General features: G+C 53.8%; 1 protein-coding gene across 3 annotated transcripts; it reads left to right on the top strand.

The window, feature by feature from the left end:
* The first annotated feature begins 67543 nt into the window (after positions 1 to 67543).
* PCDH1 (protocadherin 1) lies at positions 67544 to 120323 on the top strand. 3 transcript variants are annotated; one of them, XM_088522670.1, is made up of 6 exons: positions 67544 to 67625; positions 72938 to 73752; positions 75224 to 77416; positions 93258 to 93477; positions 115234 to 115275; positions 118165 to 118397. In XM_088522670.1, exons 1-5 carry the CDS (start codon positions 67562 to 67564, stop codon positions 115257 to 115259), a joined length of 3318 nt encoding a protein of 1105 aa, XP_088378796.1. In that variant the 5' UTR covers positions 67544 to 67561; the 3' UTR covers positions 115260 to 115275; positions 118165 to 118397. The 3 variants fall into 3 exon arrangements, with proteins under 3 accessions (XP_088378796.1, XP_088378795.1, XP_088378797.1); XM_088522669.1 differs by lacking the exon at positions 115234 to 115275 and having other exon boundaries at positions 118165 to 120323; XM_088522671.1 differs by lacking the exons at positions 93258 to 93477; positions 115234 to 115275; positions 118165 to 118397 and having other exon boundaries at positions 75224 to 77534.
* Positions 120324 to 140970: the final 20647 nt, after the last annotated feature.

The following is a 140970-nucleotide window of genomic DNA, read 5'->3' as shown; positions in this document are numbered from 1 at the left end:
GCTCTCCCACGCGCCCTGACGCGTTTCTCGCCCCTCTGTGCACCAGCGGGCTGGAGCCCTTCACGCTTCTCCTCGCTGACCCTGCAGCAGCTCCAGGCTCCAGGAAGAGTGATTGCAGGGGGGATGCAAACGGAGCTGCAGAAGAGCCGGGCAGCAAGGGGCTGCGGATTCGCTAATGGATCATCGCTGGGTTGAGCTTGGTTGGGGAAGCTCCCAATAGGACAAAGAGGAGCATATGGATCTGGCAGGAGCTGATCACTTTTCCCAGCATCACTGCGCTCCCTTCATCCCTAGTGTGGTGCAAAGAGACAGCTCAGGGCATTCGAGGGGGGTCCATTCTGCCCTCTCAATCAGTGACACTGTGGGTGAGATCAGTTCCCCCCGGTGCCTTGCAGGGTCTCTGCTCCATGCTGGTGCTCACACTACCCAAACCACCCACGTTGGAGGGGAAATAGCAGAGGCACGGCTTGTGTTTCTGGGTGCAGCTCATCCTGCATCACACGCTGCACCCGCCACGGCCACAGTCCGGGGCAGTTTGGCTGGTCCAGAAATGCCAGCCCAGGAGTGGGGGAAGCAGCTGTTTCCAACAAGCTGGGTTCTCCACCCCTGGAATGTCTCTGCAGCCCGTGCCCCTGAGAAAAAGCCATTTGCCATCTCTGTTGAAACACTGTGCATGTCAGATGTACTGCTCCTGCGGGCACAGCAATAGTCAAGAAGAGCCAGAGCACTCCATGGGCAGAGAGAGTCATGTGAAAAATGCTCTCGTTCCCTCTTAAGATGCTTGGAAGCAGCCTGAGGGCTTTAGCACTGTGCCGCTTTGGTTTAAGTTTCTCTAATGAGGTTTGCCTTCTATTACTGTCAGGGAACATTTTTCATTGTTGAAGCCACTGTAAATGCAAAGCCTTAAAAATGAGTTTCCATTTCAGATCTGACAGCTCAGCTGCTAATGTAAAATAGAGAAAAACCACAGATCAGGCTGCCTTTTAGTGCAATTAGCCCTCCAAATGGAGCAATTTACATTGGCACACTTGTGTATCTTCCTGCAGAAAAAAACTCATTACTTAAGCTCAGACCTTTATGAACAGAAATGAGGGGAAGGGAGAAAAAACACACCAGGGACCAGAGCTCTGGGAGACGCACTCTTGTCCCAACGCTGCTCCGTGTGCGCGCGCGTGCTGGGAAGCTGGTGGATTTGTCAATGAGCACAGGGGTGCGCCAGCACCTCCTGGACGCGGGCAGCACGCGCGTCTCCGGATGCGCGTCCCAGCGCCCGGCGTTGGTGCTTGCACTATCCCTGGTGCGACGTGCGCGTGCCGGCGTGCGCCCCGTCGCAGCGCACGGGCAGGGGCTGTGCCGTGCCGGTGCGTTTGTCAGCGCGCAGGAATTCGCGCGCTCCCGGTGCCAACTGCTCCTCCATTCTTCATCTGCCAGCAGTGTTTACAAATTAGAGGCTCTCATCAATTTTTCAGCTCCTGAAAACCCTGCAGCTCCCTGAAGGCATTGCCCTTTCCAGCACACGCAAGTGGGCACCGGGCAGTGAGGGCACTGCTGGCCATGCTGTGGGGCCTCCCGAAATGACCTGGCATGTTGATGTTTGCTTGCCAGCACCTGCCCAACCTCCTCGCTCTGTTCCTGCATCATTTATATGTGCCCAAGGCCATAGGCCAGTGTCCTCAGTATCTCTCGGAATAAAACAAGGTTTCTTCGAGGCCTCGCAGCTCTGATTCACACGTTGCTCTGTGTCCTCCTTCCTGGCCCGTCCAGTGGCTCGGTCCAGCAGGTCTGTGCGCTGTCGTTGAGGGATGTGTGGCAAGAGCAGACCTTGAAATGCAATCGAGTTGGCGCGCGCTCCAGAGATACCTCTGAGCATTTATTAATACTATTTACAAGGACGAAATCCGGCTGCCTTGGGAGAAGGAGACAAGCAGGGAATAAGCAGAGGAGCCTTTCCCGGAGCTGGCTGGGGATTGGATGTCCTCAGGCGGCCGACTCGGCTCAGAGATAGGGCAGAGCCTTTGCGGGGCTGCAGCTGGTTCAGCAACGCCGAGCAGGCTGCCCAGGGGCACGCGGTGCCGCGGCTGCAAGCGCCAAGAAATCGGCATTAGCTGAGCGGCTTATGAGCTGCTTTGAACTCGGGGAGTGCCGGGCTGCGGCGGGGCCACCCCGCTGGCCCCCCCGGCACGTGCTTTTGGGTGCTGGGTCCCACGCACTGCAGTGCACTGGGGTTGTCCGGCTGTGCTTTGCTGTGGTGGATCGGTGTGCTCCAGGCCCGCCGTACATGTCACGGAGTGACCACCATCTCCCAAACCCCCTCCCCACCAATCCCGTCACCTCGCTGGCCTGAGAAGACGCTGAGCTTGTCCCCCATCGGATGTGTGTGACCTGAGCCATGTCAGTGCCCCCGCGCTTCTTGTCCCCATCTCCATCTCTGCGGCCCAGATCCACTTGGGTAGCCAATGGCTAATGTCCCCCAGCTGCTGGAGGGCACCACATAAGGGACAGGAGATGGCCCAGTGGCTTGTAAGCAAGGGGAGGTAATCCCAGAGGATCCCTATTCCATCCAATCTGTCCCACATTCAAGGAGCGATTCTGGCAGGCTGGCACCACCTGCTTCCCACAAAGCCACACTCATTGCCATTAGTTGCGTTATCTCCCCGCAGCTCTTCAGCAATCAAGTCCTGCATAAGCTGTTCCTTGACGCTGCCTGGGATAGATGTCAGGCCGACCTTTTCAAACACTAGCACGACATTAGCCTGCTTCCACTCAACTGAAACTTCCCTGCTCCTCCTCCACTCGTTGGGGATGCAGGATGCAGAGCTTCCCAGTCAGCTCTTCCCAACCTTGCCCCCATAAATCCTCCCTAATTGCCCCTGGCAGAAAACATCACATTGTTTTGCATGACTAAGACCCCGTGGGAGAGCGAGGCAGGTGGAGAGCATGTGGAGAGCCCTGGCTGCAGCCCCAGCATCCGCGTCGCACAGCACAGCAGCACGATGCTCGGGCTGCTTCAGTCATCTCAAGGCCCCTTCCCGTTGTCTCCTCACTCACTTCACTCCTCTGCAAGGTTTGAAACGACCAGCTTCCCATTCTCCCAATTGGTATGTATTGCTGCTTTCATTTTGTACAGCTGGTTTCACTTTTGTCTAAAGCTGCCTGCTTTTCTTAACAGTACTCAGCTCTCCTGATTGAGGAATTGTCTCTTTGGGTAGCGGGTAAAGTATTCTTCACAGCTCGGGATTATGATTCAAATTTCTCAGCTTAAATGTGGTCTTCCAGCTGATTCAGCTCATAATTGTCCCCAGCTTGTGGAGCTGTCCCTCTCAATGCCGCAGGCACGTACGGCACAGGGGGGCGGGTGGGCGGGGGGCTCGATTCCAGCCATGCCGTGTTCACTTGCACCTGAGCAACCACCGCTTTTTAGCTCCGAGATCAATTCTTCTTTATCTGCCAAGATCTGTCTGATACAGCACTCTCAGTGCTGGAGGAAACTTTCTTTTTGATTTAAGATATTGATGTCTTTTATGAATCCCGAATCCCTTTGGGTACCAGTAGTGTAAGACGTCCACACGAGATGAGGTTTGAAGTACTCCAGTGCCCTCCTTCCCTCATTGTGCAAGGAGCGTTTCAAGAAGTGGGTCACCCAGCGCCGGGTGCACCTGCCTTTGCTGTCTGCAGAGAGGTGTCTGCAGGGTGCACCCGGCTGGGCAGGAGGAGGTGCGAGAGAGGTGTGAGATGGGGACAGGGCCCAGCAGGAGCAGCTCAGGATTTGATCGAAACCCATAGGCAGAGTTGCCTCCCTCATTATGCTGGGCCAGAGGGAGGTGGTCTCTGGATGGGAGCTGCTAACCCTCTGCTCACAGGCCTGAGCATCAGCACCAGGAGCTACGTGGCTGCAGCTCATGGGAGAACGAGGTCTACCTGGCCCCATACGGCTCTCCGTGCCCGTGGCTCTCTAAGCACAAAGCACAGCAGGTCCCTGCTTTCTCCCATCCTCCGGAGCAGTCACTCATGTCTCGGCGTTGCTGAGCCCTGCCGCACGCCAGGCATGGTCCAGCATGGAGCCCCAGCCCTGTGATGGGCTGCTCTAGGAGATGGACCCTTCCTGGACCCAGCCTGCGGTGGGTGGCACCAGCTCCCTTCCAGCCCCAGATCCCCGTTCCCCGCAGCAGTGTCAGGGGACACTCCAAGCGCCATCGGGGGAGGACAGGTCATTTGTGCTCTGTACGCAGAGCCACTCACCATGGAAAGCTCCAGGAAAGCTGCTCTCCGCTGAGGCAGGTGCACACAGGCACCAGCGTGGGACCAGAACAGCGCACGGGCTTGTTGCACATTCCCACATCGGAAGCGGCCGGATTCACCTTCCCGGTGCTGGCGCTCTGCCCCCACACGGGTCCTCCCTCCTCCAGCACCCCGTGAGCTCCCGTTGCCTGTGGTTACTGCCGGATCCCCGTTGCGGTCTCTTCAGCCTGTGTTTTGTTTATTTTTTTATTTTTTCATTTTTTCCTCTCCTTTTGCAAATCCCTCAGGTTTTTGGTGGCCTCCCCATGGCTGCAGTGGCTTGCTCGTGTGCTGCAGCTGTGTGTCTCAGCTTGACCTGGTCCGGCCAGCGCTGCCGCACGGATGCTACCTAAACCCCTGCATCTCCTGGCCCTCCCAGAGGCCTCCTCTATCCCGTGTCCTTGGTCCCCGACCTGCTGGGGAGCGAGTCAATCCCTTTCCCAGCTTGGAATGCTGCAGGGGAGGAGGCGGCCGGGCTGCATGGACAACGGAGGCAGGTGCAGCCGGCGCGGCGCTGGCAAGAGCGCGTGCGTGTCTGTGCACGATGGGGCTGGCGGGCTCTGGAAAGTGCTGCCGATGCCTCCTTCATTATTTATGAGAGCTTCTCCAGCAGTGAGAAGCTCCTCACACCCCTGCCTGTGAGGAGGCTGGGAACAGGATGGGGTGAGAGGCTCTGGCCCACCCTGGCAAGCTTGCAAGGACCCGGGCAGGGTGCAAGGCAGGAGGGGGCTGGAGATGGGGCAGAGGGTCCAGGCTGGGGCTGGGGTAATTTGGAAGGAGGGAACCTGCTGGTTTCCTGATATGGAGCTGGCTGAGGATGGATTGGTCCCACTCCTGGCACCAAACCTGCGAATACAGAGCTAAAACCAATTCCATGTACAACGGCGAAGAGCGGCTGCATTTTTCATGAGCCAGATGACTACAAACAAAACAAGCCTTTTCCAAACGAGGGGAATTGCTGGGCCCATGTTCTGCTGTTGCTGGTCACGGTCACTAAGCAAACGAGAGAGGAGCCGATTTGACAGGCCATCATGTTCCCGTGCTCCAGCGACAGGATCCCTCCTCGCTTCCCAGCCTCCAGCCAGCTTTTCACACCGGCAGCCGGGAGAGGCGAGGGCTGCGGCTCCCCCGGGATGCAGCGGGGCCACCGATACCAACACGCTTGTGAACAGCTGCCGATGCAGGACCCGGCCTGGCGCTCGCTGCTCCTCGCCTCGCCACCCGTCTCCGCGGGCAGGTCTCCCAAGCCTGACTCCCAGGGATTCCTCCCTGCAGGAATCCGTTGCTGTTCAGCGAGGACCGTTCCCTCTTCTGGAGCCTGAGTGCTCTGAGGGGCATCTCATCTGCCTGAGATCAACAAAATGGTCCAAACGGCATCTTCACGCCAGGAGGATGCAGAGGGCAGTGCTGCCCAGGTGTAGGGAGAGCAGTGGGAATGCCACAGCAGCACCAAGCCCCCAGTCCATGCTTTCCCTCTGGCATCCCTACTTGTTGCTGTTTCATTTTTTTCCCAAGCCAATTGACAAAAAACCAGCAATTATCTCCCAACAGGCATCATGGAAATAGAGCATTAAGCCCAAGAGTGGCTGGTGGCCGCGGGCATCCCTGCGCTGCTGAAATTGCTCCCATGCAACCACGCAGCGATGTGGGCATCCCTTGGCCTTTGAGGAGACCCTTCAAGCATCCCCCAGGCGATCTGCTGCGGTCCAGGCCCCTTCCGGAGCAGCAGAGCTCTGCAGAGTCGTCCTCTGGCTCTAGCTGCTGCTGAGTCCGGCTGTGACTTCTCCCACCAGAGCCCAGCACCCCAAAATTTCTCTCTGGTGCCTGCACTGAGCACAGGGACAGCAAGTGAGGCCGAGCGCCGCGCCGTGAGGTCAGTGGTTATGAGCAATCGAGCTTCCGACGCGTTCACAAGCTTCCAGGCCTTTGATTTTGGTGCCGTCTAGACGGGAGCACATATCAAAGCACAGAAGCTAAGTGCATTTGTGAGAGGGACCTGAAGAGAGCGTGCAACACACCCTCTGCTCCTCCAGAGCTGGCCTCAAAGGGCTTTCAGCTCAGAAACTAATGAGCAGGTCCCCTAAGGCCTCCTGGAAATGCATCCTGAGCGTCACGTAAAGGGCTGGGAGCCTGGGAAGGGCCTGGCAAGTTATTTTTTCCTGCAGAACAGGGATTTTAAGCACAGGTCTCCAGGATGCTGTTGAGTGAGATGTTCTACTGGTCCACCAGGACCAGGCGCCCTGGAGCACACAGCTCCAGAGGGAGGCCATGAGCTGTGTTGGTGGCAGCGGCTGGGCTTTGCGCCTGGTTCTGCAACCTGCCGAAAGAGGTTGTCACACTCTGTGCCACTGGGTCGCACCGCCTCATTCCACTGCTTTATTGAAAGCAATACCTGAATCAGTATTTTAATGATAAATAGATACAGGGCCACAGAGGCAGCAGTGAGTGATGGGGCCCTGCTGGCGCCTGTCGCTGATGCCCCGTCTATCATCCGCATGGTGCCAGCCCCTGATATATGCCCGTCATACATCTCGGGGAAAGAGACGCGCTCAACATGCTCCTTAAGCCAGCGAGGCGGGAGAGGAGAGCGGTGTGCTGGACGCAGGAGCAAGTGGAGATGCTTGGCCAGACCTGGGGATGGTGCCCGAGCGAGGCTCTTGATGGCAGCAAACGCTGGAGCACGGCGGGGTGCCAGCTTAGCTCATTGCCAGCATGTTTGTGCCCTGCAGGAGCCTCCTGGGGACCGGGGCACCATGTCCAGACCAGGCTGCGGCAGATCCATGTGGGACCTCAGCGACAAGCGGGCCACTTGGCACCCGTTCGGAGGGGAACGGAGCTGCCAGAGTGACAGTAAATAGTTCAAGGCGCTCAGCGCGGAGCGGAAGGCAGAGATAAGGGGCAGAGCTGGAGCAGCAAGCGCTGCCGGATTAGCTGCCTCCAGCTCTGGGGACTCTCGCCAGCTCTGCAGCATTTCCTGCGGGTGCAGTGGTCCCTTGGGCGCTGTTTTGGCTGTGCTCCCTCGACAGGGCTTTGCTTTTCCCCCTAGATCTTCATGCCTTGTCCCGCTGCCGGCCCCAATCCAGCGTGTGCCCCTTGCCTTTCGCCTGGCCCTGTTTTGCTGCTCCCTCCTGAGCTTCATAAATGTCAACTCTTTTTTTCCCCCCTTACAAAGAAATTTTGTGGTAATGACTCTTTGTGCCGCTTCTAAATCCCCAATTACATAAGGAGCAGCAGCACAAAGCCATTCCCTTTGGTGGAAATCTCCGCGTAATCCCTTTTCCAGAGCAGCAGCCCGCCAGTGACACGCTTCTAACTCTTTGTTTGTTCTTTTGGATCAAATCTAACTGATTGCCGTGACTAATTAACTTTCCCTTTCTTCGGGCCTCTGTTGTCTTAATTAATTTCACAAATACTTCATTCCCAGCTCCCAGCCAAAAGCCTCGGCGGTGCAAACAACCAGCGCGAAGCCGAGTGGCAACGTCGGCATCTGTGTCTCCATCAGGGTCTCACCCCGTGCCAGCGCTTGAGGCTGGGCCGCCTGTGCCGACCTTGCGGGAAGCACCGTTTCCTCAGGGAAATATCCACGTGTACTCAGCGGGCAGCAGGTCAACCCCATGCATGGGGCTGCGGCATCCCCGCTGCTGTCCTGGAGGGTGAGAAGGGGGTGACCTGCACCCAGCTCTGGGTGCTGCATCCCAGAGCTCCATGCAGTGCTGGAGTGGGGATAGGGCCGGGGTGCTGAGCTCTGACACTTCTCTGCTGAGCCTTCCCAAGCAGAGATTTTGGGGAGCTCAGGGCACTTTGAGAGGAGTTTTGGGGGTGGCCACAGTGCAGGCCCTCTTCCAGCTTCACCCGTTCAAATTATGGCATGGAAGAAAAGGTTTTCTCTGACTGGCACATCTTTCCTTTGACCTCTTCCAGGGAGGCAGCTGTACTGGCCTAGCTGAAACTTCCCCCGAAACTCCTATCCTCAGTTAATGTCCAGGAGTGGAGAGTTTTAGCCCACACAGAGTGAAGTCAGGGGAAGCTCTGCTGGGAGGCAGAGGACTGCTTTGGTGAGAGCTTGTCCCCACACCCTGCCTGCCAGAGCTTGGTTCAGGGCAGAAAGGAGACGCTGCCCTTTCCTCCCTCCCTGGCTGCCATCCCAGGGCCTGGGATCCCAGTGACAGGTCACAGGGATTCCCTCATCACTCATGAACAGGGAATTTGGCCACTGCTTTGCAGTGGCTGGTGCAGGGCCCCCTGGGCTTGTTCTTCTCCTGGGATGGATGTGTGGCTATCTGAGGCTATCCCTGTAGGCTATCATGTTTTTCTGGGGACTCAGCATGGGTTAAGATCAGTCTTAAAGCACATCCTGTTGTTCTAAGGAGCACTGTGCAATGGAGCTGCATATTCATGAACACAGTGAATTACATGGTGGGTACTGCTTTGTGTGAGCAGCAATCTTGGAGATCCTATCTGCTTCTTTAGGCAGCCTGTTGTGTTTGTTATCAGTCTGTTGGCATCTCGGGTCTGCCCTGGATGAATAAACATCAAAGCTCATCCACTCAAAGGCACTTGGTCTGTGGAGAGCAGCAATAGATGCTTGGTGGAGATAATGTGGGGGCAGCCCTGGCATCCAGCAGGGAAGGGGCATGAAGAGTGGCTGCAGACCCATGCAGAGGTTGCTGACAGACTTTTCTAGCCCAGCTTATGGCTGACAGATGGTCTGATCACCCTTGTCACTCAGGGGGGAAGACTGGCAGTGCAGAGCTCTGCTCTGCAGGGCTTGGAGCAGCAGAAACCCTTGGGACTGCCAACCAAGGGCCAACGGAGCAGTGTGGACCTCCTTGCTGGAGTACCGTGCTGGATGTGAAGATTGGCCTGCACAGACATCAGATGTTGCTGGATCACATAGGAGATAGGATGGGGCTGTGTGGATGCCAGGTGCCAGAGGATCCCATTGGCTTGCGGGAACTGGCAGCAGGACGCCCTTGGATAGGCTAGCATGGCTGGCAGGGCTTCAGCATCCTAAAGTCAATAGCAGCATCACCCAAGGAAATCGGAGGGTGGGAGGCATAAAGCTGTTAGTCTGCTTTAGAAAAGAGACCCTGCTTGCCAGCAAGACCTTTGGTAGCAAATGAGAACTGGAAGAAATCCAGGAGGTCGGACGGGATGCTGGGGAGGTAGCCCCTCACCCCAGCAAGTTCTGCGATATCTGAGAGACCTGTGCTTGGGAAGCACAAGGCATTACTGGAATAGAAGATGGCTTGGTTTTAAGGCTGCCAGGAGAAATCAGATCCCTCACAGAGTGTGGATTGAAATCCATTTGCAATTAAGTAAAGGCAATGCTTCTGCATTTCCTCCCGGACTAGCCAGCCCTTGCAAATCAGGGAGTGCAATCACTGGCAACCATGTCAAGCCCTGTGGCTGCGGTTCACCTGAAGCAGCCTTGCCGCACGAGCACTAGGAAATGCTCTGCTGCACGCAGGAAACTTGTTTCTCAGTCACAGTGCTTGTAGCTAAAACGCTTGTCCAGGTAAACAGAAGGGTACTTGGCCTTCAGGGACAGCGCTTCATTCAGGGCTGGCCCACCAGCAAATGGGGGTAGAGCTTCAGAGGAAAGAGCTAAGAGCAAATTTGAAAAGATTCGATCTCCTTTTGCAGAAACTTTTGATTAAACCCTGGGAGCTGGGACTGAGCTGGTGCTTGTCGCCTTGGCCTCATACCCCCTGCTACTTCTTCATCTTTTCTGACTTTTCTTCTGTTTTCTTTCTCCCTTTACTTTGGAAGGGAGTGGATCAATAAATAAATAAGCCAACACAAGTGTTATTTCTGTGGTGAGAGCCTCCTTGTAGTTCATCAGAAATAACAATTCCAACCACTTGTGCATATGTAAGCAGGGAGAAGGGACACGATTATCCCCCAGGGACAAGCACAAGTGCAACGTGTTGGGCCTGTTTTGGAGGGCAGCAGACTGACAGCTTAACAGCAGTTTGAGCTCTTACTCAGTGGCTTGAGGATTTTGACATGAAAGGGACACCAGTCAAAAGAACGCAAGGATCATCTTGCAGGATTAAATGTCCTTGTCACTAACTCTACAGAACATGGCATTATTTTGAAGGGACAGACTGTGCTGGGGAGTTTACAGCAGATTAAGCCTGAATTTTCAGGGGATATTTGGTGGGTAAGTCTGGTGCAGGTTGTATCAAGATTGCAAGAGTGCTGGGTGACTGAGGATCAAGTCCTGAGACAACTTGTCTGCAGGAGAGGTGACAAGGATCTGCTTGGCCCTGCAGGGATCCTGGGCAATTCTTCCGACATACAAAGGAGCAGGGCCCTGGAGTCGTTCCCAAATGGGCCCAAATCTTTCTCCAAAGGATGGGTGAATTCAGAGCCCAAAGTTTGCTCAACTGGTGTAATGAGTCATGAATTAATGTCTTTTATCCTGGGGCTTGAGTGCACTCAAAAGCGCCCCAAATTGCCATCTGGAAGACTCCCTAAATGAAACACTCCTGCAGACATCCTCAGGCCAGAACAGGTCAGGTCTTAACGAAGTCACACGCAGCAAAAGCTGTCTGGGTACATCCCCAAGATTAAGTATGTCCCCCAAGTCCCACCAGCAGGACAGGGTTGCCCTCTAGATCTTCAGGTCCAAGAAGAGCTTTCAGACTGGGGCCAGAGGATGAAGGTAGCCTGTGGGGAATGAACTGAAACAGACAGAGAGGAGAAGTGTAGGAGTCAGAATAAAACCGGACAGATCCCTCATGGTCTGTGTCATGCTAGTGCTGTCACAGATATGCTCTAATGGCATTTGGTTTAGCAAGCAGCAGGTTTAACCATGAAGCTTCCAGGAGAACGTGCCGCAGGGCTGCAGGGTCCTGTGTCTGCCAGGACAAACACCTCATGCAGAGCTGCCTCCGAAGGCCCGCAGGGAAGGGGTTTGTGTCCTGGGACAAGGCAGAAATACTGGAGCTCCCTGGCTGAGAGCTGCTAAATCAGCTCATCTCCAGGCAGTGCACGTGTCTAGGAGAGCTCAGCCTGCATTCGGGCTGTAGGATAAAGAAAATCCAGGCCAGTCTTGCATGGATATTAAGAGAGTAATCTAAGAGTTATTGGCTATGGGTCAACAGCACTAGCAGTGGCTGAGAAGAATGAAACTCTGCAAGCAGAAAAGCTGGAGTTTCTCCCACTGAAGCAGCTTGCATCTGATAAATGTTGTGACTTCCTCTGCCACACACGATCCTTCATGGTTTACAGCAATAACAGCTCACTGACCTATGTCTTCACCTCGGCAAAGCTGAGCGCCACAGCACAGTGTGTGGATGGGTTTCGGGCTTAGCTGGCTTTAATATCCCAGTTAAGTATCATTTGGGGAAATCTAATGTGGGGACAGGTGCTCCATTCAGAGCACTGTTCAATACAGAAGATACACCAGGATACATTGCAGAGGGAATATGAGTGCTGTCTTCCAGTCATCATAGGTGGAAGGAAACAGCAAGATATCTTGATGAGGAGCTACTCCTGCCAGTTAGTTGACAAGAAAAGACTTTTTCATGTGTATTGTCTACTCCATAGCCTACTACATGAGAAGACATGTTGGCAGCTTGAAGGAGAGTTATAGCAATTGCTAAAAGTCTTCCATGAGGATTTTCACTTAAATAAGGGGGCATGCCAAAAGGCAATATGAGCACTCTTGTGTCAGACTTGAAATATTGCTTGCAGTTGAAAAAAGAGAGTGTAGAATATGAGTAAATTAAATCAGAAAACTGGCTGCACCTGGAAAACACAAAAATCTCTGTGAATGGACAGTGGAGAGACAAGAGGAGATGAGTCTGGTGAGATGGAGATGCTGAGCACTGTGTTACTTGAGTCTGCACATGTGTCAAGCAGAGCCACTGCTGCCAATGGGAGCTTTGCTCCCGCTGCTCGGAGCTGCTCTGGAGCTTGTCTCCTCCAGCTCCCGGCATCAAGGCAGCAGCGCGGGGAGAGGGAATGTGTCAGAGCCGATCGCTTCACTTGCGTTGTCCAAGCCTGCCATTCTGCCGGGAGATCAATCAGAGGGGTGGCAGGCAGGATCTTCAGTTATTGTGTTTTAAAATTCGCCTTCCCTCAGAGAAATTCAATGTGACCGGGCCAGCAAGTTTCCAGATCGCTTGTCCTGAAGTAACTTACTTCAGGAAGCACAGCAGAAGTGGCATCTCTCTCCTATCCCCAAAGCCACCTGCGTGACAAAGTTCATGAAGAAGCCATCAAACAGGGAGAAAAAGAGTCAGGATCTCAGGAAAGAGATAGGAATGGATTTTCCAATGCAATCATCACAGGTTACACCTGCATTCAAGGGGGTCTACAGGGACTTCATGGATAAATGCTCATGTCTGCTGATTGCTGACTCCAAGGTGACTCCTGCCGGGTTGCTGCTGACTCCATTCCCAGAGGAACAGCGTCCCTGGAGAAACAAGGAATGCAAATAATCCTGGTCATCCTGTCCTTTGGATGCATGGGAAGCTTCGATACATTTCTGAGAGTAGATATAGGAGCTATAAAAAGCAGGACCTTTGAGATGTGAGAAGTAAATATAACCAGATTACAAAGTATTCTTCCATTTTCCACACTCTGATAACAAGAGGGAAAAGCGACAGCATTTCATGCTGGCAAGAGACGCTGTCTGTGGCACAAACATCTTATCTGTGCCTCGGAAATGAGGATGTGGGACCTGGAAATGAGAAAACTGCCCATTAGGCTAATGTGACACTAATGCTCCATGTTGCAGAGCCTGAAGTGCCAGCAGTGAGCCTGGAACCTGATAGCAGTAGGGTGGAGAGGAAGGGCTGCCTGAACAACCCCTGCTCGCTCGTGGGAGCCCACGGGTCTCCAGCTAATAGTCCAGTGACATGTCCTTGGTGTTGGCAGTGTCACCTCACTGCCAAGCACATCCTGCATTTGGGGTGCCCCATGCCAGCTCCCCAAATCCTGCGAGCCTTTGCAAGATTGCCGTTGTAGCAGTAAATGAAATGCTATTGCCCTATTACAGTGAGGATACTGTTCTAAATTGACTGTTTTATAGTCTTGGGTAATTTAATTTTTTTATTTAGTGAATGGCTTGCCATATGCCCACTGAGTGATACAGCTGGCTCCTCTCAGAAGAGCTGTTTCAGAAGAGCTCCCATCTCTGGTCTAGAGGTTCATGATGTGCACAGCCAGCCTGTTGCTGCCCAGGGCTCCAGTTTGCTGCAGGAAATCCCTGCGTGCTTGGGGAGACGCTGCAAAGAACCTTAGCCACAGCTCGAGCGAGACCAAGCCCACGTGGTGGCCTGCGGGCGGGTGGCCCGGCAGGGGGGCACAAGGCAAGGAGGAGGTTGGGTGCAGCAAGGCCGCGTGCAACGCGTGCAATGCCGGGACGCGCTGCGCTTGCTGGATGTGTGACACCGTGCTGAGCCTGGGGCGCTGGGGCAGAGCCTGCGTTTTGGGCTGTGCATGTTTAATAAAGCTCCTGGTTAGGCATTCAGCCCGGTTTATCTTCCCTCCAGCAGTTGCCACCCTCCCTTGGGGTGGCAGGGTCCCCTGAGGTTCCCAGGGAGCCAGGCGGAGCGAAGACGCTATGGGAGGAGCAGGAGGATTTCCAGTCTGCCTCTGCTCCTCTGAAAACACGGGAGGGATGGTGAGGAATGAAAACGGTGATGTGTGGAGACCCCCTGCAATAGCAGAGATAAGTCTTGCTCAGCCTCACTGCACCACAGGGCTCTCCCTCCCAGTGACAAAGACTGTGATTCGGATCATTTTCTCCTAAATGGACTGGCTGTGTTTTTCCAAGTGGATCACATTCTGCCACTGAGTGTCTGCAATCTCAGCAGGACCCTCTTGCTGTGCTCTCTATCCTCTTTGGTATTTTGATCTCTTCCCCAATTTAATTCCATCTTCAAACTTCAGGAATGTGTTATTTAGGAGCTGGGTGTCCTATTCACTGTAATGAATACTGGCTGGCAATATAGCTCTTGTTTCTGCTTTTGAATCATTTCCTTTAGTTTTCTGCAAAACTCCTTTTTTTTTTTAATGATCATTTATCAGCTAAATAGGGAGATTCATTGTAGGCTCATTCCATGGACAGCTCAGTAGTTCTTGTACATGTTATGTGAACGGGCAGTTCATGGAGTGATTTCACCTTGCTCCATCGCGGGATGATGGAGACTAGGATCGCTGGTTTGAAAAGGGACTGGAAATCTAACAGTCACTGTAATAATTGCTGAACACCTCACAGAAAAATACTTTTCTTATATGACAAATCCATGTCTTGCATGCAAGCAGAAAGTACATGGCACCTCTTAGAGTTTCACAACAGATATCAGCCTTTCCATGGGCTCAGTAGTCCAGTGTACTGCAAGCCCAGACCTAACAAAAGATCCAGTGTAAGGTAGGCAGGACTCACCACTGGTGCATCAATCTGCTTGTTCTCAGAACAGTCCTTTGCTGCGTGTGCAGGTGCCTGTTTGTACAGAGTGTTGCTCTCCACGTGCACAGGAGGCCTGGCCTTTGCATGCTCCCACAGCCTCCAAGGCCTTTTGGTGGCGTTTTCTGAGTCAGAGAATAACAAGTAGTGGGTAAAATCATTGCCCTAAAACTGTGAGATCTTTGGCATTCAAAGTTATTTTTGAAAATATCTCGAGATCTGTGAAAAAAATCAACCTCAGCAAAATACTGATTTCATCCTGGAAAGTACCTGTAAATCCCCTATCACTAGTTCTTCTTGTTATCCCTTCTGCCAAGAAAGGTTAAACAAGGCAATCTAGAATGAGTTCCTGCCATTTCCCTGACAATTCCTGCTCTTTATAATTGCCCTTTGTCCTCGGCTTTGGGGATGGTTAGAGTCACTTTGCCAAGACACGGTACTGGCTAGTTCACGGGCAGTGACTTCCCTGTGGGGATGCAAATTTTATTGCTGCACCGTTTCCCACCCTGTGAGCAAAGTTCTCGCAAAACCGTCGCTTTGCTGGTCAGGATGATTGTCCTGACATCACTGTGTTCATCTTCGGGGCTGCCCAGAGAACAACACTGCCTTTCACAGTTGTTGTCCACAGAGGTTGGCTTTTATCTCTTAACGTAGAAAGACAGAGCCCATCCAGCCCCCAGATGCTCCTGCATGCACTAGGTCCCATTGCCTCACCGTGTGCTAGCTGGTGGGACCTTCCTCAGCTAGAAAATAGAGCAGTCAGCCTCCTAGCCCTGGCAGCAGCTCTCTGCATTAGTCTCTGGCTCCAGAAAGCAGCTGCAGCCTTGGAAGCAGGAGGAGAAATTTGGGAGATGGCTCTTCTTCCCTATCCTGTTGCATTTGCTATGGGCATTGCTGTAGGCTCAGGACCAGGCAGGTCTCCACCAGCACTGATGCCCTGGTGGGTTTTGCCTCCCCTCCATCCCCAGCCTCTGGCCATGAAGGCGTTTCTAAGTACCCAGAGAGCTCTCTGGAGAAGCGGGAAAAGGATGTCAGGACCCCATCCCTGCTTCCCTGCATCCCTGCAGCTGGAGTGCCTTGTCAGTGCCAGGAAGCTGCAGGCAGCTCCCAGGCTCATTAAAGTGAAGAGTGTGTGTGTCCCACTCCCTGCACATCGATCTGGCAAATGAAGAGCCGCCGATGGTATTTGCTACCCTTTTAAGTGTTAAAATAACATTTTAGTGAAATATGAGCAGGTCAGAGCTGAGCTGCCCTCTTTCATCTCATAGCACAAAGGCAAGCTGGCTTGAGGAAGAGTGTCCGTGTGTGTGTGCATGTTTGCATATATGTGGAAAATGTTCCCAGGTCCTGAGAGCAGATGCGTATGTGTTTGTATGTGAGCAGTGCCCACACGTGTGTGCACCAGGAGGAAGAGTAGGTGCGTGTGTGCACACAGTTGTGCATGAATACAGCGAGGACCATGTTGTGCGTGGGAAGGTGCAACGCCTGGCTGCAAGCGATGGGAGAAAGTGCCCTTGTGCAAAGTTTGGTGTGTTGCACATGTTGGCACACGGTGCAGTGTGTAAAGATGTAGGTGCCATGGGCACGTGCTCTGTGCAGTGGTGAAAGACAGTGCAGCTTATGCATCAAAGCGTGACCAAGGGCCAAAACTAATGGCATTCCTGCTGCAGGACTACTCTGTACAGGCACAGGGGACTTGGCGGAGCTGGGGATGCTCCTTGGACCCTTCTAGGTGCTCTCTTTGCAATTGCTCTGTGAAAACATAGCGACTTGCTTTGGGAATTGTAAAAAGGTGACGGCATCATTTTTGTTCTCTGCTCCAGCCAAAGGGGTGAAAGAATCCCCTGAGTGCTCACCCTGCAGCCACTGGGATCCCTGGCAGGGAGATGAGGGATGAACGAAAGGGGAATGAAACCCCATGTGAAAAATGAGGCTTTTCAGCCTAGTTAAACTAATCCATAAGATGAATTGGACTAAAAAAAATAAATAAAATAATAAAATAAAATAAAAAAAGGAAAATGCTCACTGGGCTGTGAAACAATATGGTGAAAACTGGAGTATTTCTCTGACAACTGTTCTTGATACAGTCCTATGTCTTAGGGAAAGAAGGGCTGGTGGTAGCATTTCTGTCAGAAGACTGGGGGGTTCTTGGGCATCCTGCTCTGGTTAAGTGTGGGGTGAGGGTCCAGCTGTCCTTATCCAGGTCTTGTAGTCCTTTCCTGGCCTAAAGGAGGGAGCTGGGTGCCGAGGGAACTCCTGTAGTGACTGCAGGGGGTGATGCCATCTCTCATGACTTTGCAGGCCAGCCCTGGGGACTGTCTAGAACTACCTCCCCCTGCCCGTCTCACCTCAGGGCCCTTTAGTTTTCCTTCCTTTCCGTGATATTGTCCATATGCAGGACTGTGGCTGCTCGTGTAGCTGTGCATCTCCTTTCTCTAGAGAACTGGGTTCAGCTCAGCGTCGGTCCCAGGCCCCCTTTCCACTCCATCGCCCAGTGTCTCTTCCCTCGCCACATCTCTGGAGTATGATTACTCCGCGCCCTGGGTGAGAGCAAGAGAAATATGTGCTGAGATGACATTTCGGTTATACATGATGCTATTAAAATATGATAAGAACGCTATTAACATTAATAATCCTTTTCATTGTATCATTTAGGGAGCAAAACAAGCCATTAAATATTACAGAGTCATTGGTGCTTTGATGGCTTCAGGGAGGGGAACATTTGGCCGTGTTTGTCTACATGCACTCTGAAAATATAACATTATCTCTGGGAAATGGGTTTCTCTGGGCTTGTCATCTCCCTACGCCTCGGTGGATGCGGGCCAGAGCCAGATGTGCTGGTTCATGTGGGCATGCGTGGAAGGGGCAGGGTGGGATGACAGGGCTGGAGGCGACTCAGGCGAGGGGGTGGTGATGGAGATGGGACGTGTGTGCCTGTAGTCACGGCACAGGGAGAGCAGAGAGGCCAGGACACCTCTGGGAAGGGTGCGGAGACCGTGTATGTGCAAGGAGACTGGATCTAACAGGCAACTTGGCGTTTGTAACAGAGGAGGGGAGCTTAGGTGGGCTGGGGAAGGGTTGCTCAAGGCTGCAGAAAGTGCCGGCTCTTCTAAGTTTAGTTTCAGCTGAGCCCCTTGCCCTCCTCCAGAGCACCTGCAGGCACTGGGACATCGGAAACTCCTGGACTGTCCAACTTCAAACACTTGGTCCAGAGCAGAAACTCACGCAGGTCTCAGCCCTTGCTGCAAACTGCGTTATTGACACGTTGAGTCTGCTGTTCGGTGCTCCAAGGCCTGCCAAACTACCTTCTCCTCCTTACAATTTACCTGACCTCCAAACTCTCAGCATAAAGCTACCTGGCCTCCCTGATGCCATACTTAGTCCCTATATATTTTTTCCTTTCGTTTTGGGAGTTCCCTGGACGCTGAAGCATTAGCTGTTAAATTCTCTGAAAGGCACCTCGCTCCCAGGCACGTCCCCAGAGAGGCCCCAGCGTCGCTGCATGCCTAATGCTCTGCCTGCACTGGTTACATTCAATCCAAAGCCTGGCAACAAGAGCCGGTGACAGCAGTGTTCCCTTTCTACGCAGTCACCTGCTGGTTAGAGGACAGGAGGGAGCCCTGGCTCTTCTTTTTAGCTGGGTACCTCTCTCTTCAGGGCAGAACTGAAACTATCAGGTCCTCAAATGACTCCTGCTGAAGCTGGGGTAGCACAGAGCAGGGCTTGTCAGGCCGGGAGGCTTTGCAAGCACAGGCAGGAGGGACTCCTTGGCCCTGGAGCAATCACGGGCACACAGAGACGGTGGGACAGACCATGGAGCAGGACCAGGGTGCTCTCCTTGGCCACTCTCCTGGGAGCAAGAACTGGGCATCGTGAGCCCAAATGGGAGCAGGGGAGGGTGACTGGGCATGTGTGGGGTGACAAGGTGACCTGGCATTTCTGTGGGTCTGTAGCCCCTCTACCGAGATGGCAGGCAATGAGCGGGACACGCTGCTTGAATGCTGTGAAGGTCCATAGCCAGGGGCTACCTGGTCATGGAGCGTGCCCCAAGCCGTGTATACCGAGGAGGACATCCTCGTGTCATCCTCCGGCTCTCAGTAAATCCCTTTCTGAATGCCCAGAGAAAGCCCTGCATGGTGCCAGGGTGGGAGATGTGGTAGTCCACTCTCTTTGAAGGGCCTGAATGGGATAGAGGCTGCCTGTCCTCCCTCTTCCCAAGGGGAATTAGGAGCAGATCAGTTCTGGTTGGGGCTGTGATACGGGGGGAAAACAACCCCCCTTGAAGAAGCATGTAGGGCAGCACAGGAACGAGCGCCTCATCCACCCCAGGCGGCCTCCTGGGATGTGTGCAGGCGGAGGCCAGGCTGGGAAGTGGCACCAGGGCACAGAGCCAGGGCCCTGCTCAGATCTCAAGCGCTGCACAGCCCTCTGATATCTAAAGGCTCATTTGCAATGCTGCTGCCTGGGGGCACCTGGCTGCTCCGCGCAGAGGGCCCGGGCGTCCTGCAGCCCTCCCTTGCGGGGCTCTGCTGGCCACTCCGCGCTGTGCTGGGCCCGCAGTGGCTGCCTTGGCATTTCGGCTGAGCTATGACCCCTGAGCTGCTCAAATGCCACCAGGGCCATTGTTATCTGGATATTTCCCCATGGTGACAGGAGCAAATGAGGGAGAGAACAGAAAAATGTGCAGAAGCTTTTGACAGGACTGTCAGAGCACCGAATGAGCACTAACAAGGACAAGTGTGGGCTCTTTAAACAAATCACTGTCATGTTGCAGGCATATCATTGTTTAACACAGGCTCCACAAGTCACCAGGAAAGGTTAAAGCCAGAATGGAAGACATAATCCTGGGAAATGTGTCAGAGTCAGGCTGTCTCAGGACTGATTGCATCCTCCCCAGCCCAGGCTGGCTTAGCACCGGAGCCAGTCCTTGGAGCATGCAATTCCCAGGAACAGACCTGCCGCAGAGCTCGATGCTGAGAAGGCTCCCCCGTACAGACAGCGATGCTCGTGGTGGGCACACCAGCAAAAGCAGCTGCTCTGCATCTTCTCCCTCTGTCCGATGCTGGAGAAGGGCTGGGGGAGAGGCTTGACCTGCGCATCACACCACAGGCACCTGCAAGAAGGTTCCTGGGGTGTTCAGAGATGCGACTCAAACGCTGTTGTGAAGGGCACGGTGCCTGTAGGCTCTGGGTCACAACAGCTCAGCTGAAATGGCTTCCACGAGCGGCTCACCGGCTTCTCCCTGGGGAGACCCACGTGCGCGCGGTGTTGCAGGAACAGGAGCTTGGCTATGAAAGCGCATTCAGCCTGTAGCTGGGCACAGTCCTGCTCCATCCACCCGACCCGTGGAGACACGTGCCAGAGGGGCAGGAGGCTCCCAGGTGAGGCGACCTGATGCACATCCAGCCCAAGTCCTGCTGCCTGTGCAGTTGTGCCCCCCACATGCAATGGGTCACTGAGAGGTATGATGCTGTGCCTCTCCTTGGAGGTTTTCAAGACTCAGCTGGACATAGTCACAGCCTGATCTAGCACTGGAGTCCTGACGATGGGCCAGGGACCTCCAACGGCCTTCTCATTAATCCTTGTGGGATTCTGTGCATCGGAAATATCCTCATAATATGAGTCGTTATTCCTTTTAAATTATAAGGAATGAAATAACTGAGGTTGCTCACTGGTACCCAGGGTCGCTGTGTGCAGTCTTGAGAAATTGTTCATCGTTCAGAACCAAACGTTCTTGCCTATGAAAATCATATGCCAAGGTCACATAAGCAATCCTGGCTCCGACCTTAACACTCTGCTCACGCACAAACCATTAGGCGAGGAAATATATAACAAACAGCCCCCAAAGATCCTAAAGGCCCTACACAGCTCCTACAATGCCTAGCAAGGCTTCTCTATCCATCACGTAGCATCTCCCAGTGCAGTGCATCAAACTTTAATATCTTACTCTTAGTCACACAAAGGCTGTAACAAGCCTGGCCTTTCATGCTACACAATCCACCAAATCAAAGGCGCTCTGACAGAACAGAGCACCTGAATATAATCTCTTCCTCTCATCTAAATCTCATCTGTTTCAGGGCTCTGCATACCCCTCATCACTGTGATATACATCAGCATTGCCAAACAGCCTGTTTTCCTACTGTGTAAAACAATTGAGTATGTTTCTAATTAGACAAATATCATTAGACATGAGGCTTTTGTAGGAGAGATGAAGGAAACCCCTATGTGAAATCAGAGTAGAGCCCACTGTGTTCCAACAGCAATCCTCCATCTCTTTTCAATTTGATGCTATGGGGCTTTGCCTGTATTTCCGAGGGTAAAAAGCACGTGGAGCCCAATCCAAGGGGAAAAAAGCTACAGAAAATTCAATTTAAAAAATAAATAAATAAAAACAAACACATAGAAGGATGCCAAGTGAATGCCCTCAAAATGGCTGCAAGACAAAAATGCTCAGACGAATTCCTGGTAGGCAGGGATTTTGCAGCTCAAAGCAAATCAGAGATGAATTTTGGGAAGAGCGGCAGTGACAGGCATATTTCCATGCCAGAGGCATGATCTGGGATCTGTGTGCCCCCTTCAGCCGTTCCCCTCAGCTGGTCACTGCCCAGCAGTGATAGGCGGCTGGGGACACACACCGCACAACAGATTTGGGCTAACAGCCCTATCCTTGGTGTCAGGATTGGTGTCAGGGAATCCTATGGACAAAGTAGTGGGAGAGGGAAGACGTGACTCGCAAGAGTGGTGCTCTGGCTGTGGAGGGCCATTGCTTTGCTTTACACGATGGCTTAAGCCAGGGCTTTCTGTCCATGCCACCCTAGCACAGGCTTGGTGGCTCTCTAGATCCACAGCAGAGAACCTGCAGGAACAGGGCCCCAAGGGAGAGTAGGAGGAGATCTTCAAGATTCACCACCTGCATCCATTCCCATGTGGGCCCCTGTGCAGCAGCTAAGCATCTGGATTTGTGCAGTTGGCAGAGCAATCCTATGATCCTGATGAATCAGAGATTATCAAGAGGGAAAAACTTGTGGCTTAGGTGGGATCAGGAGGAGAAGAGGAGGATTTGGAGATGGTCCGGTGGGTTAAGCCACATGTACTGGCTGGGATTAGGCAGAGAAGGAGTCTGATTTAGATGTGAAATTTGCTGCTGCGCTTTCTCCGAGTTCTGCCCACGTACTCTGGTGTCTCACAGTGCAGGAGGGCTCCAGCCCAGAAAGTGACAGCATAACTCAAAGGGTAGGAGCAGGGGCTGGAGGATGGTCCCTGGACTCTTCCTCTCCTGCACTAGTGCTCCTGCAAGTACTGTCCGCTTGTGGGGACAGGCAGCACTGGGCTGAACGGGGAGGCCTGGGTCCTGTAGGAGATGCTCAGGATCTGTTTGCATCATGCAAGGATCTCTGGTGTCCTCCTCACTGCTTCCATGGCCAGACTGCTTCTGAAGCTCAAGCCCAGGAGGGCTGGCCTTGCTCTGCCATGGGATCTCTGCTGGGATCCCGGGAGCTGCTGCCGAGCCCCCTGGATGTGCCAGGCCCTCTGTGCCTTGGCGCCCAGCTCTGGGAGACCAGCAAGGAGACACTTCTGGGAATGGGTGAATGCCCACAGCTTTCCTGTGGGTGCTGGGATAGGAAAGCTAAAGGGACCCTAAGTAGCTGCAAGAAGCAGCCTGGAAAGCAGATACAAAACTGGTCCCTGCAAGCGGTCCCCATGCCTGCTGCACCCCATCATGAAGCGCACACCATGCTCACCCCATCTGGGTCTCCCAAGCATGGAGAGATGTTCTGAAGGAGCTCAAGGCTTCAGGGTGCTTGAGCAGGACTGCAGTAGGAAAAATGCCATGTATATGCAAGCCACAGCACCAAAGCAGCATCCTGCTGGTGCCATCTCCAGCCATCAGCTGCCTCCTGAGAAGAAAATGAGTATCTCCTTATGGGAACAAGAGCACTAGACCTGCAAAAGCCTGTAGCGGGAGCTATACGCTCATATAGAAGGGAGACCTAATGAGGTGCTTTATTAATTGCATTGTGAACTTTCCCTTTAATGATTCTCCCTGCAACTCCCTCTAGTTAAAGCTAATGGCCTGTAGCATGTTCAGCAGATGTATTACCCGTAGGTGCCCAGACAGCTGGTCCCAGCTGGTAGAGGGGTGTGTGGGGCCTGCTAGCAGGGCAGACCCCCTTCCCCACGGCTCCCTGGTGTCCCACGACCCCACAGCGCCACGGCAGCTCTGCTGGGCCCTGGGGATGGAAGGGGTTCAGGGACGCTTTTGCCCTGCCTGTGCAGCCAGCACAGCAGTGTGTAGCACTGCTGGTGGTGCAAGGACCTCTCAAGAGCCCTATGAGAGCAGGCAGCAAGAAAGGCATCTGCACTGCTGGGGGTCAGAGTGCGGGGGATTCCTAGAAGCCCCAGGACACAAGAGTGGCTATTTGGACCATCTGGGTCCATGCTGCAGCCTGTCTTTGTCCTTTCTGCCCCTCCTTTGCTTCTGCCCTTTGCGACATCAGTGCAGCTGCACAGATGAGCTTGGTCTGGAGATGAGGAAGGTACTTGGGACGAGACCCATCTGGGTGCCTGCTCTGGGCTGTGGAGCTCTAATAGTGGTGCAGGAGCAGCTGTCAGCAGGCACTGCTTGCAAAAGCGGATTGCACTGGTGCAGTGTGCTTGTACTCGCTGCCAGTGGCGGGCCACTCGTGTACAGATCTCAGGGCATTTGTTTATGGGCTTTGCAAAGAGTTTTTAAACTCTGTGAGTTTTTAAAACAGGGATTTTGTCCTCTTTACTTAAAGTATAGTGAATGCTCCCCAGAATGATCACTTGCCCCCAGTTCAGTGCTGCTGACACCCATCCTCTTGGGAACAGTGGGGACAAGTGGTTTGTGCTGCCCTGTCCCAGGCTGACCTTAGCAGAGCATGCTAGTCTTTCCAGTAAGTCAGCGGAGCACATGCTATCACCGACATTATTCAATGTGTTGTGAGAAAGTATTGATTTCCATCGCCTATGGACCGTAGGGGTCACAGCGACCAGCTGCATTAAACAGCCTGCATTAACGAAACATGCCCAGCCAGCTGTTTGCTGCGAGAGCAGAGAGATGCACTCCATAAAAGCTCCCATGGGTACCACGGCCAGGTTCATGATTCGGGAAAGGCTGGGGCCACAGTGGTGCAGCAATGTGTCCATGCAAGCCCTACATGGTTTGGCCAGGTCTGTCTTTCCAAGGGCTTCACTGTTGCTGCCCATCGGAGGATGGACACCCAAAGTGGGCCCTTCAAATACAGGCATCCCATGGCAAGTTTGAGACTCACTGCATCATCCTCACAGCAGCAGAGGTAGAGCCTGGCTGAGCAATGAGCGGCACCACCTCCGGCTCAGGTCTAATGCCAAAGAGAGGAGCTTTGCTTGGCCTGTGCTCCTGGGATCCAGGAGAGGCTGCAGGCATCAGAGAAATGTCATTCTGGTGGGACTGCCCAGTCACGATTCCTTGGTGGGCACGCCTGGATCCAGGACCCATGGCTCTATAGGTCTGGTCCTCCTGAGAAGGCTTGGAGCCCAGAGAGGGCACCCTGCCCTCTGCCATGGGGGCTCTGAGGGGGCATAGGGGTCCCTTCCATCATTGGCCTGTGCTGGAACTCTTCACTCGTGCAAAGGTCCTTACCAGGGCTGGGGGTGGTTGTTTAGAAGATGCCCATCTCACCCCTCACCCTGGCACCCTTCCTCTTTGGGCAGGCAGTATCGGAGAGCTGCATCCTGCCCTGCAGCTCTTCACGGCCCTTCGGTTCTCTCCGCACCCTCCTCCCTTCCCCACCCCCCTTGGAAAAGGTCATTCCTCCCTCCCCGAGCATCGGGAGCTGCTCTGACTGCTCTTCCCTCTGCGTGCAGCAGAGCGAGGGTGAGCACGGCAGCTCCAGAGCCGGCTGCTGGGGCTCATCACACATGCTGGGGCATGCCTGCAGGCTGAGCAGCAAGAAGGGGAATAAATTAGCAGCTTCAAGTGGAGCTGGAGGTTTCCACGTGGGAGTTTGCTTCATTCTTAAAGCAAGTGCTGGTGAAGGCTCTGCATTTCAGCCTGTCCCCATCCCATTAGTGAGCAACATGGAAGTGTTTGTATTTAGTGCTGGCATTAATTAGTGGTAGAAGATGGGGTGAGTGTGAGTTGCAGCTCTCCGCAGACCAGGTGACTCATCCATCCCCTCTCCTTTTCCACAGACCTTCTGCTGCAGCTCGGTCGGCCTCAGCTGGCCCCTTGCACATGGGGGGTCTCTGCAGAGCCGCCTGCTCGTGCATGTTGCTCCCCATGGGCAGCGCTACGGCAAGTGCCTGCTGCGAATTCCCCTCCCAGCTCCAGCTGCTTCCGTACGATGAGCCTGTTGCTCTGCTGCCTGTGTGACCCGGGTGAGCCTGCTCTCAAAGGCGAGGATATTTGTAGCCTTAGACCGATCATGTGCAAGGGCACCAACCCATGCAGAAGCTCCTGTGTGGCACCAGGACACTGAAGAACGCTCACTCACCTGTATTTGGGACTCTGCTCTGGCTGTGTTGCGGTGTGCAGGACAGACAGCAGCACCACCTCTGAGCCAGAAGACCTGCAGCAGATCTTCTCCTGGTGTGTTTGCTCCTCATATGGTGAAGGGATTGTCCCCAAGTCCCTACACCCCCCCACTCTTACTGAGGTGCTCAGTGGGGCATGTGGGACAAGGCATTGTGCAGGTGGGTGCTGGGGAAGGTCTGGGAGCTGCTGGCATCACCACCAGGCTCACACCACCCTTCTGCAGCAGCCCATGGCCTTGGCTGAGCATCCAGGCTTTGAAGATGGACTGGGCACAGGGAAGGCTGCTCTGCGACTGAGAGAGTTGGCTTGGGCTGTGACACCACTGCTCCCCATTTGTCATGAAATGACAACCCCTGATATGAAGCTCACGGAAGAGCAGGAATGCAGTCCTTGACCAGCAGCCCAATGCTACTGGAGGGGTCTCGTGTGCCCTTTCACTCTTCCACCCTCAGCGCTCTGATGTGATCATTGCAGAGCACTTCCCCAGAACAATTTTCTGCTTGGGCTGCATCCTCAGGCAAAGTCACCAAGCACTTCGTTAGTGAAACATAGCTCACCTGAAACAAGGACCTCCAGGACGATACTCCCTTGTCCACAAAGTCACCAATATCATGTTCTCTGGTGTGAAGTTTCTCCATGATGCAGAGCTCAGACTCAAACTTCCATTAAGCAGCAAATGGAGAGGTGCAGTGCTGGTCACTGCATGATTTGCAGTGCCCTGACGGGGATGGCCACAGGCCCAAAGGAACAGTCTGCTGGTGACCTGAATGGATTTGCCCTTGGAGGTATATTGCATTGTGGAAGGATCAGCCAGTGCCACCACCAGAGCTGGTGGCGTCAGGACACCCGGAGGCCCAGGAAGCCAAATGGCTCAGAGGTTGGTGGTGGAGCAGTACAGATCTGCACAACTATTTCAGTGCAAGGGCGTAGGGAAAGCAAGGTCATGGGCACCATCCCAGGAGGTGCAGGGGAGACCCCGTTCACATACATGCAACTCTTAGGGTTCTGTTTCTTTCTTCTTCAATGCAAAACAATCAGGATTTTTTTCTCTTATAGTGGGAGTTTTGTTGAATTTCATGACCTGCATCATCTCAAAATAACTCCAGTCAATTTATTGCCAGCTAATTTATTAATTAGCTCAGTTTTGCTAGAAAGGTGTTGTTTCTGTTGCTCGCACAGAAGTAGAATGGCTTCAGTGGTGGAAAAGCACTGCTTGCTGCCAAGAGCATCCATACGGGCCGTTGTTCACTGGGGCCCCATCTTCAAAGGCAATTTCCACGGGCTGCACTTCCCTGACCCCAATCTGGCATTTATCACAAGCTCATTTGATACGATGGAATCCAAGACAATTAGCTCACCTATTATCCAAGACAATTACCTCACCTATTATCCTGGCTTCCTGTTTGAATCCCGGAGTGGCAGTTTCCTAGCTTGTGAACAAATGCTTTCCTTGGGAGCCTCTTTCCGTGGGAAAACAGGCCAACACTCTGGTCAGGGTTCTTAATATGGTGCTTTTCCATTTGTTTGTTTTTATTTTTTTTTTTATTTTTTCAAGCATCTTGATCTAATACCATCACGTGGTATTAGGGGATGGAGTGAGCAAACCCAGCACACACTTTGCTTCTGGTCTTCTATTATCGTTGTTCAGCTGTGCATCCTGAATGAGCACAGCCGTATCTAATATCTTCATATCTTCTGCTCTGTGTCTCCCCATTTCCCGCATGGGGAGCAGGGATTTCATTATCAGCAATGCCGTCTCCTGCCTGCCCTTATATTTATGGCAGTCCTTCTTTTTTATAGCCAATTTTGTAGAGTGCCCAGCAGTTAGCTGAACTGCTTCCTTTCATTTCTGCATTATTGCCAATTTCCTGTTTCACAGACTAAATTTATCACATCTTTAATTGTTTGATAACTCCTAGAACCAGATTAGAGTCACCCTTCCCTATGCCAGACCTATTGCCTTTGCACAGGCTTCATCCTCCCATCTCTTGCACGTGCCTTCGTTTCCTCTCAGCACATATCTGAAAGGAAAATTCCAATCTCAGAGCCAGTTTCATCATCTCTCAGGTGCTTTTGGCCTCTCTCTCATTTTAATTTGCCAGTTCCAGATTATCTCAGTATTCATGCTTTGGTCCATCTCCAGTTTATCCCGGACATCCTCGGGGCATACCAGATAGGCATACCAGAGGGTCTTCCAGCCAGCAAAGTCAGCGTAATCCTTCAGGCTCTTCCTCTGACTCCAAACTGGAAGTATTTCTGCCAGTTGTGGAGAAAGTCTCTGGTAGGGCTAGGTTCACAGCACCCACATTTCTGGGCCACAATAGCTTCTAGTGGCAATGTGAAGTAAGCAAGAGAGAGGATGAGGGTCCTGTAGAGCTGGGCAACCTGGTCCTGTTCCCCTGGTCTGTGGAGGAGTCCACTAAAGTAGGCTAATGCAGTCTGTGTTCTGTGGCTGACAAGCATTTGATGTTGGGACTATAGAGCAACTTATAGATATGATTTTCTTATTTTAGCTCCTGAAGTCCTTGCGCTGGCTCATTTACGAGAGCAATTCCTAAGCCTCAGATGACTCTTTTGGTGTGTGATATCCTATGCTGCTGTGCCAACAGCATCCTGACTGCTGGTTGCATCTTCAGCCTAGCCCAGTGGGGAGATTTGCAGACTGGCTTCTGGGGCTGCCTTGTGGCACATTCTGCTCCTGCAAAGATTTCCCTTCTGACTGTGGGATGCTTTGCAAGCTTTTCTGGGAAGCTTCCAGTTTTTCTCCTAATTTCAATTTAAGATGGACTTGTAATGCCTTCAGTTACTGCTTTAGTTTTGTTTCAGTTCCTTCAGCCTTCTGGCTGCTAGTGATTTATGTGACTGGTTTCAATTGCCCACTCCCTCTTGCTGCCTCAGCACCCCAGGCTGGCGCATGGCTGGATGGCTGCATCCACACAGACCCAAACTGTCCAGGGACAGCTTGGAGATTGTCGGTATGAAGAGAAGCATGAGAGAATAATGTACAGGCCCCATGGTTCATCCGGCCCTGTGGTTCATCTGGCTTTATGCTCCCCATTTCAGGGGCTTCACCCTACTTCCATGTCTGGAAAAAGCTTGGTGACACCAAGCAACTCCACACCAGGACTTTCTGATGTGTAATGTCCAAATACCCCAAGCTTATGCTCCATTGCTCACTTACACACCTGAAGAAAAGTCTTCACATGTTCGGATACGACATTGAAGAATGAGAATGATGCATCAGGATTAAGCATCAGCCTCAGTATAGAGCCACAGACAGCATCGCATCACTGCAGAAGGGTGCCTGTCCCGTGCAGTGTTTGTAAGAAAACCCTCTACCTCTTTGGGGCTGGTTTACTGGGGCATCACTGTCCATGCCTTCCGTGTGAGATTTAGGTGTGCCCCAGTGCTATGACCCATTTACACCTAATTTCATGAATTTCTGAAAATTCAAGGATGAACAGCCAGCCCTTCACAGGCAGACTCATCCCTGCTATGCTAGAGGTGATGGACATCTTTTACAGGTGTTTTTGAGCCACAGAAGTACTGGGAGGCCTTCACACCTTGGGTCGTTGGTGCTGGTCAAATATTTATGAAAAAGAAAAAATCTAGAAATAATTAATTCAGCAATGATGGAAGAGCCTGACAGACATTTAGATGATGGATATGATTGGAACATGGACAGAGCTGTACCAAGTCCAGGAAACTATATCATCAATAATAGATTTGTCAATAGATGAAAACATCATCAGATAAACTGGCTTTGAAAGCCACCTGGCCAGGACATCCCTGCAATGGTCCCTGATGGTGGCTGAGAGCTGGGCTCCAAACTACCTGAACAAAATGGCTGCCACCACAGTGAGCAGAGGCCTGGAGTCCTGGTGGCTGTGGTGTGAACAGTGATTGGGACACAAGGGGACATACTTTAGAGTGTCTCCAAAGCCCCTCTGCAGAGCTGGGCTGGACGCTGGAACATCAGGCTGTGCTAGGCCGGCTGATGCCTACCCCAGGGGACCACATCTGGAGATATGGAAACCAACTCCTGGAGTGTGGATATCCCAGTGACGGTCACTCTGCTCCCCAGTATGCCCATGAGGGTGGTCAGATGGCCACAGGGCTAAGCGGGGTTGGTGTCCCTGAGGAAGGAAGGGGCAGGCATGGCCTTGGCGATGAAGGGTGGGACACGGCAGCAGGGAGAAGATGCAAGGAGACCGCGCGGGTGCTGGCTGTGTGCCATCATTCCTCTGTTCAGTGTCACCGCTGTCCTCAAGGAAGCCTCTGCTCCGGGGAGCAGGGCACAAAGGCGACCTTGAGTGTGGGGAGGGCTGTGCTCTTTCCCTGAATAGTCGCACCAGGCCCTCAGGGCATCCCCGACCCCGGCCCTGCCGCCCAGCAGCCGTGCCCGGCCCGGGGCGCCGGGGCCTCGCCGAGGGCTGCGCACACTGAGCCCATTCTTTGGCGGAGAAAGGGACCCTTGTTCCCCGCAGACGGGATGCCGGGGCTGGGACCAGCTGCAGCCGACGCGGCGCACAGGCCCCGCCACCCCGGGCACCGCTGGCCCGCCCCGGCGGCGACCACCCGCCGCTGCCCATCCCCAGGCATCCCGCCTGCTGCACCCACACGGAGAAGGCTCTGCTAGGGTCCCTGCACTGTCCTGCATGTCCCAGTCCCAGCGGGACCTCCAGCTTTCCTGAGCTCTGCCCGGCATCGTGGTGCAGCATAACGGGTCCTGGCTCCACAGCAAGTCCCAAACGCACTCGGATGCATCTTCTGGGCAAATGAGCGGCTCCCCAGGCTTCTCCAGGATGTTTCTGCAGTGTCTCCCGGTGCTCGGCAGCTGCAGGCATTCAGGTGGCACACACACACACACACACACACGCACACACACACACAAAAAAAAAAAAAAAAAAAAAAAAGGGAATTTGCCTCATGGCTTCAAGGTGGTCTCCTGATGATGCTGGTCTTTTTCCCTGGGGCGGCTGCTCTCAGGATAGCGCGATGTGGCGCAGCTTGGAGGGTGCTGGAGGACACGCATAGCAGCTGCGGTGACACCACTGGCGCCTGGCAGGGTGCAGGTGAGAAGCAGGCAGCAGCAGTGCTCTGCACCCCCAGTGCCAGGATGCACATCAGGGCACATCCAGGCTAGCCACAGCCGCGGGGGACCCAAGCGGGCTTGGTCAGTCTGAGTCTGCCCGTCACCACCTCCAGCCATAGACCACCCTACAGACAAGGTCTCCCTCCCACCGCTCGAGGCGAGCAGCAGAGCCTGGAGCAGAGAGGAGAAGAAAGGCAGGTGGGATGGACACCCTGGCTCCAGGATGTCCCAGCAACCTAATCTCAGTCTCCCCAGGCTCCTAACACTCCAGGCACCTTCTGCTGGCCAGCACCAGTGCAGGAGCTGCAGGAGCGGGCAGCCGAGGGTCCTTGGCACCCTGGCACCCCACTCCTGGCAAGCAGCAGGGCTCTCGAGCTGCCTGGGTCGCTGGCTCAGGCTGCTTCGCATCCATCTGCTCTCCTGTCACATTCCCGTCTCCCTGATTATTTTAATGAGGATAATGATTCACACCTGGGCAATTCAAACCCGCTAACAATAACAATTTTAATTAGTTTCCACTACAAATCTGAAACGTCGTCATTAACATTTAAAACGCCTGCAACTGGCAACTCCATATAAAGCAAGGCCTGGGTGGGCTGGGGGAGTGGTGGGCCAGGTCAGAGGAGCTGGTGGGATGGTGCAGAGTCTGCCACTGGGGACAGGGGCACATGCCATAGCTCTGCCATCAGCTGGGCGTGTGGCAGTGAAATGTCACCCCAGCACTTCAGTGAGTGCAGGAGGGGACCTGTGCCAGGTACTTCATGGCATCTTGAGCTACTTGTTGGCCTGCAGGGATCAAGAGCAACCCAGCAAGCCACACGCTCTGCGGACATTGCAGAGGCTCATATCTCTGGGCACCATTTCAGACATCTGGATGTGCCTGTCAGCACTTTTTGAATTTTGCAGACCTCTCCCTTCAGATGTAGAGCAAGGGCTGGAGGCAAGGGGGCATGATGCATTCAGACCTGCTGGCAGGGGACACCCCATCACGCAGGCAGTGACGTGTCCCAGGCAGGGACATCCATGCTCAGAGCACATCACTGGGCCCTGCTCCATGTGCGCATGGCACCAGGAGCAAGGCTGGGCTCAGCCTGACTTGCCTCAGGAGCTCAGTCCACCTCCCCAAGGCTCTCCTGAGCCCCAGGTAGCTTTTCCTCCCTAGCAAAGCTCTGCTGCAGAGTTCTCATGGCAGCAGGGAGGTTCCAAAGACCACAGATATTGGGATCAGGCCTGAGTCGGTGATATTCTGAGTGCCCCCTGGAAGACCCTGGTGCTTAGGACATCACTGGCCAGGTTGGTTCAGGCAGACCTGTCCATAGCTCTGCCCAAGTGGCCCTGTAAAGGATGGGCGAGAGCTTGCAGGGGAGCTGGCAAGCATGCAAACATGCCCCTCTGTTAAAAAACATTTAAAAATACTGCAAAGGAGACCTGCCAAGCCAGTAGAGATGCACTGCCTGTGGACCCCTTGCCCCCTCACCACTCGCTCCGTGCACTGGGAGAAGTGCCTGCTTGCTCCAGGCTCCTCCGCAGCCTGACACGAGCTCAGGTTCATCCTTTCAGGCTAACCCAACCCTGAATTCCCAGCGCACTTACATCCGCCTGCAGTCATTCCTTCACTGGAGGCATCTGCAGCCCCGTTTCCTGGCTTTATCCTCACTTTTGCTTGCTCAGATGTGTGCAGATGGGGATCAGACTCCAAGAAGTTGCTCCAGGCACTAATGGTGATAAGGGAAAAAGCATCCAATGTTACTTTGGTCCAGCTGCTGCCTCAGGGACATGGGGCCAGCAGTCCCTTCCTCTGGGCACATGTGCCCTAGGACCTGAGCCTTGTCCCTGCCAGCAGCCCCAGCGCCTGAGCTGCCTTTGCGAAGCAGAGCCCTTTGCAGGCGGCTCCTGCAGCTCCCCGTGCTGATGCTGCCGGTCCCCGGAGGAAGCTGGAGGAAGAAACACTTCCACCGTGCCCTGCTCGGGAACCTGTCAGCGATCACATCAATCATTCAGCCAAGCCGGGCCTCTCGGGACGTGTTTAGCAGGAGGATCTGGAATAAAGCTGGGCAAGGATGTCGAGTGGCACATGCGAGGCCCGCGTGCCTGTCACCCTGGTGCCAGGGCAGGAGATGCTCTCCTGGAGGCCGCGGGAACGAGCAGCCCCCGAGGCCGCCCCAGCTACAGGGATGCAGGCAGGACTGGTACAAGGCAGGGGCTCGCAGGGTGCAGGGTACAGGCCCTGGGGCTGCTGCTGGCAGGGGCCACCCGGGGAAGGTCACTCACCACCGGGGCAGCGGTGGGGCAGGAGCCTTGGGGCCAGGCCAGGGACACGGCTGGCCCTGAGGCTCTTCACGGCCCTAGAAGCTGTTGTCCCCCAGCCGCCTCTGGCCCCAGCATGTTGAAGGGCAGCGAAGGGCCTGTGTCCTGCCCTGCTGAGCACAACCTGCCCAGGTTGTCCCCCCGGACCTGGCAAGCAGGCAGAGGAGCAGGGACTGAAGCTGTTTCCTCGGTGCCCACCCTGCCATCATGCAAGTACTGAGGGTGCTCCTGGGGCCATGGGACCTATTGTAGCAATGCAATGACAGGAACTTCTCTGCATTCCTGGCCAGGAAAGGGATGGTGGTTGTGTCTCAGCCAGGTCGCCATCAGCCAGGACTGATCCTGCAGCCCCCCAGGACCCCAGACTAGCAGGGCAGGACCCATCTGTGCTAGTGATTCCCCAGACCTAGCTAGATCTGGCACCAGAGCTCTCTGTCCTGGCACATGCCCAGGGCGCAGGGACACCCCTTTGGGGTTCAGTGCTCTCTAGCTCTGGAACATCGGGGAGTAAAGGGCTGCACCTCTTGCCTTCTTCCCATGTGTGCTGCAGGTGCTGGGGAGCAGGGTTGCACCTTCTGGACCAAATCTTATGCACAAGGAGCTCTGTTGTGTCTCTGAACCTGCACCCTTCTCCTGGGGAGAGAAGAGATCTCTCCAGGAGATCTCTACCAAGACAATCTACCTGAAGCGTGATGACTGCAAGGAATGGTGGCAGGGCGCACACTGGAGGGGCTTTAACCCATTTCTCCATGTCCAAGGAGCAGACAGGCTGGTGAGTTGGGACAGGGAGTTGAGCCCCTAGCCCTCAGCTTTCCCCACTGCCTGTTCCCTTGGCTGCAGGGCCGGAGCGCTCTCCCGCTGGGATAAAGCCCTGGGCAGGGCTCCACAGAGCATCTTGGCCTTGCCTGCTCCCTGTCCAAGCCCTGGCCATGGGGCATCACCTCCATCCATGGAGGAAATCCTCAACAGAGCAGGGAGATGAAGCCAACACGCAGGGAGGACGGGCTGGGTCAGGGCTGATGAGACCCTGGACCATCTCTCCAGCCATCCCCTCTGCTGAATCCAGCATCACCAGGGGCTGGCAGGCGGCGTGTTGCAGGGGCAGAGACCACGAGTGAAGATTGCAACCACCTCCTCTCCCTCCCCTAGCTCCACCGGCTGTTGTCTTAGTGTAAACAAGGTATTTAATATGCAGAAGCACTCATTAGCATCTCCTGGTTTCAGCAGTGCCGTGTCTGCAGCTGGACTCGCGGGACATGTCACAGGAAATCTCTACACACAACTTTTAATTACAGACAAATGGGTGGACACGTTGTGACTAGCAGCTCCTGGTGCTTCCTGCCAGCCCAACTCTGCCTCACCTAGTGAAGAGCGAGCAATGGTGGAAGGAGGGACACTTAGAGCACATGGCACCTGCAGCAAGTGGCTCCTTGTGCCTGGGAGCCGCACAGAGGTCCAACCTGGCACTGCTATCTTGCTGTGGACCGTCCATAGGATCCATTGGATACAGCCCGTGGTGCATCGTGGTCCTGCATCACCCCATGCTCTTGCTGCAAACCTCTGCTGTTTCCTTTTTATCCTCACCATTCAATAAAATTCAAAGGGCACAAAGTGGCCCCAGGGCTGCTGGTGTGACCAGAGAGCACAAGTGTCCCTGAGCTCCCATCGGGGAGCTTGTGCTTGGCCCAGGGGAATGGCCCCTTGCCAAAGGATCCCATGTCCCAGGACAGGAGCAGATCTTGCTGGTGTGCCAAGGGAGAGGCAGCTCCCGCACGGGCCTGGACGCTGCACTGCAGATGGGTGGTCGCCACTCATCCGCCTCACCCCAAATTAGAGGAACTGGCCCAACACTTGGACATGCCAGTGGCTGTGTGTCCACGGTCCAGCACTGCAGACATGCGGCGAGGTGGGTGTCCAGGGCCGCTGTGGGCGATGGCCGTGGGCACGGGGCTGCTGCAGGAGCACGGAGAGCAGCCGTGCGGATGCACGGTCCTTGCCACAGAGCCACATCTGTGGGTTGGGTCACGTCGAGCGGGTGGCAGCGCGTCCTGCTCCGCAGTGAGGCCTCTCGTGGGGAGAAGCGTGGTGCCAGCCAGGCGCTTCGCTTCATCCCTGCCCCGCTCCCGCGAGCCGGCACAGATCCCTCCTTATCTGATCCTGGTGACAAACACATTCCCAGGGCAGCGGTTTGGCCTGGGGCGCCGGCAGATGTGTCCATGGCTCTTTCCATCACACAAGGGAGCCGTGTGAGCTCTTGGCCAGCTCCTAACACTGGGGCGCCGCAGAAAGCAGCTATTGTCCTCCCGGATTCACCTCCCAGCATCCAGCCGTTAGCCAGCTTGTCCGCCCGGGCTGCCAGGATCTGTCCGCGCTGAAGCAACTTTTAGGCAAGCGGCTGCGCTGCTGCAAGGGCAAAAAAAACGGGAGTGAGTCCCTCTCACAGGGCATAGAGGGGACAGGGACACTGCTCGCGGCACCTGTGTGCCTGTCTCCTCTGCTGCCCCTTTCCAAGGTACATTTCGGTCCCCATGCTTGCTCAGACCTTGGTGCGGTTGATTTGCACAAGAAAGATTTTTTCTTGCAAGCAACTAGCCATGGGGCCTGCTCTCCTGCTTGCCCTAGGGGCTGTCTCCGTGGAGCGGGACTTGGAAGCTTGTGCACAACCTTTGGCAGTTCCCCCGGAGTCCTGCAGCCCTGAAACAGCAGCAAATTATAATATCTATCTATCTATCTATCTATCTATCTATCTATCTATCTATCCATCCATCCATCCATCCATCTATCTACCTATCTATCTATGTATCTATCTATGTATCTTTCATAGAAGTGACTTGCTGAAAGCCGCCTGCCAGCATGGGAGCCCCCACACTGCTGCAGAAGCCCTGCCAGGGAGCTGGTGCCACACGGACAGGGATGCCCAGTGCTCCCTCCTGGCTAATGCCAGCCAGGCTGCGGGATGCCCAAGGCGGGTGCAGCGTTGCAAGGAAGGAGCAGCTCTGTCCCAGTGTGGTTTGGGCATTTCTGTGTCCCACGGCACAGGGGCAGTTCTGCCCTCCCCTTGACTGTGATTTGGGGTCAGGACTTGCTCATCCTGCGGGCCACTTTGGAAATGCTCCTCTTTGAGTGTTTGTCTTGCTGTTAGCAGTGTGGTGAGATGGAGGGGACGCTGTGGGGACCCTGCATGCCCAATCGCCAGCGTGGCACGTGTCCCCTTGCTGCCCGCCCTGCTGCTGCAGTTCTGCAGGGAGAGCTCTGCAAACGGGACACCCAGAGCAATGCAGGGCTGCAGGGGCCTGGTGCGGCCCCCTCCCTCAGCTCCTCTCGCAGGAGGAGTCTCCACAGCACCGAGCTCGGATCCTTCAGGGCCCCTTCACCCTGTTGTCCCTGGGGGCTGCCAGGGCGAGGAGAGGAGGATACTGCCCACCCCCTGCTCCTTGCCCTCTCCCAGCTGCTCGTGGCTCTTCCCACTGCAAGCCAGATCCCCAAACCGGCTGCCTTAAAAATAACTCTCCAAAAACCTCAGCTTGGCTTGGCACAAGTGCAGGGCTGGGAGGGAGAAGGAGCCAGGATGCAGCTTGGATGGCAGCCTCAGAGCCCCTGTGCCTTCTTGGCTCCCCATGCGCGTGACCAGATGGGTGTGTGCACTTGTATTTTTGTATATATATATGTATTTATATATAGCCTGGGCTTGCCGTGCTGCCACAGGCTAAAACTGCTGCTTCCTCTCCAAATTGCTGGCCGTGCAGCTGGGGAGGTGTCGCATCAGTGTCCGAAAGGATGCGCCTCTCCAGCGGGACCCCATGCCAGGGGACAGGCGGGGATGGGTGCACCCGGGGCACGGGAGGTGGTGACATAACTGCAGGCGATGCTGCAGCTGCGGCTCTGATCCAGGGCCATGGGGCAGGGGTCCATGTGGGGGGTGCTGGCTCAGGTAAAGGGTGACGGAGCATCCTCACGGGAGCCGAGGACTGTCCCAGCCAGAATGAGGGCAGCCAGGCTGCGAACGGGTGAGGGCTTTTGCAGCGACGCTGGGGAAAAACAGCAGGACTTGCCACCAAAAGAGGAAAAAAACGCAGCAAGCTGGGTGGAGGATATCAGCAGGGTGGGTGAGAAGCAGCGCTCTGTGGTTCTCTCCATGGCAACTGCGGAGAGAGCAGGGAGGGCTGGCGGGAGGATTAAGGGCCGGGTTTTGGTCGTGCTGATCTGCGCCCGGGGGGAGCAGGCGGCGGCCGCCCGGCCGTGGCGTAGCAGGGGGTCCCGCCACCTCCTGCGCTGCAGGATGTGTGGGGAGAAGCCCCCCGGGTCATGCTGGAAGCCCAGGAGCAGGACATGTCCTGCGTGCACCGGCGCGGTGTCCCCAGGGCAGTCCCGCTGCCCGTGTGGAATAACCCTCCTTCTCACCCACATCCGTCCCCACCACTTCCAGGGCTTTGCCCCTGCCGGCTGTGCTCTGTGGTGCGAAAGTTCCTCACCAGGGAGGCGTTTCCAGGCCTGGCCCCCATGACATCCTGCTGTTCACAGACTTGGAGCATCACTGCTTTCCAGCATGAGTGTCCGCGTGGTCCATTCCTTGCTATGCAGCGCGCGGAAAGAGCGAGCCGCCGGCACAGGGACTCACATGCGATGGGAGAGGTGTCCTGGGTGGACGAGGAGCTGAGCAAGGAGCGTCTCCCTCGCTCCACGTCACTGCCACTAGCGACCCGGCTTCCTCCTCGAGGCATGAGCCAGTGACCTCAGCAATAAACAAAGGAGTGGAATAAAACCCAGGCAAGATAGATGCCCATTTTATAGGCTTTTTAAAAGCTTTTGACTCATTCTGGCAGTCAGAACTAACCTTAAATTGCTATGTGATGGAACTGGTAGAAAATCCTCTGGCAACGTGGACTCTGTGCACCGATCCATCAAGTGCCGGATAAAAATAGCCGGTGGGCAAAGACACCCCAGAGGTGGCGGGGGGGCCAGACCCCCGCTGTGTCCTCCACACACCGACACCGGTGTCCTCTGCTCCTCCCCGGGGCTGCCACTCACTGCATCACGGGGCTGAGCATCCCCTTAGCACAGAAGCTCTTGGCCTTTTGCAGGATTGGGCCCGCAGGCCGGGGCCTTCCCAGCAAGGGATTCTCCCCTGGAAACGTCCTCCCCTGGGATCCCGCTGCTGTACCTTGGCCTCTGCAGTGCCCTGGATTTATTCCAGGGTTTGGACATCTCTGGAGAAGGGAGAGCACTACAAGAAAAGCCACCTCTGCCATGGAAAACGCAATGAGGAGCATTGCTTGGCACCCTCCACTAAGCATCTCATTGGAAGAGCTGGACTGTAGAGACCAGCCCAGTGAATATGGGCTCTGTGCTGTGCTCGTGCAAGAAAACCAGGTAGAAACCTGATCCCCTGAGCAAGCCATGTTACCCAAGTTGAGCTGGCACCAGCCATGCAGGGCAGGTGGCCCTGGTGGCAACACCTCCTGCCAGCTCCTCACCAGGATCCTGCCTCCTTGCCAGGAGCAACCCTGGTCTGACTCGCAGGGTGACTCCTAGGTCTGCTCTGTGCCCTGGTGCAAGCCCAGCCCCAAGGGTGACTTAGCAGGACTCACCCCATACGCATGGCAGAGCCATCCCCAAGCAAACACACCAGCAGAGCAGGAAAACGGGGACCTTGTAAGGAGATGGGAGCAGAGCAGCTGCCAGCAAGGCCCCAGGTCCTGCTACGCATAGCTCTTGCCCAGGACATGACACTTGTGCCAGGGTGCCCAGGGCCAGGGTGGACACGCAGTGCCAACGTGCATGGAGGGCACGTGCTGCCCCGGGGACTTGGCGCTGGGAGCGTCCCTGCCCCTTTTGTCTGCCTCTCACCAGGGAGCGTTCGCGGCATCAGATGCACCGCTCCGATCTGGAGGGCTTTGAAGCCGCTTCTAATGCATTTCTAATTCCTGCTTATCACTGGAGCCTGTCAAAGCTTGTCTCACTGGCCCCCTCAGTGCCGTACTCTGAGCTCAGCCTCTTTACAGGAAGACCTCAGCTTGAGACTTGCATTTCTTGCCTGGAAAATCTCTCCACAGCCCCTACCCCAGCGGTTGCCGTGAGGGAAACCTTGCCCTGCACCAGCTCCCAGCCTCATCCGCGCACCCCTGGGCACCGAGAGCACCCGCAGGCTGGCAGTGCCCCTCTGCGCAGCTCCTCACCCCCATGGCACCCACGCAAGCCTCATTGTCCCCAGCCCCCTGCATTGGGGGTTGTTCTTGGGTGACCCAGCCAGGAGAAGCTGCGCCCCCATCTCCAGTCCCAGAGTCCCTAAGACACCTTTGCAAGGTGACAGAAGGTCTCCAGGGGACAGGACCAGGGAAGTGACACCCTGCCCAGGGAATGGGCAGAGACTGCTCCAGAACCAGCGCTGTGACATGGCTGTGACGAAGGATGCAGCACACTCCCATCCCATCCCATCCCAACCCATTCCAGGGCGCAGGGTGCTCCCATTCCAGCCCCTCGCGGGAGCAGGCATGTCCAGCCCAGTCCCCTGCTCCCTGCAGAGCTGAGGTCCTTCTGCTGCTGCCTCCCGTGCGCCGAGGAAATGGGTCTGCGCAAAGTGCTCTGAGGCTGCGGATGGGAAGTGCCCTCTGCACCACGCTGAAAGCTGTTATTAGCGCTAATGGCTCTTTCGCTGGGGGATATTCAAATAGCAACCACTCCATTTCCATTGCAAATCTGCCATCCTCTCCCCCCTCTCCCCACAAAGGCTCCTGGCTGCAGAGCCCTGGCGAAGTCGCTGCATCGGGGAAGGCTCCCAGAGCGCCCGTCCCTGAGCCACCGTCCGCACGGGCGCTGCCGCAGCAGGCTGCAGCCGCACGGCCTGGCTGCTTGCAAAGGGCAGCTCGAAAGCAGCTGCTAACCCAGCACGGGGGGAGCAAACAAAGCACCCTTGTGCACGGAGCAGATGCTGCGATGGGTGGGAAGCACGAGGGAGCGGGGCCGGGGGGAGCACGCGCTGCCCCATGGGGCCACGGGCGAGCGGGAGGAGCGGGCGCTGGCCACGCTGAAGGGCGTCACGTCCCCGCCTCGGTCCACGGCAGCCGGGGACAGGGTCAGCCCAGGGCTGGCTCTGCGGGCAGCAGCACCCGGGGGGCAGATGGTGGCTGAGCCGGCCCGGCCTGCCTGGCAGCGCCTGCTGTATTTGCATTTCTGGGATTCACGGAAAAGGAGAGCTTTTTTTTTTTTTTTTTTTACTTAGTAAGCACAGAGTTTATGTTAGTTGAAAATTGACTCAATAAATATTTCAGCCCGTATTTTAACTGCATCCACAGGCTTCGGAGGCTATTAGGGGAACAGATTTATACAAACAGGCACTGAATCACGGTGGCCGGAGCGAATTATGGACCGAGGTATGAAGACTGCTCCCAGGGGAGTTGTTCTTGCCTCTTCCTGGCCTGGATAATGTCAGTTCTGCTGCAAGCTGCCAGGGAAGGGACCTTTGCACCCCAAAACATCGGCAGAAGATGTTGGACTGGGGCTCCCGCTTGGCAGCTGGAGCAGGGATCAGGACATGATGTCCCCGCATCGGCGGAGGCTGCAGAAAGCAGCTGAGCAGCCACCGGGGAGGATGCGGAGCCCCCGGGAGAAGCACCTTCCTCCTGGCTGGTGGGGAGACAAAGGCAATTACTGCTCGTGGGGCCGGCCCCGTTGGCCCATGTGCTGGAATAGCCCCGCGGGCAGCCTGCCAGGCACACGCGGCGGGGCCAGTGCCGGCCACGCGGCTCCCAGCGCCGTGTGGCACCGGCCGAGCTCCCGGTGGGATGCGGCAGCCCCGCGAGCAGGGAGATGGGGCACCCGGCCCGTCCGTGCAGCCGGCCTCCTCCCAGCCTCTCCGGCCTCGCTCCCCGCCCGCCGCTCCGATCGTGCCGCACGGGTGCCCGGTGCAGGCGCGGGAAGCGAGCAGCCCTGGAAGCGCTCACAGCCAGCCAGACGAGTGGAAACCGCTCCTCTCCATTTGGAAATTAAACGGGAACTTTAAATATTGCTTAAGCCAATCGATGGCATGGACGGCAGCCCAGCTGCGGCCCTTGCCAAGAGCCTCTCCGCACGGCGGGGAGAGGGCTCGGGGCCCAGGCAGCCCTAGGCACTGTCCAAGGAACCAGGGACGCCACATCCCCACAGATGCCCCCAGCGCAGATCAGTGCGGGGCAAGTGGATGGTGCCAAGCACTGGCACGGGCAGGGTGGCTGCACCTGGGTGGGGGGACACGCAGAGGCCACTGGATGGTGTCCCGGCTCCCTGGGTGCCCCCGGAGCAGATCGCTTACAGATCCGGTGGCACGCGGGGGGCAGGGCGCGCGCCGCCGGGATTAGAGCGGTTTGCTCTGGGATTAGAGCACTGCTCAGCAATGGCCCGGCCAAGCCGCCCTGCTCCGCTCCGCTGAGCTCCGCAGGATTAATGCTTTGTTTCAAAGGATTAGGGCGATTATGGATGTCACGGGGGGCGCGGGGGGGTTGCAGGATGCAGGGTGGCACACACCAAATGGGAGCAGGGAGCCAAGGCTGGCAGGGAGGGCTCCGGGCACCGCTTGAGCTCCTGCTCCCATCCCTAGGACTGCAGGAGGCGGCACCGTGTTGCCCATGCACTAACACCTCGATCTGCTGGAGCGCCCAGGGTGACGGACGTGCTCATGGGGCTGCACACAGAGCAGCATCAGCTCAGAGCCCTGCTCGGGGCCGCGTCACCTCCCTTGACCGGCCGCCAACGCTCTGCCTGACGCAGCCCCGAAGTTCAGCCTTGAGCGAGAGAAGCTAAAATTGCAAAACCCATCAAAGGTTAGAAGCTGGAGAAAGCCAAGGAAGGGCAGCGGGGGGCTTCAGCTCTGGCAGGCCGAGGCATGACAGGGAGCTGGGCGTAACGGCCGGCACAGGGACATGGCAGCAGGGCCAGGAGCTGCAGTTGGGCTCCCCTGTCCCGGCCCTCAGGCCGTGCCCGTGTATCTGCTTTGCCGCCTTATGCTGCAGCCCAGATCATTGAATTGATCTGGCTTCAAAACACTCGGCTCCTCTCCTGGCACATCCCCAAGAGCGGCAGGAGGGGCTGCAGCAAAGGAAGGAGGCTGTGATGGGACCCCACGCTGCTCCAGCCTCCTCCAGACAGCCCCAGGCCCTGGGTGATAGCAGCGGTGGGGGAGCCATGGGGAGCAGAGCAGTCCCTGGATATTCCCATGTGGTGCGGTTCCTTGCCCCTGGAAAATGTTATGGATCACAAGTCCACACAAGCAAAGCAGCTTTCCGCCTTCTCCATTTTGGATGGACACAGGGCTCTCTGCTTTGGTCTCAGCACCCTGCTCTCTTCCCTCACCGTCTTGCAGGAAACCACTAGCTGCAGGTAACCACTATCAGTAACCACTAGCTCCTCAGGGAGCTTTCTCAGTACAAATTCCTATTGCTCCATGGCACAGAATCATGGTTTTACCCCAGGGAAGCTGGGGTTGGAAGGGCCATGGAGATCATCTGGTCCAAATCCCGGCTTAAGCAAGGCCAGCTACAACACCTTGCCCAGCACCATTCCCAGTCAGGTTTTGAATATCTCCAAGGATGGAGACACTATAGCCTCTCTGGGCAACCTCATGAGGTTCCTCTCTGCCCATTATGTTATGTAAGGAGAAGCTGAGAGAATGGGACTAGTTAACATGTCCAAGAAGAAGCCAATGGGTGATCTAACACTAGGATTAAACTCCCTTAAGAGAAGAGGCAAAGGTGATGGAGAAGTTTTCTGCATGGTGGTAGACGACAGCACAACGACCGCTGCCAGATGTTGCACATTAGGTGGGTTACATTGGATGTAAGGCCAAACCTCCATCCGGGATGGGGGGGATCAGGCCTGGAGCAGGTCACCAGGCCTGCCCCCCCAGAGGTTTGCCTAGGTCTGACCTTGCGTAGCACTGGCAATGCTGGATCTCCAACAGGAGCTCGGGTTGGAGGTCCGGGGGGTCTCTTCTCATCCCTGCTCCTGGGTTGTCAGTCTCCCAGTTAACAGCATTTTGGAGGGCTGAGGGCAGTTCTCTCACTTGCATCGGCGAGCCTGAGAAGGCCACTTTGGGCACGGCCGCACTCAGATCCTGAAGCAAACCACGGCTTCGTCCCCTCTCTAGGCACACACCCGTGTCCGGATGGATCCCGAGGAGCTGCCCTTTCTCCCTTGCCGCTTTGGGAGGGGACCGGGCTGTGCTGGGGGACAGGCCAGGCCTGGGGAAAACAGAGAGTCGGGGGCTGAGGTGGTGCTGGAGAGGATCTGCAGGGCAGGGAGGATTGGACGGGCTGTGGGAAGACGGCTCTTGCCCGGGGGCTGGGGGAAGCTGAGGTGGTTTTCATCCCTTCCCCCAGGCTGCAAGAAGAGCTTTATTTTAAACCTAGCTCTACTGCTGGCTCCCCCTTGCCGGAGCTCGCGCTCGGCTGCCGTGGCACGGCCTAGTATTGGCGAGAGATGAGAGAGTGACTCACGCGCCGAGGATAAAAATACCGGGGCCCTGGGCGTCCCACGGCGCCGCCCTGCACGGGGCGGGCGCACGGAGCGGTGCCCGGGCGTTTCGGAGGGGCCCAGCCTGTTGTGCTCCCGGGAACGGAGGTGAGCAGGGAGCCCGTGCCCCCTGGGACCCTCTGTGCATGATGCCAATGCTGCCTCGTCCCTCAGCTAGTGCTGCTCCGGCATCATCTCCTGATGGACGTCTCCTGGCACATCTGGTGGCCCCAGCTCTGCTAACCGCAACAGGAGGGGATTTGAGGGCCATGCGCCATAGGGACCCGACTGGGGCTTGTCCCCATCCTCCTATGACCATTCTCACCCATCCCTCCCACCACTGGTGCAGAACTCGACATAGATAAGTAAGTGGTGGGTAATAGCTGTGCCGTGTCCACACACATCCCATGCACCCAGCCAGGTCACCCAGATCTTGGAAATAACTTTTCCAGATAGCGATTTTCCAAGAAGGTGGATGACCAGCTGGTATGGCCATCAGTTTGCTTGGGTCCAGAGAAGGCTTAAACATGGAGCAGAACGAGAGATGAGCTTGGATGCCCCACGAGAGATGCCTGTCAGCGTAGCTATGCCAGTGGGGAGAGTTCTGCAGGCTTCCTGCCAATGTGGATTATGCAAAAAAAAAAAAAAAAAAAAAAAAAAGCTTTTTTAATTTGGGCTATTCTTGTTTCCTCAGGGTTTTGTGGCACTGGATGCTGATCTGCCTTGTGAACTGAGAAAAGTGCATGCACACACCAGCCACGGGAGCAGGTGAGCAGGGAACCCTGCTCTGTGCAGGGATGCTGCCCGAGCCCAGGCACACAGGCAATAGCCCTAGCCCTGCTCTCCCAGGCTGTTTTGCTGTCCTGCACAGCCCTCTGCACACACCTGCTCCTCCAAGGGCAAATGTAAGTAAGTGGTAGCCGTTTGTCACCCTTTTTAAACCTGTGCCCAAGTGAGCACAGGTCACGGGGCTCCCTCACAGAGCGCTGGCTGGAGGAGCTGACTGTACGGGAACTTCTTACACTGGCATCACGAGCTTCATGATCTCGCAGGCTTCCATGCTAGAGGGTTCTTCCCCACTGCCCACCTTGCTCAGCTCACGGACAGCGGAGCCGGCGGGGTTACTGCCCAGCTGCACTGATCCAGGGCAGGTAGGAACCACGCAGGGGTGGGAGACAGTGGGAGAGCAAGGGATGCAGGACAGGGATGCCCTCATGCACCCATCTGGCCAGGCACGGCCAGGACACAGGGCTGCAGTCACCTCCCACAACAGGCACGTCAACCTGCCAAACCGGGAGTGCGAACAAGCGGAGAGCTGTTTTCCCACACTGGCTGCATGGTCCTGTTGCCCCAACTTGCAGCCATGGAAGGAGACAGACAGCAGTTGGTCTGGCAAAAAAAAAAAAAAAAAGAGCTCCTTTTTTTTTTCTCTTTTCCCCTTTGATGTATTAATTCCTACCTGAATAACTTGCTGACTTGTTTTCTCCACAGCTTCCCCATGGCCAGTGCCTGCAGAAGGATGGAATGAGACTGTCTGCTGGCAGGGTGCGATGGGCGCTGCCCTGAGGGGGAGAGCATCAGCTCATGGTATATTATTTGTGCATCTACATCCCTCGTGCTGCATGCAGCAACACCCCCTCACTAACCCCTTGCTTTCTTGGGGTCCTGGTTTACTCCAGGATGATCCTGCTGAGCTGGTCTCTGAGGAGGATGCCATGGAGCTGATGAAGAAGCCTGTGGTGTATCTGAGGATGCTGCATCTCGTAGCAGCTGATTGGCGTGATCCGCACCCTTGCCTCACTCCGTGCCCTGCTCTTTCACCACTGCCATCAGCTGGTGTCTGGACTGCACATTCCCTTTGGCCAGGATGCTGCTGCCAAGGCAAGAGCTTCCATAAACACGCACACTGCCTTTCTCTATGGCTTGAGTATTTTCTCTCAATGTGGTCCCCAGGCAGTGGGTCTCCTTGGCATGGAGTTGGATGCTGCCCTGGAGAAAGCAAGTGAGAACCTCCCATGCTGGGCCTCAGCCCCTGCCTGAGGTGGCATTTCTCAGCATCTGCCCATGGGCCACCCAAGATGCTCACTCCTCTCCATCACACAGCCAGGCCCCTGAGGATGAGCTGTGCCAGGGCAGGCACCAGCCCATGGCTGATGGGCTGAGGCCATTGCCAAGGTGAGGCAGGGAGGCCGTGCCTGCTGCTGGCAGAGCCGTCGTGCTCCTCACCTCCTCTGTTCACATGCTCTCTTCTGAGTACTTGCATGGACTCTAACACTCACTTGCAATGGTTTCTTCTCAAAACACCAAGCCCAGTTCAGCAGGAACAGCCTGCATTGCTTGTTCCTAGTTATAACTCTCTGCTGGCTGCATTAAATAGGATGATTGGATCGGCCTGTGCTGGTCTGAAGATTGCCATCTTCATCACTATTTACTGCTCTGCCAGTCTCCTGTGTCAGCTGCAAATGTTAGTAGCAAGATTTTTAGATTTATTTCCAGACCAGCGATAAAAATGGTGAGTAGAAATGAACAGCACCCTTGCTGGTGTTCACATCTTCTGGCACAAGCTCCAGACACGAGCGTTTCGGGTATGTGGGCGTCATCTCTCAGATGGAGAGGACTGTCTGGGGCTGGCGTGCCTGCCCTCCCTGGCCTTGCGGGAGCTCCCAGCCACGCTGCAGGGTCACCCGCTGCCTGCGCGCAGGCGCTGCATGGCCGTAAATCACCGCCAGCCGCGGGAAGGAAACCTGAAATCTGGCTGCAGTGGCTTCCACTGAGCTGTAATGTGCGGAGGTTCTGCTTTATGCGCTTTTACAGGCATAACCAGTTTGGAAACAAAAACCCTCCAAGAATGGGTGGAGCAGCAAACAGGGGCAGGAAGCACTGCCCTCAAATTAGCCCACCTGGGTGGTGAATCAGAGCCTTTCCTAACCCTGCCTATTTAGCTACTGGTTGATCAAATAAACAGATGCCTGAATAGCAGGTCATCATCTCTAATGGGGCACCCACTGTGGGCAGCAATCCTGATCCCAGGGTAGATGCCTGCAGAGGGCAGCTCCCTTACTCTGTACCTGGCAAGGAAACCCTGGGCAGGCCAAGAAGCCTCCTGCAGCAAGGTGGGAGCGGAGTTGGTCCCGCTCGCACAGAGCTTCACAGGCTTTGCAGAGCTGAGCCTTGCCCCAGGAAAAAAGCAGTCTGCTTCCCACTGTGCCATCAGTTATCCCTGCACATGCTTCATCATCATCACTGCGTGAAAGGAGGCTGCTTTTCAAAATCTAACCATGGCTTTTTTGTTTCATTCATTACCATTATATTGAGCATGAGACAGCAAGAAAGACTTTGCATGAGTCAGTTCTTTGCCGTACAGCTAATCTGTTGCTTCTTGTATTGCCACCAGCTGAGGGTCTTTAGTTGATTTTGGTTTTCCCTCTTTGGTAGGAACAGTAGGATCCTTCTTTCTTAGCTTCTCCTGGGATAATTATCTGTCCTACTGGAGGAGGATATGCACGTGTGTGGAGCCCAGGTCTCAAGAACGTGGGCTGGCAAGGGGAATCAGAGATCCTCAGATTTGCCTTCCTGTCTTGCAGAAAGACATGAAGGAGTGAATCCATGGGTCAGGAGTGAATCCACGGGTCAGCAAGGGGCATGCATGGGAGTAGATGAATCATATTTGGGGAGCAAAACACATTCAAAGCAAAGCCTTCCTAGTAGGAAACCGCCTGCTTGTGGGAGTCCAGTGAGAACCTTTTGGAGGGTGGTCGTTGCTACAAGCAGTCATAGGCTTTCTGGTGCTGATGAGTTACAAGCTGCTTGCTGGGGCTTGCTAGCATTTGCTGTATGGCCGTTCAGCACAGGTTTGCTCCATGGGTCTGGTGTGAGATGTGGCAGGCTTTTTCATGCACCGATAAGCCGTAACAATAGGGTGAAAATATCTCCCGTATTGTTGACAAGTTTCAAATCTCCGATGGGTTGGAATAGAGCCACAGCTCTTCTGGTCTTCTCCTTTTTCATCCCTCATCATTAGGTCTGAGTGGGCAGGTCTCTCCAGAGCTAGGCAGGCACGGAGTTGCAAGAAGATGTTTTCTGGTTTCACGGTCTTTAAACTCTGAAGGGTCCTCCAGGACCTCTTGTTTTCATTTTGTTGGATGAGGCACAACGAAAGGCAGCATCTGGCCCATCTGTTCCCCTTTATATTCATTCCCTGGGATCCCAGTTACTTACCTGAGTGAGGGACCACCAAAAGGAGCAGCTGTGACTTACCCAGCCCCGGGGCAGCTGTGCTATGTGCAGGTCCTGAGGTGCTTTGTTTTCAGAGATCAGAAGAATTTCAGCCTTTAGAGGCTACCTCTGAGAGTGCAGGAGCTTCCAAAGGGGAGATTGGACCTTGCTGTTATGGACCTGCTGCCTTCGTTAAGAGCTGATGAGAGGAGATGAGGAAAGGTCAAGTTTTCAGGCTTTTTCTAGGGGATGGAGGTGCCTCCAGACTGAAGGGGAGGTAACTGCCCGAGGAGTAGGTTTCCAGTGCAGGAGGAGAAGTTTAAGTCCTGCCCAAGGCATTACCAACCTGCATGCTATGAGCTGGCAGGGTAATGCAGCAGTGCCCAGCTGTGGCAGCTGGCACCTACAGTGATCTAAAATCCAGCTAGCACTAGACCGGGAGCACAGGAAAGGGATACAAATTACCAGAGGATGAGAGCTAATCCTCTGGGCAGCGAGCCACAGAGAGGTACAGGATGAGTCTGCGCTGGAGACCAGATCTTCATGCCCTGGCCTGGGGCCAACAGTGATGTAAGAGAATGCAAGACCCCAGAGAGCTCCCTGTTGGGCTACCACAGATGGTGCAATACTGTGACTGATCCTACGTGTCTCATTGTAAGTCTGACTCCTTCCTTCAGGCATCAGGTTCTGCCTGGGCAATTTTCCCAAGGCCCTGAAGTGACTCAGGACTCCATGTTCATATCCATGTGTCTCTGTGTTGCCCTCGTGTTGTCCACGTCTTTGCAGGACTCTGTAGGTCACCAGTGCCTTTCCTTACCTACGTCTTCTGATGTAAAGGCCTCACGTCTACCATCTAGAACAGGTGATAGGCTGACCAAAAGTCTCACAGCCCTATGCAGACTTTGGGGTTTCTTTACTCTGTCCTCATCCTTCTGCTGCTGCTGATTTCCTCTGCTCCAGAACAGAACAGGCTGCACCTGCAGCACAGACAGGTTCCTCCCTGGGTCTCATCTTCTCAAAGAGGCCAGAGCCCTGCTGTCTCCCTTCTGCCAAGCGGGGCTGATGCCTGGGATGCTTCTCTCCACCCCACCCACCTCATCCCAGCCCTTACAGTAACATCCCTAACCCCACAGCGATACCTCTGCGCTAGACCCCATAGCAACACTGCTCTCCTCCCAGCAGTGCCCCACAGCTCCCCAGCCCCTCCGTAAGATTTCCCATGCCCTGGCTGATGCATTTCTATCTGCTTTGATGGTTCTTCCCTGACACCCTCAAGAAGAAAGGAAACTCCCACGCAGTGTTTTCTAAGCCTGTCCCCATGAGCTGCTTCTCCTGCCATGTCTGCAGACAGTGAGAGGACCTGCGAGCTGGGCTGAGCTGCCAAGGACCACGTCTCTTGTGAAGGCCACCCCACACAGCCCACACTGGAGGTCCAGGTCATGCTGCAAGGCTCGTTGATACCCCTCACCATGCGTTTGGTGCCTGTCTGTGCTCAGGGCGGTGCTGGCTCTTCTCAAACAGGTGGTTTGTTGGAGTTTGCTGGCAGCCGAAAGGGGAGGGTATTTTTAGCTTTCCACTCCCTCTTGCCGTGGGCGGGAAGTGGCATTTATTTGTCATTAAGGTATTTGCAATCAGGCTGCTTACGCGGCAGGAGCGATGGGGCTGCACGGCGCTGAAGGCGCGCGGTGAACCCCAGCAGCAGCTGCCCGGGTGCTGCTGCAGGCTCTCCTGTGCCCCAGGCTGCCCTTGACTCTCCCCGCAGCAGCGGGGAGCCGAGCAGCTTGGTTAGAAATACAAGAGATCCAAGACCATGGTCTCAAACCACCACTGAGGTCATCGTCAGGCTCTGTGAAAGCATCGGGGTGACCTGCCCCTCTGCACCTTGTGGATCTGCCATTCCCAGCCAGGCCGGAGCTGCCTCCTCTGCTCTAGCTCCAGTGCCCCGTTTGGACCCGGATCTCCTCGTGCCAGCCCCTTGGCTTAGGCAATTCTCCTGGTATTCCCAGGCATGCTTCCAAGCTCCCCTGCCTGCCCGCACACCTCCTGCACACGGCTCTGTGGAAAAACATCTTGTAGTTGGGAAATGATGCCCTGAAGGAAAAGCCTATCAAAACCTGCCAGGGCGGCTGTCCACAGGGAAGCTGGAGTGCAAGGTCTTTCCTAAAGCCTCCGCAGGCTGCCGGAGCCTCCCTTGTGCACAAAGTCCTCGCTGCAAGGCTGGCACGCTCCCTGGCATGGAGGAGAGCGCTGCTGGAGGCCACTCCAAGGCACGGAGCCAGAGGTAGCATCACTCTTGCTGGGAACCCGGGCGCTCGCACCTGCAGCGCCGCTCCCGGCAGCAGCCCCGCGGTCCTCAGCACCACGGGGACGGCGAGTCCAACCTCTCTTCTGGCCATGACTTGCTCTTACAGGGGACCTCGCCCCTCTGACTCCGCTGACCAAATTGGTGTGTGCTTCTCCCTCGCTGTCCCCTTCCCGCCGGCCTGACTGCAGAGCTGGAGCTGTGCTAATACCCTGAGAGCGCTCCGAGGTGCGGAGCATCAGGGCCAGGCTTTCAGCTGCTGGCACCAGCCCAGGCTTGCTGCTGCAGCTCCTAGTGCTGGCATTAGAAACACAGATGAGCGGCACGGAGAGCATTAACCGGCATTTGCGAGAGTACCGGTTGTGGGAAGTGTGTGGGAATTGAGTGCGGAGCAGAAAGCAGAGGATGACACCACCCAGAGATGCCTCCCAGAGCTGAACAGGATAGTGACCTGGCTACTTTGCAGCCCTACATGCGCTGCCGTCCACCCTGGGATAAGGTTTGTGCATGCGCACACTGTGTACCTCTGTGCGTGTGCATGTGTGTGTGCCTGTGCTTGCAAACTCATGCACATTCTGCAACGATAGAGCTCTGCGGAATGTCCAGGGATGGGCAACCACCTTTGGACCTGCTGAAGAACTTCCCCAGGGCCTTCCTTGCAGAGAGCAGACAGAAGGGCCTGACTCATTGCAGGTCCCAGACACCGCAGGAGGACTCATTTCAGTGCCGGCATCCTGGCTTGTGTCCGCACCACCAGCCGTAGTGGGAACCGTTTCCAATGTGCTGAGCTCAGCGAGCCGCTGCCTGACACAAACGCTGCCCATGCCTGGCTCCATCTGAGAGCATCTGCACTGCCTAGCAAGGGCTAAGGGCAAAATCTCTGCCAAATCATAGTGCATTGGATCCCAGTACATCCATACTGCATCCCTACATGCCTGAGTGCTTATGCTTTGCATGGATGCATGTGTGTATTTCTTCTGGAGCTCAGTCAACACCTCATCTACCTGTACACAGTGAAGGGCATGAGTGCAGGCATGGTCAGGGTGGACAGTCTAAAAGTCACCAGCCATTGCTTCCCTTGAGTTCCCCTTCTTATCCATTAGGCTGGGATCCAGGTTTTCCCTTTCTCAGAGAGGCTTAGGAGCACGGGGGTACCCCTAGATAGAGCGTATCGGGGAAGCTGGGGCAGGCAAACACCTGCACATTCCAGCAAGCCAGGCTGCATGTCAGGTAATCAGGCATGAAGGGCCACCAAGGCTGCACGTCTGCCTGGGGTCCCGCCAGGCTCCTCCTCTTGCTGCGCCTGGGTGTCTGCAGCACTTGATCTGGAGCATGGTCCCATGGGTGATGGGTGAGCAAGCAGAGAATCCTTCCCATTGCAGGATGAGGCAGTAACCGTGGATACCAGAGAGGTAATTGGCTAGAAAGGGAAAAAAAAAATCTGCAAAAGGCACCTGCTGCTGAATTCAGCCATCAAGAAGCTCTTTGAGGTAGCTGCGTATTTACACATCAAAAGAAGAAGCTGGGAAAAGTCTGCCCAAAGGTTGCAGCTGAACGGGGCTCAGGTCCCCACCCAGAGGGCTACCAGCATCCACACATGGGGTAGGACGCGTCTCCCCCACGCAAACTGCCTCCCCATGGAGTCCACTCCTAGTTGTACCCCTGCTAGTCGTGGGGAAGGATGGACATCTCTTGTAGGCATTTTGTCCCATTCTAAGACAAGCACCGAGTTAGGTCTCCAGACTGTGCATGGGACCTCCCAGGGGAGTGAAAAGTACTGCTGAAAGGTGTTAATGGTCATGGATCCTTCACATGTGCACACTCTCAGAAGAGCAGGAGGAAGGCAATTGCTTTCTGTGATGGTTGGAGAAAAAATTTATGAAGATGTGGATGGAGCAGCTGCAACCTAAAATCCCTGCTCCAAACAGCAGAATTTGGACCATCAGCAGCAATTCTGGTTTCAGCTTTTGTTCATGGACAAGGGCAGGATTCTGCTGGAGAAGGCTGAGAAGCTCTTTCACAGGAGCCAGTGGGGCTGCTGAAGGACACAGGCGTTGCATGGTCCCTGCACACTGCTGCAAAACGCAGCTCCCGGGGCAGACATCAGCAACTTCCCTGGCACAAGGGATGGGGCTGGGGTTAAGCCCCCATGAGGCTGTTGCATTTGGAAGAAATATATCTCTCCAAGCGGACCCAGCGACCCCCCTCAGTCTAGACCATGGCATTTCTGGGCAGCAAGAACAAAGTTAGTTGCTTGCCAAGTGCAATAAAAACAGCCATAGCTAATTGTACTAGCTCAGCTTGTTCTCAGGGATATACGAGTGAGAAAGAAATGTTCAATGTCCAGCACCAAGTGCCTAGCTGTGCCACAGCATGGGCGGTCATGGGGCACCCTGTCACACCTGGCAGTGCCACAGGCTTGTCTGGCAGAAGACCATGGCCATGTGCCCTGAGCACAGATGTCACACTTACTTCTGGTGGCAATAGAAGATTATGGGATTGCCACTTCTGCATGCTGGCATTTGCCCTGTTCTGCAGCCCTCTGGGCTTTGGTTCTGTCAGTCCAACTGTGCTGGGATGCTCAGCAGGTCCCACATAACCATTGCTACATGGAGAGCAGCAAAGCCGGGTGCTGCCCTGGTGAGAGCATTGAGGCTGCTCCTCCATCCCTGAGAGCGGCCGTTCCTTGCAGACTGCACATCTCCTCCGCAGCTGCAGCAAAGCCCTGCACCCTGGGGTGGCTTGTGGGTTTGCAAGTGCTATGCTAGCACTCCCAGGCGTGTGCTGGGGTCTGGCTATTACTTGCAGAGTTGCCAAGACCCGAGCATCAGCCTGGGAGGTGATAAATGGACAACTGAAGCTGAACAAGCATGTTGCAAGAGCAGCAGCAAGTTGAAGTTGAGGGGCACCTGGATTGCCAGAGACACCCTGAGCAATGCTGCTGGGAGGACCTAATCCTGGGAAGAGGCAGGCTGGGAAAAACGTGGCTCAGCTCTTTCTCTTTGCCCAGCCTGTGCGGGGCTGGACCATAGCTCTAGTTATCACTTAAATGTGGACCTGCAATTGCTTCGCACACCCCAAGCTAGGGACAGCCTGAAGGGCTTTAGGCAGAATGGTGCACAGCCTGGCTTGCTCCAAGAGAAGAGCTCTGCAGCCTTGGGCCCTGTGCTTTTCTTTCTGGTAGTCGTAGGTGCCCCAAGACCTACCACAACTGGCCAGAGCCAGGAGCCCCACTGAGAACCTGGGGCTACCCTGGAAGCCTCAGCCGCTCTCAAGAGCACAGGGAACAAAACCCTGGTCCCACAAGGCAGAAACAGCATGTGGTCTGGCCCTGGCCTCACATGCAGCCCACACTAACAGCCTGCCTAGAATCTGTGTATTAGCTGTGAATTAATGTCCTGCAGAGACCGGGAACTGGGATCATGCGGGGATTAAAGAGGCATTACCCCTTTGTTAAAGCTGATGTTTTTGGGATAATCTGGAAGCTTTAGCTAATACATTATTACAGAAACTCCTTCAATCACAGCGGCAGACAGTAAGCAGATTTGGATATTACGGCATAACTGTGTGCAGGCCTGCTGCTGCTAGTCTTCTTTTCCTGGGTGGCATGATGGCACGGTCATGGTGTCTTGTTCTGGAAGCCCTGGGAAGACTACGTGGTGGCCTGGCCTTGTCTTAGCAGCACAACCATGGAGAGATCTCTTCCTGACAATGGTGCTCAGAGCTCCGCTGAAACCAGCAGTTTTGGAGCTATTCAAGAGTCATTTGTGTCTTCTATGGTCTGTACAGGAGAGCGCTGGGAGCTACATTTTCTCCTGTCTTGTTTGCTTCATTCAAGGATCCTTCAGCAAAGTCATTCAGCTCGTACTCACGAGGTACTTCAGGCAGCTGAGACAGAAACTGCGTCTATAGACATCAGTTGCCACAACAGATGATCCCAAGGACAGCAGGGAGCCGGGAGAGGCTGCCAGGATGTTCTATCTGGCAGCAGTTGGAAGATACATGGGCCTGATCCTTTCTCCTACCTTGCAGACCAGCGTGGCTCAGGGATGACACTTGCAGCTGAGCACCAGGGCACTGTTGAGAAAAGTTCAGAGAGGCCCTAGATGCTGGTCCAAGAGCCCAGGCTGTCCCAGCTGGTAGAGCAGGGTGAAGCATTCGGAAGACACTTTCCGGTGGTCCCAAATGTGCACAACTTCGCAGCTGGTTTCTCTTGCACTACATCTCCAAGCCTCATGAGGAATCCTGGCGGAGATGCATCCCCAGTGCTCTGTTATTCCAGCAGATCTTGCCTTTCCTTCACTGCCTTTCAGGGCTACAGTCTATTGGAGATGGTTTCCTCATTCCAGATACCCTCGGAAGATGCAGGAGGCTCATGTGCTCAGCAGCAAATCCTTGGCCTAGGTTGTGTAGGTGCAGCTGGACCCTCTATTACTCATTCAGGAGAGGTTACTGCAAGACAGTGATGGTTGTGCAATGTCCCTTTCCTCTGCCTTGAGACATTGCTCAATGGCAACTTCAGCTGTGGCCTGAAACCATGCAGTGAGTGCATGAGCAGGGAAGGAGTGTGTCTGGCTGGAAGCCAGCTATCTGTGAGCCCAGGCCACCATTCCTTATTAGCCTGCTGCTTTGCAAGCTGGTGGGAAGAGAATCCCAAAATCTGGGAGAGGGAAGCAGGGGCCTCTCCAGAGGGCAGATTCAATGGATGCTCTGACTGCATGGAGCAAGTGTTGTTGCCAGAAAAGCACCACCGCTGCGAGACTGTTGCTCTGAAAGCAATCTGTCCCTGCTGCATGCAGACAGCCTTCCTTCCTGGGAGCCATCCACCCCTTTCAGGAGCTTTCCTTGCAGCCTCCTGCTGCAGGGAGCTGCTGGCAGACTCTCCTGAAGCTCAACGATTCCCTTCCCTCCCCCAAAGGCTTTTGGAAATGGAGATGTCATGGGGAAGTGTCTTGAAATCCTGCTGGGAGCAGATGTTCTGCAGAGGGGCACGTGGGACAGGCAGGCGGTCCATAAGAGGGACCATAAGAGGAAGGACAGTTCTGACCTTGACATATCCCATAGAGGAGCTGGATGGAGATGAAGGATGCCCAGATCTGGCCTGACAGAGACACAGATGCATCACTGTGCAAGGTGACAAGAGGTGTCACTGTTGGGAAAACTGGAAAAAGCAAGAAGGAAGGTTCATATTGCTCGTGCAACAGGTACAAGGCAAGAAACTACTTGTAGCCAAATACCGAGGAGAAAATAGATATTAACCTCCATAAAGCTGATAGGAAGAATGAAAAAAAAAATGCAAGGCATAAAACATGGGATGGAAAGTGGAAATCAGAGATGCCTGAGTGCAGCCAATACAAAACACAGGCCCAAAGAAGAGGGGCGGGAGTTGCCGAATGATCCAACTAAATGGGGGAGCATCCTGAAATGGATTCCCCATGCTGGAGCAGGGAGCCACGATCCCAAACTCACCCTCCTCGGGAAGGGAAGCCAAAAGGTGACGACCACGATTTCCAAAGCACAAGTGCTGGAACACACAAACAGTAGCAAATCCCCCAGCCCTGATGACACATCTGGAGTCCTCCAAGAGCTAAAAACCAAGTGACTAAGCGCTTCGCAATAACACACAAATTCTCATCCTCCAACTATTGGACCGGGGGCAATAAATGCTGGGCCTACATTTTAAAGAAGGCCCCAGGGTATGCTAGGAAGTACAAACCAATAAGCTTTGCTTCAGTACGAGGAAACGGTTGAAACAATTATACAGAAACATAATTAGAAATCTTGTAGAGCAGGGGTTCCTGAGCTGCCATATCCTGCCACTTCAGACAAGCACACATTGCCTTAGCAGCTTCTCTTTTCTAGGCCAGGTTATTTGTAGAGCTGGTCCCCTCGTGGATGTACAAGCAGTTGTGCCGGTGCAGCGGGAGGCACAATTTGGGGACAGGTTGGTGGCAGAAAGAGCTTCCACCAAAAGCAGCAGGGTCCAGGGCCACAGAGAGGCAGAGTCTCCACCAGCCACCAGAGAAGAGAGGCCCTGAGGGATTTAGTTCGACTCTGTCGAATTGCTGATACCAGCTCTAATGACAGCGGGTCTGACCCTGAGTAGCCCAGGGCTCACGACTTTCCGTCCCTGCTCCGGAGAGGCGCCTCTCTCCTGGTTTTCCCTGTGCATATCCCCTCCCCAAGATGCTCTGCAAGACGCGGCAGCTGCAAAGAAGGCAGCGTTTGCTAGGCAGAGGGAAGACAAGAGAAGGGAACCTGCTCTTCATGCAGAACTGCTCCCTCATGGGAGCAGTTGAGCAGCAGTTTCCCCAACAAGTCTGTGGATCCATCCCCCACCCAACCCGCTATGTGTCCTGTTTCCTGTGGAGCAGCTTGCTATACTCACAGCTCCTCTTGTCCAAACAGGTCACAGCGTGGTCCCCGGGGGTGTCATAAGCAGCATCAGAAGGGAATCAATTGGCACCAGCTCCTGACCATCTCCACACAACACTCTCAGAGTGTCTGTCCTCCTCACCATCCTACATCGCCCACATCCCTGCCCCATCCCAGGATCGCCATCCCTGTTTCCTACCCCTGCACTCTGCTCCCTGTTCCACAGCTTTCTGCCACATCCTCGCTTTGCTTCGTGGCTGGCCCTGCATCCGCATGCTTGGAGGTGATGCTGGCTAGCAGGGATCCTCACGCTCCTGTCCTTGACCACCAGCTACCTTTCATGGCAGAGCAGCTCTCTCTGCATTGCAGAGTGAGGCCAGGATGGAGCAGATGATTTGGGAAGGTGACTGCCTTGGACAACCACGCAGGAGTTGCTGTCACGTCGTGCCTTTTCCTCTTTGAGGTCACATTATGGTATCTCCCCACATCCAGCCACTGATTTGGGTGACCTTTTTAAGCAGGTAAATCCTGTACTGCTTGCCCAAAAGAACCAAATGGCCAAGTAGTCATCAGATACCTGCAATGAGCCACGGTTTCTCAGCCTGGGCTGCTTTCACCATCACAGCTCAGGCATGTTGCCTTTTATTGATGAGATTTGGGGTTTTTTTTTTTTTTTTCAATGCTAGCACAAGGATTGCAAAAAGGAAAAATGTATGGTGGAATTTGTTTTATCACTTCCCCTTTTCCTAAATAGGTGGAGGGCTATGAAAGGGTCCATGGGGTTTTAAATACCTGACTATTAGACTGAAGAAAAAAACCAAACAACTAAGCCAGCCCATAGCTTAAAAAGACTTTTATGGAGCTGCTCCTGGAGCCAAGTCCCCATGCAAGGAGCCTTAGACCATCAGGGTCCCTCAGCGGAGGTGCTTGGAGAGTAGCTCTTTGCCTGGTCCAGCCTTTTGAGAGCTCTCAGTGCCCCTCAGAGCAGCCCCACTGAGCCCGATGCCATGAGCTGGGGATACAGGCAGCTCCTTGCACACAGGAATGTTTCTGGCCTGTTTTTTTCCCAACAAAAAGAAGCGAGAGCACCTTCCCCAAGGGCCTCCTCTGCCTGCCTTACGCCCCGGGGCGTTCATGCACCTTCCTCTCGAGTATTCGCACGGGGCACCATGGAGACTGCAGCCTGGTCTGGAGGGAAACTGGTCTGCAAATCCCCACCGAAGCTTCCCGCAGCATGCGCCAAGGGGCCTGAGGACACGAAATCTGGAGAGACCCCTTGCTCTTAAGTGCTGTAAAAGTAGGACAGGTCTCTCAGGCTCTTGTCTGCCTCTTCCATCCCTCCCCTGCATTCTCCCTGTTCACCCGCTCCTCACCCTGCCCTCTCTTACCACAGCCGGCTCCTTTCTGGCTTTTGCCTTGGGACACCCAGTCAGAACAGGGAGCAGTGGGGAGCAGCCAGACAAAACTGTCCTGCGATGCGTTCACATAGTTTGTTTAGAGGCACATAAATTGAACAAGCATCAAATTGCCGCCACAGAAGCCTCTTCTTGGCATGGGACAAGGCACTGGCACACTGTGGCATCACTAAAGTGAACAAGAAGGTGGCAGAGACCATGCACATCCCCAAGGGATCTGATGCTGGCTGAGCTGGGGCACAGATGGTGTTAAAGTTGCCCTGTCCTGCATTTCAGCAGCTCACGACTTGGTATGTCTGGCTGTGCCAGCCAAGCACAACCCAAACTGCTGCTCTCCAGCGTTGTTCCTTTCTCTTTTCTCTTTCTTTCTAGTTAATCTGGCTGTTTGCTCAAAAACATATATTTGTCCTGTGTGACTGCCTGTAAATCCAGTGGTACTTCCTGCTTTTTGCCCTATTTGCATTGACTGTTTTGGTCATGCACAGGACCTTTGCTCAGTGATGTTGAACTTGCTGGGTTGCAGAGAGCGACATTTCTTGCGATGCTTGCCTTGAAGTTCATCGCTGAATTCACTTTCCTCCATCTTCTACCAAAGTCTGCAGCTCCCTATGACTCCCCTCTGACTCAAAGAGCCACCTCCATGCTCAAGCTTGTGCAGTCTCAATTATCACTGGGTTTCTTTCTGTCACTGTTGGCCGGGTCACAGTGGTTTTGTCAGGGACCTCAGCTGGAAGTGCAGAATCTCATCATCCAAACCTCCCCCTCTACTTCTCTAGCAACATGAGTTTTCCTTGCTGGAGTGAGGAGGACATGGCTACCAAGCAAGCTTTTTCTCCTTGGCTCCTAGATTCTGAAGTTCAAAGTATCCTGTGACTGCAGCCTTTACTCTACAGCAAGTGAGAGCAAGAACATAGCTCTAGCAACAGTCATAGGAAGGATATACACCCCTGCACTCATGCCTGTCCCCGCCATCCCCTGCAGATAGAGGCACTGTCCCCAGAGCCTCTTTCCTGCTTTTCTCCAGTCCTCAGGTGGCTCTTTACACCTCTATCACTCCCTGTTCTCAGCCCATTCCCTGCCCTCTTGTCTCTCTTGCACATTCCCATTTCACAGCTCCTAAATCCCAATGCGTTCATTTTGTTTCCAAAAGCAGTCCCTTGGCTGCTGAGCCTCAGCTCTGCCACAGCACCTGGGGCGCTGCACTGTCATGCTCTGCAAGATGTTGCTCCAGAGGGACCATTGGTCTCTGTCCTACGATCCGGACAGAAGACAGCTCCTTGTCACTCCTCATGAGGGTCCTCTCTCTTGGTCACCCCACAGCACCGCTGGCCCTGGCGGAGACCAGGGTCCAATGCCAGGCCACCATCTGCACATGTTGCAGGCAGTGACCCCAGGGACTTGGGTCCTGCCCTGCTCATGCCTTGCTGGCCAGGGGAGTGCCAAGCTCACACGCACAGGGCTGCGGTGCCTCTCGGGGGCTCCTGCACGGTGCCAAGGGAGCTTTTCTTCACAGCAACAAAACCCTTTCTCAAATCAAAGAGTGACTTTGTGCTTGGGTGACTTTGAAGAGTTTTCTCCGGGGATGAAACGGGGCAGTTTGCCAGCACGAGTGATCCCTGCTGAAGCTGGAGCTCCTGGTGACAGTGCCTGGGCTGCTGGGAAGCCCTGGCTTGGGTCAGTGCATGCGCCCAACGCAAGGACCTGGGGAGGTCTCAAGCTGAATCTGAGAGAGGCCGGGTGCTTTATGGTGTCCTCAGCAGGCTCCACACGTCTCTTCTAGGGGCCAAAGGACACATCCTCCAGGCTGAAGCCTCCCCCACCAGACACAGCCCATTGACATGGGGAATTTCTACTGTATCTCTAACCGGTGGCACGCTGGCAGCCGTGTGGCACGAAAGACAAGCTAGTACAGGAATCATAGAATCATAGAATCATAGAATGCTTAGGGTTGGAAGGGACCTCTAGAGATCATCTAGTCCAACCCCCCTGCATACGCAGGGACACCTAGAGCACGTGGCACAGGACTGCATCCAAGCGGGTTTGGAAGATCTCCAGAGAAGGAGACTCCACAACCTCTCTGGGCAGCCTGTTCCAGTGCTCTGTCACCCTCACTGTTAAGAAATTTTTCCTTAAGTTCCTATGGAATTTTTGGTGTTTCAGCTGGAAACTGAGTGCTGAATGCTGGAGGAGTGCTGAATGCTGAATGCTGGAGAGGATCACACTGAGATGCTATGGATGCAGATATCCAAAGGGTATTTGTCCCTGTGCACTAGGCACTGGCAAATCCATGAGCGCCCAGTGCCCACGGGGTCCTTTTGGAAGGGAAAAATGAATGCAAGGCCCGTGTAACGCAGGACTCATGAGCAAACGCTCACGAGCACACATCCTGCTAGGATGCCCTGGGGAGTAGCGAATGCTTAGGAAGCCAGCATGCATGTAGATTATTTGCTGTTTGATATTTTCCCTTTAATGCTTTTGTCCTAAAATAAATAGACAAAAGTTCAGGGCCCTGCAGGTTCTGTCTGTTAGCAAGAGAAACAGATGAGTGAGTCAGTTATTGCTTTACAGCAATCGATGCTATTTGTTTACTAGGATGAGCAAAGTCTAGTCTCCCTGGACACACTTTATGGTTCACAGCTCCATGTGAACAGGCCCCAAGGCTCTCTTGCCACCCTGCCCACACAGCCCTGCCACTTCTACGTTTCCTTAGCCTTTCTGCTCATAGGGAAGACAACCCTCCCCAGCACGGCACCAAACAGCACGTCCAGCACGTGGCTGCCAGGGGCTCTCCCGGCCTCTGGCAACAGAAGTCTTTGCATTGGGGCAGCAAAAGGGAAGATCCACACCTGATCCCAGCCATGGATGTGGCTGCTGGATGGCAGGAAGGGAAGGCACCATGTGCGTGGGGTCGGCTACCTCTCCATTCCCCATTCTGCTCACAGGGCAGGTCCACTGTCCCTGGAGGGGAAACTGCGGCATTCACATCCACTGCTGACCAGGCAGCTTCTCCATGTGTGAACACAGCAGAGTTGACCACACACACCCCATCCCCAGTACATCCCGGGCCCTGCAGATCCCAACACCAGCTCAAGGACCTTCCAGCCCTGGCAGTGGATCTTTGCGTCTCCCAGGTCTGGTAGGAGGGTCCCAGTGCAAAGATCCTCCACCTTAGACCTGCAGACCTCCTAGTTCAGTTTTGTTCTCTCACACTTGTGCACAGAGCCAGCTCAGGCCACCGTGGCCAGCCCTGCTCTTTGGGTTTCCCACTGCTCACATCTCCTGTGAGAAGATCTTGGTGAGATTCTGGCAGTGGAGCCCAGCCTGTTTGCCGCTCATTTAGCACTATGTTTTCTTTAGAGTCTCACTCAAGAGTCTCTGGATTTTGTCAGGGAAGATTGTTGGCTCTGGGGACTCAACACAGCAAAAAAAAGAGCAGGGATAAAGGGAGCTGACAGCACTGTCCCAGCAGAGCAAACCCGGCGCTCCAACCTCCATCCCAGGAACTGCAAAGGCCATGCAGGTCCGTGGCACTCCTTGCTCCATCCAACCATCACTACCTCCCATCCCAAGCCATTGCTGCCTCCAGACGCTGCGTTCTTGTCTCGTGGCACAGGGAGGCCACGTGTCTGCCCCTCTGCACGTCCTGCCCACCCACCGGCTACTGCCCTCTTGGCCTTGGGGTTTCTCCATCCCTCAGTGGTGCTGCCCTGGTCCCCCCTGCCCACCAAGCTCAGACATCCCTTGCTCCCAGCACCAGGGCTCCCATGCCCACAAAGATCTCATCTCTGCCTTGCTGATGCTCATGGCATCCTGGGGTCCCTCTCTTCAGCCTCCCGCTTCTCCTCTGATCTTTCTATCCTCTAAACTTAGACTCCTTAACCTTGATATCCAGTGAGCCTCCCCATTCCTCAGTCTGTCCCTAGACTCAAGGCTGTCCCAGTCAATGGACAATCCCTGGACTATCTGTCTCCTGGTGTCCTTGCACACAGTGCATCTGCCTCCACTTCTCCCCCTGCCCTGCTGTCTCTATGTGGTGTCCTGCCTGCTCTGCTATGTGTCTTCTGTGGCCATGACAAATAAAAAAGTAAAATAAAGTAAAATAAATTAAAGTAAAATAAAGTAAAATAAAGTAAAATAAAGTAAAACAAAACAAAACTAAACTAAACTAAACTAAACTAAACTAAAATAAAATAAAATAAAAATGCAGAGGTGAGAAGGGGAGCAATGTGCTCCCATGTCCTTGCCAAGGCACCATGATGTCTGCTGAGCAGATTTCCCTGCCCAGGACCCCAGAGAGCATCCTGCTAGTGCAGGGAGCAGCCGAGGCTCTCGGGATGTGCCCGCCCTGCCAGGAGCCTCTCCCTGCCTCCCTACGCAGAGCAGCTCCTCTTCCGCCCTGCCCAGGCTCCGTGGGCAAGTCGGAGCACGAGCCGAGTTCTCGGCTGTCTCCCATCTCCTGGGTAAGTCATGCTGGGAGGAGCAGGTCTGATCTGGTCTCCCCTACCTGAGCTTCCTCCTGCTTCCCCTAGGCTTTAGGAGAAAAAAACAATAATAATAAAGAAAAGTATCCCTCAGGATTTTGTGGGGAGCAGCCACTGCTGCCCTGGCAGCCACTGCTAAGAGGACAGAGAAACCTCCCTCCACCAGTGTCTGCTTATACAGACCATGTCCAGGGCAGGACAGTCACCAGCCACCGTTGCAGGACAGGCTGGCAGCAGAGGGGCTTGCAAGGGCTCTGCAGACCCACAGGGGACCGTTGGAGCTAAGAAAAGCTGGAAATGGGTGTAATTCTCCCTGTGAAGGAGGTGTGAATATCTGGGTGTGATCCCATGGAGGAAGCTAGGCCAGTTTTGCAAGTGGCAGAGACTTGACAGATTGAGGTTCTTGCAAAGCTCGGCATCCAGATGAAGAACTGAGGCTGCAGAGGACTACAGAGAGTGCCAAATGAAGGGGACAAGGGGGATGCCACCACAGCCCAAGGTCCTGGCATAGGCATGATATTGGGAAGAGCAAGCTCTGTCCTGTGGAAATGGCTCCCAGGTTGTAGGGGAAGCTGATCATCTCTTCAGGTCTGATCCTAGAAAGACCCTCTCAAGTCCAAACCCCAAGATCATTTCTGCCTTTGAGCCTCCAAACATGATCTGACAGCCAGAGTTTCAAAATGAAGATTTTTGGTGCTCTGCTATTTCTACTTGAAGAAATCTCTGGTGATGCAGAGGATGGGTGGAGACTGGAGAAACCTTCCTGTTCTCTGCTGAAGTCTGCCTAAGCGTGAAGCAAGAGATTGATAAATCATTGTCTGAATAATTGCAGGGCATTTCAGACAAACTGTTCCCAACAGCCTGTGAAGGGAAGGGATGAGGTGGACGATTCACCACCTGTGAGGCCAGAGGAGGTCACTCACCCTGGCCTATTCACACGTCAGCCTTAGATAGCTCTCCAAAGCTGGATTAAATGGTTTCTTTTTAAAAAGGAGATCTAATCTTTTCACAAAGGCTTGAGCAATGTGGTGAGCCCATCATCTTTCTGAGAAAAAGCTCCTCCAATATTCAAATGTTTTCACCGCTAGGAAATTGGCTTTCAGTTCAAGGCTGAATCAGCCTCTCTTTAGCTCTTGTTACACCTTGCTGTGGGATTTAACAGTCCTCCACTCCATTTTCCATGTGGGAGGACATAGCCTGGGTCAATCAAGCACCCGAGACCACATTTTTTTAATGAGCATCACATCATGAAGCCTGGTTTTCCGGTCTGTGGTCCCATCTGTGGTGTCCCTCCAAGCTCCTCTGGTATTTCCTTACCTTCCTCCCAGTGTAGGTGCCGGATGCAGCAAGAATGACTCTGTCTGGACACCCAGCAACCGCAGCAGAGTGTACTGAGTTCATCCTGGGGTAACTATCCGCACTCATCCCCATTTCCTCTTCCATGGGCAAATCTGCATTGCCGGATGAAGCAGATGCACCTGTGAGGGTTTCAAATGAGCGGCTTGGTTTCTAGTTCAAAGCTGCTGTTCCTACCTCCACCCTGCACAGACATGCCTACAGCCACCACTTCCCAAGATCTAGCCTGCAGGCTTAGCAGGCAAGCTCCGTTTCCAGATAAATCCCTGTGTTTATCGGTATTAAAATGACACCCTGACCATTTAACCAGGTGATTCAGCAGGGAGCCGTCCCCATTGCTCTCTATCTCATCACTCTTCATGTCATTTTCAAGCTTTACCAGCAAAGATTTTGTATCTTCATCTACATCATTGATAAAAATATTTAATAGCAGTGGACGAAGAACCGATCCCTGGGGGGAAGGTAGGTAGAAATAACACGACTTACTGCTATCTACCCATTAGCAACTACCTCTGAGATCTGCCAGTGAAGCAGTTTTAATCCATCTAATATGTGCCCTGTTAATTCCTTATAATGCAAGTTTTAATCAAAATGTCAGGTGGAAGTAAGTCAAATGCCTTGGAGAAATCCAAGTGTACTATATCAACACAATTGCCGTTCTCCACCAGACCTATAATCCTGTCAGAAAAAGACAACAGGTTGGTGTGACAAGCCCCGCTGTCCGTGTCACCGTGCTGGCTGCTGCTCCTTCCCTAACTCCGGAGTTTGGGGACCTCAAATCCCTGCTTGCTCTTGGACCCAGGAATCCAAGTGAAGAGCTAGAACCCATTGGAGCCCAGGAAAAACATAAAGAGAGAAACCTTGGCAGCCCTTGTCTCTTTTCTTCTGGCTCAAGCCCACGTGTCCTCCTGACTTGTAATTTATATGTGGGGGAAGGTGATCCTCAAGGAAGGGAAGGAGCTTTCTGGACCAAAGGCCTCTGTGGTGCTCAAGGCCAGGCTTGGTCCCAGGGCATCTTTTTGGTGCAAGCATGCAGGAAAATGAGCAGATCTGAGATGAGAGGTGGACTGGGCATGGGGGAAGAGGGGAGGTCAGGGGCTTCCCTGGCATGTGGGATGTTTTGTCCTCCGTCACCGCAAAGCTAGGCCAGCTCCATGTTCGCAGCGGCCTCCGGAGCTGCCTCTGTTGTCTTATTTTTTGTTATTTTTGAGAGGATATTTTAGCGCTGAGCACATTGCCTCCCGTTGCCATGGCAGCCGTGACAGGGGTTATATACCGTGAGAAAAATACCAAAATTAATGAGTGAGTGAAAGTGCAGCCGAGAGAAAAACAAGGTTAAAAAAAGAGTTAAAACAGTAATAGAAACAATCTCTCAATAATTCTGCAGCAGGCACGGCACGGGCAAGCCCCTCTATGGATCCAAGTGCGGGGTGATGCACCCGGCTGCGCCTTTCCCGCAGCATCCCGCCTTGGATCCTGGGCAAGCAGCATCCCCTCCAGTACCCCATCATTGCACAGGTAGGCACGCGGCAGAGAAGGACTTTCATGTGCTTGTTTCCTCGCATTTGGGTTTTGAGGCTCTTTTGTTTTTAATTGTAGCAACGAGCAAATTGTCAGAACATCTGTGTTTTTTAAGCATTTGCTGCCCAAGCCGGGCTGCTGTGGAGCCTGGAGCTGATGAGAGAGAAGAGAAGAGCCTTTGAACTCCTTGCAGCAGACGGCAGCCAGGTTGCTGCTCGTGTGTGTTGGGAAGGGGGTATTTATTCTCTTGTAAGGTTCATTTGCTCGCCCTGTCTCCCTTTCTTCTTGTTTTCCCGGAGATTTAGCTGGATGCTTTTCCCTTGCAGGCTTTGTTCTTCTCACAAGGCCCAGCTGGTACCAAGAAGCGTCTGCCTGGTGCAAGAAGCACTGGGTGATGCCCACCCAGCCTGGGGTATCTGCTGTGCAGGGCAAGGAGAGCGTCCCGAGGCCAATGGCAGCAGCAGCCCCATAAGAAGGCAGGTGGGAAGGACCTAGTTGATCTCGTGATGTTCTCCTGGCCAGGGAGCTGTGATCTGATGGTTCCCCATGGGTCAGGCTGGCTCTGCTTTCCTAGGAGAACACGGGCCAGTGACTCACGTTAAAACCTCAGCAAAAGGGTAGGGTACAACAATGTCAGCAACAGGCTGTGCTCTCCTTGCTGTCAGAGGACAAGGGGCACTTTGGGAGGAGCCGGAACGATTTCAAAGGCCAGACGGTGGTAGACGCAGACACAACACTCCTGGGATCCCATCCCAGGTGTCTCTCCCTCCCCCAAACACTTTTTTTTTTTTTTTTTTTCATAGGGATCACTTGGGCAGTTCCCTCCTTTACTTCCTCCCTCCAAGGGCAAGTGACAACACCGGTGACTGACAAACGAAACTTCACGTTGCCTCCAGACGGTTTCATCCTCCCTCTCTGTTCTGCTCCCCAGTTCATGCTGTAGCAGTGGGGTAAGCAAACCAGTATCTCCTTTCCCTGCAACTCCCCAGGTGGACTTTGATCATCCCCTGGGTTCCCACTTTGTATCTCATGCTAAATTGGCTTCGTGAGAACTGACACTCAGAAAAAAAAAAAAACACTAAAAATAAAACAAAATCCAGCTCCAGAGCAGCCCTGTGCTGTGGAGCAGGATCAGAGGGGGCCCTGCTAAGTATAGGGAGGCTCAGAGCAGCGTTACGCCCCGAGGGGATCATTCCCTGCTAGCTCCCCAGCCCGTTTTTCCTGTCCAGCAGGAAGAAGCGCTGCCAGGGGCCGAATCCCCCTTCTTGCAGGGGAAACGCGGGATGCAGCGGGCTGAGCCTCGGAGCGGGCTGGCACAGCCTCTAGATGGTGCAGTGGGTCATCGCAGCCGCGCTGAGCATGTGTGCGGGGAAGGGAGCTGCGCAACAGGTTGGCGTAGCGCAGCGGGAAGCGCTGCTCCCGTCGCCGTGCTGCTCTCCATCGCGCTGCGGAGGAAGCGAAAAGGACTTTGCAGCACGCTGGCTCTAAACCTGCGGTGCCATCGGCTCTTGGAGCCCAAACAGGCTGCTTCCCCCTGGCATTGCAGCCGTGCACGGTGTCTGGACCTGCTAGGGTGCAAGTGGGAAACCTGCCTGGCCGCGCGGGAGAGCCGCTGCTGGCTGCATGCTGAGAGCGCTGATGCCTTCGGTAGGGAAACATGGCCAGGATGCAGATCTTTGCTGGAACGGGGTGGCTGGAGCAGCTCAGGGCTCTGAGGGCCCCATGAAACTATGCTGTTCCCAGGCTCCAGCTTGCCCATGCAAGGTCTCCCAGGGGCCAGCAGGTGAGCGAGGCCCTGGCTCGGGTAGCCCAGGCTGCGTCCAGCTTGCAAAGGTATCGCAAGGAGCCAGGAGCCCGCAGGTGCTGTGGGGAGCTCGCAGGTGCTCTGTGCTAGGGGAGCCCTGACATGGTGCAATCAAAGCGCAACTCACTGAGGTGCAAGGGGAGGACACGGCTCCCCTCCTCAGACCCACCACCTCACCCAGGGGAGGGCTGCGGGAGCCCGTGCCGCCCATGCCGGGGGGCTCTCTGTCCAGGGGGCTCCGAGACCGGGAAAAGCGGATGCAGCCCCCACAGGATGCGCTCCCACGGGTGAGCCCTGCCCTTGGCACAGCAGAAGATCCATGGTGGGGTTGAGGGTGTGAAGCTTAGGGTGGAAAAACCCCCGGAGCACTGAAACGGAGGCTACTGGAAGGGGAGACCGATCCTGCGAGCGTGTGGGCGAGGAGCGCGGGGGCCCCGGGGCGAGGAGACGGTTCTCACACCGCCCCCTCCATCCCGGGAGTGCCGGGACCCCCGCGGAGCCCCCGGAGCCGGGCGGAGCGGGCCGGGCTGCGGCGCCACGGGCTCGGCCCGGCTCCCGGTGCCGCTCGCTGGGGCTCGGCTCGGGATCTGATAAGGAGCCGGAGCTCCACCTCCCCGTGGCGGCGGCGAGAGGCGGAGGCAGCGCGGGGGGGTGGAAGGGGCCGTGCCTGCGCTGCGCTTCCCTTGCACATCCTCACACACAGCGAGGGACGGAGGCGGCCACGGACGGAGCTGCCCACCGGGGCTGCCGCCAGCCCTGCGCGCCGCCGCTCCGCCGAGGAGCCGCAGCCCCGGCCCGGGGGAGGGGGGCGGTTCCCGACGGGAATTATTATTTTTTAACCCCCCTCCCTCTTTTTTCTTTTTTATAATATATTATTTTCAATTTGATTGTATCGGTGGATAACGATCGAGAGGAGCCGGGGCGGGGGGTGGGGGCAGCTCCCGGTCCCGGCGGGCAGCAGGCGATGCAGACGCCCGTGGAGCAGCGCGCAAGGGGCCGGCACGGAGCGCAGCGCCGTCCGCATCCAAGTAAGAGCTGCGGCAGAGCCGGGAGCGGCGCGGGCTGCTCCGGGCGGCAGCGAGCGCCGTGCGGGAATGCGGGGCCAGGCGGGAATGCGGGGCCGGGCTGCAGGCGGAGCGGCGCTGGCGAGTCGCCCGCTCGGGCGCTGCTCGCCGCGGACCCGGCCGGGGGGAAGCGCCGCGCCCGGCGCTGCCACTTGTTGTGCGCCGGGGAGCGGGGCCGGCCGCGCGGCGCTGCGCGTGTCCCCGTGGCGTGTGTGCCATCTCCCTGCGCGGGCTCCTCTGCAAGGCTCTGGGTGCGCGTGTGCGTGTCCCCGTCGCGGGGAGGGGGGTGCGTGGGAGCGTGTTTCTGTGCGTGTCTCCCCCGCTCCGTCCGCGCTGTGCGAAGCCGGGTGCGCGAGCGCTGCTCGGGCAGCGGGAGAAGTTGGGGGCTTCTGCGGGGGGCGAGCGGCGGCGCCGGGGGCTCGGCGGAGCCGCGCGGGCGAGGCGAGCGCTGCGAGCGGCAACGGGGCTCGGGGTGCTCGCCCGGGGCCACCGGGCAGGAGCGGGGGTGGCGGGGCGCGCTGCCCGCGTGTGTCACCGGGGTGTGTGCCGGAGCAGCGCTGCGAGAGCGTGTTTGGGAGCGCCGTGCGGCTTGGAGGAGCGGGCTCCGTGCGTGTTGCAGGAGCGGGCGGTGTGTGCGTGGAAAAGCGGCGCGTTTCCTCGCGGCGTGTGCGCGAAGCCGAGCGCGGTGCCGGGGCGGCAGAGCGGCTCCTCTGCGGGCTCGGCGCTGCTGCCAGCCCGCGTCGCGGCGGGGAGGACGGGGCGCATCTCGGCGACCAGCTCGGCGCCGCTTTTGGGGCCGGGCGCCGCTTTTGGTGTGGGGCTGGGGGGGTCTGAGCTGCCCGGAGCCTCCGCGGGGTCCCCGGGAAGGAGCCCGGCGGCCGCCGCGCTGCTCCGGGTGCTGGTGCTGGGTGGGAGCTGCGGGAGCGCAGATGCCGCCGGCGCCCCGGGAGGGTCCGGTCCAGCCTCCCCCGGGCTCACCCGTCTCTCCCGGCTCCGGCCGTGGAAGCGAAGGCGCTTCCGCTGCCGCCAGCTTCCTGCGGCCCTGCCGGGGGGGCTCGGGGCCCGTGACATTGTTGCCGTCGGGAAGTGGAGTGGGGTTGATGCCAGGGAGCCCCACAGCACCGAGGAGGGGCCCTGGCAGGGCTGGGAGGATGGGGGAGGCTCTGACAGGTCTCTGCCTCGCTGGCTGCAGGAGTTGGAGGGGATGCGGGTGAAGGAAGGAAGAGGGGGAAGAGGGTTTCTGGATTCTTTTTTTTTTTTTCTCCACTGTGGGCCTTCAGATAGGTGGTCTGGGGGTAACACTGTGTCCAACTGAGTCGTGTTGCTCATCGCAGGATGCTCCCGCTTAGGGTGCTTGGGCCCAGCCTGCATAAATGCTGAGCAGCCGCAGTGGCGGCCGGAGCCTAAGGAAACCATATGTTAAGGATGGGATGTGCTACATAACGCCAAGGATTCAGCCCAGCCGTGTCTTCGGTGTGAGACTGGACACTAGTGGGTGGTTTGGGGGCAGTATCGCCCTCAATCGCGGCCCTTTGCGTGGAGTGGAGCTAGTGGGGTCGTGATTAGCATTTATTGCTTCCTCCAATGTTGCTTTAGCTCCGAGCGTCGCAGCAGAGCTTGGGGGTGTGAGGGGGAAGGATTAGTACTTGTGTGCTCAGTGCAGGGGTTTGGATAGACTTGCAAGCACAGCTTCCAGCCACGCCATCAGCCACTGGGAGGGAAAAGAGAGGGTGGACTTTGCCTGCTTGGGGAGTAGTGCCGGCTCTTTGTGAAACGGGGCTGTGGGGCAAACGGGTTGTTCAAGCCCGTACTTAAATTCCCACCGCCTTGTAACCTCTCCTTTATTAGGGCTTGTTTTGGGGGGAATGACTGAATTCGGCCGGATTTTGCATGCCGCTGTCCTCTGAAGAGCTTCTCAGTCATGCATTAAGCAGCGTGACTAACGCCTCTCTCATGTGGTTCAGACTCGCTTGCGCTCTCCCCATAGGGAGAATGGTGTGTGCAGAGGAAGACTTGTTTTGGGAGGGGTTTTTATTTTTAAGTACTCTGTGCACTGCCAGCAGGTTGGGAAAACAAAACAAAACAAAAAACCAAAAAACCAAAAACCAAAACAAGCAAAAAGAAAACAAAAAAAAGGTGCCTGGCACCAGAAAAGAAAGTGTGGGATGGCCCTTAAATCCCATGGGAAAATAGTCCGATACCTCGGACAGGCCCATGGGAAGCCTGTCTCCCCGCAGACCTGCTTTTCCCTGCCGGAGAGACTTTCATCTCCGCCTTGCACCTCGCTCTGGGCTCCGCATCCCTGCTGTGTCATTTGCATCCCCAAGTGCCAGGCGGGATTCGGTACCCTTGTGACCCTGGAGCTTTTTGCACCTGCTTTACACCCCCCTTCAGGCAGCCCCTTGTGGGGCGATGATCCCACCCACGCTTCCAACCCTTTCCTTTATTTATTTAATTGCTTTTTCCTCCCTGTAGTCTTTTGGCTTTGGAGCTTTCCTCCAGCAGAGGCAAGGCAGGGATGAGCCAGGTTTCTGCGGGGCTTCGCGTGCCAGCCCCTTTCGCAAAGCGGAAAACATGGGTGCTGGTCTCCTTTCGGCAACTCCCTTCCGCCGTGACGCAGGCCTCGCTCCTGCTTTGGTGACACAGCTGGCCCGGGGCTGCGCCACGGGCAGAAGCCTTGCTCCGCTCTGGGACTTTCACCTATACCTGAGAGCCTCTACCCCGTGCTCGGGCTTAGTCAGAACGACGCTACGTCAGCGGCCGCCGGGGCCCAGCCTACTGCAAACAGGCTTGGGCAAACAGTCCTGCCGCGGAGGCGCCTCTTCCAGCCTGGGCTGCGGGAATGGCATCTCCCAGAGTCCTCTTGCAGGGGACAGGGCTACCTGCGAGCTCCCTGTGAGCCTGGCCCTGGCGCGCTACCGTTCCCGTTGGAGCACAGCACAGTGGGGTTATAAACCCGGGTTAGGTTTTGAAGGCCTTGCTGTGTTGGACAGGGCAGGCGATGGGATGCACACGTGTGCTGAGGGTGGACGTGTACATGGTGTGTATCTTCATGCTCTTCATACCTGCAGCGTGTGCGTGCCAATGCCCTCACGTGCTGGCATCGCATGCAGCGTCATGCACATGGTCCCCCAGTGCTCCGTGTGCATGGATGTGTGCTCCGTACCCAGGTGCACGTACATGTGGCACACATGCACGCTGCTAGTCCACACACTTGCACACATGCCCCATCTCCCTGCAGAGACACACTGAGCTGCTTGGTGCGGGTGCACGTAGTGCACACCCGGACACATGCATGCGCTCCCTTGGTGCAGGCACACACGTGTGCACTCATGTCCATCGTTGGATTTGCCTGCGTTGTTGCAGAGACACGGTCTGTTTGTGCTCCACTTCCTCCTGCCTCCGTGCCTGGCCCTGTGGAGCGGTGGAGGAAGACTTTGTTTTTCTCTCATTTTCCATCTGACGAAAGGGAAGTCTCAGAGGTGTCCGTGCATGGCATGCTTGCCATATCCCTGCTCTGTGCACATCTGGCCGGGCAGTGACGGTGACACTGCTCACTTTTTGCCGCCTATGTAAGGCTGGGAATGTCTTCCCCGTGCGTGAAGGCTGCAGAGCAAGGACCAGCTCCAGAGGCACAGGGCAGAGCTGAGCTGTGGCTTTGCCTTTCCATGCCACCGAGGAGAGCTGGGTGGCACTCATCCATGGGACAGCACATGGAGCTGCTGACTTGATGGCAGTGCCATCAGTGCAGGGCAATGATGCCAAAGTGACCGGGAGTTTGGGGCTTGCTATGTGGCACTGCGGAGCAGGGTGGGAGAGGACAGCTTGCCTGTCCTATGCAGGCTCCGCGGCGGGTGAAGAGAAGGGCATAGCCAGAGCGGGTTGCTGTGGGGCCACGATGGGCGCTGGAGGCTCTGCTGGTGATTATTGATTTTTTTAGGGTGAATGCTGAAGCCACCGGCTCTCTGGGAGATGCTGAGCAGGGCTGAGTCCCTCCTTGGCCCGCAGCGGTGCCCATGGCTCAGCTGAAGCCGTGTGGCTGTGCCTGGAGGAAGGAAGGCGCCTTCCCAGAGCGGGGAGCAGAGGAAAACTGGTGCCTGGGCACCGCAGCGCTGTGCTGGTGACCGGGCAAGCGCCTTGGCACAGGACGGGGCGTCTCTGCGGGGCTGCTGGGGTGCCTGGCACTGGCTCCGCAGTGCGCGCGGGCTGCCGGGCGGATGCAGTGCCGCGTGCCTGCAGTGCAGCGCGTGCAGTGTCTCTGCAATGCAGGGCGGCACTGCTCCTGCCGTGCTCTCCGTGGGGTGGGCACCCGCACCCGGCCCGCAGCACAGGGCTGTCTCCGCGCCCACTGGGCGGGCAGCGTCCCAGCGTGGGGCGGGAAGGGGTGCGAAGGAGCAGGGGATCTGCAGCGAGCTAAAGGTGCCTGCTGGTGCCATGTGTGGGGTTGCTTAGTGAGTGCTTGGTGGGGGGCAGATGTTGCTGTACCCATCGCTGCAGTGCACGGGGGCCATGCAGTGCCGCTGCTTTGCAGCACGCATGTCCACAGGGCCCGTGGTGGTAGCACGGGCAGGGACGCTGCGTCCCCCTCCTCCAGTGCGGCGTCGAGATGGATGGCAGTGCTGCTGCATGGGCCGTGGTGCCCTGCATCCCTCCTCCCTGCAGCCCGCAGCACTGCTTGCTGTGGCAGTGCCCTATGTCCCAGCACTGCGGATGGGTGACACCCGCATCCCCGCAGTGCCCCGTGTCCCTGCAGTGCCGGGTGGCCGTGCATCCCCGCACCCCTGCGGTGCCCCTCTCCCCGCGAGCGCAGTGCCCGCGCGTCCCCGCAGCGCTCGGCACGCAGCGCGCCCGTGTCGGTGCAGTAGGAAGCCGTCCCCAAGGCGGGCTGGCTTGCAGCGGGCTGCGGGCAGGAGGCTGCGCACCGTCCACCCCGTCTGCGTGCCTCGCTGGGTCTAACTGCAGCTCGTGTGGTGGTGAGGAGGGCGGGCAGGGGCAGGAGTGGCTTCCTGCAGGCGACGGGAAGCCAGGGCTGGAGTTTCAATGACTGGGTTGGCACTTGAGCAGGATATTGCAGGGACTTTGCAAGCGAGGACCAGTCCTCCCAAGCGTTTTCTTGCTGGAGACCGCCCGGAGACAAGGGCTAGGGCCAGATCTGCCAGCCCCTGCCCTCGGGGAAGCTGCTTTGGGGCCAGGTGCCACCCTGCTGGGCACAGGGCTGAAGGCTGCAGCCCCGAGGCTCGCGCTCCCTAACCTCTGGTGTCTGTGTCTCCCTCCAGCTCCCCTGCGGCACAGGATGAAGCCACTGGCATCCTGCCTGGGCCTGTGGCTCCTCTGCCAGCTCCCTGCCCTGGTCTCCGGGACGCGCGTGGTCTACAAGGTGCAGGAGGAACAGCCACCCAACACGCTCATAGGAAGCCTGGCCTCTGACTACGGCTTCCCAGACATGGGGCACCTCTACAAGCTGGAAGTGGGGGCCCCCTACCTACGTGTGGATGGCAAGACTGGGGACATCTACACCACAGAGACCTCCATCGACCGCGAGAGCTTGCGTGAGTGCCAGCACCTCCTGCCCGGAGAACCCTGCTACCTGGAGTTTGAAGTGTCCATTACCGACCTGATAATGAACAGCAGCCCTCGCCTTCTCGAGGGGCAGATAGAGGTGCTCGATATCAATGACAACACCCCCAACTTTGCCTCTCCTGTTATCCCTCTGTCCATCCACGAGAACACCAACATCGGGACACTCTTCCCCATCCCCATGGCCATGGACCGTGACTCGGGCCCCAACGGCGTTGCCTCCTATGAGCTGATGGCTGGCCCTGAGGCGCAGGAGCTCTTTGGGCTGCAGGTGGCCGAGGATCAGGATGAGAAGCAGCCACAGCTGATCGTCATGGGGAACCTGGACCGGGAGCAGTGGGACTCCTACGACCTGACCATCAAAGTGCAGGATGGAGGCAATCCGCCACGGGCAAGCAGCGCCCTGCTGCGCATCACCATCCTGGACATGAATGACAACGCACCCAAGTTTGAGAAGGCCCTGTACGAGGCAGAGCTCTCTGAGAACAGCCCCATAGGGCACTCCGTCCTCCAGGTGAGTACCCACAGCACTGGGGACTTTCTTCTCCTCTGTGCTGGCCTGGCTGTGGCAGGGACAACCCAGGCAGTATTTAAGAGCTGCTATCTGCCCCAGTGCCTGGAGGGGCTGCCAGCTGCAGGAAGTTGTCATCTTATCCTAGGCTCAGTAGTGGTGGCATCACAGGGATGTCACATCTCCTATGTTGACAATGGGAGGGAAGATGTAGCCAGGAAGGGGAGCGCAGACCATGTCAGAGGGGCAGAAGCAGAGGCCTGTGGACATTTAGGAACAAGATTTCAGGTCTCAGGAGAAGGGTGGGACCCCAGGGCCACTGGGAACTTTAAATGCTGCCTGCGGGCAAGACACAGACCTTTTCATACATGACATTCCTGTGGCCTTGCTCAGGACACAGGGAAGAGGCGCCTTGGCCCATGTCTGCCCAGGGCGCTGCCCATGGCTTTGCCCTGGCTACGGCTCTGCCCTGATGCGGGCGGCAGCCGAGGGAGCTCCGGAGGGGGCCGGATCTCTGTGGATTCGGCTTGGAGGGGGCATTGAGATGATAGTAGCAGACATCTGTTTATCTGCAGCTGCCATCTTAATAAGCGGCGCGCGGCCAGCTCTCATCCGCCTGCTAATTCTGATGTGAGTTTTAAGAATTCATTTTTCACCGCTAAGAGAATGGGAGCTGGAAGCAGATAAGGGAGCCGCACGGCCAGGAGCAGAATGGGCTGAGCCGCTGCCGCCGCGGCGCAGCTTTTATCTTCCAGGGGGAAAATGACTTCCGCCTTCTTTTTTTTTTATTTTTTTGTGAGCGGAGGTAAAAGGTGGAATTTACATTTAACAACTTTCGTTCTCCGTCCAAATCTGCTGAGCAAGATAACGGCAGAGCAGCAAATGGTGCAGAGAAGAGGCTGCGTGGAGAGGCGATTAGGGAGGCGAAAGTTAGACAAAGCTCATCTTCTTTGGAGAGCAAATAAGAGGCGAAAGCGGCGGGTTTACGTGAGCAGGATGCTCCTGAGAGGAGGGCAGGGGCGGCCAGGGCCCTGCAGGACGGAGGCCGGGGCCGTGCGAGGCAGCTGTGGAGCAAGGGCACAACCGGCTCCGGCGGGACCATCCGGCCGCGCAAGCCCCGCGCGGAGAGGCCTGCGCGGTGTCGGGAGGAGGGGGCTGGCAGCCCTGCCCTCCTTCCCTGCTGCTCCGGAGGATTCCCTGCGTGCCGGAGCCTCTGGAGCCTCCAGAGCACCGCCTCACCCGCCCAGCCGGTTCCTCTGGAAGAGCGAGGAGAGGCCTCTCTGCCAGAGGGCTGCTCCCAGCCACCTTCCCAATCCCAGGCTCTTCACCCCACAGGCCTTGGTCCCACAAGAGCAAATTCCGTTTTTTTCCCCTCCATCCTGCCCAAACGGAGGCCTTGGAGGGCAGCGTAGTGGCTCGTGCAGACGGGCTTAGGCAGTGTTCCCCTCTCACAGTTTCTCCCTCCGTCTCTCAGGTGAAAGCCAATGACTCGGACCAGGGCGCCAACGCCGAGATCGATTACTCCTTCCACCAGGCCTCAGACATGGTGCGCCGTCTGCTGCGCCTGGACCGCAACACGGGGCTCATCACGGTGCAGGGGCCCATCGACCGGGAGGACGTCAGCATCCTTAAGTTCTCCGTGCTGGCCAAGGATAAGGGTGCCAACCCCAAGAGCGCCCGCACTCAGGTGGTGGTGACCATCAAGGACATGAATGACAACGCTCCCTCCATAGAGATACGGGGCATAGGGCTCGTCACCCACCAGGATGGTATGGCGAACATCTCGGAGGATGTACCAGTAGAGACAGCTGTAGCTCTGGTGCAAGTATCTGACCGAGATGAAGGTGAAAATGCCGTTGTTACTTGTGTGGTGGCTGGTGATGTCCCATTCCAGCTGCGGCAGGCCAGTGAAACGGGAAGCGACAGCAAGAAGAAGTATTTCCTGCAGACCACCACACCACTGGACTATGAGTCAGTGAAGGACTACACCATTGAGATTGTCGCAGTGGACTCGGGGAACCCACCCCTATCCAGCACCAACTCCCTCAAGGTGCAGGTGGTGGATGTGAATGACAATGCACCCGTCTTCAGCCAGAGCTTCACTGAGGTGGCCTTCCCTGAGAACAACGAGCCCGACGACCTGGTGATGGAGGTGAGCGCCAGTGATGCCGACAGCGGCTCCAACGCCGAGCTGGTTTACTCCCTGGTGATGGACCCCTCCTCCAAGGGCTCTTTCACCATTGACCCCGACTCTGGGGAGATCCGAGTGAAAGCAATGCTGGACCGAGAACAGCGGGAGCGCTACGAATTCTTGGTGGTGGCAGCAGACAAGGGCAGCCCCAGCCTCAAGGGCACAGCGTCTGTGGCCATCAACGTCATGGACAGGAATGACAACGACCCCAAGTTCATGCTGAGCGGCTACAACTTCTCGGTGATGGAGAACATGCCGCCCCTCAGCCCTGTGGGCATGGTGACGGTGATCGATGCTGACAAAGGAGAAAATGCCCGCATCCAGCTGTCGGTGGAGCAAGACAACGGGGATTTTGTGATTCAGAATGGCACCGGCACCATCCTATCCAGCATCTCCTTTGATCGGGAACAGCAGAGTACATACACATTCCGACTCAAGGCCGTGGATGGTGGGGACCCTCCTCGGTCTGCCTATGTGGGGGTGACCATCAATGTGTTGGACGAGAATGACAATGCCCCCTTCATCACTTCGCCTTCCAACGCCACCTACAAACACATTCTGCCCCACACCAGTCCTGGCCAGCAGGTGAGCAAGGTCAAGGCAGAGGACATTGACTCTGGTGTCAATGCGGAGCTCACCTACAGCATCATGGGTGGCAACCCCTTTGAGCTCTTCCAGATCTCCCCGCACAGTGGAGACATCACCCTGGAGAAGGAGATCCTGCGCAAGCACCATGGCCTGCACCGCTTAGTGGTGCGCGTCAACGACAAGGGCAAGCCCTCACGGCACGGCACGGCGCTGGTGCACTTCTATGTCAACGAGACGCTGGCCAACCGCACCCTGTTGGACACGCTGGTGGGACACAGCCTGGACACCCCTCTTGACATTGACATTGCTGGTGACCCTGAATATGAGCGCAGCAAGCAACGAAGCAACATCCTCTTTGGAGTCATTGCTGGCATCGTGGCTGTCACCCTGGTCATCGTGCTGGTTGTCTTGGTGCGCTACTGCCGGCAGCGGGAGGCCAAGAGTGGCTACCAGGCAGGCAAGAAGGAGACCAAGGACCTATACGCACCCAAGCAGGCCAGCAAGAGCGGTAAGAGCAAGAACAAAGTGAAGAAGAGCAAGTCTCCAAAGCCACCCAAGCCCACTGAGGATGAGGAGGAGACAGGGCTGCAGAAATCGCTCAAGTTCAACCTTATGAACGACTCCGTCAGCGATAGCCCCCGCATCCACCTGCCTCTCAACTACCCGCCAGGGAGCCCGGACCTGGGGCGCCACTACCGCTCCAACTCACCTCTACCCTCCATCCAGCTGCAGCCTCAGTCGCCCTCTGCTTCCAAGAAGCACCAGGTGGTGCAGGACCTGCCGGCCACCAACACCTTTGTTGGCACCGGGGACAACAACTCGACAGGCTCCGAGCAGTACTCGGACTACAGCTACCGCACCAATCCCCAGAAATACACCAACAAGCAGGTAGGAGAGCTCATCCTGAGGCCGGCAGCGGCTCCCCCTCTGCACCGGGGAGCCATCTGGACAGAGGTGTGGGAGTGAGCGTGGACTGGCCCTGAGCTCTGCATGTGTGGCCTGGGGGGCTGGCGAAGGACGACCATGGAGTCTAGCCACGGAGCCCGGTCGGGAACAGGGAGGAGAACGGGGCGGGGGGGACACAAAATCTACGGGATCTCGTGCTGGAGCACCTGGGGCTGGGTCCTGGTGGCGCTCTCTGGATCTCAGGGATGTGGGGGACCCTGCATGTACATCCCTCTGCATGCGGAGCCTCAGGGAAGAAACCAGACCCTCCGGCTCCCGGTTTGGGGACCAGCTTTGGGAGCACCGCCAAGCACGGTGCCCACCCCCCTCCACCCCTCAGCAAGCGCCCGGGGCTGATTCCTGGGGAGGAAGAACTGGTCCTGCTCCCTGCTAGAAGCTCCGAGCAGCCAATTTCAAGCCCTCCCAAGGGCTGGAGGGCCCAGAGGAAGGCGGTAGCATTGCTCTGCCAGCCAGGCTCTCCTGGTGGGACTGATCCTTCTCCAAATCCTGTGCAAAGCAGCCCGAAAGGGAATTTTGCACGCGCTGTGGCCGCCCGGGCAGGTGGGGCTGGTGGGGGGAGCAAAGCTCTTCCTCTTTCCCAGGCTCAGGTTGGGGCTTCCCTGAGGCTCGGGCCCTTTGCCAGAGCAGAAGCAGTGAAAACCGGGCGTCCCCACGCGCGAGCATCAGGGCTGGAGCCGGGAGGGTTCCGTGGGAGCCGCAGTCCCGCAGAGCAAGCGGGTCTGAGGCGTCCGCGCTGGGGGCACTGCTGTGTGGCGGGGCCAGCGTTGCGTGCGGGGCTGGGAAGCGTGGGGCCGAGGTGCGGGGCATCGGGCTCTCCGCTGTGTGCTGGGGCCGGGTCACCGCGCTTGGTCTAACCGGGGGTTTCTGCTGCGTGCGGGGCAGGGAACAGGTGGTCTTGGCTGCATACGGGGCTGCTCGCTGGTGGGCACTGGAGCTTGGAGCTGTCTTGGGAGGTTGTGGAGTGACTGGAGGGCTCTGGAGCTTGCAGGATCCTCTTTCTTTGGGCTGTCCGGCCGGTTCGGCTTGCATCACGTTTCTGCTTTGGCGCCTGTCGGCTCTGTCCTTATAGCCGGGGAGGGAGAGGGGGGATGAGCGCCTGTGCCTTCGCCTCCCTCCTGTGGCCCGGGGCTGAGGACCACCTGCTCCCCCATTGCACTGTACCCCATGTGCCCCGTGGAGACCACTGCTCCACTCTGTACCCAGCGAGCGGCAGGCTGGGCTCCTGCCGTGGGGCCGGGCTCTGCTGCCCTGTTGGATTTAACTTCAATAAAGTCTTCTATTTTTGACCGCTTGTGCCTTATTTTCCATCCTGCCCCTGAGGCCGCTCCTGCTGCCTGTTGAAAGGTCAGTCTTCCCCATCGCAAGGTGCCACAGCCCCTGGGTCCTGGAGCGCCAGAAGCAAAGCTTCTGCAGGCCAACCCTGCACTGACAAGGCCATGCCAGATGCCTGGCAATGCTGCCTCTCCCGTGACATCTCCCGTCTCTAGTTCCTGGCTGGCGCTCCCAGGAGAAGGCATCCTCCAGGACATGGCTCACAACACGCTCCTGTGCATGTACATGCACATGGACATGTGCAGGCATGGAGTGAGAGAGCCCATGCCATGGAACAGCCAGCCCAGCTATCTCCAACCCAGCCATCCCCCTGCAGTGACTTCTCCTTTCGGAGAACTCCTGTCTTCTGGGGCCAATGCACGGAGGAGCAGAGCGCTGCCTCCCCGTGTCTGATTAGCATGACCCAGATCCCGGCTGGCGAGGGCCAAAAGATGCTTAGCTGTCACCAGCTGCGATGCTGGAATCAGGACGCAGTTGCAGATGGAGTTTCAGTGCCCCAGCAGCACTGGAGGAAACACCTGAAGGAAGATGCTTGCCTCCCCGCCGGCTCCGGGGTGCAGCGGGCACCCCTGCAGCCAAGGAGAGGGCTTCCCAGGCAGGCGTCCTGGTGGCATCAGGGCTGTGGGAGGGCAGTGGAGCCGGGTGGCCATGCTCCCCGCTGAGACCGTCTGCTTCTGGATAGGCGGCTCTGCCATTCCCTGCAGCAGGTTGGGAGCGACACCACTTGTCCTCAGGCTCTTGTCTCCAAAGGGGTTGGAGAGAATTCCTGGTAGGAAGAGCAGCATAGCGACGCCATTGCCAGTCCTCGGACAGCGCAGATGGGGCTGTCCTTCACCAGCCCTCCCTCCAGCATGGGGCAGATCTCAGGTCTCCCCTTCCCAGGGACCCCCTCCTCATCCTCCTCTTCCTCCTCAGGATCCTTGTTCCAAACCGGGACGGAAATCCTGGTGCCAGTCACACCAGATTCACCCCTTTCCCAAGAGTTCCAACCAGCCGCACCAGACTCCTGGAGAAGATTAGATCATCTGGGGAAACCAGCGAATCTGGCTTTGGTGGTTTCAGCTCTGTGCCAGCGCTGGCTCTCCCAGCTTTCTAGTTTGTTTTGCTAAGAGCGTAAGTTTTTATCATGAACTGTCCAGGAAGCGTCTGGGCCTTCTAGGCAGGCTGGGTTGGGGCCTGCGGGGAGGAATGATGGCTACAAAAGAGACAAGGAGACACCAGCAACCACCTCAGTAACTAGTTCCTGCAGGGCTGGGCTGGGCAGTCTGGGGGCCTGGCCCAGCATTACTATCTGCTTCCCTTTGGGAACTTTCTGAGAGAAATTTCCCTTCCTTCCTCGCCCTCAGCAGCTCTTTGATGAATCTGGAGTGAGAACACAACATCTCAGACACCAGGGTGGGGAGTGGCTGCCTCTCTCCTGTGTTTTTCCTTTTTTCCCAGGCTCTGTGCTTTAAGGCTTTTTTTTTTTTTTTTGTACTGCAGAACTGCAGAGGTTCCCTACGTCCTTTCCTCACTGCAAAAATCCATCCCTGCTTAGACCCGTTGCAGCTCCTGCGCCATCGGAGGAGCTGGCTTGAGTAGTGGTAGCTCCAGCGGGCTGAGCAGAGGCGCTTGGAGCTGCCTGCAGGCCCGGGAGCACAGTGCAATATCAATTACTCTCTATAGGAGGGATAAGAGGAATATTGTAACTGTAATGGACAGAAATGAAATTGTCCTATTTCAGAATTTAGCTTAGAGAGTCCATAAATTGCAGGCTTAGGTGTTGTCAAACGTCTGGGAATGTCTCCTACTGTCCTGGGTCAGCGGATCTCCTCAAGGTCGTTCATGTGGAATGAGCTGATAAATGGATCCAGCGAGAAGCTGCAGGTGAAGGTTTGTGGGGGGCCTGCTCTGTTTTCCCCTGTTTTAGGAAGACTCCGTTTCGGGAGCAGCTTCCAGACGCTGCAAATCACATTGTACCCTATAATATCCAGATCAATTACAGCAGTTTGGATTTGGTATTGGCAGGCAGTGACCGCCCGAGGGAATGTGCCTGTCGGACCCTTGGGGCTATGGTACAGGGCTGGTCCTCGGATGTGCTTTTATCCACGTGCGGGGGGTGACAGCAGTGACTCGGGGTAGGTGGCATGTGTCAGGGGCACGGAGCCTGTCCCTCCTCCAGGATGAGGTATCCAGGAGAGAGGTGGGAGCTCTGCGAGCAGTGGCAGAAGGCACTGGTGGGATGTGGAATGCGCAAAGGTACCAAAGAGGTGACGCAGACATTATGGGCAGACTGCATGGCATGGGGAGGTGACAGTGGTGTGTACACAGTCTCTAGCCTTAGATGGGTAATGACTCTTCTCCAAGCAGAATGTCTGCAAGGATGCAGCAGCGTTGCTGTCCCGTTCCCATCCAGGAGAGTATCCGGTCTCTCCTACCTGGCAGTGCCTGCTCCCACTAGCAGACCCTTGTCACCATGTCCTTTGCTCCCTTGCAGGGTGTGCCCTGCGCGGACCGGCTTCAGCTCCTGCTCACCGCTTCACTCAGCCACACCAGCCTCTTCCTCCCTGCCTCTCCCACTTCTCGCACCTTCAGGCTCTTCCCTGCCAGTTACCGGGGAGCCGGGGTTGGTCTGGGGCCCAAGGGGGCTTCCCTAGATGGGATGTGGAGGATCTCGGCGTGCCTGCCGAGGGATGCCGAGCGCTCTGCGGCACGGGGCCGCTCCCCGCGCTGGCTCCGTCCACCAAGCCGCGGCTTCTCCGTGCAATGAAAGCGCTGGCTGTGTGGGCAGCCACCGGCTCCAAGGTCCGCTGATTGATATTCCCGGCAGCGCTCTGCCCGCTCGGCCGGGCTCTCAGCTGCAGTGCTGAGCTCTGCGCTCGCAGAGCCGCCTGGAACGGGGCCCAGCGCTGCAGCCTGGTTAATCAGTCACCCGAATGCTGGGGCCGGGGCCGATCCCGCGGCTCCGCTCTCTGCCCGGGTGTGTCCCCGGCTGCTTTGTCACCCTGGCTGCGGGTGGAAAAGCGGAGAGCGGGGAGGCTGTGCAGGGGGTGAGGGGCAGAGCAGGGTGCCCGGAGCCCGCGTCGCGCCAGGGTGGGACACAGCAGACAGAGAAGGAATGGAGCAGAGGAGGGTGGAGGGAGGCTCCTCCTGGGTGAGGACAGGCCTGGCACGTCCTGGCATGGATTGGGTGGAGATGGGGCTAATGAGCAGGCAGCGCGCGGAAAGGCAGGACGGGGTGGGTGTCCCTGGGGAGAACAAGGCGCCCGCGGCGGCTCTGTCCCTGGGAACTGGGTCAGCGCGGCTTGAGGAGGGCATGGGGCGGCGGCAAGGAGGGGAGCGCAGTTGGCAGGCTGGGAGCTGCAGCATGGGTTGAGCGCAGGAGCGCTGCAGCGCTGCCCGCGGCTCCGCCACGCGAGGCCCCTGGGGCTGAGCACAAAGAGCAGGAGCTCCCGAACATCATTCGTGGTTGCTTGGACATTCAGGTCTGTCATCTCGCCATGGCTGAGATGCTTCTCAGCTCCTGCAACACCCTCACCCAAATCCCTGTGACCTCAATTCCAATGTCTCTGGAAATCGGCCTCTGGACCGGAGCCCTGTGCCAAGTCCAAAGCACCATCCTCCCCAGCCACCCTCCGTTCTCACACATTCCTGCTCTGGGAACGCACCTGCCCATTAATCTCTGGGCATAGCCCGTCTCTGGTGGAAAGCCACGTGTCTACAAGGTACATGACCAAGTTTCTTCATGGAGATTACCCCCAAAAGGGCTCTTCTCACAATTTCCTGCTCCTCTAGTGTCCCAGTAAGCACACGCTCTGCTCAGCAGAGGCCATGACTTGCTCAGATAGAGGTCCCCAGCCCTCTACAGGTCCCTCCAGCTCTGCTTTTATCCCACTGAGGCTGAGCAGAGTTGAGCTCAAATGGCATTGATGCTATTGCCCATCAAAGAGTGAAAACTCTGGAGAAGTCAAGAGCCTTCTGCTTCCTCTGTGCTACAAGGCCTGGCTTTCCCGCACAGGTGAAGGGGAGACCAGTCCCAGGGGCACTGGTCACTGCTGGCACCTCCTGCTCCTGTCATTGCCTCTGGGTCAAGCTGGGGTGTCCATCAGTTCAATCTGAAAGAGGCTGAGTGTCAGTTGTACCCCTGGGAGCCAGGACAACCTGCAAGTCGGACCCATGCAGCCTCCCCCAAGTTGACATTGTTTTATCTCTGATTTTCTGGAAATTCCTTTCTGTGATTTTTTTTTCCACATATGAGGACCTGTTTCCCATTTGCACCAACAGTACAGGCTTATTTATCTATTTATTTTTTGTTAAAAATCTTTTCCTAGCTTCTTTTGCGCTGATGCTTTCCCACAGCAAGAGCTACTCACTGCAGCAGTCCCTCGGATGCCCACAGGAAGTAGCGGATAGGGAGCAGATTTGTGGCAGTGACCTGCTAAAAGGGCAAGGGAAATCGTGCATTTTATCTCATAATTAACATCCACTTTGGCAGTCAGTTGTGCCCATCACAACAGTTCCTTATGGATCCAGTGAAAATATGGATAAAGATGCCCCTGACCCAAGAAGAAAGCACCCTGCTGGGTACCTCTTTATAAAATGCCCATCTCCTGGTCTGCCATCTGAACACGGCCGGACTGGGTAGTTGCTGATCTTGGCAGGATTCATCCATTGTCTTTAGAGTCGTCGTTTTGGAAGGGCAGCAAATTACCACCTCTCCCTTGGGATTGATCCTGCTGCACAGAAACATAGAAAAGGAACGTGTAGAAGAGTGCCCTGATTCAACTCATAAGAGAAATCTCTAAAGGCCCGAGCAACTTGAAAGCCTGGAGCTATTTAGTTCCCACGTGGCCTGATTTTCACATGCTCCCAAATCCCTGGTGCTCCTGAGCATCTGCAAAGCGGCTGCCAGGATGAATCTGGCATGTATCAGTCTGTACCTGTTGTGGCAGGAAGCGTCTTGTCTTGACTCACGGCTGAAATCCTGCTCTAAATGTCTTGCTAATTTGAAGTCTGATGTTCCTCTTACTCTAATCAGTTAGTCTTTCTGTTTCTTCATCAAAGGCACTCAAGCCCACTAGAAAGGAAAATCACTATTTCAGATGTTTGAAGAGCCCTTATTTAATATTCAGGCTGGGCAGGACCTTTTAGGGTGTTGCGACATTGATTCAAGGCACTGAGAGCGACTGGAGGAGCCTGGGCTGCTTTTCCAAAGCATTTCAAGTAGATGAAAGTTTATTACAGACTAGCGGGATGTCTCTTACCCAGAGAGGACACTCGGGAACCTCTGGTAGGGCCCAGAGGATTTTCTTTGGGTCAGGATCTGCACGGTCTGGCCCAGGACTTGACAACTTACGCAGGATTTGAAAACTTGATAAGGGATTAAATTTAGGACAGCAGATGTTGGCAACAGAATTAGTAGCCCATTAGAAATTCATGCTGAGAGACCCTGACATTGGCTGAGGCACACACGTTTCCCAAGGGGGTTCACACAGCTGAAAAACCGTTGTTCTTGAAGGCTCTTCTCCATGTTCTTGCCAGTCAGGTTGGAGACAACATTGCATGAGGCTTCGTACCTTCTACTGTGCCAGTCTCTTGCCCCTGCAATGACTTATTTCAAATTGCTTTTGATGGGCCAGGCTCCAGCCTTGTCAAACAACACGTCCACTCTCACACAGTGCTTGTGTCCTAGGCTCATTCCTGGGCCTTGTGCTATCTCTCTTGGGCAGCTCTTCTTTCTGGGATGCAGAGATGATGCGGAAGGAGGATCACAGGCTCTTGGCAGGGGCCTGCCTGCTCAGGTGGCCCTATAAGTGCTGGAGATATGTGACAAGATGTTCTGGGAGGGACATGACACTTGATTCTTCTGGCACTCATCCTGGTTTTACCACTACGTACTCAGTGAACATTGGTGCTGCCCATGGGGTAAAGGGTAGGCAGGATCGGTGGTTTTCAAGGTTTTGGGAGGACATTGTGACAGTTACACCCCAGATTATGAAGGTTGTTCCTCAGAGACAGATCATACTGGGTGGGGAAGGGGATTTTTCATGACATTGTACAGAGGAATTAAGATCAACACACTGGGATGGATGGGTGGGATATGGCAGAATATTATCTACTCTACAAGATGGAGTAGAGACTTGCTTCACAAAATGAAGGTCTTTTCTGTCTAGAATCATCATGGTCCACATTAGGTGCAGATTGTTTGCTTTCCACTAAAGAGTACTCTGCTACTATCTAGCCTATAGGGGCATAGCCTCATAGAATAAACACTGTTCTTTAACAGAGCAAAAAGAATCGTCTTTTCCCCTCTGAAATAGGATTGGTTAGAACACATTTCCCCATCAGAGGAAAATTTTACATTCAAAAACAAACAAGCAAGAACTGACATTTTTTTTTCTGCTTTGGCTCAAGTCAGTCTCCGTCTCTCTGTACGTATATGTATGTATATGTATTACATTTCTAAGACTTTCTAAAGGCACCATTCTAACTTTGATTTTAATTAAACTTCATAATGAGTATTTGTCTTGAATTTTGAAGTGAAAATTAGCTTTGCAAGAACAGCGCTTTCTCATTTTTACATGTCAACTAAGATATTTTCCCCAATTTTGAAACAAGACGTTCACTTAATGAAAGATCTGCTTTCAAAAAATTGACTTTTTTTCCCATGCAAAGCCTTATGCTGAAACATTCCTGGATATCTCTCTTTAAGAGGCCTGAGACTGCTTCTTGAGACCCCCTGCTCTCTCCAGAGCATTCAGCAGTCTATCAGCTCCACTGGGTGCAACTGGCAGGCAGATTAGCTCATTATTTGCCCAACATTATTTTCCCACTCTACAGCTGTTAGATTCCTTGAGGGCTTTATTCAAGCACTTCTCCCAGTCCTGGAAACTTTCTCCCTGGGATCGTCATATGGTTTTAATGGGATTATGAGACCTCTTCCTGTGTCCCAAGCAATTTCTGCTCTACAGAAACTATCTACAGAAATGGCTCTATTAGCAGATGGAAGGTGACAGACATTTCAGGACACCACGGTCACTCCAATTATTCCGTAAAGATTATGGCCCCTTTAGATTTTACGAGTCACTCTTCAGAAGATCCATTTCCATATTTTCCTTCCCAGTCTTTACTTCAACCAAAGAAAAGCCAAGCTGAACATCCTTGATGGGCTTAGAGCTCTGCTAGGCTGAGAGGTTAGGCAATTTCCATCCCGGTGCTGTCTAAATGGGTTTCTAATTGTGTTAGATTTTGCTATGAGTTAGATAAATTCAATTTGACCAGGCAGGCTGGCACCAGGCTTTGGCGGCTTCTTTGAGCAACATGCAGATCTTGGGCTTTAAGGCACCTGTGTGGCGACAGCCCACATTTTCACCCAGACTTATTCATTAAATATTGCCTCGGGATCTGATGTCCATTTTAGGATGGCTGTTCTGCTATCATTATTTCAACACCTCCCTTCCGACTGCAAGGTCAGCACTTGCTAATTGTCAGAAGTGAAGCCCACAAGAGTAATCAGTCCAAAGAGCTAGCAGCTGCTTTTCTAATGATACCTGGTTGCCAGAAGTGTTATCCACATGGATTCTTCGATGTCTTTCCTGCAAATAGGGATTCCTCCTCAGCTGTTGACAATGAAAGAGCTAAAGAGTTTTGGGCAATAAAACTCCTAAGGGATGTATGCAAGGACCTGGCAGGTAGGGCAATGCCATCAAACACAAGATGGGGCAAAACTGGCAGTTCTGTTGCTCATGTGCCTTGTGCGACCACAGTAACTTGATGGAGGCAAACGTGGCAAATTGACTGATCTAAGTCCTGGGTGGGGAGCTAAACTGGTAGATTGGTAAACGGGGCTTTAAGGTCTTTTAGTCCCGGTCAGCATGGTCTGTGCTCATTTAGAGACACTATTTTCAAAGACAAAGTTTTAGGAGGGGCTAAACAATATTTTTAAAGCAAGAAGGATCTTACAAGCGTGTGTGGACTTTGTCTGTGCCTTCCTGTGAGTCATTTGTGCTGGCTGGAATTTGGGTCTGCCGCAGGTAGGTAGTAGTTACGCCTGGTTGGCCGTGTTCCCTCCTTTGCCGCAGAGCATGCAGAGCCCCAGGGACCTGTTCCCTCGCTCCGCACCATCTCTTCTCAAATTCGGGGCTGAGGATGTTGGGAGCAGGGCAGGGAGGGATTTTTGGGACAGACAGGATCTGCAGAGGCTGAAAGGGATCAGAGAGGCACGGAAGGGAGAAGTGGGATTTGATGGGAAGGGCTCTCCATGCAGATTCTGTCCCCACCTCAAAATGGTAATAGAAGCACTGGGGGTGCTGCTGCTCAGATGAGCCGTAAAACGGTCAATAACTTATGGCCATGAACTGACCCTGTATCTGGTTTCCTGGTCTTGGAGCATTATCCTAGGCAGTTTGGAGCAAATCTGGTCCTGATTTCCAAGGTACTTTCTCTGCTTTTCTCTTGGGATAAGATTCCCCTCAGCTGCTTGCTCTGAAGCCTGCGCTGCATTGCACAGGAGCTGTGATCATCTCCAGACATGACACTAACAAGTAAAATAATTCCCATGTGTAGCAAAGCTTCCATATATGAAAAGTTGCATCTATACAGTTGGGGCTTTTTATCTTTGTTTTTTTTTTGTTTTTTTGTTTTTTTTTGTTTTTGTTTTTGTTTTCCCAGTAACTAGGGATGTTGCAATGCTCCAGGTCAGTCTTAAAAGAGAGGGGGGTTCATGAATTAATCTGAAGTTGGCTAACTCGTGTGCTACAATGGCTCCCTTGTCAGTTATTTTTATATTCTGGGCATTGGGTCTGACATTGCCTTTCACTTGCAGCCCTGTGAGTTGCTGCATTGTGGTAGCTGTTGGGGAAGCAAGCTCCTTTGGCAGCTGGCTGAAAGGCCTTTGAGGTTTCTGGCATGTGGGGAGGCACAGGAGCAATTGGAGGCTGCCAGATAAGCGCACTAACTGCGGCTCCTCCTTTCAGATCAGCACCGAGGTGGTTAATACTTTTGACATTTCCACTGCTGCGGCTGCTTCAGAATTAATCCCGGCTTTGGGGAAGCAGTGTGACTCGTCGCTACGGATGCTGTTGCTCCATACGGTCCCTGCGTGCAGGGTTCCTGGGACTTATTTTAAGGTTTCCTTTATGGACAGCACCATTTCTGTCTGTGCAGTGTAACCCCAGAGACCTCACACAGCTTGGCCCATGCTGTCCATGCTGGAGCATGTGCAAGGAGGTGAAGTCACTTGTTCAAGGTGCGAACGTCTTTGGCTCCATCCTTTCAGAGAGCAAAGCTGGGACGATCCAAAGAGAAGCTGCATGAGGGCTCTGAGCTCAGAGGATGACTAAGGGGTGCGAGAGGGGTGGCAGGTGGTGCCACTTCATGGGGCATCCCATGATGGAGGGTGTCAGGATAAGGGGACTGTGAAACCAGAAAGGACAAGAGCGAGGTGCAGTTCCTCATGTTTGCTGGTAAATCTGCAGGTAGGGGAGGTTCAAGGGAATTACCTAAAGGAAACACTTTTCCACATCATATATTCCCCCACATAGGGGATTCATTCCTACAGAATGCGGTGGAGGCCAAGAGTAGATACAGACTCAAAAGGTGGAGACCACAGGAACAGTGTTCATGGAACGTAAGGAGTTGGAATTTCCTTTTTTGGAAATTTTGGAATTTTGGAAAAAAAAGAAAAGAAGTAACTGAGCTGCTGCACAACAGAACTGTCTGTGAATCCGCTGCCTGTGGTCCCCAGCAGAAAGCACAGGAGTGTGGTTCAGTTTGCTGCAGCTATCCAGGCAGGTGCATGCAGGTTCCCCGCTCAGGAGCATGAGAATGATCCCTGGGAAGCACTTAAAAATGGTTTGTCAAAGGACCATGATTCCTGACAATGAAAATAGTTGCTGTGAAAAGCAGTGGCAAAATGGAAAGATTGGCTAAAAATGGAAAAGCAATAAATACAAGAGAAAAAAAAAACACATAGAAAGAGGGAGGGACCATAGAGCAATTGCTAGAAATGAGTAGCTATCAAGTGTAGACGATTGACAAGGAAACACAAAAACATCAGGGGAAAATCAATTCTGACAGGCTAAGCACAATAAAGAGTGCATTAAAAATGTGCTAGGAAGTGTGGAATCCGATAATTATCATTTCCAAATGAAGATGGCAAAATTGTTAATTATGCAGAAAATGTAAAAGTATTCAATAAGCAGTTCTGGTAATTAGGTTTGAGGAAGAACAATGAGGGATGCAGGACCTGCCAATGCATTGGTAACTGGCAAGGACATTAGGAAAAATTTATTTGGAATAGAGAAGTTTGAAACAATCCAGTCAGATAACTTGTACCAAAGGATCTGCTAAGTTCTGAACTGGAATCTCTCTGGTCCTGGGATGTTAATGGACCTGGTGCCCTGGGAATGTCCCCAGGGAGCAGAAGATACTGCTGTAATGGTGCCAGCTGAAGGAGCAGGTGGGCTGCTGTGTGTGACTGCACCTTGTTCTTGCTGTCCCCTGGGAACAACAGGGTTAATAGTTACAGCAGAAGTTGAAATCATGAGAATAGAACGGAGTCCCGTCAATACAGTTTGATGGAAAAAAGATACTGGGCAGTGTCATTATACGGTAGCTCATGCTCCTAAACCTTGCCTCAGGCATCTGATCTTGGCCACTGTGAGGACCTGGATGTGTGCTGGACATGCCCACAGGTCCAAAGCATCAGAACGGGTTTTAGGTTTTTATAAGATTACAGTGTGCGGAGTTCCATAAGGATGCTGAGTTGATAATTCACAATATTATTATTATTACTATTAATTAAGACTATACATCATAAGTAAGGCATTGCTAGATAGATAAAGAGCTGGTTTTTTGACAGCTTAGAAAAGAAAAGCAATTGCTGTTTGGGAATCCTCATGGAAAAGGTTCTCCTAGAGGAACTCTTCAGCAGCAGTACTGTGCTTGCTGCCATTCAGCATTGTAATCAATGATCTGGAAGTAAATACAAAATTACTGCTGATAAAATTTGCAGCTGACACAGAGATTGGTGAAGTGGGAGATCATGATGAGGATAGAGCAATCATGCAGAGCAATCCAGATTGCTTGGTAAACTGGATCTATTTAAACAAAGTGCACTTTAATGCAGCCAAATGCAAAGCTGCACATCTAGAAATAAGGAATGCTGGTTTATATCCTGGAAAGCACTAGCTATGAAATGGATTTAAGGGTCACACTGGACGAGTAGCTCAGTGTGTGCTCTTGTATGCTCCGGCCAAAGGGCTAATGCAGTCCTCAGATGAATAAACGTTGAGAGTTAGGAGTACAAGTAAGTCTCTGCAGAAAGCCCCAGTGAAATGGCTCCAGGAATTCTGCTCATGATTCTACAGATCACTTCTGACAAGGAAGGGAGAAAAATTGGAGCAAGGAAAGATAAGCATCACAAAACTGACTTGCTGGCTCGAGAAACTGCTGTGTAGGTTGAGACTTAAGGAGCTCGGTTTGTTTAACTTCTCAAAAGGAAGATTGAGGGGTACCTTGATTACAATGTGTAAGCAGCTTCTTGTATAGAAAGCAGTTTGCTGTAAGGCTTTTTAACCTAGCAGAGAAAGGTCAAACAAAAGCCAATTTGCTCTAACTCAGAGCGAGACAACTGCATTCCTGTCTCCTGGTGACTCCAGAACAAGTCTCTGGATGGAGAGCTTCAACCAAACACAGGCTACTGTTACTTTTGTTCATGTATTTGTCACGACACAAGTGAAACCGTTGTGGGGGCACCAACCTCTGTCAGTGTCCTGCCGCCGTGGAGGGGTTGGAGGGGATTAGGGGTGTGTGTGGATGGTCTTTGCTTTGCAATGAAGAGCAGAATCCTTACGAGGGCTGTCAGGCAAGATCTGACAGTTAGACTGGGTGTTTTTTAATTAAAAGTGATGCTATTGGGAATGAGACCCCCCAGGGAAGGGACAAGAGTTGTTACAAGCAGGGTTTCTGAGGCTGTTTATACAATTGCAGGCACCCTGTGGAGCCCTAGCCGTTGGTTTGGGGCTTTACAAGCATAGATCTATTTGTCTATCCCTTCATGAAAAAGGTGGCACCACCTGCTTTGGCAATCTAGCAGACTTCTCAAAAATTTGCCATTCTTTCTTTCCTTTTTTTTTTTTTTCCATAGTGATTAACTTAGATGCTCCTTTCTGCAGGTTAAGGCCATTTTTTTTTTCATGTATCCAGCCATGGGGATGCCAGCAATCCTTTGCTTTTCTCTTTGCAGAAGGCTTGTATGGATTTGAAGATTGTTACCACTGTCCCCCTTAGCCAGCTTTTCCTCAAAGCGATTTCTTCAGTCTTTCCCTGTTTATCATGATTTCTTGACCTCTAACCATTCTTGTTCCTCTGCTCTTAACCAGTGTACGTGTTCTTGAAGCGCGATGTCTCAGCCTGGGCACAGCACTTCGTCTGAAGCCTCACTGAAGCCTAGCAGAGGGGACAGATCACTGTGTGACTTAAGAAGCAAAGCTCCTGCTTTTGCATCTCAACACAGACGCATTTTTTTGTAATAGTTTGACATTGCTGACAGATAGTCATCCCATGGTCTGTTGTAACCCTCAATCCTTCAGCTAGCCTGCTGTTTATGCAATGATTATTTTCCCCTAGTGTGCAAATGTGACAGATATATTCCATATCTGTCATCTAAGCAGTTAATGAAAATACAAGCTAGGAACGGACTCAGGACGCAACCTGAAGAATTTCATTTGATACATCCTGCCAGCTCAAAGACCTGTCTTTACTAATAACTTTCTGAATATTTGAATAGAGCTTTCTAAATGCTTTGTATCCACCCTGCAGTGGATTGCACTATATAACCTAAGCACTGAAGCACTGCACTGTACATATTCTGCTTTCTTGCCTTCCTTATAAGAATATTGTACAAAATAGTGTCAAAAAAACTTTCTAAAGCCAAGACATAACATTTACTCCTCCTCCTCATCCACAAGGCCTGATGTCTTTTCAAAAAAAGCTTGACGTGTTTGTTTGTGACAAAGCTACAGTAGCTGTTACTCATTTCCTTGTTATCTCATAGGTACTTACAAAGAGATCTTTTATCTATTTCAGTATTTTTCCAGGAACTGAAATTAAGCTAACTGTTTTATAATTCTCCAGCTCTTCTTTTTTTCTCATCTTTAAAGACAAGCACTATTTTAGCTCTCTCCCAGTTTTCTCGAGCCTCCCTCATCCTCAAAAATTCTTTAAAAAAAAAAAAAAGAAAGAAAAAAGGAGAGAGAGAGAGAGACAAAAAAAAGAAGCCCTAACAGCTCTGAAGCTGCTTAAATCAGGTCTCCAAGCACCTGGGGTGAATTTAATCAGGTCCAACCAACCTAAAAGCAGCTAGCTCATCTAAATACTCCCTGTGTGTTCCTTCCCTCTGTTAGTCTGAATTCCTTTCCCTTCCTCATTGGTGCTAGCTGTGTAGGATGCCTGATTGCCACTCAATCTTAGTAAAGACTGCAGCACAAAAAAGCCATTCAACACGTCAGCCTAGATGGTGCCATCTTTCAGTTCCTCCTTTAGTTCCTCACCACCTTCAGATCCCCATTAGATAGCTCCTGCCTTGGGTTTCTGCGTATGCTTATAGGATGTTTTCTTGTCCCTTGCTCTCTCTTGGTGGTTATGCATCATTCTCTGCTCTGATTATCCTATTTTTGCCCTTTTAGCTTGTTCTACACTTTTCAACTCCTCCATAATCAGGACAAATAAGAATTTTATGGAAGGTTTTGAAGGAGGATAATGATGTAGCTTAATGGTTGTTTACAGGGAGCTCCTCCCAAGCATGGGGCAAAGCTGTGGGAAAAACCATGGAGCATAGCTTTAAAATGTCTAAGAAGCAGCCAAAAGAATTGATCCTGATGCTTGATGGAGATTCTCATAGGATGAGGGATGCTGCCAGGTCAGAGGCTGGCAAAGTGAGGAATGATGTCACTGGAAGCTCTGTGCTAAGACCTTCTCGGGAGATGTGAAGTGAATGGTGGGGGGTCTTCAGGAGCACAAGTGGTGTGAGCGGAGTCTGGGTGCAGAGTCATGTCCCTGTGCTGGTGACCCCAGGCAAAGGGTGGTGCTAGGCTGGGGCCAGTCTGTGGTTGAAGACACAGTGCTCGTGGGTGACCTTTCTGGACCCGGGTCCTCAGGTGGGAGATCGCGTCTGTCAAGGGGTGACTGTGATATGGAAGAGGAGGTTGCTCAGGAGGAGGTTGACAGGGGAGGTGATGTAGTCAGATGGAGTTCTTGTGTCAAGGGTGAGTGGGAGCCGTTTGGTGCCTGCTCCCGCTGTGGGATGGTGGGAGCTGGGTTGGAGCTGGAGTTGTGCCTGGGAGGCTTTCGGGGTGGCGTTGGACCCTGTGTGGAGCTGTGGGCGCTGGGAGGGAGCGTTCTGCCTCTGTTTAGAGGCTGGGTCTGATGCAGCGCCTGTTTTCTTCCCCAGTTACCTCATCGCCGAGTGACGTTCTCCGCAGCCAGCCAGGCCCAAGACCTGCAGGATCCCTCCCAGCACAGTTACTACGACAGCGGGCTGGAGGAGTCGGAGACCCCAAGCAGCAAGTCCTCGTCGGGGCCCCGCATTGGGCCTCTAGCCCTGCCTGAGGATCACTACGAACGCACCACACCCGACGGCAGCATCGGGGAAATGGAGCACCCTGAGAACGGTAGGAGCTCGCCGCACAAATCCGCGCCCTCCCCGGGACCCTGCACCTGAGGTGCTTCAGCCTCCAAGCTGTGCCATCCCCGTGGTGTGGGGTGAGATGGGGCCAGGAGCCTGGGCAGAGCAGACCTGCCACTGGTGGTCTGGTGGGGCAGGGAGGCTGGAGGAAAGGTAAAGCTCAACCAGAGAGTAGCCAAGATGAGGCAGGGAGGAGAGCGGGTGAGGACTGGAGAGAAAATCTGGAGAGAAACAGGACAGTGGGAAGCAACAAGGAGGCAACTGGGTTTGGCATGGCAAAGCGAGGCCAGAAGGCTGCTCTGATGGCAGCATGCATGACTGCAGAGAACGTGGTGGCCCAGGGCGGTGGAAAGCTGGTGTTCTGCAGTTAGGGGTCCCCTGGGTTCCTGGCCCCCGGGGCAGAGCAGAGGGAAGGGGTACAGAGATGGTTGGGGTGTGCTGTAACCCTCTGTGCTGCGGTGGGTGATGGAGCCATGGGAGTTTCCCAGGGATGAGAAAGGAGAACAGCTTTAATATCACAAACCGTGCTGAGGAAATGCATGAGTGGAGGGTCAGAGCGCTGTGCTGGGGCAAAATCCCAGAACACCACGCTCTGCCTTCAGCTAGGCCCTTCAGAGAACCCCCTGGTCAGGTCCACCCTTACCTGAGACCCGTAGCAGAGGTGTTTCTGCAATCTCGCTGCAGGAGAGCTGGCTTTTCCCTGTCCCTGGCACAGCTTCAATTCCAGTTCTGCTCCTTGTGCTGCCTATGTGCTGCCTGCCTGACTACCCTCAACCAGCCACTTCCCCAAGCTCTCTTCTCTGGCCAGCTTAAGTTGCTTCCTCAGACTCGTCTCTGGCTGTGCATATAACATCTACTTTCCTATATCTTCTGCCTTCTGTGCTCTTATAACGGAGGGGAGGTTACAGTGGAACCCTGGGATAGAGAAAGAGGAGGTGCAAAGGGTCTTCCTGAATTCTCCTTCTCTTCCTGAAGGACATCCTTGACTTGGCGCAGGTTTGTACATGGCGAGAAAATTGTTGAGGGTGTTCTCAGGTGGTCTGGGGACGTGCAAACATTGTGTCTCCCCTTTTAAGGAATACCTGGGGCCTGAGATAATGTAAGGTGTTGAAGGTCTAGCAGAACATCTCTGCCGCCTTCTCTGACTAATTCCTGGGGGAATGCTGGAGCTCACTGGGCTACAGCTGCTTGGAGCAAGGCAGACTGGTGCCAGATCTGACAGGGCTCTCAAACCCATCTCATGCTCTTGCAGTATGAGGCACCCTCCTGTTTGGGAGGGTCACACAGAGCTCTTTCTTCACTAAAGTACCTGTCAGCTGAGAAGAGAGGTGTGGAGAGGTTCTCTGGGGTTCTTGGAGCAGAGCTACTGTTTCAGACTTTCTCAACATCTGTGCTGGGCCCTTCAAGCACCAGCCAGGTGCAAGAGAGGCTAGAAGGACATATTGGAGGGTATAACAGGGGCCTGGTGACAACAGGACTAGAAGAGGGAAGGACATCAGGAAATCTGGAGAAGAGGAGGGATCAGCAGGGCTGACTGGTGGAATAGGAGGGTGAGACAAGTAGCTGGAGGGTCTGCAGTTGGAGATAGAGGCCAGAGAGGGCTGCCTTTAGTCCCCGTGCTTCAGGCTGGCAGCTCACTGCTGGGCTGGGCTGCCACGGGCTCTGGGACCCAACTGAGCAGGACTTTGCCTGTTATGACAGTTAATCCTGGTGAGTTCGTGGCCCCATGCCATGTCTGGGGCACAAGGCTCTCGGCTAGCCGTTTGACAGAGCATCATTTTGGAGTTTTGTAGGGCCTGCCATGCCACTCCTGCTTGGGCTGTTCTCCTTCCAGGATGTTCATTATTTCCCTAGGGAATGACATGGGGCAGAATGGACCCTAGCACGATCGGGGACAGTGCGCTCAGCAGTGCTGTCACAGGGGCAGGGTACCCAGGCGCTGCATCACCAAGCCCTGCCTGCTCTATAAGTTTGGTTGCAGGAGACCCTTCTATATGCTCACAGCCCGGGACAAACTCATCACATAGCCAGCAAGTGAGTCCATGTGCAATGCAGGTAGGCACAGCAGAACAGATATGCAGTTCCCAGCAGATACTCCCTTATTCTGCTCCCCATCCCCTGGCCTGTCTTGCTCCCTTTAAGTGACAGCCATCGGGAAGTCAGGCTCTGGTGTCCCCAGAGCAGTCCTGACCAATATGAACTCAATCCAGAGTAGAGGCCGTGGCAGGCCAAGGCTCTGGGGAATCCATTAGGATTAATGCTAGCAGGTTTTGGTGCTCCATAGCTAATCTGGCAAAGATAGTTCAGTGAACTTCAGGGACTAGGGTCAAGGTGATGATCCATTAAGCAGACTATCAGTGGAGACACTGGCAAGGCCAGGTGATCTGGAGATTAAGAGGTACTGCTAGTGTGAGATCAGAGTTCATCAGAGTTGGGTTTCCCGTGGTCCGCCTAGCCTAGAGGTGACACAGCTGGCCTGTCATTACCGGCACAGAACGTGTCTTGCTTACCCAGAGAAGGGGCATGTCTCTAGTGATGTGGGACCATCGTGATGCTTTGGGGGAATATCTTCCTGTGCCATTACCTCAGCGTCTAAAGCTGGTCAAGCAGCATCAACCCCTCAAAGAAGTCAAATTTTGGTGTTTTTTTTTTTTTTTTTTTTGCGGATCTGGGAAAACTAAGCCACTCTTGACCTTATATTAAACTGAAGAAACTAATTGGATTCCACACACCCTATCTCCTGGCACGAGAGCAAGACTGACACTACTGTGTATTTTCTAGGCTTTCATCTAGTTATAAATATCCAACATAACAGGGCTTCCATTGCTTCTCCAGCAGATTATCCCTGCAGCCGAACCAATCTGATAAGAGAGTATGCAAGGCTATTTATAGCATTTCAACTGGAAGACAGATCCATGCCTTTTCTTTGTAGATGGTTCTTCACTTGATTAACACACATATCAGCGTCCTCCTTTTTTGGACACTTTTTGCTGTGCACACTGCACTAAAATGCAGGATTGCAGGGGCTGAGCCAAGTCCTTTTAGGAGGAATTAAGATGTTATTGATGGAGACCTCTCCAGTATCTTGGCAGTGATTCGCCCTCCCTTCAGCCATTCAGACATTTGTCATCTTTGGTATCTTACCTAGCTGGCCACTGTTTCCTCCTCAACGTTTTGCCATGCTGTTTTTCACTTCTGTGGGGCACACTGTGCTAGGAACTGAGTTTAGTCTCACACTCAGCTATCAGCTGCTTTTGCTAAAGACATCTGCTTCCACTGTACCAGACCAGAGCTCCATCATACTGTGTGCAGAGCTTGCGTTAGGAAAGTAGCCAGTCTCTTCCCATAGATTATAGTGAGAATTCAGAAAAATTCAAATGCTTGTATTTTAGGAAATGTTACATTTAAGGTTGTCTTCACTCTGCTCCTGTGTGGAACAGAGGTGCCTGAGATGGTGCCCGACATGTGGGTTGAAATATTCCTGAATTGCATTCCTTAGACCACAGGACCAGAGGTAAACATTTAATGTTTCATCCCCATTACTTAAAGTGGGACCTCATGCAATATTTAATGAACATCATTACAACCCTGCACTGAATATGTAATTAACAGCCATCTCTTGAGCTTTTGCAATGCGTTTGGTGCAATAGCATCTGTACTTCACAGATCACAGAATTACAGAATGGCTGCGGTTGGAAGGGACCTCTGGAGATCATCTAGTCCAACCTCCCTGGTCAAGCAGGGTCACCTAGAACAGGTTTCCCAGGACCCTGTCCAGATGCTTTTTGGGTATTTCCAAGGAAGGAGACTCCACAATGTATCCCAGGGTAGTTCTGGCAGCTCCTCAGTCTGATTCCATCAAAGGGCAAGGGCAGTAGTAGGATAGCAGCGCTCCTGCGCTGAAAGGCAGGTCTCCAGCTCCTGGAATGTGAGGCCAGGATTGCATCAGCTGCCTCCGGGCGGCTGCTGACGTACGAGGCACGAGCAGCATGACTTTGGGAGTTTGTGGCAGAGCTAGACGTGAAACTCTCTCACTTGGTTTGTAGCCATAGGCTTTTCTTGCAAGACCAGCTTTTTCTCATGGTCTCCTACCTCCTCTGTGCCCCCCAGCACAGCTCAAGCAAGTGAATTGAGATACCGTTTCCTGGGTTTGATTTCTGTACTTAATACAACTCTTTCGGTCCAGACTTTTCTTTGTTTCAGGAAAGATTATGTATTGATTCACTGTAAAGCCGGAAGGAGAACCTTGTCTAACCCCTTCATGGCACAGGCCACGGGAATTCACCAAATGATTTCTGCATCTTACCATGGCTGAACAGGATCACTGCTTTAAAAAGATATAATTTTGAACAGAAGATTTCAAATATCAGCAAATATATAAGACCCCTGCTGAGCTATTTCAGTGACAGATCCTCTCAGCTCCCAATTGTATAAGTCTTCATTTCCATTTGCTTTCACTGAATCTTACCATCCAATATTAGATGCTACTGCAGTTTATGTGTACTTGTAGATCACATGCAAGCAATCTGATGTGTCAGTTCTCTTTAATAAACTCAAAGACTGAATCAAGTCTCTTACTGTCAGCAGAACCAATGTAAGGCATTTTGGCAACTGGGTGCTTACCCTTCCCTTCCCGTCCCGTCCCTTCTTTGTTGTTGCAAAAGCAGGTGGAAAGTCACTTTTCCAGCCACCTGAGGAACACTTGTTCCATGTCTGACTGGTGCTTGGACTCTTCTGTAGCTGAAATATTGTAGACATATGTATATATTTTTTCTTATTGGTCTGCCTCCCTCTTCTGTTTAACACTCAGTATTGATCAGGACTGAAACCAATTATTTTAGTTGCTTTGTTACCAGCAGCAGTTTCCAAGTGCTACTCAATATTTATGATATTCATAATTACAATCTCTGTGACCATCTTCAGCATCTCATCTACTTCTTCAAGTAATGTCTAGGTTTTTCAGTGATCTTCAGCTCTGTAGGCATCTGCGTTTCTTTTCAAGAACTCGTGACCCTCTATACTTTTCTTCAAGTAATGGCAGTTCATCCCCAAAGATAACTTCTGATTTTATTAATAGCTTCTACAGAGCAATGTGGGAAAAGATTCTTATCACGAGAGACGTGTCTGACAGATTGCAAACAGTCATGGATTACACCATCTTGGTTTCACATGCCATTTCTGCATGGGCTGTAATTTCAGCCTTGTTCTCACCCTATTCCTTCCATTTCTTATTTTCCAGAAGCTGTTTCTGGGTAAACTCTTTTACAGAAGAGCCGCTTGGGTCAGAGCAGTCATGGCATGTCACGCTGATCAGGTCACCCTTGTTGATTGTGTCACAGATCTCAGGGTGAACAGGATAGAGATGAATTTTCTTGTTCAGTTCGGTAGCAAATGCGTTGGTACCAATTGCAAACAATGCCTTTAATCCTCTCAAGACCTTCTAAAGAGGGTGCCACTTCCTTCAGAGGTTGTCCAAAAAAGCTTTAATAATTTGTTTGACATTCTGTTTCTTGCCTCACAGGATTATGTGGTAATGCACATAGGAGACTGTCCTCAAGTCCTCCAAAAACCATTAGCAGATCCTGGACATGTCTAGAAAAAATGTCTGAAATAACCAAAATTTTTTACTGAACCCTAGTGACTTTTTTTTTTTTTTTTTTTTACCCTTTCTGTCCCTGAACTGCTGTTGCAGCTTATGAAGAATCTAGGCAGGACAGTCTTTCTCAGTCAATGCCTGAGATACAAAAGGCTTCATATTTCAGTAGGAAGGTGCCTTCTCTGCAGAATATATCAGTCCCATGGCAGTCTCTGTGCCTCCTGCATTCCAGATTTGATTTTTTGAGATTTCCTGCAACTCTGCGCAGGGCTGTGATACCTTCCATTCTCTTATGATGTCTGTGGCAAGAAGAAGGAAAACAGTGACTGTCCATCTGCTTTCGTTCATGTCCTGCATATTCTTTCTTTATCTCTGTTCTTCCTTCCATTTGGAAGAAAATCTTACATAAAACATAAAAAAAAAAATCCACTCCTAGCACACACTTGTGATTGCATAGCTGGGGAAGGTTACGCCACTTGAAATTTGGACATTTGCTGTTCCATACTGCAGTCTCCAGGCTTGGAGAATATGTTGATAGATAGCTCAGAATTCATCCTGCTTTTTTGGAGCCCCTTTTTCCTGTTCACAGAATCATGGAATCACAGGATAACTGGCACTGGAAGAGGCCTCTGGAGACCATCTGATTCAGTCCCTTGGCTCAAGCAGAGTCAACTACAGCACATTGTCCAGGACCATGTCCAGTCGGCTTTGAACGTCTCCGAGGATGGAGACTCCACAATCTCCCTGGGCAACCTGTTCCAGTGCCCAGCTTCCCTCACATGAAAATAGAGTTTTCTTCTGTCTAAATGGAATTTCCTCAGTTTGTGGCATTGCCTCTCATCCTGTCACTGGGCACCACTGAGGAGAGTCCAGACCTGTCTTCTTTGCTCTTCCATCAAGCATTTATTCACATGGAATAAGATTCTTCCTGATCCTTCTCTTCTCCAGGCTGAACAGTCACAGCTGACTCAGCTTCTCCTGTGACAGATGATCCAGACATTTAATCATCTTTATGGCTCCATGCTGGACTCTCTACAGTATGTCCATGTCTTTCTTGTCCTGGGGAGCCCAAAACTGGACTGAATTGTGGCCTTATTGGTTCTGAGTACAGGGGAGGGATGACCTTGCTTGAGCTTCTGGCAATGTCCTTCCAAATGTAGCCCAGGATGCTGTTGGCCACCTTGGCCAGGAGGGCACATTGCTGGCTCAGCTTGGTCACCAGGACTCCCAGGTCCTTCTCTGCAAAGCTCCTGTCAAGCTTGTTGGCCCCAGAACAAGAGGATGGGCAACTTCTTCATTTGTATCACATTGCTCTTCGTAGAGGGGTAGAACGATGCTCCCTAAGTCTATTATTTTGTGCTTTCTGGAAAATTTCGAAGTATGCACTTGAAATGGTCTTGGTACCCAGGTGTTCTGCCTTTGGACAGGCATACAGGAGCAGTTGCACATAGTCCCTGTGATGTCTATGAGAGAGCCAACAGCTGAGATATGAGCATTTTTGATGAACTTGTTCACCACAGCCCGCACCCCAGGTGTTTTGTCAGCAAGAGTGGCAAAATAGTCAGCTGCCACCTCTGTGCCTTATTTTCCTCATCCCTCTGTGCCAATACAACTGTTTGTCTGGCTGCATGGTGAGCTGGAACAGGGAGCTGCTCAGGCTGAAGTTTCTCTGGATTATTTGTTGCCAGATTAATCTTCAGTCAAAGCAATTTTCTTATCCTGATAACAATGAGGCTCCACAGAAAGCTGAACTTGCAAAAAGCAGAGGCTATGCAGAGGGGTGATAAACAGCCAGACTGAGTGGGCATTCATATTTAGAATATGGCTAAACTGGAACTAACATCCTTCAGCAGTCACAGATTTTGTTTGTTGTATTCAAAGTACTACATTCTTAGAAAGGTGCTTGAAGAGTTTTGACATACCATTTCCAGCTTCTCTGTGATATAACTCGGTTATTTCCTCCACCTGCCTCTGTAAATGTTTCTATAGATCCTCCTGATTGTCTGTAGCTCTTCTCATGTAAATGGATCTATGTTAGCTGGAATTTCAACTTAATGCTAGAGGATCTTACGAAGTCTCCCATTGGAGCTTCTTGAGAACTTTATTCTGGATTTTCTTCCTGATAAAAAGAACCCTTGATAGCATGTGCCTGAGTTTGAAGGATTGGTCAGCTCTAGATCTCTGAGACGGAAAATCCATCCTGTAGTCACGAGATAGAGGATAAGGGATTCATTCCTGTCCGTGGTGAAATCAATGGGAGTTTAGCTATTGAGGCAGGTCAAATGTCAGTCTCAGTTCTTTGCTCTTCCCTGATATTTTGTCCTTTGTACTCTCACTATCAATGAATCTCTCTTCTGTCTCCTTCCTACAAGTTCTCATCTATCCTGATTTGAAGTCGCCTCTATTAAGTGGATGTAACGCCAGCTCTTTGTTTCACTTGCAGAGAGGACACTCCATAAATCTAACATTAGTCATGGCATCTGGCGAGAGATACCAAGGAAAGGTTGCTTTGCCTCAGTGGTTATCTAACCGTATCAGCCCTTGCATTTGCTTTTCCTTTTGAAGAGCTGAGATTACCTTGCAGGAACTAGGGCTCATTTCATGTGAGCTGATGCAACCATAGAGTCTGTCAGAGGCCGATGCTGACAAAACAGCTATGCAGGGAGGCTGTATAGCGATCAGGAGCTCCTTCCCTTGGCAGTGTGCTCGGACCTGGGCTCCCTTGCTGACACCCCAGCCCTCTGTCCATCAGGAACACGAGAATGAGCAGAAGTGGGGGAAGCTCTTGCAGCAGAGAGCAGCATTATGTTACACTCACACTCATACATGGTTTGTTGCCTCAGTTTCCAACCTCTTCAGACCTTTCTTAGAATCATAGAATCATAGACATAGAATCATCTCCATTCCCATCTGGAGTATTGTGTCCAGTTCTGGGCCCCACAGTACAAGAGGGATGTGGAGCTGCTGGAGAGAGTCCAGCGCAGGGCTACAAGGATGATCAGGGGCCTGGAACATTTGCCCTATGAGGAGAGGCTGAGGGAGCTGGGCCTGTTCAGCCTGGAGAAGAGAAGGCTGAGGGGGGACCTGAGCAGTGTCTAGAAGTACCTCAAGGGAGGCAGTGAGGAGGATGGTGCTGGCCTCTTTTCAGTGCTGGCCACCGATAGAACTAGAGGAAACGGCCACAAACGGAAGCATCAAAAGTTCCACATGAACTTAAGGAAAAATTTCTTAACAGCGAGGGTGCCAGAGCACTGGAAGAGGCTGCCCAGAGAGGTTGTGGAGTCTCCTTCTCTGGAGATCTTCAGAACCCGCTTGGACGCAGTCCTGTGCCACGTGCTCTAGGTGACCCTGCGTGTGCAGGGGTTGGACTGGATGATCCCTAGAGGTCCCTTCCAACCTTAAGCATTCTATGATTCTATGATCTAGAAAGATCTCAATGACAAGTTGTCTCTGTTCACTGTTGTTGGAGGGGGCAAGAGCCCACGACTCTGGCTGTACCTCACTGATGCAAGAACAGGAGTGCTCGGAGTCTGCTGGATCCTCAGGCCTGTGAAGATGCTCCATCCACTGCTGTGTCACACAACACAGTGGGCCAAAGCCTGTTCTGGGGCTTTGAGGTCAACCAGCACAGCACAGCTCGTGTCCATTCGGCTAAACCTCCTAGTCATGGTGGTCTCGTCCATCCTGCACATTGGGAATCATTTCTCTGGACTCACTCCCTGAACGCACCTGGGCTTTCTTTGGCAGAGGGCATAGGGCATGGGGCAAAACAAGGCTAATGACAAGACGAGACAATCCACGTGACGGGGACAGGGCTCCTGCTGGACTCCCGAGCTGATTAGATTTATGTTCAAGGCTCTTTTCCGAGGGTAAGAGTCCCATTCTCAGGTTGAATGTGTTTTACTTTAAAAATCATTTGTGGTAAAATGCTGTGAGTCAGGGATAAAGCTATTTAGACAGCCCATCTGTGAACAGAAGGTGCCTCTGTTATCTGCGTGCATATAGTTATATGGATAAAAACGATAAAGTATCCTTATGTTGATGACCATAACCCCTCCATATAAGAAGTGTTGGGAGAGGCTGAGAAGAACAGAAAGAGAAAAATGAGATGCTGGAGTAGCATGGGCACAAGCTCACAGAAACAACAGTCCTCAGTTTTATGTCTACGTTCATTTTAGGATCACCCTGCTTGGAAGTGAAGAAGCAGGGAGACAGTGAGAGATAGGAAAGACTTAGGATATGATGCTTGAAGAGATGTGTCAGAACAGTGGGTTGTGTTGTTTTATGGATGCTGATGCTAAAGAAGATGGAGTAGGGAATGTAAAATGACAGGGAGAAAGTATGCATGATATTTGACTGGTGTGTTTTGCTGGTAATTAGTATAATGCCAATTAGACATAAGGATTTTTTTTCTTCTTCAGCTGTGTAAATTATTGCTTGATAATATGCCAACCAAAACCAAGATATTAAACGTTGAGGGGAATAGAGCGCTCTGCTCCTTGAGGATCTCTATATGAAATTACCCAGACTACAGGGATCTTGACAAAACTAAGGCTTATTATATCTAGGAAGAAAATGAATAAAAGCAAAAGAAATTGTGTATTCCACGTCTAGCATCTTGCTGCTTATTAGCCACGCAGGAAGGGGCACCCACAGAGATGCAGATAAATCACTGTGAGAAAGCAAATATCTTGCCTTGCCTGAAAACAATGCTACTGCCCTATCAGTTTCTCTTGCCAGACAGCCCCTGAGCCCCTATGATGCTCAGGCAGGTCTGCACTGCCCTTGGCAGGGTCAGCCCTGCTCCCCACGCACATTTTGTTCTTCATACCCCAATCCCTGTTTTCCTTCTTCACTCACCCACATCATGAGACTAAGGGCTTGGCTTCTTCAGCCTCTTGATCCCTGGCCACGTAAACCTCCTTAATGATGATTAAGGGCATCTTTCCGAGGGTCAGCTGCTGAGCGTAATCCTCTCAAATCACAGATCTTTCTTGCACTTTCTGTCTATCCAGTTCTGCACTGCTCCATACAGGTTCTCGCTGCTTCTCTCACAGCTACACACCTATCTTCCATTGCTGTGGAGGATGAATAAAGAGCAGACCTGCTGTCTTTGTCTTCTCCTTTTTGAAAAATAATTGTAAAAATTATGCTCTTGGACTGATCCTGGAAGTTTTTGTACATTTCTGGTGGACCATGAAATCAAAATCTTCTCCTGATCTTCCGGCTGTTCCCTTGCGCTGTGCTTTGCAGGTCACAAAGCTGGTGAATTCCTGTTGTCAGTCCGCCTCAGGTGCAAGCTGATGATGTATCCCCATTGTCCTGAGAGGATGCCAGGTAGCAAGATTAATCTTAGCATTCCTTAAAGCATGTGTTATTCATTCTGTGCCTTTAGGACGGCCTCTGGCCGGCCTCCCTTGAGTGGTGCAAGTTTTATCGTGTCTAACCTCCAGCACTCACTAAACTGCAACACCCAGGGGCAGATGGAGATTGATACTCAATATGTGAAGAGATTACCCTTGTTTTTCCCACCTCTTGTGGTGGCAGAGTCCTTTTCTGCCATCCTAATAAGAAAAATAGGGCAGAGCAATGGTTATCCTCAGTGTCTGGGCTTTTTTTTTTCCCTGGGTCTTCCCAAGCAAAATACAACAAGGATATTCTTTTTCCCCTTCATAAACCTCTTCATTTTCAGAGACACGCTGAAATTCTTCTATATTTGCACAGAGTTCCACCTTTAGCAGGCTACATCAATGCTGATACCTTCAATTCTTGCACAAAAAGATGAGCTCTCCTCAGCTGTGGCCATCAGCACCATGAAACCTTCCACTGCCTCAGTGGGGAATCACACCAGCAAGATGGCAAGTGATTTAATTCAGAAATGTGGACCTCCTGGGCTGATTTTTGGCATGTATTTTGGCTGCACTGCAGAAGGATTTGACCAGTGCAGATGCTATTCCTGCCATGTGCCAGCCCCAAAATGTCTCTGCATTTAGCTTCCACTGTGGATTTTTGATTTCAGACCCTGTGCGTGTTTGAAGAGTGAATATTGTGCATGTTCATCTGCATTTACTGTGTGACTCTCTACTACAAGAGAAATGGATTGGGTAGTTAAGAGTAGTAAAGCTCTTCTGTGTTGGCTGCTCTTGGTCTTTGAGAGGTAGCTGGGCAATCAGGTGACAGATACCCTCATTTGGGTGCCACATCATTCCTCCAAATTTCTTTGGGTGCCTTTTCAGGGAAGTGTCTTTGTGGACAGGTAAATACACCCTACCTGCTCTTTTTCTCTTTCTACCCCCTCTTTCTTTTTCTCTGCCCGTCAGCATTTGTGAAAATCTCCATCGACTGATCTGAGCCACGTGCAGGTGCTTACTTGCATGACAACATCCTTGGTTTAATGCTCACAAGGCTGTAGTAGCCTCATACAATGGTTTTCATATGTATTTAATTCTCTGTGGCTGGGTGTGGTATTTGTGATCGAGGTATGCACACTACTGTATAAGGCAGTTCTTTCCTCCTCAGAGCAGTCCAAGAGCATCAGCCCTGAATTTGGTGCCTATCACATATCCATTGCACAGTGCAGAAATGTTGCAGATCCAAAGACCTGGACTCTTGCCTCTCTGCCTCCTCATCGAAGGTATTATGATTCAGGCAATTAACACATTTTTTAAAGGCAGAGCAGCCTGTAAACAAGTTAAAATGAGAACAGACTGTTCACTTTACCCTTAAACAACCCAAGAATTGCAAAGATCGGTGGAAGGAAAGCAAAGCAGATAGATATAAAAATCTGTCCTATCATTTCCTCTCTGAGTTTCTTGGAGGGCTTGGCTTGATTCTTTTCCAGGGGCTCTTCCTTCTCCCCTGCATTGCTCCTCTGTGAGTGGTCTTAGCCTGCTTTATTTCCAGTTCCCCTTGTTGAGACAAGCCCTTTTCATAAAGTTGTGATCTCTTTTGTCAATTAAACACCTCTGCAATTTCCAAGGCCTTGAACAGTGCTTTGCTGTGTGGCTACCAGCCCCCCTGCCAGAATAATTTCCCCCGCTTCATTGTCCTGCGAGTGAAAGATTATTAAATTGTTGATGGAGCTGAACAATGGTTTTGTTCAAAGGCAGACACGCGTAGGCCAGTTCTTTTCTCCTTGACACAAGGGCTTTAATACAGGGATACAATGAAGAGCAGCCACTAAGGAGCAAGCACAGGCAGTGCTCATCAAAGCAACCTTATCCTTAAGGGTATCCTTACGTCCCGGTGCCCACCAAGTGTCCACCCATAGTCTGGGCATTTGGCTACCTGCTCACTCCAGGCCACCACAAGCCTCGAGCTGGGATCGGAAAACTGATCTGGCTGAAAACTAATTTATTTTCAGTTCGAATGGCTTAATTCTTGGTCATATAATCACACTGGCATTAGAAGGATACCAGAACTAGAAACTGAAAAAAGTTGGAACGGGACTGAATAGTGTTCACATAACATAGGATCAAATAGTGATGATATCAACACTATTGCTAAAATTATTGCTTATCTTCAGCCCAGAGCGTGCTCAGCACACATGAGCATCTCCCAACCTGGCTGCACCTTCAGAGCAGCTCCTGGAACTCGCAATGGGGATCATTATATAGACTGCACAGCCTCAGGCTGCCTGACATTTTGTATTGTAAAGACTTATTTTCAATTGCTTATCATTTCAGCAGATTTCCAGCGCTAAAGCTTAAATTTTCCATGCTGGGTTTCCCTCAGGTTGATTTCTTTTTCTTTTTGTCTTGTTTTAGCTAAGGTGTTCCAGCTGCTTTTTTCTTGAGAACAAGACATGCTATCATCTCAGCCACGCTAACAAACTGGGTTTAAGAATTTCCTTTTAAGACCCATTAGCTTATCCACACTTTGGAACAGAGGTGTGGAATTTGGCACGGAGGCTGTCAGCATTGTTTGGGGGTTGTTTGCCCCCCAAATGGCTGGTTTTCTCTTTGAATGTGTGCCAGCACGGCTCCCTGTGTAGCTGTGCCCACACAGCCTTGAAGCCTCCAAACAGCAATATTGGTAGGGGCTGCAGAGCACTTATGCATCCTTGCCTTCCTGTGGAGCCCTGATGCGGGAGGTTGTTGTTTGATGGTCACCCTTCCTGGTGCATGTTCCTTCTGCGGTGCTTTGGAGGCTGCCTGGGCTGGCTGCTGTTTCCTTCTCTTGCTCCCAGAGTGAGGTTGTGGAGTCCATCTAGAGCTGTCCGAGAGAGACCTGCATCCTACAGCACCTCTGCGTTGCACCATCAGCCTGGCACTGGGGCTAGCTCTGTCCCTCTCTGCTGTCCCATGCCCCAGGGTGCCAGCACAAAGGGTTCCTTTATCTCCTCCTACCTTTTATTGCTCTTCCTAGGGCATGTTCTCCCTTCTCCTTCATCGCTGTCAAGCTGGCAGAGGCTGCCTCAAGCTCCAATGCCCTCCCTGATTAGCTGATGCCAGGAAGCACAACTGCAGCTTTAATTAAATGATAAGGGCAGATCCCCGGAAGTGGGGAGATAAGTGCAATGGTGTCTGCCACCACACTTGCCCAGGCTCTTTCTAATGAGCTTTGAGGAGCTCTAGCGAGGAAGATTAACTCTTGGAGGAAGGCTGGCGGAGCAGCGAGTTGCAGCAGATGGAGGGCCCGGAGTCCAGCCGGAGGGACAGGGCGCTGGAATCCACCTGGGTGCATGTGTGGGATGTGGCCTCGAGGGGATGACACGTCCTTCCCCTGAGCCCTGTGCTGAGTGGCAGGATGCCTAACCACAGGAGCTGGGTCAGCGAGGATTAGACCGCTACCTTTCACCCGCTCACACGCAAGGTAAGGGATTAGCTCAGGTTCCTTCTGTTAGAAGTATTTGCTGCTTTAGCACATCCTGCTCTGGCAGCCGTAGGGAGGGAATATGCAAGATGCAATTGTGTAGGTATTTGGGTAGCAGGAATGTGCATGCAAGGCATGCATGAGGCATGGGGAAAGCAGGTGGGGTTCCTCTGCTATTTACACAGCCACCATTAGCCCTTGCAGGAGAGGCCCGAGCACTCCAAAGCCAGAAATCCCCTCTGTTCAGACCTGCCTTCGCTACACAGCACAGGAAGGAAGAGCTGCAACTTTTTCAAGACCTCAGTTCACTCCAGAAAGTATTACTGGAGTAGTTAGCCGTCTGGCCAACTGCTGCGTTGGATACTGCAGGAGCCTGCAATGACACAGGGGAGATGGCTTAGTTATTCTGTGGTTTCGTTTGGTGATTGCGTGCCTCAGTCCTGTCTGGTGGTTATTCATCCAGAGAATCACAGAATAGTTGAGGTTGGAAGGGACATACATAACCTGGTTCACTCTCTGGGCGCAAGCAAGGTCAGCTATAGCAGGTTGCTGAATGTCCATTACCCTTGTAGGTGTCCCAAGAAAGTTCTTGGCTGGCCAGAGGCCAGATCTCTTTGGCTTTAGAGGAACCTAGACCTAGGCTTGCTCCCATATTTTATATAACGTGGCTGAGGAGGATGGTCCATAATGCCAGTTACCTGCTTCTGTTTTCAGCTGCTTGACGTTTTGGCAGACTGCAGGGAAACCATTTTCCATGCTGGACCTCTGCCACTTAGCAAATATTTTGAAAAGTTTCAATGAAACCAGCACAAATATTTCACTTTCTTCACCTCTAAAAGGAGGAAAAGTAATTTTTTACTTTGCTCAATAATAAAGGGAATCCCCGTAGCTCATCCCTGCACTTTGGACGTGCCATTTCCTGCAGTCTCTTGCCCCATTCACTGTATGTTCTCTGGCTTCTCCAGCACATGGGGTGGAAGTGTCACTCTTCCATCGGAGGAGTGTGAAACATCTGCAGGTGATTCTGTGCTCTTGCCAGAAGGCTCAAAAGACTCTAGGGAAAAATATTGTCCATGAAAATTCTTGTCAGCATCATAAGGCAGCCTTCCATGAAGAGAATTAAGACTGTGTGGACAAGCCTAATTTTGGCATTTCCTTTGAACCCTGTAATCCTATTCAGATAGACTTTATAGTAAATTATTCTGTGATTTAGTGTAATAACTGTTTTTTATAGTCCAGTGAAGGTCAGAGCTCCACTTTGTCCACTTAGATCATCTGGGCAACACTGAGATTGTCACAGAGGATGGAATTTGTTTGGGTACTGAGAGGATTGCAGTGCAGTTGAGAAGTCCTATGGGTGAACCAGTCTTGACTGAGCTGTTTGAACTGCCTGTGTAGACCTCACAGGAGCACAGCTGGGCTCCAGAGCCTCTTATCTGGGTGCTCTTGTCACCGGCACATGGAGCGCATCATGTCCCATTGCTGCAGGAGCGTTTCTGGGCGATGCCTACGCTCCTCAGCAGGCTGTGACACTGTGTGCTTAACAACAGCAGAGAAAAGGTGGTCCCTCAAGCTTCAGCTACCACGAGTGAGAGAACATGCCCTCTGGGAATGCTGGGCTCAGGTCTTCAGTGCCAAGGCGCACTGAAGGCCGTGACAAAGTAGCTTAGTGTTACTTTACCTGTGCTGGCAAGATTGAGGCTGGTGGGTGCATCTGTCTGCATTAATTACATTCTGATTCTGCTGTGATACCCTTGGCAGGATCTGGGAAGTCATTTGCTTTCAGTGCTGCAGTTAGTATATGCTGTTGCAGTATACTCCAGAGGCTACTGTTTGATCCTTGTGTGCATCCGGGGGCTGACAGGCCATTAACTTCGGAGAAAACTGTTTGTACTGGTGTTTAGATACTGTTGTTTAGCATTAGGGGAGAGCTGTGAAGTGCTATAGGGGTCTGTAGGAGCTGGCCGTGTGTGTTATATCTGTTGACTTTGGTGCCTAGGAGAAATCCATCTGTGGGCTGACATCAGTGCTGGCGCTGAGAATCTTTCTCAGTATTTGTTGTATTAGCTGGTGTTGCTCTTTGCTGCCCTGGAAGCTGTAGGTGTAGAGTTGAACTGCAGTAAGCACCTTTATGGGCATTGGAGGGTCGGGCTCGGATACCAGAAGCCATCTGTCTGTGTGCTGTGGTGATGGTGTTAAGTTTGGAAAGCCATCTGTCTGGGTGTTGTAGTGCTAGAATTGGTCCCCAAAGCCGTCTGCCTGGGTGTTGTAGTGCTAGGAGTGGTCCTGCAAACCGTCTGCCTGGGTGTTTTAGGGACAGTGATAGCTCAGCCTAGGGAAAGTAGGGATGGACTACGGGGAGCTCTCTGGTTGCATATTCGGCTTTCGAGAATTCTCTACTCATTGATCTCCAAAGCAGCACTGTGGAAATGGGCATCAGCCCAGGAGCCTTTCCCAAGGGCTGGAAAGAGAGATGGTGTCGTGCTTCTGGAGCAAAACCGCTCTGATCCAGTCTGTGTAAAACGGGTGGAAACTGGGGACCTGAAAGAGGCTGGCCTGGGGAGCTGGAGCTGCCTGCTCGCGTGCCCGCAGGGTCAGCAGGGCACGCCAGCCCCGTCCGGAGCAAAGCACAGGCCGGGCTCCTTTATACGGGAGGTGTGGAGCAGCCGAGAAGTGAGACAACCCTTGATCTGGAGTCTGGACCTTGTGAGCGAGGTCACGGCTGCGCAGCCGCCCGCAGCGCCGCTCCCCCTCACGCCGGTGCTTCAAAGGGAGGCCGTGCTGGCAGGGAGCTGGGGCCGAGGCCTGGCCGGGCCGAGCCACTGCCCCATGAGGACCGGCCCTTGAGCGTCTCCAGCTCCGGCTGTGTGGGGATTCCCTCAGGCCACGGAGCTGGGCGCGGGGACGGGAAGGTGCTGTGGGGGAAGGGCGCCGAGGGGTGCGGTGATGGGGGCAGTGCCGGGCGTCAAGGGATAGGGTGGTGGTAGGGACTCGTCCCAGCTGTGCCGTGATGGGGAGAAATGAAGAGCAGCGGGGCTACTGGTGTAAGAAAAGAGGATCTTGGGGCACCCTATCCAACTAGCTGCACTGTATGGGAGCAATGGAGAGGGAATAGACCATGGAATAGCGGTGCCTGGAGGAAACAGCACCCCAGGGGGGTGGTATCTGGAGGGAACAGAGCTGTAAAACATGGTACCTGGAGGAAATGGCACCATTAGAGCAGCAGTGCCTGGGGGAAGAAGAGCTGTAGGGAGGCAATACCTGGAGGGAGAAGATGGTACCTGGAGGAAGTGGCACCGTAGGGGAGCAGTACCTGTAGGCAGCGGCGCCGTGGGGGAACGGGGCTTCTCGGGAGCAGCGCTGCGAGGAGCAGTGCCTGGAGAGAGCAGCGCCGCGGGAGAGCGATGCCTTGGGTAGCAGCGCGGTGGGGGAGAGCACCTGTAGGAAACGGCGCCATAGGGGAAGGGTACGCGTAGGGGATAGCGCTGTAGGTGAGCGGCACCTGTAGAGAAGAGCGGCACGGGAGAAAGGAACCTGTAGGGAAGAGCGCTGTGGGGGAATGGCACCCATTGGTAATAGCACTGCGGGGAGTGATGGCGGAGAAGAACGGCTGCGGCGAGCTGCGGTGGGGTATGGGCATGGTGCCTACCGCGAGGAGTTGTGCTCTAGGCGTTGGAAAGCAGGCATTGGAAAGAGCAACGCCAGCGAGGAGCAAGGCTCGTTATGGGAATGTTGGAGGGGTGGGCGAGGAGGCCAGCACTGCTGCGATGAGGTGCCATGGAGGACGGCTGCCATAAGGGACGTCCCAGGAGGGGGGCCTCATGTCTGCAGAGCCCAAGGGGTCTGCGCAGGAGGAACCATGTTCCCAGTGGCTGAACCAGGGAACAAAGGGGCTGAAGCTAGAGACGTTGCATCCTGCCCCAGCCTAAATACATATGTTCTGAAAGATGTCTGGGTCTACCCCAGCCCTCAGTTTGCAGGGGCTTGCTCGACCCTTCTATCTTCTGACCATGCCTAGGTGACTTTCTGGAAGGGGTGAAGTGCTTTCAGGCTTGAATGGGGGAAGGTGGTTGGAATTAGTGTGTTCTCTGTGCTATCAGATAGGGAGGATAAGTCTTTCTGATCTAACGCTTCAGCAATGGCATCCTGCTTTGCCTCCCTGCTGTTCCCCCTCCACTATCGCACTCCACATTTTTCCCTATCCTTGGGCTGTCCCCTCCTTGCATGCTTCTTGCATGGCCTTCTCGGTCTCTTCTGTGCTTCTCTTGCAATGCTGTGCCGTGCCCTGGTGTGTCACGTTCCCACAGTCCCACCACCTTCCCTCGTTCCTTCTCTCCCTGACTTGCTCACCTGAAAGAGCTGCCCCAATGTGCTGCATCATCCCTGCTCATCCACGCTCTGTGTCCCAGTGCTAATGTGTGGATCAAAACACAGAGGGGAACCAAACGAACCTTGGCCATCACAGCGAAGACATGGTGCAAGCGGGCTCTTAGCTGCGCCTGAAGCTTGCAGTGGATGAGCAAACCTCTGCACATCCAAATCAGGAGAGGGAAGTGCGTGCTGAAGGATATTGCCTCCTTTCCTCTCACATCTAAAGGTACTCAAGTGCCTTGTTGAGATCTCTGACTTAGAGCAGTAATACTGCTGGAGAAGCCCTTGCAAGGGGCTGCAGTAGGATGTGTTCCTGCCCTGCACCAGGATATAGAGATTGAAATAATCAGCAGTGGCACCAGTATCTTCCTCCTCCCAAAGGAGACAGCCGTGCACAGCCTCTTCTACAAAGGGAAGAGGTGCCCTGGATCTCAGGAGGAGAGAATAACCTCTCCAGCATTGATGATAGAGCTGTAACTCGAGCTTCCCTCCTCCAGGCAGAACAGGCATCCAGGATGCATCTCTGAATGTATCTCTGTGTGAAACCCCAACTGTGCCCCTTTTTCATCTGAAAAGTTCAAAGGGTTGTGACTTTTACTACCTCAGACTCATTCCTATGCAATGTGCTGAGGCCGAGCAGCCCTGAGGCAGCTCACAAGAGGATGCCAGAGAAGTGCAAAGAAATAGAAAAGGAGGATCCGGAGGCCTGTGAGATGTGGGGACTGTGAATGCCTGGAGAGCTCTGCATCCTTCCTGGCTGTGAACTGCAGCATTCTGGCATAGAAACCTTGATGACAGGAGTGCAAAGAGTGGGCAAAGCTCAGGAAAACAGAACCTGCATTGGCAGGCAATTACTTTGCATGACCAGAACACGATGGAAGAAAGAGATGCTAGAGAGATCACTGCTATCCTCTTAATCACTTGGGGATATCATGCTTCAATGTCTGCAACATCTCTCTGAAGAAAGACAGGCTTAAAGACTGGTGCACTGACCTCATCCCCTCTATCAGGAGTGAAAGACAGGACAGTCATGTAGTGAGAGTCTTGAAATCCGGATGCTTCATCGTGCCCAGAGAGCAGGGCTCTCCGTGTGCCCATTGCTCAGGAACGTGTGGAGTCCAGCCTCTTTCAGAAATGATCTCATTGCTTTGCCCCTCTGATCTGTGTCCAGCATCTGTTCCTGATGCCCAAGGAAATGTTCCTTAGACTCCAGGCATCGTTTCTGCTCCACTGTAAATTAAATTTCAGAGTCACAAAAACAGGTTGAAGAAGGATGTGGAATCCTGAGTACATGTTACAAGGACTAAATAAGTACCTAAATTCCTAGGCAAACCTTGGCCTCTATCTCCTTGCCCTTTCTAAGGGGCATCACAGAGGCACGTGTGATGAAGAATCAGCATTTTGTGGGCAAGATTTCCATCAATGTTTACCCCAAAGGAACAATTTAGGGCTGTCTCTGCTGACACATCCAGCTCTCTGACCTACTGGCATGTGCTGAGAATTAGGCCGAAGGGTTGTGCTTGTTCTAAACCCCAGCTATTCAGGAGTTAGGCCCTGTCCCATTCCTGGGGTCTTAAAGCTGAGCCGCTTGTGCTCACAGCACATAATACGCTCCTTTAGCTAGAGAGATTCAATGCCAGCATCTCACTGCACGGGCAGGGACAACACTGGAAAAAGACTTTTGTGCCAGAAACACAAAGGAAAAACTGGAATAAAAGACCCTGAACACTGAGTTCCTGCTTGATCCTGTGATTTCTAAACTGCTACTGAGGCAAGAAAATCACTATAACTTTGCTCACTACTGTGATAGCTTTTATTTTAGCCCTGCCTCCATGCGCTCAGCAAAGCACCTTCCATCAGAGCAAGAAACTGTGGAATTAGCCACTCCCCAGCCTGCAAGTGCCAAAGCCCTCCTGGAAGTGAAAATGATGATGAATCCTCCCATTTGCCCTGAAGAAAAGGAGATAAACAGGAGATAGAGATACTACTTCTCCAACAGAAGAAGCGAAAGAAAAAAACAAGGCCTCAATCTGACCAAGCCAGCATCTTAGAGATCATCTGGGGATCTGTGGGATCATCCAGGACATGGATTTCAGACCCTGCTTTGACTTGCACAGAACAGAGATGAAAACCAAGCTCTTCTGCATCTCATTTTGCGTCTTGCTTTCTACCTGAATCCAAGGGAAAAATATGAGGCAACTTTGCTTGTGGTCAGGAAACAAAGCAGTTGTTCTGTGAGCAGCCCTGAGAACAATCCCAAAGACGTCCCCTACCAAGCTAAGATCTCACACTGGCACATGTGGGCACCTTGGCATCCGCAATGCTTGAGCTCTTGCTTCTGCACCTTAGATGTGGGCATGGCTGTCCCAAGAGCATAAGTTCGTTTGTGTCTGTGGTGCTGGGTTGCTCACACAGGCCGAGCAGCCCACGGTCGTTGGAGCTGCCTCTGTGTGTGCAGGCCCGTTGCTGTGTGATGCCCGCGCCTCTGCATACGGGCACTTGGAGCCACACGAGGCAGCTCAGCTTCAAGTTCCAGTACATCAGAGACTTCCTCATAGTTAAAGAGTAGAAGTCAGGAAACAGAAGGCAAAAAAAGCAGGGAAGACATAGACGCCAGGGGCTGATGTGGCAGTGTTGGGAAATGGTGAAGGCCAGAGAACTAGGGAGATTGATGGATGGGAACCTCAGATGCTACGTGAGTCCTGTGAGAGCTGGTGGATTCCAGAGAGTCAAGATAATCTAAAATAGGCTATTGACTGACAGGCAGTGGTGGCCAAGCAGCCTCCAGGTGGCCAGAGCAGGGCCAGGAGACACTTGGGGGCCAGAAGAATCTTGTGGGTCTCAGTGCAATGTAAAGGGTGGGCTGGCAGAGGTCGAAGGGGCCAGGATTGTAGGGCGGGTGTGGACACTGCGGGTTGTGCAATGATGTGACCCTGTCATCCTTTTTCTGCTCCTCATTAGAGTCCCCTGAGCGGAGCAGGCTGTGAAGGGGTCTGCACTGAGGTATGTCCTTATGGCTTCCACCAGGATACCACAGCTTACATGTGCGCCAGGGGATGGGACACGGGAGGAGGCTCCCAGCACGGCGAGCAGAGTGGGTGCCGTAGCCTCTGCAGTAACCAAGGCAAAAAACTGGCGTGCCTCACCCCCCAGAAGAGCTGAGAATTTGGAATACAGTCACTGGGGGTTGCTTTGCCACAAGATTTGTTCTAGCACACTGCTTCGTTGCTAACTTCTCCCCTTTCTTCATGCCCATCCTTTCAGCTCTCCCTTCTGATCTATGTCAACCATGCCTAGCACTGTTTGAAGCTGTATCCTGCAGAGATCTTTCTCACATCCTCAGGAGGTTGCCTGTTTTGAAATCCATGCCACAGTCACCTGGGGGGTCCTGTGCCCTAAAGCTACAAACTGGGGCAGGAGGGACCTACTGACAAGGGCAGGACCCCCTGAACAGTGTGAATGGCTCCACTTGGCTTCTCCTCAGGAATGAAGGGCTGACACCTCATCCGTTGGCTTTGGAAGGATGAGCCTGTGCTTGCTAGTGTGTATCTGGTGGGAAGGGGCAGGCGTGGGGTCGTGCTCTGAGCTGACAGGCCTGTTGGCACCATGTGATGACAAAGTGGCTGGTCTTAGTGGAGTAATTCAAGCAGTTTGTGAGTAATCGTGCAGGTTAGCATGTGAGATGTCCCAACTCTGCAGTTGTGAAAGGCTTGAGTATGTTGCAGGTCCTGTGCTAGCCCCATAGGTCTCCACCTTTCAGATGCTTGGAGCACTTGAGCACTAAATCTGTTGGTTTCTGGGTCTCTTTGGAGAGTCTTCAGTGTAGGATACTGAGATCCTCCATGGAGAGATGTAGGGACTATCCTGATGCTACACGGAGTGCCCCTGTATGCTGAGAAGAGAACTTCAGAGTCTTTTGGGTGGAAACGAGGTGAATTTAAACATGCAGCCAGCTGAGGGATACCTCACTCTGCTGGATGCCGTGCATTCCTTGGGAGGAGGCACCACAGAGCCGAAACCAGGACAGCCTCGCTGGCACAGAAAGGACTCCCTCATTGGCAGGAATCCTGGAGCCTGACTCAATGTAGTTTCTGTGCTTTGCTTTGGTTCCTACAATAAGTGTGCAAGTAGTCCTGGCCCTGCAGTAGCTTTTAATCAGAAGGGAGGTTTTCAGTTGAGAGTCTCAGGGTGGACCAAAAGCATGAGAAACACTCCCCTCATCCCAGCAGGCTCGATCTGCCTTCCTGTCCATGGCAGTGGGCAGTGACATGTCCCAGGTGGTGACAGGGGGCTGTGCTTGGCTCAAGAAATGGCTAGATGGAAGCAATAGGTGTGTGCGACATGGCCAAGGAAGCTCCTTCCTTAGTCACAAGAGAGCAGGTGGCACATGGGGCAGTCTGGGCAAGGGGTTCTCTTGGGTCTGCGATGCCTGTTGGAAGGAAACTCACTTGTGCTTGGCTAGTTTTGGCCCCTGGAGATTTAGGACAGATACTGGCTGTGTAAAGAACATGTGGCTGGGCCTCAGAAAGGCCTCGTAATACCCAGGTTGAGAGAGGCCAGTGCTTGTATGCAGCAGGGCTGTGACCAGAATGGGAAGTAAGTGGTAGCCAGAGCTTCCTGGCTATGTCAGAAGCAGGAGTTGCTGATGCACAGGGATATCTTGCTCTCTCAGGCGTAGGTGTTTGGTGCATAGAGAAACTTGGGCATTTCTGAGGCAGGAATTCATAGGTTTCATCTATGCCCAACTACACTGAGGGTAGAAACGATTTTACCACTGTGTTTGGGTATGTCAAACTCTGCATGGGAGATCAGCTGATGTCCAAGGACTCCTGGCTGGGCTTAGGGAGGGACAGCTCCTGTTAATGCCTGCTTGTGCCACAGGCTTGCATGTGGCCTGGGGTGCCCGGTGGTGAGCAGGGCAGGAGTGTCCAAGGATGGCCAGGAAGGCATGAGCTAGGACACTTCTGATGTTAGAGAGGGCTGGTTGTTTTCTGGACTTATGCTTGTTTTTTTCTGGAATGCAGAAATATAAATGCTTGGGGAATTCTGGCAGCATATAGGCACAGAGTGTCTTGACACTCAGGACATCTGATTGTACCTCAGGGCAGTGAAGGGTCTGGCTGTCTGCGGAAGGGAATGGCTGTTTCCTAAGGACTCTCCCTAAGGACTTCTGCACTGCAAAGCGTTCACTGCTAATCCAGGTGTGCCTGGGCCAAGGTGATTCTCAGAGCCTGGGAAGGCCTGGTGGTGCCCATGGTTGCGGGATGACCAGTCCTGTGGCAGCCTATTTCCTGCTGTGCAAGTCCAGGCTGTGACATTCCCCGCTGGGTAGACCTCCTCACTGCAGGAGATGGATTCAATGAGAGATGCCCTGCCATGCGGTGCCTCCTCAGTTCTTCACCCAACGCAGGGAAGGTGCTTATCCAGAGGGAGCTGGAGCTGTGACCTTGAGAGGAAGCAGCAGGTCTCAGGACTCTGTGTTCCCTTCCCAGCTCTTCTCCATTCCCTGGGTGGTCATTGTTTTGGCTGGGTCCCCTTCCTTCCACTGGCAGAGGGTGCTGGTACAAGAGAGCTCATCCCAGCTCTGCTCCTCGTTCTCCGTGTGACTGTTTCTCAGTGGGCAATAGATAGGAGCTCCCAGGAGAACAGAGATCCTGCTCTGGTCTGGGAGACTAATGTGCTCCATCACCTCGTGGGCAGGTCCCTGGGCACCACAGAGGGCTCATTGTGCACCTTCCCGGGGAGGCCCTGGAGAAAGCACGCTCTCCGGGAACATCACGGGTCCCACCTCGCGGAGCGAGGACAGCAGGGTGCCCCCGGCTTGCTCCAGCTCCCCTCCCGCGCCGTGGGGCCGGCGCGTGTGTAACGACGCTCTCACTTGCTTCTCTGCAGATCTCCGGCCTCTGCCTGATGTAGCCATGACTGGGACCTGTACCCGGGAATGCACAGAGTTCGGCCACTCCGACACCTGCTGGATGCCTGGCCAATCCTCCCCCAATCGCAGGCCCAAGAACGCCCTCAAACTCTCCACTTTTGTGCCTTACCAAGATAGAGGGAGTCAAGAGCAAGTCGGGAATGGCAGCCCCAGACTCTCAGAAGAGCGCAGCACCAAAATGGCCAACCTCCGCCTGCTCCCCACGTACAGTGCCTTCTCCAATAGTAGCCATGAGCCCTGCAAGGACTCTCCCATGGAGGAAATTCCTCTCACCCAGACCTCGGACTTCCAGCCAGCCACTACCCCCTCGTCCCAAACCACCAAGAGGGAGATATACCTGTGAGGCTGGGCCTGAGAGGCAGGGAGCAGACGTGCTTCTGAGGCCAGTGTCCAGAGGAACATTTTAAACTTTAATGCTTTATTGCTCCTGCAGCTGGTTCTCCAGGGTGTGGGCGAGATGCCCCAGGGGCTCTGAGGACAGCAGGGCAGGGCAAGGCAGGGATGAAAGGAGCGCCTTTTTAACCCAATGTTGTCTTGGCTGGGGTGGGCGGGTGGGAAGGATCAACACATCCAAAACCTAAGGAATTTCCACGCACTTGAGGGTGCATGTCTCTGAACTGCTGCGTCGGGGAGGGCCGGGCAGGCTCCTAGTGCAGAGGGCATGGCTGGGGAGAAGGGCTTGCTTACCAAAGGGCCACGCAAAAAAAGCTGGTGGAGGTCCTGGGGCATAGGACGTGGTGTGTCCCCGCACACAGGGAGTGAGCTGCCTGTCTCTTTACTGTAGACTCCTGTAAATATGAATCTTAGGAATGACATTCAAGTCCTGCCTGATTGAAACTTTTCTTGTCCTTGCAACAAAAGACATTTAAACAAAAACCCACAAACCACAGGGAGCAAGTTCCAGCTTTGAATGGTTTGCTGCGTGGAAGAGCCCATGGGAGCACAGCTTCCGGCCTGCACTCATGTTCTATATTGTAAATAGAAATGTGACCAGTCCCTGAAACAGCAGCTGGGGAGCTGGAGAGGAGAGGCAGTGTCCTAGTGGGACTGTAGGGACTTGACTTTTTTTTCAACCTGGATCTCTTTCTGAACGTTGTCACTGTGCCCACAAGCTGCAGGGTCCCTAGGGACTGCCCAGTGCCATAGGCGGGTTCAGCATTGGGGGATTCCCTTTTGGCTCTGCGCCCAACGGGTGGAGGAGGGATGGGGAAGCCCCCCTTCAAGGGACCAGCTCGGTCCATAGAAGCCCTCAGTCCAACTGCTGGCAAGGAGGTCGTCATTGGCTGTGGCGTCTCAGCCCACCGCCTTGTGCCTCCTCCGGGGCAGGGGATGCCCGTGAGGCCGGCTGTGCCCTGCCTTCGACCTTCGTCCTGTCCGCCTGTAAGCCACCATTGCCTTTGTGAGGAGGAGCTTTGTCTCAGGGTCACATCGGGGGCCGCTAAGCCCCTGTCTGCTGGAGTCCCGCTGCCCTTAGGCCACAGGCCCACTCTCAAGGGCTCCAGCTTTCTCTTCCATTGTCCAAGGTTGACCAGTCTTGCCAGGCTGGTGCCCTGTTGCCCTTCCTATGGCGCTGCCCTGCTGGGTGCCAACACTCTCGGCCCCCTTGCAGGGTACCAAACCAGGGTGGCGCAGCCCATGCGGAGGGGATGGTGCTCCCACGCGTCTCCAGAGAAACCCACCTTGTCCCTCGAGGTGGGAGTCCAAGGAGAAAGCATGGAGATGCCTGGGTGCTTCCCGAGCCCCTCTTCTCCCTTGGCTGCCTGAGAGCTGAGCTGGACACCGGGGCTCTGTCCTGTTTGCGGGGGGCTCTGTGTGCCATCGAGCACCAGCAGCCTGTGCCCTGCTGCCAGCAGGAGGGCTGGGGACTCATGCCTCATTCTCTCTTCAGTCACCCTTCCCAGGCCTCCTCTTGCCAGGATGCTGGGAGCAGCTGTGCTGCACCATTGTTCTTCCCATACAAGCTCTTCGGTTGTCTTCATCTCTGGGATCTTCCTTAGGGAGTAAGGCCAGCGGTAGCTGCAGGACAGTGTCTGCTCATCTTCAGTCCACATCAGAGCTTTCCACGCAGGGGACTGGCCAGGGCCCCAGGGGCACCCCGCTGTGCCAGGGCATTGCAGTGTGCCCTTTTCACCGTGGGGCTCACCAATGGCTTCGGGCATGAGCGGCACTGGGCACTTACAGCAGGGACAGGGCACCCTGCCAGTTTCTGAGGGTGCCCTGCCGCAGCTGCCGTGCCAGGCTGTGGAGCACCGGGGCACCTCCCTGCCCAGCATCTTCCCCTCCTCCAGCATGCCCCTCACTGAACAGCTCCTCTCCCTTCGCTTTGGCCGTGATGGTAAGATGTGGCCTGGTGGAGACCTGTGGACTAGGTAGAAGCTGAGCCAGGCCTCGAGACGACAAGGGACAGGGAAGGGCAGCAGAAGGCACAGCTCCCCGCTGCTTGCCCTCGCCTGCTGCCCCACGCCTGCGTCCCGCTCCCTGCCTTCCCCGGGCGATGCGGTGCAAGGCTGGCACTCGCGGCCCCGGCACGTCGAGAGGCCACGCAGAGGAGGCAGGACCCTCCTCCCGGCCTCCTGTCGCTGCTCCCTCTGGATGGGGCACAGCCCCGGCAACCCCTTGGGCAGGCGTGTTGCCCCCGGCGGGGTGTCCGTCCAGGAGTTCCTGCTCTACCCTTCCCCACGGAGGCCTCGCTGTGAGGCCCACGTTTCCCTGGCCTGGCCGCCTGAGCAGGTCATGTTCCTGAACATGTTTTTATTGTAGCTCTGTAGTTTCAGGGCCTAACTGGGCAGAATGTGCAATTTGGCCACGCAGGCCAGGATCTTTGACTCCACTGCCAACTCGGCTGCTCATGCCTCCCCTTGGCTCAGGCAGAGGCAGTGTCCAATGTCCCTCTTGGGGACCCCCCTCGGAAGAGCTACGTAGCCCACATCTGAGGGGTGCTTGTCCAAGACGAGTTTTCCTAGGCTCTTGCCTGCAGGTGGGCAACCAACCTTCTGCCCATGGTTACCAAAGGGACCCTGACGGCCCCTTGGGTAGGGGCTACCCGAGGAAGCCCCGCGTTTGATGTCCTGGAGTGTCTGGCTGTGCTTCCCCATGCACATGTGTCACTATGGGGGTGAGCGCAGGGGGGACAAGTCCCCAAGGGAGCCCAGAGGGGTTGGGAGGGATGGGACATGAAGGAGTGTGCAGAGAGCCAGTGGGTATGAGGGTATTGAGGGAGGAGTCCCTGGGGGAATGGGGATGGGTCTTTGCAGGGGAGCACAGTAGGGAACATGGGTTTGGGGGGACAGAGAGGGAAGGGGTGTCTAGAGGGAACATGGCAGGCAGTGGAGGGAGAACAGAGGGGACAGTGGGACTCAGTCCTGGAGGGGTGGGTTCTGTGGAGGGTTCGGTGGGGACAGGTCCCTGGGGAGGAGAAGGTGCTGGGCACGGGTCTTGGAAGAGGGGGCACTGGGAATTTGTCCTGGGGTGAAACCGGAGATGTCACTGGGGATCAGTTCTGGAGGAGGGCAAAGAGGTGCTGTCAGCAAGAAGCTCATTTGCACAATTATAAGCCAGAAGGATAAAGCCTCTGTGCACGTGGGGGGAAGGAAGCGCCCCACGGGCTCCAGTCGAGACAAGCACAGCGAAGAGGAGGGGTGGGGGGTCCCAAGCCCCTGTGAAGGGATTCACTGCACCTAACACTGCACTAGGACAAGCCAGGGGTAAAACCAAAGGTGGGAGCCAGAGAGCAGGCGGGCTGCGTGGGAAGGATCTAAGCAACCCCTTTGTAGCTCTTCAGTGTTGGTTCTATTTATACAAGATTTCATTTCCTTGCTTGTGATGCCTTGTTTTTTGTACAGTTTTATGTACATGCAGGTGTAGCTTTTCTAAAGGAGAAATCCTATGGCAGAGTAAAGTACCCAACTATTTTTCAGATGGTGACCTATGTCTAAGGCAATGCCTCTTGCTAAGGTTGTATTGCTCTCAATGTGTGATGCATTTCCCTGTGCGGGGAAGGCTTTGGGCCTTGGGCTTGGTTTTCCCCGGGCGCTGTGAGCACAATTGATTCCCTTGTAATTCTTTCTGTTCAGAGCAGTGAGCATGACACCGTCGTGATCCCCTTTCTGTTCTCTCCTGTTCTGTTTGTTTGCTGAGCTGTCAGATGACCCAACTCCGTTGTAATTAGCCCTTCCTAAAGCTTTACAATAAAAGTGTGAAAACCCGAGTGCCTCTTTCTGCCTGATTCTTCCCCATGTCACGGCCATGGAGATGTCTTGTGTCACTGGAGAGGAAAGCAGCTGCAACTGGGTAAGGATGACCCTGCACCTCATGTGCTCCAGAGCCTCCAGTTGCTGTGGGGAGATCCTCGCTCCTGCTGCCCATCTCCCGATGAGAGGAGCTCTGCCTTGGCCTCTTGTGTTCCCTCTGCTGTTTTAACGGGTGCTTCTGCACTGATGCAAGTGAGATGCCTCCAAAGGGTTGCTGACACAGATCTGACTATTTGAAACCAAAACATTGCAGGAAAAAGGTGTCTTCTGCACCAAGCCATCTCCGTCTGCATCCAGGTAAGCTGAGAGCTGGAGAGGAGTCCCACCTGCCACTTTTGGGCTTCCTTGCACCTCCACCACTGCCCCTTGGAGACCTGATGCCAACCCCACCCTTCCACCCTTTTTTTTATGAAATGGGCTTTTTTTTTCTAGGTTGGTGAGACCATCTCAAAACAGTGGTGCCATGTCAAACCTGGAAATGCTGGTGGCTACTCCCTACCGTGGCTGCGAGGTGCTTTCGCAGCATTGCACCTCCCTTGTCCTTCTAAAGGTGGAGTGTAGGGACTAGAATGGCCATGGTCTTAGCACCAGGCAAAGAAAAGAAACACCCCCAGCTTGGAAGCCACTTCCTAGGAAGGGTTTCCAAGTTAAAATGCAGATAGTTTGTCCCTGTGGTAGAGTTTTGTAGAAATATCCTTTCTACCAACCTTTTCTCTCTGGTCTTTCCTCAGGGCCATGCACAGGGGAAATGTCTCCCACGCTCCTCCTGATGCCTGAAGGGTCATGACCAAGGGTGGCAGTGCCCAAGCCACAGCCCCTCCTTGTTCTTCTCCTTGCGTTCCCCAGCTCTCTGTGCTCTCCCCAGCACAGCAAGTCTCCCCATCCCCTCCCGCCCCAGCACAGCTCCGGAGCTTTGCTTTGCACTAGCTCTGGAAACTGTTTGGTTTCCATGGCAGCCAATATTGATCGCTGGGGATGGAAGGGGCCTCGCAGATGCCGCTGGTGAAGGAGGACGCCATGGGGAGCAGGATACGTGTTCTTGAGCAGCAGACTCCGGTGCGCAAGAGGAGCGTGGGCCGCTCCTGGCTGCAACCCCGCCGCATCCTGCCGCAAAGCTGCTGTAACCCCCTGGGACCCACCGGGCTGGGCCCGAGGCAGGTTCTGTGACTGAGGGGATGCCACAGCAGAGCCTCTTGGGGAAAGGTGAAGCCCGGTGGGGAGCCTGCCTGCCCCGTATCTCTGAGCGGAGACAAACGTGCCTGCGGCAGCCCCTGCCTTCCTACAGGCCGCAGCTCTGTTCATGCAGCAGCACAGCACGGGCCAGCAGTCCTGCTCCTCCTCCCCAGCCCTCTATCCGTGGGGATGCAGCGGGCTCAGAGGCAGGCACAGTCTGGGTGACCCTGTCTCGATTTGCTGCAGGGGCTTGCAGGATCCCTGCCGTGTCCAAGGCTGCCTGACCTCGGACTGTGTGAGCCTTCAGGATGGGTTTCATTTCCCAAGGGAGCCACAGAATATGGGCTCCAGCCTAGGGTGCCCTCAAAGAGATAGTCATGAGGCGCCCAGATGGAGTCAAGTAACATGGCCACAGAGTCCTTGCTGGGGTTTCTCCAGCCAATTTTTGGCGATTTGCACAGCCTGGGTCTCCACAAATATCTTTCTCATCTTAGGGTGAAGAGGGAGGTGGGAACTTGCTCCTCTTTGCCTGTTCATAGGCAACCTCCACCAGCCTAACCTCCCCCTACATCTTGCTCCATAATTCACTTGGGAGCCTCCAGGGCTCCAGTACCAGTCTTACCACCCTGTAAAGAAGAGCAATGGGATGGGCTGGCCTGTCAGGTGGGGACAGCATGAAGGTACCTTCTGTGCAAAGAGGGGAGGCAGGCTGAGCAGAGAGGCTGCCTATCGCATAAGCTTTGGACTGACCTGACTTCTTCAAGTATGTCTGGTTTAATAGACTCCTCCGCTTACAAGCAAGAACTTGAAATGTTTTGGTAAGATGCCAGGCCAGGGATGTGCATTTTGATGGAAATCCTAATTCAGATGTCTCCTGAAGGCCTGACCTTGCAGCTCCAGCTATGCAGTTAACCTGCCCTGATCTGGCAGATTAATTTTCAGCATTTGCATAGCAAAATGGACAGGATTTGAGATCTCTTTCTGGCTTTCACTAGGAATGACCTCATGCAGCAACTGCAGCTTTCAAACTGGGGCTACCTCTCCTGTGGCTTTGCCCCAGAATGGATTTGCTCAAGGTACAAACTGTAGCACAGGAGGTTCCATAAGAATATGAAGAAAATCTTCTTTACTGTGAGGGTGAAGGAGAAATTGTGGAGTCTCCTTCTCTGGAGATAACTCAAAACCTGCCTGGAGGCAATGCTGTGCAACGTGCTCTACGTGACCCTCTTGAACAGGAGAGTTGGGCTAGATAATCCTCTTCCAACCTCTATCCTTCTGTGATTCTGGGCCCAGTAAGAGCTACTGTGTAGCAAAAACCAAGGTTGTCAACAACCACAGAATGTCTGGGCTTATTTGGTTGCCACAGTTCCTCACTCTAAAGTGGTGGGCTTTTCTGCAAGCCAGAAGCAGGGAACCAGGTAGCTGGAGGTCTTAGAACTGCCTGATCCATTTTCACTATATGTTTAAAACAGGAAAAAATCCTGAGATTGTTCCTGGAGCCAGTCAGAGCTGCAGACAGGGCCAAGGAAACCCACAGTGCAGCAGACCTTGCTGCAGTGGCATGGCAATGTGCTCCCTCCCTGTGGCTTTCATGCTTGGGCACCCGGGCTGAGCTGGGGGGCAGCTGGGCCTTTGCTATCTCGCTGCAGTGTGAAGGCAGCTGCAGATGGGCTGCTGGCCCCGGACCCAGGAGCTACACTGCCCCCGTGCCAAGCCTGGTGCCCAAGGTGGAGATGTGAAAAAAGAGCTGAAAGCAATTTAAGAGCTGTCCGCTTTTGGAGATGGATCTGCTTTATGTCCCGATGCCCACAGATCGCTGTATGCAGGGTCCTGTGGGGTCCTGGCGACCTTCCTCAGGAGGCTTTAGCATGCAGGGAGCTTGTGCCTGCCTCCTGCATCCCCTTCGTGTGCTTCTGCTAATAGGATGAGCAGGGCGCTGCCTCTGCTCGGCAGCGGCTGTGGGGCCTGGCCCTGCATATGTTGCTGTGGCCTCTGGGGGAGATTGGATATTGTGCTACAGGAGAAACCCCTGTAATCGCCCATGGGATGATTGGGATTTGCAAGCAGCTCGGGGGAGGCAGGGGGCTCAGGCCCAGGCAGTTTGCTGCTGTGGCTCGGGTTGTCTGGCGATGTGATGTAGGGGATTAGGAGATTTAGAGCAAGCCCTGCCCCCTCTCCAGGGGCTCTCCCGCTGAAGCCCCAGCAGAACATGCAGCTCAGTTTGTTCCCAGAGGCAGATTGATAGAGAGAAGGCTGGGGTGCTGCTAACAGCAGCTAATCTAGGAGCAGAGCTTTTCCCCTGCCACAAGCAGGGAATTGGCATCGTCCAAGGCAGGGACAGTCTCCTCCACGGCCAGATGCTCAGCCCCTACAGCTCTGCTTCAGCCCCGTTTTCACCCCACATGACTCTTCTCATCCCCATCCTGAGCTGGGCTCAGCGCCGATGCCCTCGGCCGTCCTGCAAACACACTCGGGATGAGCCTTGGTGCCCCGGGTCTGCAGGGTCCTGAGCTGCCGCCTGGGAGGGCCTGGCATTGGGTTTAATCACCCGGGAAGGTCCAGGTGGCTGCATCAGGCAGTGCTTCCCCCTCTGCTTGTGGCCATGGTGGAGCTGAGCTGGCCCACCCGGAGGCTCTCGCTCCAAGGGAGCTCTTTGCGGGGACTTAGTGCAAACAGAGCTAATGGGATTAGGGCAAGTGGGAGCCACGTTCTGATACAGCAGAAAGGGGAGAGCTGACGGCTCTCCCTCCCCGAATGTGCCTCTCGCCCCCGACCTGTCTGTCAGCCCTCACTAGGGTGCCAATCACTAGGTTATCCTTAGCACAGATGCTGCTCATAAAGGGCATCTTGTTAAAAGTTGCTGTCCTAGGCTTCTCCAAATTAAGGGATGCGGTGCATTAGGTATCTTAACTCTCTGAGCCTATCTTTCCACCCTGATCTCATTACGGACAGCCAGCTTCTGTTGCAGAACTCATTTGAGTCCCACTCTCACTTTTGAAACAGCCTCAAATTGCTAAATCCACAGATTTACCTCTGGAGGAAGAATGTTTTCTTAGGGCTTTGAAAAGAAGGTTTGCCACGTCAGCATGGAGGCCAAATCCTTTCTCCGATCTCCCTTCCCAGCAGCATTCCCCAGGTAGTTGTTGTCACAGCTCCAGAGCCGCAGGGAAGAGGGATGTTTCAGAGCCTTTGGATACTGCCCCTGGTTTTCTGGGCAGCGTGGGAAGGCTCTGAAGGCCCATCAGCATGTACCGTTGCTGATTAGTTAGCTTTGCAATAACACCGAGGCTTCCACCGTAAACCACGGCGCTGTTATGCTGAGCGCCATGCAGACGCAGAGCAGAGACGTTTACTCCTCTAGCCTGGCCACATCAGTGTGATTTATAACATGCCAGCAGCATGGAGCATGAAGGCTACAGCCCAAGCAACCACAGCCGTGGGCAGGAGCCTTGCAGCCGCTGCCCCAGCAGGGAAGCACAGCTGCACGTGTGGACAGAAACTGGGCGGCAGAGTTGTAATTCCATAGCTGAGACAAGCCCTTGGGGACAGCACAAGGATGGCTGTGAGCGAGAGGAGGCCTGAAATTAGGCAAAGTGGATGGCGGCTGTCACACAAGGCCCCTGTGGGTGAGGGGGTGTCCTGGCAGCATGGAGTCAGAGCCATCCGCCCTCTCCTGGCTCCCTGCAGCTTGGAAAGGATGGAAGGATTTGCTGCAGAAACAACTCTGGGGCCTCTCAACACGCAGAAGTCCCTGCAGCAGCGTGCTGCACCAGTAAGAGCGTGGAGGCGAGATGGAGCAGTAACTCCACATCCATCTGAGATGGATGAGCATCTTTGCAGCAAGTACAGGACCAACACGGGAAATTCTCCAATGTTCTGGTGCTGGATGTCCCAGACTTGTCCTCCTAAATAACCCCAGAGCCGAGGAAAGGGCTGAGCAGATTCCAGACCCAGAAAGGTACTGGGGAGTGGGTGACTCAAATGGCTTTCCCAGAGGCTGCACAAAGCTGGGACAGCCTCTAGCTTTGGCCAAGCAGATGAAGGTTGTGTGGTCTTTGGCCCACACCTCTACGGTCAGGTCAAGGAGATCAGACCTTCACTGCCCTGTGAGTATGTGGATCTGCCCTGGGGTACAGCACGCTCTGTCTGCTCCCACTCCAGCATTGATCTAACCCCAAGGTGGTGGCACAGCTCAGAGGCACTGCCCTCACCCAGGCAATGCAAACCCAACCCTCTCTGAAAGCAGAGGAAAGCCCTGAAACACAGGGCTTCATACCCAAGCACGGTGGAAGTTTGTAAACAGAGGCTGATCCTCTTTAGGAAATGGATAAGATAGGTCATGTCACCTTGCCCACATGCTGAACACCCTTCCCTGATGCATCACGTGTGTTCCACCTTGTGCAGCCTCTTCCACCTGCCCCTGCCCAAATGCTGCCTTGCTGCAGCAAAAACTGTGACTGACAGGGAAAGCCCTGAAATGAGATGCCCCTGGGCTGGAACTCAGCTACAGCTGCATCGGCTTGGGCAGGGCACCAGGGAAGGCTGCTGGGACACAGCGTGGTTGGCTCCTTTGTAGGGGTGGGTGAAGAGAGGAATTCAAGAGGCAGGCTGGAGACGAAGAGCAATGAGAAAGGGAAAGTGTCAAGAGATGTGGAGCCTTCTTCCTCTACGGATTTCTCCTCTCCATCTCTTTCCCCTTGGATTGAAGTCTCTCCCCTGTACTCTCCATCCTGTCCTACTTACTGCTCAGCTTCTACTTTGCCACTGGGCCTGACCAGCTTTTCTGCTGTGTCTCTTTCACAGAGGACCTTCTCCTCTGGCCCTGGCAGGTCAGACTTCTCCGTCAATGCTCCGCACACAGATTGAGCAGCTCCCACGCACCATGCTTGCTCATTGCAAGTAGACCCATCTCTCATGTGTGGGAAGCCTGGCGCCTCCACACCCCCTGCGTTATTTATATCACAGCCGAGCAACCCCCTCCCAGCACGGCTGCGAGGACACTGCTTGCCTTTCCTGAGATAAGTTGTGCTCATCTCAGCCCTCTCAAAGCCTTCTGGAAAGGATGACGTGTTTCCCAGAGCCTCTTTGGTTGCCAAGGTAGGTCCCCACAGCACAGTTTCATCGCCACTTGGATAAGCTCATCAGAAATGCCAAGGTGCACCCCAAAATGCAGAGTGGAGCAGTGCTGACCATTTCCAAGGAGGAAAAGCAAAGGAGATGCTGTCATCCCCTGCCTTACATAGCTCTCAGTAGCTTGAAACCTGCTGAATTATGCTGACAACTCTAATTTGCAGGAGATGGAGATGCTGTTGCAAAGCTCCACCTCCAGCCAGACGCGATGCTGACGTACGCTCCAACAGCACAGCCGCAAACAAACTTCGAGTGCAGGAGCACACGGGAGGAGACACTTGAACCTTTGCAGATGTTATCCTTCAAGCACTCTTCGGGACATGGTGGGATCCCAGAACAGTCAAATACGTGGAATAAAATTAGCCACACTGAGCTTTCTGGAAGCTGGTGGTGCATCACCGCCTTTTCCCACCACTCCTGCCAAAGGTGAGATCCTGGTCATGTTGGCCAAAGGCAGAGTGTGTCCAGCCCTGGGTACCTGCAGTATCACAAGTCACAGCCTGGCCAGCTTGAGGTCTGTGGTTCCTTATTCCTGCCTGGCTGGTCAGTGGCACCAGCCAGGCTAATACCAGCATCCCAAACCAATATGAGAGAGAGACAACAGGGCTCTCACATGCTTCTAAACTGGGCTCAGTTAATCAAATCCTACCCTGCCTGGAGTTGGCCACTATCTAGGAGCTTTCCAGAGCCAGAGGTCAGTGGTGGCAGGAGAGGATTGATGCAGAAGAGACACTGCTCTGAGAGTAACTCTTCACTTCCCCTGTCAGCTCTTGTTTAAAGAAGGAGCTTGCAAGGCTCAGTGGAGATGGCAAGGGAGTGGGAGGCTGAGCAAGCCCCTGCCAGCACACACAGAGCACAGCCCTTCTAGGGACAGTCCTCTGCAGCCTGGCACTTGCTACGGAGGGGAGGGCGCCCATCTCACCCTGGGCCCATAGCAGCGCTGGGGCAGGAAGGGTGCACAAGGAAGGTCCAGGGCAGAGAGGGAAATATGAGGAGGCTGGCTCTGAGGGTGGATGAGCAAAAAGAGCCATTTTCCCCTTGGCATTTCAAGCTATGAAGCAAACAAAGAGGCAATGCCAGCACCAGCCAGAGCATGCACCTTCCACAGAAGTGGGCACCGACTGGGGGCCATGCAGAGATCCCCAAAAGAAAGATGCTTTTGGGGAGGGTCAAGCACATGGCTGGTGGCCACAGGGCACTTCTGCGCGTGCCCAGGGGTGCACATTGTCCGTGCCAGTGCACAGGGCCACGGGCAGGTGTGTGCATGCTGCACATGGCCAGGGGCAGCTATTATTCTTTATTAGTTTTCCTGTCTGTCTGACATATTCTTTATCACTCTGTCTCAATCTTTCCCTCGTTCGCCTTCTCTCCCTCAATCATCCTCGATTAGTTTTTCTGTCTGCCTCCCGCTCCTGTGTTCCTCGCCCGGCGCTCCCGCTCCCTCCCCGCTCTGCCTCTCCTCCTCCCTTCTCTCTTTCCTCCCTCCATCTCCCCCTCCACTTCTCTCCCTCCCTCCCATCTCTTCCGCTCAGGATGTGCTGAGCGACGGTGGCTCCTTTGCAGGAGCCGGTGGCTCCACAGCTCGGCCCTCTAAGCACTCCGGCTCCATCCCTGGCTTGCTGTTCCAGGCGCCGGGAATGTTTGCAGCCGCCAGGAGCAGCCCGGGGGATGCTGAGAGCCCCCCTGCCAGCGCGGATGCTGATACGTTGCTGAACCAGTTGCAGTTTAAGCCCCTGGCTCGAAGCTGCTCAGGAGTCAATGTCTCCATTGAGAGGGAGCAGATCCCCCTGGATGACGGAGCCTGGCTGCCCGTTCCCCTTCTACTCCTCTCCTAGCCCATCCTGACGGAGGTGCTGCATCCTCCCACCGGGAAGGCATGAAGCTTCTGCCTCCTCCCCATTCCCCTTGGAGGCTGCAGTAAAGGTCCCCACATGGGCTGGTGCTGGAGGACTTGTCTCTCGGAGGCTGGTGTCCAGACTCCATCCCAGTGCCTTTGCTGATGCCGATCCCAGAGCAGGGATAAGGCCACGGGATATGCTGAGGGTTGCATGGCAGTGGGGCCAGAGACTGTTGAGACCAGAGGGGACATCCTTTGGGAGACATCAGCAATGGAGGAACTGGGGAGCGTGTGAGTAGCAGCTTAGATGGATGCCCTAGAAGATGCTTTTGGTTGAGACCACGCAGTGGATAGAGACATACCCTGCATCCTCCAGCAGAGAAGGCATGGGTATTTTGGGTATTTTGCCTCTACCCCTTCCTTTTGGAGGCAAGAAGGTGAAATTGCTCAGAGGAGAAGGTGCTGGAGGACTCCAGTGAGACTGGCTGGTGGTGACTGATGTGCCCAGGCACCAAGGGCTACTGGCCCACCCCATACTGACTAAGTCTGGATGGACACAGTGTCTGTTCATTCACTATCCTTCCCTGAGGGGCTCAATACTGGCTGCACTTGCATCCTTGTCCCTGCTATCCAGCACAGACGCAATCTCAGCTAATATTACAGGGAAGATCCATTGCAATTTCCTCTTCACCAGCACCTGCACGGCAAGGGTCACACTCCCACCTGGCGGACCCGGTGCTGGGCCCGGTGCAGGACTCAGTGCTCAGCACTGCAGGCGAGCTGCCTAGCCAGGGGTCCGGCTGCCTGGTGCAGTGCTTGCTTCTGCCGCAGACTGAGGAGGCTGGTCACTCTCCAGCCCCAGTGACTATGTCTGCTCCTGGTGACAGCGCTAACAGTGCGGTTCCCTGGCTGCGTTGCGGCTGGGAAGCAGTATTAAATGTAAGGCCTCATTAGCGCTCAGCAAAGCCCCCAGGGGCCTTGCGGTACAGAGCACGAAGCTCCCCTCTTGGCAGAGGGGTGCTGCAGGAGCCCGTCGGTCCTGCACTGCATCTGCTGCTGATGCTGATGTATGTGACAGGAGCAGGGGGTTGCTGGGCGACAGCATCTTCCTCCTCCTCCTCGTCCGCAGCGCAGCCAATGCCACCCCGCCGCGGTGACGCAATGGTCCTCGGCGCATCCCACCGCCGCCGGCGCGGTCCCTCCCTGCCGCTGGTGGAGGGGAGATGCGAGAGCCGCTACAAACATCCCTTCAGCCTTGCCGAGCTCGCGCCGCGTTCCCGCTCTTGCACGCTCCTCCTGCGATTGCAGCAGGCACCCGTCCTGCTTCCAAGCGCTTGCAGAAACCGTTTACAACATCGGCAGGATGTTGGCTCTTGTGCTCATCCAGTCGGGGATGACAAACAGCATCTTTTGTGCAAGGTCCAGTACAGCCCCCCACTCATTTCTCCTCTGTGCAGTCAATCCACAGCAGAATCTGAAGAGATCTTCCCTGTTCATCCAAGGGAGGAATGAACGTGGGGAGACAGGGAAGATGGTTAACTCAGAGAGAGCCTCATTGAATAAATACCTGGCCACAAATTATCTGCTGATCTAATAAAAAAGATATTACCTAGCTCTACAAGCCTAGTTTCAATTATTCCTTCTACTCTGTTCAGTAGCCTACTGGGAGATCACTGGCAGGTTAATTTGCTATTGAACGGGTCCCAACTGGAATTAGCACTTCAGCCTGCCTCTGGTTTCACTTGGCAGTTAATGAAAGTCACTGTTATTCACTCCTGACTCTAAACTTTATGCACTGCACCATATTTTGAGCAGGGGGAAAGAGCTGACCGGGATGTTTTCATTTGGACTCATAGGGTATTCAATGCTTGCAAGACTCAAAAGGTGCTGAGACAGAAAATAAACTGCCATTTGTATGCTTTTACATGAGAACGTGGTGTTTTCCTAACAAAAGTGGCCTTTATCTGGGGACTGTCATTCTGATTATTTTATATCTGTACAGTGCCCTAGAGGTGTGCATAGAAAATGAAAATAGATAAAGAGCCTGAACTAGGCAGAACTTTGCCAGGGGCTGTAGTAAACCAGCAGGCTGGGTTGTTGGAGGGGAGGCCGACGTGATGGCAAGGCTGGAGTGACGTGTCCTGCAAGCCAGCGCTGCTCGGCTCGCTCTGCGGCTGGTGGAGGAGGCTGCGGGAGGTGGCACGGCTGGTCCGTGGCGCTGGGAGACGTGCAGAGGCCAGCAGGGAGGACAGGACGCTTTCTTCCGATGGGAGGGCTCCCAAAAGAGCCCCACTCAGGATGGACCGGGTTGAGATCTCTCCATGGCGACGATGACCTCCATCCCTGTGGAGTGTGAGGACAAGTGAGTGCGTGCAGGTTGCTGCATAGGTCCAGCAGCTGCCGCGAAGCAGAGGGGCTTCCCCTGTGCTGGGCTCTGCCATCGCAGCTTCTGCCCTGAGATCTCCAGGGCAGAACGGCGACTCAGGCAAAAGCTCCACACAAACACAACGGCAGCTTCCCACGGAGGCATATTACTGAAATCAAGGTCTGCTGCTACACAGAAGGAGCAGAAAAATGCAGTCTTTGCAGTTGGTTATCAGCTCCTTCTCAATTTAGTGACCATCCTGCTGTCCATGTACACCTTCATTACCCCTCATCTTTTCCAGGCCCTTCCCCACCATGATCGTCCCACATGCAATTTCTGCTGTTCTCCTTGCCCTGCTATCCTCCTGCATTGACCAGGCTCTATGTTTCATGGTCTGGGGGCTTCCCCTACTGCCCAGGAACCACTTGCTGACTCTGGGGTCCCTTGAAGCTCAGACTTGGCTCCTGTCCCTGAAGATCTGCCACAGGCAGCAGGAAGAGCAGAGTCAGCAGCCCTGTCACCCTTCTTCCCCCTCTGATACTCAGGAGCCCCCTAAGTAATTTCCTTCTCCCTCAGTGTTTGCACCCTTCAGGCACTTGGAGACAGTTATCCGGCTCCAGCTTGCATGATTGATCAGCCAAGCTAGACAGATTTAGTTCATTTAATCTGCCTCCTAAATCCCATCCTTCAGCCCCTTCATCATTTTCCTCGTGTCTCTCTCTTGTGCCTGTATCTCCTTGGGCCAGCAGTGCCTCCAGCTGTGCACAGGAGCCCGTGCTGTGCAGAGGGGCTGCCAAAGCCAGCTTGGCGCCTGGCCGTGCCAGCAAAGGTGGAACTAACGCTGCACCCTGGCACCGTCATCCGCCCGGTGCCGTCCCAGGAACTCAGGACCCCCAAGCTGTGCTGTGGCCCCTTGCACATCAAGCACCGTTTGCCTCTGGCTCTTCCTTCTACCCGTAGGAGCCTCATCTGCCAACACTGCTCCACACCCAAGAGTGTCTGATGTGATGGGCAGTCCTCAGTGCTCTAGTCATGATCCCTCTTACCCCTTGCTCTTTGCCTAGCGTCCATATTCCTTCTGGCCTGGATGCCGTCTTGCGGTGCTCCTCTCACGCCCATCCAGATCCCAAGTCAACGTGACATTTGTGGTGCTGCTCAGTCCCCGCTGCACCACAGGGAGGGCAGATGTCATCTGTGAACCCCAGAGCTGAGACTATCCTCCCTAAAAGTAGCTGCCAAAGGAGGCAGTGGATATAGCTGCAATGTGCTCAGCTCTGCAGCGTGACTTGCAATGACCTGGCCTGCTAAGACACTCCAGACCCGGCAGCATCCCTCGCTGACAGCAGTCCCTGTACATCTTGGCACCCACTCCTTCACCAGCCGAGGCCCAAGGGCTGGAGCGTTCGCTCTGCTCCACCCAGGTCTCGGCTCTTGCAAGGATTCACCACTGTGAATTTGTTCTCTGTGCAGAATTTGAGCCAAAATCTCTGCTCCAGGCTAGAACCGGAGATATCTCTTGTACTTGTGGAGAAAATTCTTATAAATATGAGTAAGCGTGACTAATACAGCAAGGCTCTGCTCTGACCTTGCAGAGAGACTGAGAATGCAGGTCACAGAGAGGGAAGCTGCCCTGTTTCTCCAGGTCAGAGCTCTGGGGACTCTTCTCCCATAACTATGAAACACAACATTTTGTCCAGATGGCCTCGAATTTAATGGTGCTCTAGCATCATTCAAAGGTATTCCTGGTGCCTACAGTTTTCGCTTCTACCTCTCTGTCTTAGTAGGACCTTCTCTTGCTTGCCTCTGACTGCTCAGATCCCTCCAAGATCAGCCGATGCCCTTCAGGCACCAGAAACCCAGTGTGGTAGCAGTGTCCAAAATCAGCTCAGAAGAGCTGGGAAGGGGGCTGGAAAGAGAAATTGCAGTTTCCCACCTCTCTGGGTCACCTGTCAGCTGGTTTGGAGCTGGGCCAGCTATGCAACCCCTGCCCAAAGCAACGAATTTGTCAAAAGCGGCGTGTGCAAAAGCAGTTATTCCAGCGCATCACCAGTGTAGGACATGGCCAGACAGACTGATGGACACCTGGGAACCTGGCAGTTCACTGCCCAGAGCAGCAGGAGATCCTGGTAGCTGATAGCTCTGCAAGGGGCAGGCTGAATGCAGGGGACAGCAGAAAACGCATCCCCCAGGTCACCGAGCACTTTGTACCAGCATGAAAAGCTGCGGGGGAGAGGGCAGGAGAACCAGGGCAGAGTCATGAGGGCAAAATAGATGCATAGTCTGCAGGTGCTGTGGGTCCTGTGCCGGGCTTTGCTATGCTGTCCAAATCCAGCTGCACACTGCCACAATTTTGTTATTTTCCATAAGTCTTCCTGGCTATTGGCTCTATTGTTGGGTTGAAGATGGAGCCATAAAGTTATCATGGCTGGGATCACTGTCTTTTCATGCAGTCTGCTGTATTTCTTTTTTTGCAAATCCTCTGGTAATTTCCTGCTTCTCTGTAACTTAAACAACTCTATTGTCAGGCCTCGTTTCATTTCATAAGCTCAGTCCCACCCTGTTCCAGGATGGGTGCCCCCAGCTTTGCTCATCTGTACGGGTTCACGCCGCCTTTTCTTCAGAATTATATTTGACAAGGTTTTCTCTGTTTTCTTTTTGTCTGAAGATGCTCTTTAGCTTTTTTTGGTTAAAGGCAGATTTTAGAACACTGTGCAGTAGTTCAGCCATTTGAGAGTCATCATTAATTTAATCTTCTTCCTAATTTATTAATGGCCCTACTTTCTCTCTAGTATTTGAGATTCCCCTGGTATATTTGTAAAAACCATCTTATTCCCCTTAACCTCTTTGGCAGCATTAGTTCATTCCGCCTTTCCTCTCTGTCTCTAGCAGGTTTAAGTGACTCATTCTGCTCCCTGTCTCCAGGACAGTCACGTCCCATCCTATCAGCTCTCCGAGGAGTTTCCCTGCCTGCTCCTTGTGTGCTTCTTGTTAGATGACTTGCTACAAGCTGCCCCTTATCGAGGGAGGAGGGCAGACCATGTCTGTGTCCCTCCAAAAAGGTGGTACCTGCGCCCTGACACGTCTCACTCGCAGACAGGAGCAGGGGATGCTGTGCAGGGTCCACAGCTTGAGCTTCTGCTGCTGATTTATTAACTACAGCCCGTCGAAGGTGGATTGCTCACTGAGTTTCTAAGGCAGCTCCAGATGCCGAAAAAAGCCACCCATCTAATGAATCGTGCTCTGTCGACAAGACACAGCAGCCACCTCCTAATGCATGGAGTAAACTGATAAGTAAACACGACTTTAAAAGCAGGGGAAAAGTGCTGAGACTGATCTGTGACAGTAAATATATTAGGGCTAATCCCTCCCTCGTGTAAGTCCCCTGCGTGGCACAAGATCACAGATGCCGCAAATCCCTCTGAAACGCTGGCAGAGGGAATCATAGAAGCAGCACGGGGGGCTCGCAGAGGGTCTCTGAGGATCCTGCTTGCCTGAAACCCGATAATAAGGAATGGATGCACAGCCAAGCAAGCTTTTAGGGAGAAGGCCTTGCTGAGAGCTAGCCAGGAGAAGGATGGAGAGTCCTGCGGGAGCCTGCCAGGGGCTGGCATCTGTCGGAAAGCCCGGAGAATAATGCTGGGAAGCACGTGCTCCATATCCTTTCCTCTTTTGGGGCAGGGTGGGTCTGTGAGCAGCTTCCACCCTCTGGATGGGTCCCATCAAAGTCAGAATTTTAGGGGAGAAATGAAGTTCTGAAAACATTCTTCTTCCTTCCTTTTTTTTTTTTTTTTTTTCCCCCTTATCAATCCGAATGTTCAGCATCAATAAAACCAAAATATTTCATTGTAATTTGGACTTTGTCAAACAGAAGTAGGAAATTAATTTTTTCCCTAAATGTCATTGCGAACAAAGAGAGAAATTCCTCAGCCCAGAGATGCTGAAAAAGGCATTTTGATAGTACCAGAACAGTTTATCCTATTTAAATAAAAGAAGATAGGAATAGACACATTTTATTCCAATTTTTGATTTGGGCAAAACCTTCATGAAAAAAATATCTCAGACTGTTTGACAGAGCCACTCAGCAGCATTTCTGCAGGCGATACGATGGGTTTTCTGCACCATGGGCCTTTTGGGGCTGTAGCACTTGCAGGGTGCGGGAGGGTGGAGGGGCTCTTGCTCCTGAGCAGGTAGGATCCAAATGTCTCCAGCTACGAGCACTCTCTGCCTCCAGGATCCACAGACTTTCTATTTGCTGACCAAAATGTTATTCAAAAGATCTTTGCTTGGCTTTTTGTGCAAATTATCATGGTATTTAGTCAACATATTTTGACTACACTGATGAGCTTTTTTTCATCGGAATTGCTAGCAGCTGTAAAATGCCAACCATACTTAAAAAGGAGCCAGAACAGTGTATCCAGCACCTTGACAGACTGCAGGCCAGAAGGGCAGAGCCTTCCTCACTGCTAAGGGCTTGTGGTAGCCCCAGCATCGCCTCTGCAGCAGGTCCCATCCTTTGACACTGGTCTTGCCCCGTGCTGGTGACTCTGTTCAGGACCATCCCGAACATGAGCCCTCCTTCTAATTTCATCACCAGTGGTCACTCAGCCTGCAAATCTCCTGCAAATCTGCAAATGAAGCTGAAGAGACACTGCTTTTTATTCCCAGGGTATTGTCTGGAAAAGAAAAGGGGGAAGGATGCAGCATGGGCAGTGAGGGGCCAGGCAAAAATATCCTCTCTTTGCACAGCCTGGGTTAACACACAGCATCTAAATCACCAGCCACAGAGGTGGCCTGGACAGCTCAGGGGCAGTTTGGCTTCGCCCCCTTCGAGCGCTGCTCCTGAGCGACAGGCGTCTGGCTGCAGCATGGACCCGGGCCAGGAATGGCATGTCAGTGTATTCATTCATATTTTCAAATGGATAAAAGAAGAAATCAGCAGCACTTGGACTGGAATGCCCTGTGGTTGCCTGACAGCAGAAGCCAGCCTTAGATATGGTTGCACAAACACTGAAAAGACAAAGAATAGATCTAATTATAGAGAAGGGAAAAGCAGCCATCTCACCAAGCAGAGACATGTATTTCTACTGGCAGACTCAGAGTGGAAGATAGAAGGACAAAAGACACAGGAAAAAACTGCTCTGGACTGACTCACAGTTCACTTGACCGCAAGGAAAAAATGTCCCGGCTTGCTGGAGTGAACACACACCATAATGACAAGCAGGTGTCACATCAGTCCACCTGGGTGCTGGCAGGTACCTGAGTCACCAGCCTTGTGACACACGAAACAGCCCTTCCTCTAGCCAGGCGCAGGCAGCCAGACTTTGTTTTGGTGACTCGTAACCCACAAATCAATATTTAACTCCTTGGAAAACACATTCGTCTCTGCAGGAGGGGTTTTAAAGTGTTCAAGGGTTCACTTCCTGCTCTTGGACCCTGCCGAGGCAAGGAGGAAAGGAATGTCCTTTAGCCCCAGGGCAGACCTGCTTGTCCTTTAGCCCCAGGGCAGACCTTCTTCCCAGCTCTCACAGGCATGGAGAAGTGATAAGGATTTCCTAGCAGCTGAATGACTGTCTTGTTTCTTCTCACATGCTTCAGGATGTGGAGCAAGTAATGAAACTGATACTGGGTAGAATTGAATCCCAGCCAGGCTCTGAGGATCTCAATTCAGGTGTCTGGATATTCCTGTAGCAACAATAACACGGAGCTACCGGTGATGTGTCAGGAGAGAGCACAGTCTCTGTAGCAGCAGTCAGGGTCACCATGCAGAGGAGGAAGGCTGGCCTCTTCTCCAGGAATGCTGGCGAAGAGCTGCAGGAGTCAACAAGGATGTCCTCAGCAGCCAGTGTGGAGGGGAGCAGAGCACCAGGAGCATTCCTCATCCCACACCCATTCCCGAGCAACCCCAGTGTTTGGGAAACTGAGATAATGGCTGCAATACGCTGCCCAGCACAGAGGGACAGAAGAGGTTGGTGTGGTTGAGGTGTGTGGACCTCCTCAGAGCTCTGAGCACCTGCAACTTTCTCCTGGAGCTTGCTCTCCTGGCACCCAGCAGCCGGGCTCGTGTCCCACCGGCAGTGGTGCCTGCTGCGTCCCAGAAGTGCCATGTCACCGCGGGATGCCTGGCAATCTCTGTCACTGCTCTGACACAGACACGCAAGCGTTCTCCAAGAGCTGACGTCCGTGAGCTCGCAAGTCAAGGACCTGCTGCTGCTGCCAGTGCTGAGGAGCCTGTCCAAGAGGAGTGATGAAGTGGAAGCAGAAACAGCTGGCTCCAGCGCCGGGCCCTGCTGCGCTTGGTGCACGGCTTGTGCGCACTGACAGTGCAGCTGAATGTCCTGAGCTGTCGGGTCATGTGGAGACGTGCCGTGTCAGCCATGTCAGGTCATGTCATGGGGGAACACCATGCATCAGTACTAACATCCCCAGCCTCAGAGCCCTGTGTGCTCTGGGAACTCCAAACAAAAAGGAATGACACCCAGCACCAGCCCACCCCAGTCCAGTTTTGCACCTACACAGGCCTGCTGGTGTTTTAGGACACACCACAGAAGCCAAAACTAGTGGCTACAGCAGAGATTTGATGTCCACAAACACTGAGATTGAGCCACAGACACACACTGCCCCTCTCCTTGCCATGTGTCGCAACACCTGCAGCAATAACACGCCATTTCTGCAAAAATGCAGAAAAAGTTAAGTGTGTGGCAGGTAGCATATTTTAATACATGACCTTTTAACCCAGTTTGGCCCAACCTCAAGATAGTGGGTGGGGAAAAGTGCAGTAAAAACAAAAGGGCAAGAGCGTTAGGCCGGTTGACTCTTATATGCAAACCTGGAGCATGTACGTGCACGAGCTCTGCAGGGTCATGAGGCTTGAGCTTTCTTGGGGATCAGCAGGACCATGGTGTCCCAGATCCCCTCCAGCTTTTGCACCATGTTATGCAACTCATTGCATCAACTGTCCAATGCATTTTGCTTTCCATCCTCACTTCTGCTAGCAGAAGGTTATTTCAGAACTGCTGTGCCCCAGAAGGCATCTTATTTCCAGCGCCAAGGACTCAAGGCTTGTTCAAACCTCTTTTCTTTTGTGCCAGTGCCCTCCACTAGCTCAAAGAAACATCCCCCCTGACCCGTCCTGGTGTCCTGAAGCTGCCTCTGAACCATCCTGGTGAGCAGGTGGACTAAACTTTTCCCTTCCCTCTCCAAAGAACATATCAAGACAGTGTTTGACAGAGCAGTGCTGACAAGACACGCTCCCGGTGAGGCCTCACAAACATGTTGTCTGCAGCACTGAGAGGTTTCTCTCTCCAGGAAACATTACAGCTTGGCTCACGTGGGCCTTTTTCGCTGCTGAATCACTCGGGCAGTTTATGGCTGTTCTGTGACTGGCTCCCACAGCAAGCTCCTGTGCTTTTCATTTACTTCCAGCCACGGCTGAAGTTCCTGCATTAGTTCCTAAGTACCTGACCTCACATTTATACTATTGAATTTCCTTCCAGGTCTCTTACTGCCGTCTTTAAGGTCACCCAATTGCTTCTGTTTGATATTCCAATCCTGCCATGCATTGGCTTCCTCCTTGGAATCATCAGCAGGTTTTATCAGCAGTCTTCTACCTTTTGTGCAAAGATCATTAGTGGAAATATTAAGCAAAATCAGACCCCAAATGGATCTTTGAGAAACTCCATTAGTAGCCTGCCTGAAGCTTAGTGCTTGCTTTTTTAACACTATCCATTGCTGCTTCCCCTCCAGCCATTTCCCATCTTACCCTGTTCCTTATCATTTCTCGATTAATCCCCATCTTCACCAGTTTAATTAATAATTCCTCGTGTGCATTACATTGACTGAGGTTCAGGGAGATGAGATAGATTCCAGTTCTTTTGTCAGGGAAATCAGCTACCTTCTTAAAGAAAGACATCAAACCAACCTGCCACAGTACACCTTTGGTAAATCAGCATGGTTTTTAATCCCACTTTCTATTTATTTCAAAGCTTTTAATTATGATTTCCCTTAAAAA

The sequence above is a fragment of the Tinamus guttatus genome, unplaced genomic scaffold (assembly GCF_059628265.1).
Source record: "Tinamus guttatus ecotype Peru unplaced genomic scaffold, ASM5962826v1 Tinamus_guttatus_pri_ptg000155l, whole genome shotgun sequence".
In the NCBI taxonomy this organism is placed as follows: Eukaryota; Metazoa; Chordata; class Aves; order Tinamiformes; family Tinamidae; genus Tinamus; species Tinamus guttatus.
This window is presented reverse-complemented; position numbering and strand designations above follow the sequence as displayed.

Bases quoted from the DNA above. Each gene is read 5' to 3' on its own strand.
- PCDH1 (XM_088522669.1), top strand. From the start codon at position 67,562: ATGCAGACGCCCGTGGAGCAGCGCGCAAGGGGCCGGCACGGAGCGCAG. The intron at 67,626-72,937 runs GTAAGAGCTGCG...GTCTCCCTCCAG, and splicing joins GCAGCGCCGTCCGCATCCAA to CTCCCCTGCGGCACAGGATG. The intron at 77,417-93,257 runs GTAGGAGAGCTC...TTTCTTCCCCAG, and splicing joins AGAAATACACCAACAAGCAG to TTACCTCATCGCCGAGTGAC.